This window comes from Bolinopsis microptera, chromosome 7 (assembly GCF_026151205.1).
Source record: "Bolinopsis microptera isolate Bmic1 chromosome 7, MBARI_Bmic_1.0, whole genome shotgun sequence".
NCBI lineage: Eukaryota > Metazoa > Ctenophora > Tentaculata > Lobata > Bolinopsidae > Bolinopsis > Bolinopsis microptera.
In genome coordinates, this window is record NC_087078.1 from 19,702,829 (window position 1) to 19,841,373 (window position 138,545).

Sequence of the window (138,545 nt, forward strand, 5' to 3'; positions counted from 1 at the left end):
GAGTGAAAAATATAGTTCATCATGTAAATCTTAACGAAGTATATAAATCTTCTAATTGTAGGTATATTAAAGTATATTAAAATGTAGGATTTTTTCCGATTTTGACCATTATCCTAAAGTAACTGCTAATTTTATGTAAACAGTATGGCTCATTCTGCTATATGTAGTAGTAGTAGTTTATAGTTTGTTTATTCTGCTATATAGTACCCTTTAGCTCGCTTGCTAGGCAGCAAAAATTAAAACGATAGCCTCTGTACAGAAAATTGAATTAACTACGTTCAAATTTAGTCTGTCTAGAAATTTAAAAAATCATCATAAAACGAATTGGAATATCTATAAAATTTCTACCTTAATTTACTAAATTACGATGAAAACCAGTCCTTGGTAGGAATTTAGATCGAAATCATGTTATGAAATAATCATACATGCATAAAAATATAATTTTTGAGGAATCGCCATGCATACCAAACAGCAAACATTCACATTTCACAACAATTGTAGTATTGAAAAACACAGAAACTGTGCTCTGAAAATCTTCACGAAATTAACCACTCTACAAATTATATTTTCTTTCGGGACAAAATTCTTAAATTCTGACCAATTTTCATATCAAATACCACATCGTGGTTCACAAATTACATGGACAGTGGACACGTGCCAATAACATATCAAATCAACCATTTCTGCAAGAAGTTGCTACAGGAAAAACCGCTATAATGCAACAACTAATTAGATACTAACTAGATATAACAATATTCAATTCATATTAAATAATATTAATATAAGTTTCCTATCGCTGGGGACTTACTCCTTGCTAGTTGATTGTGGTATTCCTAGAAAAATTGATATATAATATTCCTTTGCGATCAAAATGTCCAAATAACAATTTAAATTTAACTGATCTTGTTATTTCGCTCGTCCAAGATTCTCTTCTGGAGCCACATCGATATAATATTAACTCTGAATGTGACTAAAACACAAAATAAGTCCGTTGAGTAGTAAAAGAAGAGGTGTAAGAGGACCAAAACTATGGAACAAAGTGCCTGACAGTATTAAGCTGAAGCTACTTTTGAGTCGTTTAAAGTTAGTTTGTCCAAGTTTCTTGCTTTGATACCGGACAACCCCCCGATTTCCGGTTATAGCTGCAGCTGGTCCAATTCCCTGGTAGACTACTCGCCATCGAGGTGGCCAGACATATGATGACCCATCCTGCTACGAGGATAAACTCTACCATTTTCACTCCAGCCCCCTCACTATTGTCTGAGACTGGCCACCAAGCAGAGCCTGCTGTTTTTCAAGAGTCTCCCATTTGACGGAGGAAAAGTAGATATGAGATCTGATCTCCTCGGATCCCATGACCCCTGCCCCTAATCGTTCAGCTGGGTTGTACTTCAACAGACCTGGAGAAAGAAGAGGATCTTCAAAATTCATATTATATATTATGAAATTATATATGGACTGTGACATTTCTAATAGAGAGTATAAAGGTGTCGAGTGATGACAGAGTGAGACGGAAGTTTGTGGGAGAAAAGTTGAAAATGGATCGTGATCGAAGTGCTAGTTTCTGTATACGGCGTGACACATATTTTTGGTATAACACATTTCTCACGAAATATACACATATTTCAAAGGAAATTATTTGTAATGGATGATGACGTTTTTTAGAAAAGATTAGCAACTACAGGATATAAATGCGGCTCACTGTAATCTCAGTAATCTCAGGTATTTCACAAACACGCTCTCTGTTTAACAACAGCTATTACGATAGACGAACGTCACATCTCAGATGGCTTATCTTTGGTATTATCAGATTATGGGAGTCTTGACGCGGATAAATATCTGTGACATGCAGAAGGAAGGCTGATAACAGTAACACAATTCACGTACATGACTCACGTACGGACATTATTCGTATGGGTAGTGGTGGACATTTGGTTATAATGTTGCATCGTCAATAATGAAGATATGTACAATGTTCAATGAATAGTAATGAACGATACTAAAGATGTAATAATGAATACATGCGTAAATATAAAGATAATACAACGAAAATGTTCAGTGTATACACGTAATAGGAGCCGACCAGATCAATAATTTCAACCGGAACGGTTATCATGAAAATATCCGAGATTCTATTCGGCGAGGTGATGCCCTTTCAGATAATTCCACAGTGGACTTAATGAACTTGGCCTGTCTGAATCAAGTTTAAAGTGGTTCCATTCATTAAATTCCATACATTGAATTCCATACACTAAATACCATACGTAGAAAGATATATCTGAACTGTAAACAATAGTGCTACACTCTACCATATTCAAAAGTGAAACTTACTTATCTAATTATCATAATTCACTTGGTTTAGTTCCCCATAGTGACAAATAGTATCTTATCCAAGTATACTACAAAGCCCGTGGTTACAGGGATGAAGCTAGTAGCTTTCTATTTATTTGGCAGTCAGTTTTTGTCGCATCAAAAAACCCCACCGAAGAAGATACAGCCGATTAAAAATGACGTCCAATGTTTCAATGAAACAAGAAATTTTTTTCGAAATCAAAATATTACAAATAACCAAGTGTGTTATCAACTGCTTTGAACCTTCTTATCTTATTGATATTATATTGGTTTAGCAAATAATTCAGTTACAAATTTTTCCGGGGGCTGCACCCCCGGCCGCTGCTCGCTTCGGAGCCGGCGGTAGTTTCGCCTACTATACCCCTTTCAAAAATCCTGCGCACGCCCCTGCCAAACCCGATTACTTATTCCCTACGATATTTTCGCCTTCGGCAAGAGCAGGGAAAAAAATGATACCGTCTCAGCAACGGACGATCTACTGATTAAAAGATGACTCGAATAGGCTGGTGTATTTTTTTTTTCAAGTTCGCTTTTCGTAAATCCATATCCGTGTTCCGAGCCCGATAGATTTTTCCGAGTAATTGATCAAAAAATAGGCCAGACTCCGAACTTGGCCGGATTTCCAGTCAGCTCCTAGTGCTTATGTTTAACTACAGATGTGAGTTAACATTACCTGCAACCAGAGAACTTCCTCCAGAATGATCTTCATTCGTTATCTTTATATTGGTTGTTCTGAAATTATACGGCATCAAATTCATCTAGTCAACTGCCAACATTTATTCGCACAACTATAAAATGGTAGTGTGAGTACGTGATAGTTCAAACTAAGAACATAAAAACATGCAATAAATTACACACCCCCTGGGGGTGTTACAGATCTATCCGCGATCAAACAAACAAACGGTAATAAAGCGATAAAGCCATGATCTGATTCTGAAGTTAACTGACAGAAAGCATGAAGTTCCAACCTACAGTTAGATGGGCGTCGTCTTCCAATTGTATCGCCTCTCGGATTTGCTCTCGGATCCTATAGGATTTGAGTATCCTATCGGGTCCGAGAGCAAATCCTATCGGCACTCGGAATAGTTAAATCCAATCTCCGCTAGGATTAGCGCTCGGATCCGATAAGTTAATAATTTCCTATCGGGTCCGATAGCAAATCCTATCGTCTCTCGGAAATTACACATCCTGTCGCCGCTCGGCGATAGGAATTCGTCAGAGGTATCCTGGGGAACCGGATCGGCGTAAGGATTGATAAAATCCGAGACGTCTCGGACGCGCTATAACATATCTAACTTATAATCCCAGAATGTGTGTCTGTCTGTCTGTTTGTAATTTCCGAGCGGCTTAATCAAGAAAACGGTAAGAGTTGCGGGACTGATTTTTTCGGTAAAGTGCCGACAAAACTCTGACGAAGTTAAATGATAAAGGTTTTTTAAATCGGTCGTTGGTAGGTGGTTTAATTGATGGTTTTGTACCACAAATGTTACATAATATGGCTTGAGCAGAACGGTAAGAGTTACGGGGCTCGCATATATATATGTAGCTGCATAATTAGTGTAATTGAGTTACCCGGGTAAGATTCGCTGTCTATACTATAATCTTATTAGGGGAGGGGGCACTGTTTGGACTGCAGAGAGAGAGTTCATACTTTCATACGACAATGTTATGCGTGTTCACAAATATGATAGGCGGGTGTGGTGTTGAGGGTTAATTTCTATTGATTATTGTTTAAGATACTATTGTTTAAGATACCATTGGATACGTGAGGGCACTCCGAATAGAATTGCTCACCTAATGCGGGTTCTGACTCAACGGGTAATTACTCCTACCCTTTTTAACTGCGGCAGTGAAATCCCGGCCGAAGGCCGGGTTACACTAGTAACACTATAATACTAGGATAAATCCTAGGGTAATCCTATCTGATTAAAATCGCAAAAATCGCCCTTTTGAACAGCCGTGCGCGCGAGCGATCGACGCGATCGACGCGACAACAACCCGCGGATCACGCGCACTATACCCAAAGTATATTGCACAGCGTTCTCCAAAAATTCCAGATTTTTGGCCAACATCCAGGGCAACTGCCAACTGGCAACTTCAGGTGGTAACTTCAAGTGCATTTATCTAATCGTTAGAAACAAAAATTCAAACCTGATTGCCTGATAGGGGTAATAATGCGATAAGGTTTGTCCTGACATGAGATAGAATAAAAGAGCTCCCAAACTCCACCAGTCAGCAGCTGGAGTGACGGCGTGTAATCCTGTTTATAATATAATATACATATTTCAACAAAAACTTGTAATCTGATCAGCACATTTTGATATTTTCCAAGAATGAGGTTTATTTTTCTGAATTGATGGAAACAAAATACCAGTTTACTAACCGGTAAGAACTTCGGGTGCTACAAACATCTCCGAAACAGCTTCAGTTGAGACTCTGTGGTGCAATCCAGGTAACTAAAACAATGAGGAAACTCATAGTCCATGATATAATAATGAAATTTTTAGATCTATTTTTAGGCGACTATAAAAGTCACCTGATTTCATTCTAAATTCGAGTACAAAGAACATCTCAATAGGTTCAATAGGTAGGTAGGCATGGGTTAACTGGTACACGTTTAAAACGCATGCCGTCAAGATAATAATTTTTCAGATTTTCTTTTGAGATGAAAACAAAACGAGTGGAATAGTTTTATATCAGTCTGTGTTAAAATGTCATATTCCTGTTATCATATTATCTACTTCTCGTGACTACCACATTCATATTATATTTAAAAGAGAGCCTCTTATACAGTGGGGTGACATATCTTTTCTTATACAGTGGGGTGACATATCTTTTCTTATACAGTGGGGTGACATATCTTTTCTTATACAGTGCAGTGGGGTGACATATCTTTTCTTATACAGTGGGGTGACATATCTTTTCTTATACAGTGGGGTGACATATCTTTTCTTATACAGTGGGGTGACATATCTTTTCTTATACAGTGGGGCGACATATCTTTTCTTATACAGTGGGGTGACATATCTTTTCTTATACAGTGGGGTGACATATCTTTTCTTATACAGTGGGGCGACATATCTTTTCTTATACAGTGGGGTGACATATCTTTTCTTATACAGTGGGGTGACATATCTTTTCTTATACAGTGGGGCGACATATCTTTTCTTATACAGTGGGGTGACATATCTTTTCTTATACAGTGGGGTGACATATCTTTTCTTATACAGTGGGGTGACATATCTTTTCTTATACAGTGGGGTGACATATCTTTTCTTATACAGTGGGGTGACATATCTTTTCTTATACAGTGGGGTGACATATCTTTTCTTATACAGTGGGGCGACATATCTTTTCTTATACAGTGGGGTGACATATCTTTTCTTATACAGTGGGGTGACATATCTTTTCTTATACAGTGGGGTGACATATCTTTTCTTATACAGTGGGGCGACATATCTTTTCTTATACAGTGGGGTGACATATCTTTTCTTATACAGTGGGGTGACATATCTTTTCTTATACAGTGGGGCGACATATCTTTTCTTATACAGTGGGGTGACATATCTTTTCTTATACAGTGGGGTGACATATCTTTTCTTATACAGTGGGGTGACATATCTTTTCTTATACAGTGGGGTGACATATCTTTTCTTATACAGTGGGGTGACATATCTTTTCTTATACAGTGGGGTGACATATCTTTTCTTATACAGTGGGGCGACATATCTTTTCTTATACAGTGGGGTGACATATCTTTTCTTATACAGTGGGGTGACATATCTTTTCTTATACAGTGGGGTGACATATCTTTTCTTATACAGTGGGGTGACATATCTTTTCTTATACAGTGGGGTGACATATCTTTTCTTATACAGTGGGGTGACATATCTTTTCTTATACAGTGGGGTGACATATCTTTTCTTATACAGTGGGGTGACATATCTTTTCTTATACAGTGGGGTGACATATCTTTTCTTATACAGTGGGGTGACATATCTTTTCTTATACAGTGGGGTGACATATCTTTTCTTATACAGTGGGGTGACATATCTTTTCTTATACAGTGGGGTGACATATCTTTTCTTATACAGTGGGGTGACATATCTTTTCTTATACAGTGGGGTGACATATCTTTTCTTATACAGTGGGGTGACATATCTTTTCTTATACAGTGGGGTGACATATCTTTTCTTATACAGTGGGGTGACATATCTTTTCTTATACAGTGGGGTGACATATCTTTTCTTATACAGTGGGGTGACATATCTTTTCTTATACAGTGGGGTGACATATCTTTTCTTATACAGTGGGGTGACATATCTTTTCTTATACAGTGGGGTGACATATCTTTTCTTATACAGTGGGGTGACATATCTTTTCTTATACAGTGGGGTGACATATCTTTTCTTATACAGTGGGGTGACATATCTTTTCTTATACAGTGGGGTGACATATCTTTTCTTATACAGTGGGGTGACATATCTTTTCTTATACAGTGGGGTGACATATCTTTTCTTATACAGTGGGGTGACATATCTTTTCTTATACAGTGGGGTGACATATCTTTTCTTATACAGTGGGGTGACATATCTTTTCTTATACAGTGGGGTGACATATCTTTTCTTATACAGTGGGGTGACATATCTTTTCTTATACAGTGGGGTGACATATCTTTTCTTATACAGTGGGGTGACATATCTTTTCTTATACAGTGGGGTGACATATCTTTTCTTATACAGTGGGGTGACATATCTTTTCTTATACAGTGGGGTGACATATCTTTTCTTATACAGTGGGGTGACATATCTTTTCTTATACAGTGGGGTGACATATCTTTTCTTATACAGTGGGGTGACATATCTTTTCTTATACAGTGGGGTGACATATCTTTTCTTATACAGTGGGGTGACATATCTTTTCTTATACAGTGGGGTGACATATCTTTTCTTATACAGTGGGGTGACATATCTTTTCTTATACAGTGGGGTGACATATCTTTTCTTATACAGTGGGGTGACATATCTTTTCTTATACAGTGGGGTGACATATCTTTTCTTATACAGTGGGGTGACATATCTTTTCTTATACAGTGGGGTGACATATCTTTTCTTATACAGTGGGGTGACATATCTTTTCTTATACAGTGGGGTGACATATCTTTTCTTATACAGTGGGGTGACATATCTTTTCTTATACAGTGGGGTGACATATCTTTTCTTATACAGTGGGGTGACATATCTTTTCTTATACAGTGGGGTGACATATCTTTTCTTATACAGTGGGGTGACATATCTTTTCTTATACAGTGGGGTGACATATCTTTTCTTATACAGTGGGGTGACATATCTTTTCTTATACAGTGGGGTGACATATCTTTTCTTATACAGTGGGGTGACATATCTTTTCTTATACAGTGGGGTGACATATCTTTTCTTATACAGTGGGGTGACATATCTTTTCTTATACAGTGGGGTGACATATCTTTTCTTATACAGTGGGGTGACATATCTTTTCTTATACAGTGGGGTGACATATCTTTTCTTATACAGTGGGGTGACATATCTTTTCTTATACAGTGGGGTGACATATCTTTTCTTATACAGTGGGGTGACATATCTTTTCTTATACAGTGGGGTGACATATCTTTTCTTATACAGTGGGGTGACATATCTTTTCTTATACAGTGGGGTGACATATCTTTTCTTATACAGTGGGGTGACATATCTTTTCTTATACAGTGGGGTGACATATCTTTTCTTATACAGTGGGGTGACATATCTTTTCGTCATTGGATCGGGAAATTGAGCGGTCATCCACATAAGAAATACGGCCGCATTTCTTCGTAATATTGTATAACACTTATTCCGAAGGACTTAGTTGTTACATTCAATTGGGAAAACTTACCCTTTGTTACCTATATGTTTTGTACGTGTATTAGACTTTGTACGTGTACGTGTTATACCACCCAAATTATAAAATCACATCCACCTGATAAACATCAGATTCTATTTTAAGAATATCCCGCCAAAGGAGAGTTATCTTGCCGTATATCATACAAATATTTTAGATGCTTCCATATTCCTTACCACAGGAATCTTACATTATTTTACATAATAATATAATATAATTCTAAATCTCAAATTAAATCAAGATACGTGACGTTGACGTCCCGAACATCATGGTTAAAGTCTGTAATACCACGAACTACATTGTGATAGAATTACACAATCCAAACAGGAAACCAGATATCAGATACAAAGAATGAAAGCCTTAAGAAATTACATACTAGAGTACATTAGTACAAGCAACTATGAAGAAATTTCGCTAATATGGATGAAGATAAGATGTACATAAGGGGAGATACACCAAAAGGGGAGATACACCAAAAAGGGGAGATACACCAAAAACGTTTTTGCTCCGAACATCGATTTTATTTTATATTATGGTTAAATAGACAAAAAGAATAAGATTGCACACCTTCAAAATTTTCTAAAAATATTCCCTCGTCGAGAAAAAAATATTTTTCTTTTTCGAAAATGTTTAAAATTTGGAGAAGTCTGTCACTGTAATACCGATAGTTCGGCCATTTTAAAAGTTTTTTGGCTGATTTTTTACTGAACATTACTTACAATCCGTACAAGAAGCCATTGAAAGGATTATATAATTGAACGATAAATGACGAAGTTACAGACCAAACAAGGTCGAAGAATAAAAATTGAAATTTTTCCCACTTCTAAAGTTGTACATTTCACCAATCACCCGGGTCAGCAGATATCGCTTCAAAAATTCTTGTGAGTGTAGCTGATGATTATATCAAACTTTTTGGAGTAGGATTTCTCTCAGATTTGAGTTTTAAGCTATGCAATGTGGCCTCAAACGACTTAGTAAAATTCATCGTAAAAAAGGGCAAAAAAGGCAGATTTAAGGCTTAAAATGCCTATAACTCAAAAAGTATCAGTTTTTTTGAAATAATTTTCACAGGATCGTAATCAGCTTGGTAAGACGAATCTTTTAGGATGTTCGGAGCAAAAACGTTTTTGGTGTATCTCCCCTTAAGAGGGCGCAACAGTTTATTTTACAATTTTAGATTACAAAAGTACCTAATTTATGAGGCTAACGACTCTGTAAATATATTGAAACGTAGATTAGGTTTTATTTTATGTTAATCTAATCTGTCCTTTTCATATTTGATAAATCGCGAGGTTTCAACTCCATTTGCGAGCTGAAATTGGTCAGGTAGAAGGGTCGGTTTTTGGTAAATTTTCAGTGTCCCGTTGCCGGGGGAATTTCGTCAAGTTTAAAATATAGTATACTGTAGATAAGGTTATAGCATCTTCAATTGCAATCGCTTGTTCAGTACTCAACCATAGCCACATCGATGTAGCGTATTGAACAAACAGATATAATAGATAAACATTAAACATAGATAAACGTGACACTCGTCTGTGAGTAATATGTCCAGGTTAATTCTAATTGGCTAACTCTATAACAAAGCTACTTATAAGTTATAACCGTGAGTAGTCAGCAAGTACACATACCTGTGTAATGTAAGTGATGCACAGTACGCATACCTGTGTAATGTAAGTGATGCACAGTACGCATACCTGTGTAATGTAAGTGATGCACACGTTAGAGAAGTCGTCTATCATGATGTTGCGAGGGTTGAGGTCAGCGTAAACTAGACCCTGTTTGTGGAGGGAACTGAGACAGACTACCATTTGTGCGGCCCACTTTCTGACCAGGTTTCTTGGGACTAGACCTGAAAGTGAAAGTGAAATATTGTGGTAGGAATAGGGAGTAAGAATGTGTTGGTGTGTGAATGCTTGTGTGTGTGCACTCGTAAATTACAAGGTGCCACTCTATTACGTAACAAGTAAAGTTATAAAATATAAACAACTAATATTTTCTAATAATTTTGAGCTGATAAGTACGCAACGAAATTCAAACTTTGTAGAGGTTTTATCATCTTTGGTGATTTTCAAAAGCAAAATCTTTGAAATGTAAGGTCTGCATTTTCAACAAATAAGAAGTTTAGGCCAGAATCAGCAATGTTACACAGAACTCAAGTAAGTGCACTTAAACATGTGTTGCTACCCTGACTACCTTGAATAACAGTCTGGTTGAGAGTAGGAGTGGGTGTGTCCGTTTCTTTACCTCCTGCCTCGTTCAGTGTTGCTGGCAATGGGGTCGAGTGTTTAAACCTGCCCAAATTAAAATAGATTATTAGAATGGGAGTATGATATTTAAATATTTTATACTACTGTATATACATTATACTAGTGTAAATCCAGTGTATTATATCCAGATAAACGAACACACTAACACAGTTACGTTTACCAGTCATTCAAACAGTTGATATGAAACACTTAACCTAACTAATATTTAAGAGAGGACATGACTTCAACTCACTTATAAAGTTGCAACCAAATTTTATAACATAAGATTGCAACCAAATTTGTAAGAATCGATTAGGAAGTTAGGAGAAAATTGAACAAAACTTGTATATAATGAATTATAAAATTAAGTAAAACATTCACTATTACTCGTGCGAAGGAGATAAATAACACAACTGGTTAAGGACCAGTATGAGCCAGTTACCAGCTGAGTCAGTTACCAACTGAGTCAGTTACCAGCTGAGTCAGTTACCAGCTGAGTCAGTTACCAACTGAGTCAGTTACCAACTGAGTCAGTTACCAACTGAGTCAGTTACCAGCTGAGTCAGTTACCAACTGAGTCAGTTACCAGCTGAGTCAGTTACCAACTGAGTCAGTTACCAGCTGAGCCAGTTACCAGCTGAGTTAGTTACCAACTGAGCCAGTTACCAGCTGAGTCAGTTACCAACTGAGTCAGTTGGTAACTGAGTCAGTTACCAGCTGAGTCAGTTACCAGCTGAGCCAGTTACCAGCTGAGTTAGTTACCAACTGAGCCAGTTACCAGCTGAGTCAGTTACCAACTGAGTCAGTTGGTAACTGAGTCAGTTACCAGCTGAGTCAGTTACCAACTGAGTCAGTTACCAACTGAGTCAGTTACCAACTGAGTCAGTTACCAGCTGAGTCAGTTACCAGCTGAGTCAGTTACCAACTGAGTCAGTTACCAGCTGAGTCAGTTACCAACTGAGTCAGTTACCAGCTGAGCCAGTTACCAGCTGAGTTAGTTACCAACTGAGCCAGTTACCAGCTGAGTCAGTTACCAGCTGAGTCAGTTACCAGCTGAGTCAGTTACCAGCTGAGCCAGTTACCGGTCAAATGTTCAGGAATAATAAACTGACATTTTACACTGTACACGACCGCAAAGGATAAAAGAAAACACCGTGTAACATTTAAAACATGATCTAAACAATGTGTTACCTGCTCACATACTCCGGCAGCACCTGTCCCTGTACTCTCTTCAGCAATATAAACACCACGTCCTCCTCCACACAGTACTTCACAAGAGGTACCAGGAAGGGAGATCTGACAACTAGAGACTGTCCGGATATGCTGCCACTCAGCGGCTTGCGCATCGTCTTCAGCACGTGCACGTTCCCGCTGCACGTGGGCAAGGGAGGGGTTAGTTTTATTGGGACACATTACAACTACACCTTTTTGTGAGACATCATGTACTGGGTTCGATTAATCGTTTTTTGTCGTATGACGAAGGTGAAATACCTAAACAGCAATAATAATAAGACACACCTTTTAGGTGATTGAACGATGAGGACTCTGTCCTTAACGGAGAGGACCCTGAAAGCTCGAACTTGTTCTCTTGACATTATGATGGGTTTATTGTGTTGTTGTTGGCTTCGATGTTTGGTTGCAAAGTTGTCAGCTATCTGGAGATATTCAGCTGTTCTACGTCGAACTCCTGAAATATGTGTAATATAATATGTCGTGTAATATGTGTAATATGCTATTTTAAAGTTTATCTACATGGATCGGTTTGCACATGCTTGTTTTACGACAGTTTGCAAGCCTCGTGTGTTGTATTTACTGATAATTTAAAATCAAAAACACGTACTGAGTGCTAATGAAGGTGAAAAAACACGTTTACTTAATCTCTGTTACTTGGAACTTTCCAATATTCGCAGCGGAATACAAGCCCATTACGTAAGCCATATGCATGGTCGTGATGAGCAAGAGCATCAATCTGTGCAGATGCATGAACAAACATAATGAACGATTATAAATACACAGTTATTAAAACAAATGGTTACGTCAAGTTATATGTTACATATAAGTTAAAGTGATTGTCAAATATTATCTGAGTCACATATAATATATGTAACTCAGATACTGATAAGCGGTCATACGTCAACATAGTACGCATGTAAATTTTATTAAAAATATAATGAGCGTCGACTTGTTTTGCACATTATCGTATCGAATGGAAACATCTGGCTATTAGATAAAACTAACTTTTAACCCTACATAACTAACAAACTGCACAAAGATAAAATCAAAAGAGGAGAACATTGTTAAGTTGCTACCAACCTTCACGTCTCATAGGATCAGGGTCATGTTGAACACCAGCTATCAGTATCTCAACAGCTGCTTTTAACATTTCATTAGCACCTCTAAAGTCGCGGAGCTTCTCACGCTGGCGTGCTTCTGCCACAATGTGCGCGCAGTTCTTGTAGTAATCCTCTCCTCTGAACCCAAAACATCCTATTTCCACGAGAGAAGGTGAGGAGTGACTCTTTGTCATACCCGTGTGACGTAAGGTGAGGTTACTGACTGGTTTTGGTTGAGTTGGAGCTAGCTTCTCCCTCATTTCAGAGTTACGACGCTGATTTGAAGATCTGTGGTTTGAAGCACCGTGGTTTGAAGCACCATGGTTAGAAGCACCGTGGTTTGAAGCACCATGGTTAGAAGCACCATGGTTAGAAGCACCATGGTTAAAGGCATTATTATTAGACACATTATGATTGGAAGAGCTGACCCCAGGCTCCGAACTAGTGTCCTCTGCGTCGTTCAAATCAATCTCGAAAGTTGGCAGTACCACATGTCTCATCTCAAAAGGAACATCAGTGTCCTCTGCAAACGCTATATCCGTTTTATTATGGGGATTCTCCGGCTCTAGATATATCTCCTCTAGATCGCTGCATTCTGAGCTGACATCAGAAATAAGACTGGGGTTTGAACTGTAAACATCTGATCCTAACAGGTTACTGTTCAACAGTTTATTCTCGATGGGAGTCCCAAATTGTTCCTCCTCTCTGACCTCACTTATCTCCTCCACCAGTGTACACGTGGTATCCGTACTTTCCTCCCGGACTACTATAGCAGGCTTGACACGTGACGAGTGGCGCATATCCGGAGCCTCAAAATCATCGAATAACTTTCCTTCTGAGATATCTTGAGGGGTGTCAAGATTTCTTAAGTTTTCAAGGCTCATTTCCACGGGTGGTTAAAATAGGTTCAGCTCGGTTATATTTTGTCAGTATTTTTGCTGAAAATAACACGTGACCCAGTGTTAGGAAGTTTCTGAAGAGGAGAGTGAGGTGTACTTAAGAGTGGAACCTGTGCACTCGGAGGAAGGGAAACGTTCAAACGAGTTGTTTCTCTCCAGGAGCAAGGTGAGGTCCTCGTCAGAGAGTACTAGTAACTCAGGAACCTGAGGACGAGACAAGGATGAGACAAGATTGAGGGAAACCACTATACTGGAGCTCTAAATTGAAAAGAAATCGAACGAGATAGTAGGTTTTTTATCAGATATGTGGGATTGATGAATTTGTTTTCTTAATCCCGAATCAGAGAAGCTTGATAGAATTATTAATATTACCTCAAACTTCTTGCGAATATCTTCACGACTGTACTTTCCTCCAGCAACTTTTAGTTGGTGTTTTACCTGCGATTGTTTTTTTTAATTCAAAGAAATAAGATACAAAATACATTAAATAAGATAAATATACAAAGCAATTTTCATTATGTACGCAATTTAAATGTGGTTCTTTAATTTTGATCTACACCGGATATTTTTTTTGATACATTTTACGTGAAGCTGATCAGATTCGCAATCTTTATTTTGCAATTTAGTTCAACATACAGCTGAAGTCAAGTTACAACCTAATCGAATTATGTGTCCTTGCCTATACTAGGCTATTGTCAAGGTCAGCCTGTGCCTCTGTCTCCAATTTTCAAGATGAATCTAACTGTTACCGGTTACGATCGAACAACTGAGTCCGACACCTGCTATAATGAGTAATTTCACGTGTCCCTTATAAATATTCAATTGTAAGATTGTAACTTGTGCGGGCCAGATGTCTCTTCAGAGGTGACAAGTTTTCTCTATTGAATTGAATATCATTGTTGGTTTTTTACGAGTTAGAATCGTATTGTCCACTGGCAAAAGGCGAAAAAAAATGTTTCGTTTATGCCAATTGCCCAATGTGATAGCCAGGGGTCCTATGTTTTGTGATGTGAGACAGTAGTGGTTTTCAATGATATAGGAAGTAATTTAGCCATTATCCATTAATATTATGTACCATCGAGCCGAATACTGGGGGGGGGGGTGACATGTCCCCCCGATACTGGGGGGGGGGGGGGTGACATGTCCCCCGATACTGGGGGGTGACATGTCCCCCCGATACTGGGGGGGGTGACATGTCCCCCCGATACTGGGGGGGGGGTGACATGTCCCCCCGATACTGGGGGGGGGTGACATGTCCCCCCGATACTGGGGGGTGACATGTACCCCCGATACTGGGGGGGGGGTGACATGTCCCCCCGATACTGGGGGGGTGACATGTCCCCCCGATACTGGGGGGGGGGGTGACATGTCCCCCCGATACTGGGGGGGTGACATGTCCCCCCGATACTGGGGGGGTGAGATGTCCCCCCGATACTGGGGGGGTGACATGTCCCCCCGATACTGGGGGGGGTGACATGTCCCCCCGATACTGGGGGGGTGACATGTCCCCCCGATACTGGGGGGGTGACATGTCCCCCTGATACTGGGGGGTGACATGTCCCCCCGATACTGGGGGGGGGTGACATGTCCCCCCGATACTGGGGGGGTGACATGTACCCCCGATACTCAATATTTTAATCTTTACTTATTTACATTGCTTTCCCTGCAGCTCTCCTATACCCATGTGAATCGTGCGGCAGCATTTCACAGCAGCAGTTTGCATTATGCTTGCCTTTTAGTAGCTTTACTTTCAGAGCATTGCTATCTTTAACAGTTTTAATGGCCTTCCGTGTATAGTGTAAAGTTCTATCAGATTAGTATAATTAGTGTAACGTTAATTATTTAAAGATTATACCCATTATTGCTCCCGCGTGCTGCAGTTAAATTCAGATATCCAACATCCACAGTTCACAACTGCTTACTTTTTTTCCTCGTAGGTGTTACCGACAACTAGATCTCCATGTTAAACTCCACCCATATCTACACTTTCCCCTCAGACGAAGTGAACCTCCTTCATCTGTGGGACAAACTCTTAGCCTCGTGTCTCCTCATCTGCACCACCATCGGTCTTCCAGGAAATATCCTTGCTTTCTCCTACTTTTGGGGCACCGGTAAAAGAGATCTAGCAACCTTGCTGTATCTTACTGTCAGTCTGTTGGACATTTGGACATGTATCCTTCACCTTCCTGTTATGATATCTTTGTTTGATTCAAGAAATGCTGGACTGTTTAGTTTTTACCTTGTCTGTGTGTCGTGGAATGTTCTGTTTGATTTTATGCAGAAAGTTTCTCTGTTTTTGGTGCTCCTGCTGTCTGTTTCCAGGACAATTTCTATAAGGTGCCCTTTTGTTAGGGTGAACAAAAAGGCTGTGTTTGGAGCGTTTATCTGTTATATCCTGTTGTTTGTATTACACAAGTTGTTGATAGCATTCAATGGAGTAACATTTGGTTTTGGGAACGATGGACCTTACTGCTATTCATGGTTTTCTCAATCAAAATCATGGGCAATAGCAGATAGAGTAATAGGATGCGCTCAGGTTGGGATCCCTTCAATTTTCACCTTCTTCAGCTTCGCTATCTGCACATCCTACCTATCCTCTTCAGATGTCCTTGGCGGCGTACGATCAGTTGCTTCATTTAACAAGAAAGCGAACATGACAGTGGCTATATTCACCGGGGTCTTCCTTGTTTGTAACCTGCCGTACTTTGTCATCAAAATTCTGGAGATAACAAATTATGTAATAACCAACTCTGGGTTTGACAGCGGATATCCTGGATTATTCTTCCGGGGTGATTTCATGTTTTGGTACTCGTGGACTTTATCTCACATTATCTTTACAGTTTTGAATGCTACACTAAATCCCGTAATATATTACTTCCGATTCCATAGATTTCGGTTTTGGGTTGCCGGATCGGTTGTGCAGATAAATCATGAATCACCCGAAGCTTTCAAGATGAACAATGATTTCATTCAGAGCTAAACATTTTCTTGAAAATAAGAACATTATTTTGGAGGATTCGAGAGTGGAACAATTAACGATTCGCAATATATATATATATATAATATAGCAGGGATAATTTAGAGAACTTATTGCTGAGTTTACAGTGTCATTCTTAGCTTAATAGTAAAAATCTTTACCTGATTGTACTCCTTGTAAAAAGGATGCAAATCCGAACTGCTGACTGCCACAAAGGACTCAGGCTCCCTGTATCGGAACTGATTGTCAACAGCACAATCAAACTCAAAACACTTTGACTTCGACCGCTGGCAACACGCTATTGTTACTCTGCGCTTTTTCTTGCTTCCACTATTGTAGTCAAGAATGAGTCCCTGAAAAGTTAATTTGATACAATTTAAACTTTTAAACTTTCCGCTATTGCACTAAGTGGTAAAAATTCATCACTCACATAATCATTAGTGTTACTAATTACAGCACTACAAATCTATTACATTTATTGAGAATTATGTTATGTAACGTGATGGAAATATTTTAAACGGGCATATCCTGTCCAAACCCAGGATGCACTACATGAAGAATTCGTTGTAACTTGGTTTGAAAAGCATTAACATAATCTTTTAAATGAATTATTAAAGGGCTACGATTAACAGAGCAAACTGTAAAATAATTACAAATATTTCAAATATTTTAGCAAACCTGACAAAAGAATTTAACAGAAGAGATTGTAAGTAAGAAGATACTTTTCTGAATCTGTGTGAGAAATTCTGAAAATTCTTTTGACCGCTGGCTTATGACTTTAGGATCTTTTTCAGCTGAAGATAAATAAATCTTTATGATTGAACGCTTAAAAGTTCACTTATTAAATAGAAATGACTCCACATTCCTAAGCAGATGTAAGCATGAAACCCCGGCCCCAGTATCCCGAGTTCGGATTGTGACCAAATTTACCAATTAGCGTTTGATATTATATGCATTTTACTTTTCATGTGACCCTTCGATTCTCCTAGAGCTGACTTCTTGAATATGAAAAACAGGCAGATTTCGGAAAAATAAAATAAATGTTACCTGCAAATTTTACTTTTAAATTGTTAGAAGTTTTACTCACATTGCCAGAATGATGTCTGGAGGAAAGGTTTAAATGTAATTCCAAGGTCGGGAAACTTTGAATGGTGTTCAATATGATCTTTGAGTTTAGTAAACTCGTCAACACAGTGACAAACTTCAACCTGCAAGTTTGATTGTTAGTTTAAAATCAACTCTTACAAGAAATTAGATTAAAATAAGAATGAAAAGCAGCTTAAGGAAAACAAGTGAAAAGAAAAAGAGTCATTCTAACTTGGCCTCAAAACAATAATTAAACAATTGTCAAGTAATTGATAAGAAGAGCAGTACTATATGTCTAGAGTGTGGGTCAGACGAGAATTTACCTTCTTTATTTGATTGCTTGAAGAGACACACTGAAAGACAAACAAATTTCAGGTTTGAAGTTATAGTGAAAACGTTTTAGAGAATTTGAAGAGGCATAGAAAAAATACAACCCCAAGATCAAGTCTTTAAGACAGCTAATATTATACAAAATAATATTCGATTCTTAAGTATTCTTGTTTAAAAAAATGTGGGTTATGAAAAATTATAAAATGTTTTGAAACAGGAGATAAGTATGTCAAGAAATGAACGTACCTTAACGATAACCGAATAGAGAACTCTGGAGGAACGGATCCTGTGACTACCAAACTCTACTGTTAGAAGAATTACATCCATTTCTACAAATGATCATCCTGTAATTAATGATATTAGATGTTAAGGGGACATACATTTGATACATTGAACATTTTATGACAGTACGCACTTTCGGGAAAAAATATTTTCGTAAAGTCTGTCACTGAAATACCGATAATTTAGTCTTTTTACAAGTTTTTTGGCTGACGTTTTTACTGAACATTACTTACAATCCGTACAAGACGCCCTTCAAAGGATGATGCCTACTATTAAAGTTGTACATTTTACCAACGAACAGCTCCCGCCAACATCTGGGGCAGCTGAACAACATTCTTATCGCGTTTTCCATCAGCTGCAGTAAGGTTTTTTTTTTACATATTTGATAGATTTACAGATCTGGCTTGACAAAAATTTTCAGAAAAAATCATGTTCGCGGGAAGCAAAAATCCGATGAGTTTTTTAGGGGGGAGGGGTAGGGGGTTGAGGGGGGTTGGGAAGGGTTGTCACATGACGAGAAATTTTTTGCAAAAATTAAACAATCTTTATTTGTTGATATTATTCACCCCTGTTGCCTAGAGTGGTGGGTCTGCACTTGAGAAGAGTGGGTCTGGCCGCTAGAATGGTGGGTCTGCAATCTAGAAGTGGGTCTGGCAACCAGAATGGTGGGTCTGCAATCTAGAAGTGGGTCTGGCAACCAGAATGATGGGTCTGTACCCTTAAAGAGTGGTCTGACAACCAGAGTGGTGGGTGTGCACTTGAGAATAGGGGGTCTGGCAGCTAGAATGGTGGGTATGCAATCTAGAAGTGGGTCTGTTAACCAGAAGTGTGGGTCTACACCCTTGAAGAGTGGGTCTGACAAGCAGAATGGTGGGTCTGCACTTGAGAAGAGTGGTTCTTGCGGCTGGAATGGTGGGTCTGCAATCTAGAAGTTGGTCTAGCAACCAGAATTGTGGATCTGCATTCGAGAATAATGAGTCTTCACTCTAGAAGAGTGGGTCTGACAACCAGAATGGTGGGTCTGCACTTGAGAAGAGTGGGTCTGGCGGCTGGAATGGTGGGTCTGCAATCTAGAAGTTGGTCTAGCAACAGAATTGTGGATCTGCATTCGAGAATAATGAGTCTTCACTCTAGAAGAGTGGGTCCGGCAACCAGAGTGGTGGGTCTGCACTTGAGAAGCGTGGGTCTGGCCGCTAAATGGTGAGTCTGCACCCTTTAAGAGTGGGTCTGACAACCAGAGTGGTGGGTCTGGACTTGAGAAGAGTGGGTCTGGCAGCTGGAATGGTGGGTCTGCAATCTAGAAGTGGGTCCGGCAACCAGAATGGTGGGTGTACGTACACCCTTGAAGAGTGGGTCTGACAACCAGAGTGGTGGGTCTGCACCCTTGAAGAGTGGGTCTGACAACCAGGGTGGTGGGTCTACACTTGAGAAGAGTTGGTCTGGCAGCTAGAATGGTGGGTCTGCGATCTAAAAGTGGGTCTTGCAACCAGAATGGTGGGTTTGCATTCTTGAAGAGTGGGTCTGACAACCAGTGTGGTGGGTCTGCACTTGAGAAGAGTGGGTCTGGCAGCTAGAATGGTGGGTCTGCAATCTAGAAGTGGGTCTGGCAGTTAGAATGGTGGGTCTGCAATCTAGACGTGGGTCTGGCAACATGAATGGTGGGTCTGCACCCTTCAGGCTTAAAGAGTGGGTCTGACAACCAGAGTGGTAGATCTGCACTTGAGAAGTGTGGGTCTGGCAGCTGGAATGGTGGGTCTGCAATCTAGAAGTTGGTCTGGCAACCAGAATGGTGGGTCTGCACCCTTCAGGCTTCAAGAGTGGGTCTGACAACCAGAGTGGTGGGTCTGCACTTGAGAAGAGTGGGTCTGGCAGCTAGAATGTTGGGTCTGCAATCTATAAGTGGGTCTGGCAACCAGAACGGTGGGTCTGCAGTCTGCACCCTTAAAGAGTGGGTCTGACAACCCGAGTGGTGGGTCTGCACTTGAGAAGAGTGGGTCTGGCAGCTGGAATGGTGGGTCTGCAATCTAGAAGTTGGTCTGGCAACCAGAATGGTGGGTGTACGTACACCCTTGAAGAGTGAGTCTGACAACCCGAGTGGTGGGTCTACACTTGAGAAGAGTTGGTCTGGCGGCTAGAATGGTAGGTCTGCGATCTAAAAGTGGGTCTTGCAGCCAGAATGGTGGATCTGCACTTGAGAAGAGTGGGTCTGTCAGCTGGAATGGTGGGTCTGCAATCTATAAGTGAGTCTGGCAGCTAGAATAGTGGGTCTGAAATCTAGAAGTGGGTCTTGCAACATGAATGTGGGTCTGCACCCTTGAAGAGTGGGTCTGGCAATCAGAATGGTACGTCTACACTCTAGAAGAGTGGGTCTGGCAACCAGAATGGTGGATTTTCGCCCTAGAAGGGTGAGTCTGGAAACCAGAAAGGTGGGTCTACAATCTGGAATAGTGGGTCTGGCAACCAGAATTGCGGGTCTGCATTCTAGAATAGTGGATCTTCACTCTAGAAGAGTGGGCCTGGCAACCAGAATGGTAAGTCTACACTCTGTCAACCAGATTTGGGGGTCTATAAACTAGAATATAGGAGATATGGCTACCAGAATTGTGGGTTTGGACAACCCGAATGGTGGGTCTTCACTCTAGAATAATAGGTCTGGTGGGTCTACACTTTAGAAGAGTGGGTCTGGCAACTAGATTGGTGTGTCTGCAATCTATAAGAGTGGGTCTGGCAACCAGAATAGTGGGTCTGCAATCAAGGGAATCAAGATGAGTGAGTCTGGCAATCAGAATGGTGGGTCTGCACCTTAGGGTAGTGGGTCTGGAAACAAGAATGGTGGGTCAGAATTCTTGAATAGTGGGTCTTCACTCTAGCTAAGAGTGGGTCTGGCAACAAGAATGGTGGGTAAGAATTCTAGAATAGTGGGTCTTCACTCTAGAAGAGTGGGTCTGGCAACCAGAATGGTAAGTCTACACTCTGTCAAGTGTCAACCAGAATTGGGGGTCTAAACTAGAATATAGGATATATGGCAACCAGAATTGTGCGTCTGGAGTCTAGAGTCTAGAATAGTGGGTCCGGCAACCCGAAAGGTGGGTCTTCACTCAAGAATAGTGGGTCTGGCAATCGGAATGGTGCGTCTACACTCTAGAAGAGTGGGGCTGGCAACCAGAATGGTAGGTCTTCGCCTTAGAAGAGTGGGTCTGGCAACCAGAATGGTGGGTCTGCATTTTAGAATAGTGGGTCTTGACTCTATACCTACTAGAAGAGTGGGTCTCCTCTCTAGAAGAGTGAATCTGGCAACCAGAATGGTAATTCTTCACTCTGTCAACCAGAATTGGGGGTCTATGAACTAGAATATAGGAGATATGACAACCAGAATTGTGGGTCTGGACTCTAGAATAGTGGGTCTGGCAACCAAAATGTTGAGTCTGCACTCTAATAGAGTGGGTCTGGCAACTAGAATGCAGACACGTAGCCAAGGGGAAGACCCCCGGAAAAAAATTGAACCCCAAAAAAAATAAGCCCCCTAGTCCCCATGGTCGCCTGGTAAGTGGGCTGTGTTTATGACTGTTTGATTAAACGACACGACAGGCAATCGACTTTAGCATTTCGTAAATTATTCCCAAATCCCACTATACAATATGTACTTATTCCATTCAATGTGACAAGTACTGAGTTCCCCCCTAGCCCCCAACTTTGTATTATTGTGATGTCTGAAATTACAAATTTCTAATGCCAAATGTCGTCTGAAACACCCTATTTCTCAAAAATTTTCCGGGGGCTGCACCCCCAACTTTGTATTATCGCCGTCCTACAAATTTCTTTAATGCCTAATGTCGTCTAAAACAAATAATTTCTAAACATTTTCTTGGGGGCTGCACCCCCCCCCCCCCCCAGTCCCCCAACTTTATATTATTGTGATGTCTGATTATTACTGCGCCCCCCCCAGCCCACCAACCTTGTATTATTGTAATGTCTGATTATTGCTGTCCCACAAATGTCGTCTGGAACACCCTATTTCTCAAAAAGTTTCCGAAGGCCAGGGCTGCGCCTGCCTAGCCCTCCAACTTTGTATTATTGTGAGGTCTGATTATAATTACTGTCCTACACATTTCTTTAATGCCAAATGTCGTCTAAAACACTTAATTTCTCAAAAATTTTCTGATTGGCTGCGCCCCCCCTCCCTAGCCAACCAACTTTATATTATTGTGATGTCTCAGGATTATTACTGCCCTACTAATTTCTTTAATGCCTAATGTCGTCTGAATCACCCTATTTCTCAAAAATTGTCCGGGGGTGCGCCCCCCCGGCCCCCCAACTTTATATTATTGTGATGTCTGATTATTACTGTCCCCAAATTTCTTTAATGCCAAATGTCGTCTGAATCACCCTATTTCTCAAAAATTTTCCGGGCGTTGCGCCCCCAGCCCACCAACCTTGTATTATTGTAATGTCTGATTATTGCTGTCCTACAAATGTCGTCTGGAACACCCTATTTCTCAAAAATTTTCCGAAGGCCAGGGCTGCGCCCCCCTAGCCCCCCAACTTTGTATTATTGTGATGTCTGATTATTACTGTCCTACAAATTTCTTTAATGCTAAATGTCGTCTAAAACACATAATTTCTCAACAATTTTCTGGGGGGCTGCGCCTTCCCCCCTCCCTAGCCAACCAAAGGAGCTTCGCCCCGGCTACGTGTCGAGTCGGGCTACGTGCCCAGAATCGAAAAAACTTAATCTTTAAATGAATAACGGAACCTTCATTATGAAGTTACGAGATGATAATATAATTGGGAGGCAAAGTGGGTATCGGGCTTGGGGCTCATAATGCGCAAAATTTGGCCGCTGTCGAGTGGGTCTGCCTAAAATTCACAGATCTAGCTATGGGTCTGAGACATTTGTAAAAAAAAAACCTTAAGCTGCAGGCGTGGGATGAGAATGACCAAGATCCGATAAGCTGGGGATGGAAGATGAACAATAGGGCGCATGTACCAGTGACCACTCTTATGAGTACAGCTCCGAAAAAGCTCATTCAAAACATCAGTTAAATTAAATTATTTAATTTATTAATTATTTAATTAATTAATTAAATAATTTATTTTTGAAAAAGTTGTTAAAGAAAACGTTTTTCTTCTTTGTTTTCTTAACACACTGCTTTAAACTAGAATCTTCTAGGATATTCAGAACGTGACTTATTTGCGGAAAACCAAAGTGGTAAAAAGTGGTAAAAAAGTGGTAATTGTGGATTTTGCTCAAGTCAGAATTTTTGGGAATTCTCTGGAATGATTCCTGGGACCTGTCCCGACCATTTTCCGTTAAAATCGCTTAGTTGCGAATTTTGTCCGACAAAGGCTGAAATTAAGATGTATTTGACTGTACTAGTATGAAATCCTCAAAGGTCTTAGTAAAATTCATGTAAAAAATGTCAAAAATGGCAGATTTAAGGCTTAAAATGCCTATAACTCAAAAAGTATCAGTTGTTTTGAAATAATTTTTACAGAATCGTAATCAGCTTGATGAAACGAAACTTTTAATTTCCAAATTTATAATACTAAAGACACAAAATTTATAAAAAAATGTGTACAATTTGTGCGAAATTTGTACGACCCTTGTGTTCGAGCTAGAAAATTATTTAAGACTATTTGTCTTCTAAAATCATTAATTTGGTACTAAAAATTTCGTCTTATCAAGCTGATTACGATTCTGTAAAAAACTGATACTTTATAAGCCCTAAATCTGCAATTTTTTGCCCTTTTTTACATGAATTTTACTAAGACATTTGAGGCCAGATTTCATATCTTAAAACTTAAAATTGAAACAAATCCTGTTACAAAAAGTTTGATATAATCATCAGCTATACTCACAAGAATTTTTGAAGCGATATCTTATGACCTGGGTGATTGGTAAAATGTACAACTTTAATAGTAGGCAAAAATTTAAATTTTTCTTCTCTCGACCTTGTTCGGTTTGTAACTTCGTCATTTATAATAGTTCAATTATATAATCCTTTGAAGGGCGTCTTGTACAGATTGTAAATAATGTTCAGTAAAAACGTCAGCCGCAGGTCCCGGTAAAAAAGGTTTTGGTGTATGTCCCCTTAACTATGTCGACAAGTTTTGAGTAGGAAAAATGATACCACATTTTAATTGAATTGAATGTTTCAATCTTGATTGGATTTTTGTCCATTATCAACAGTTGTGTCAATGATCAATGATCATGTTAATTCATCATTATGTTCAATTCATATTCATCAAGCATAATTTTTCCATCTTTGAATATCTGTACTGATTCTTCTAGTAACTAGACTTCACTTCAGATACATAATATTATATAAGTTAAATAAGTAATAATTATTTACATTGTATACATCATAATATAACATTAAAAATATTGTAAGTGTTTTCTGAGAATAATTTATAATTCAAACATCTTTACTTCCGTGGACTATCTGAATCAAATGTATTTTATACAGTAGAAATCATAACCATAATGATAACAATGATTAAGCGTTTTTCCAATCCAATACCTTCATGAATTCTTCTTGTGTAAAGTTTAGCATTCTGGACGCCTCTAAATGTAATTTCTGTTTCCTTAAAACATCTATCAGTTTCATTTGCTTCTTGTAAGCATTTATAAGCTCTGTTTTCTGCTTCTGTAGAATCTTGTTTTCATTGGACAGTTTACCGAATGTCTCCTTGTCAACATTCGAGCATTCTGCAGATTTAGCCCTTTCGGCACTGAGCAGAGTCTTGTATTTTTCGATTTCTTCGAGACATCTGTCCAGCCTCACTTCAACAGACTTTTGAGATTGCCCACTTTTCTTTTCAGACCGCTCCATAGCCTCAATATCCTTTCGTAGCTTGACAAGATCCATTTCCAACACCTTGTTTTGGTTCTTCTTTTCATCCGCAAGCTTCGAATATTTTTCAAGTTGACCTTGCATCATTTGAATAGTCTTCTGCATCTTATTCTTTTCCTCCTTTTCAGTTGACATCATCTGTTTATTTTTTACAAGAGTTTGCTTTTGCTGGTTGTTCTCAACAGTCAGTCTTTCAACTTCCTCCTCCAAAACTCGTACTTTGGCTTTCAGCAGTCTCAATGTCGCATCAGGGCCCAAGTCTCTAGCTTCAGCAGGTAAAACCTCAGGTGGAGTGGAAATATTTTGATGCGCTGCAGGAGGAATTTCAGTTTCGAATATACCACTTTTCTCCATGGGTAGTATAGGTGATTTGTTTGATACAAAAGACAACCCTGGCCCTCTGGGTTCAGGGCTATAATCGACCATAGAAGAGGGTTCCTGCTCTTGCTCCATGGATATATTAGCCACCTCCTCTACCAACAGTCTTGTCTTTTGTTCAATCTCAGCATTAATCCTCAAATATTCTTCTTCTCTGGCTACCAGGTCTTCTGAAACTCTTGACATATATGAACTCATCCTGTAAAAAGTTTGTCATTCACCAACTTTGTTCAGTATTGCTTAGCAGGCTCTAAATTGATAGTTGGATAATATCCGGTTGAACATAAATCTAAATTATAGAACATTTTAAAATATCATAGAATTATTAATATTGAACGACTAAAAGTGGACTCCAGGCCGATGCAACAAAAATATGTACACAGATCAGAATATAAATAAAATTCCAATGAATATACATTTTTAAACATCCAGCATAAAACCCCTACAAGTTTCAAATATAAATGAAACCTGTGTCTGACCAGCTCAACTGCTCAATAGCATTATTATTTATTAATTACTAGTGTAACCCATGCCTACTGCCGGGACTTCACTATCGCAGTTGAAACTGCAAAAGTATAAACCCACCTATTATATTTGAAAACACGCATAACACTGTCGTATGAAAGTATGAACTCTCTCTACAGTCCAAACAGACCACAATGAGTGCCCCCTTCCCTAATAAGCTTATAGTATTACATGACAGTGAATCATACGCGGCTAACCTAATTAGGATTCATGTACCAACGCTACATATGCAGCTACATATGCAGTAATGAGAGAGAGAGAAATCAGGGAGAAAAAGAGAGCCATTTCATGTCACATTTGTGGTACAAAACTGTTAATTAAACCATTTACCACCGACCGATTTAAAAAACCTTTTAAATCATTAGGCTTTGTCAGAGTTTTGTTGAAACTATACCAAAAAAAGAGTCCCATAACTCTTACCGTTTTCTTGATTAAGCTGCTCGGAAATTACACATGCACACACAGACAGACACACAGAAAAAGTACAGACACACGTTCGGGGGGTATCCAATGGTGAAAAATGATGAAAAATTGTGAATGATTTTTAAGGTGAATCGGGTTTCCAAATTGTAAAATTTCGCCATTTTTCACCATTTTTTCGATGAGTATATTTGCCTTCTAGTTTTAGTTTTGACCTCTAAAACAATATTTCGTTATTTGCTCAGATTTTGAGGATATAAAGAAACAATTAAACATGTGTTTCATTATATTTAAAGTACGTCTAGGTATTACAATTCGGAAACTCGAATCACCAACACTGTCAATCACAATTTTTCATAAAAAACTAGTGAACATGGTGAGAAAGGTACATTGAAACTGGTAACTTTTGTTGAATATGGTGAGAAAGGTACATTAAACTGGTAACTTTTGGTGAATATGGTGAAAAAGGTACATCGAAACTAGTCATGTTAATTGCTGATCATGCAATGGCGAACTAGTAAACTATGTGTAGCATACTTGTTCGTTATTAAATAGTTTTTCATAAATTTTTGGATAACCAAAGTTAAGAGACGTATATATTAGCACATTTGTAGTCTGATAAAATTTAAAGTTTTGGTGTGTGAATTAAAGCTTGGTGTGAGAATTAGTGTGGAAATAAAAGAGATTTATTTTTTACATCATATATCTTAATTAAGTGACAGTAAGTATTATTATTTTAACTAAAGATTATATTATTTCAGTTAGTATTGACATGAATGTTACGATTTCAGTTTATTTATATATTACATTGTCAATAAACCGGTTTCAAAGCCCTTAAGGGTGGCCCTCGGGTCTTTAAAACAAAAATTTAGATTAATTCGATGTATTGTGTATTGGGTCCAAGTAATTGCGGAAAAGTATTTAATAAGAAATGTTAACAGTTCAACCATTGACGAGTCCAAACCGGCGCGCGTTTTGGTAGGTTATAAACCTGCAAGTGATTTATGCAATTAATCGAACCTTATTAAAATTCGTAAGCCGTGAATGAATGGGAAAATCGAGCGACCGATTTTTGATATCATTCTCGGTATCATTTTGCATTTGCGGACGGTTATTCAAATTAATATTATTTCTTTTCGTTTGGGAAATAAAAAGGAACACTGGCAGCTGTTTGACCATTGTTAATGATCTGGCCCGGCGCGCGCTACTTCGTAACACTTGCCGTCGAGAAGAAAGCGGCGCGCGCTACTTCGAAGAAATTTAGACGAGTAACATCCGTCAAGCAGCTGTACACTTTACTGTTAAGATGCGTACTCGGATTTCAGCACGACAACTTACTTAACGGCCTATTTACTGCTCCAATTTTCCATGACTTCTAGAGATTATTTATTTATTATATTTCATTAAATTGTGATGGTATTAATTTAACTACGTATAATGGGCTCCTTTTAACTAGAGTATGGATATTCAGGTTCCGATATTATGGAATACCTCCCGGTTTGGGACTCACTCAGGGCATAGTTCAAACCCAAACTCTCAGTGTACGATGGTAGATTTATGACAGGAATTTATGTTATAATTATGGACTTCGAACCTTTAGGTTAATTTATATCTAGAGTTTTAACTTCGAACTTTTAGAGGAATTTATATCTGGAAGATAACCAATTAAAACAAGTGAATAAGTAAAGGATTGTAAAATAATGCAAGACCAATCCAATCGTACATAAAATAAGTGTTCAATCTCATGGTAAAGTCCGTTACCCTAAATCAGTTGGGTAGCTGGGTGATCAATGGGAACTGGTGTGTATTATAACGGGCTGGCTGACTCTCTCTCTGGACGATGGACAGGTAGCTGCTATATCATGGCTACGTTCCTTCAATGCTGCCAACGAGGGCAGAATCCGTGGGAGGGGAATGTCCTAGAAAGGGACAAATTATTAGCAAATGACGGATTAATTAAAGACAATAATATACTAACTAGGATAAAATTAAACATGATAAAGTTAAATTAGAGTGAACTGTAGAATACGAAATATGTAAGAACTTATCAATAAATGCTCAAATGACTTACGAGGTAATAATGTAGGTGCTGCTAAGGTTAGGACAAGCAAACAGGTAGGATAGGGTCACCACAATATTACCTAGGAAATGTATAAACCTATTAGAATTTAATTATTAACCTATCGGAAATGACTCTAGTATTACGAACAATGTGAATCAATAAATGGGAAATAACATTGCAATGAACAACATCTAATTAATGGTTTAATAATTATAAAAGCTATACCTCGAGGAACAAACTTCCTAGCCTATCAGGAATTCAACAGAAGCGACGGGAACCAATTACAATGATCTGGCATGACGTTAGGAAAATCTGGTGAAAATAACGGATAAGTATTTTACCCGCATATTATGATACTTGCACAGAACTTGAACTCACGGATTTAATCTTAACCTAATTATGCATGATATTGATACGGTCTTAGGAACAAAATACTAAGGTCAATCATTTAAAATAAAGGATTACAAACCTATTTATGAAACTAGTGACGTCGGAGAGAGCGCAGCATACTAACACCCGGGCCGTGTAAGGAAAACCAATCATAGGAGAGGCGTTCGGAAAAAGACTAAAGGCAGACGGCCCTGAGAATCTTGTGTGTTCATCTTTTGTAGTCTAGGTGTTCTGTGGAAGAGGAGCTCCAGTGGAAGAGGCGGTCCACGCGTTATCCAGGAGAGTTGCAAACAAACAGGTTATTGCAAACAGGTTATTGCAAACAAACAGGTTTAATAATACAAATACAGGTTTTTAAAAACTGGTTAAAATATTGTTCCACTAATTGATGAATTCAATAACTCTATTATCCAATAATTTCTTTGTAAATAATTCTAATAACACTAAATGTCCTTTCTGACCAATGGCTGCAGTGTTCTGCAAACCTCTCGAATCAGATCTTAATCATATAAATGATCACTTAATTCATCTTAATCATATAAGTTCTCACCTAATTCATCTTTATGACACTTTATGTTACGGTGAATATTTGCAAATTTACATGGTTTATTTACCATTTTAATCCACATATTTACAAATCTAATTACTACTAACGCAGCATACTGAGGTTCAACTTAACTTCTAGTTCTGAGGTACTACGCACGTCCCTAACATGTCCCCGATCGATTTTAGGACGTCCCCGTCATAACAACCCCATCTATAATTTAAGAACTTTATAAAATGATGCCCTTTCCTTTAATCGTTTTTTAAAAAATCGTACATTTAAAAACTACTTGAAAAACTAACTATCTTTTCTTCAAAACAAACTCTAAATTCTTGGGCATAAGGTTTGATAAAATTTAATATAACGGGTGGATCTGGATTTCTAGGAATATCCGGACTAATTAAATTTTCACAGAGAATTTCGGAATTTCTAAGAAATGTAGAGCCACTAATGCCATTATCAGGAATTAAAGGATTTCCAGGAATCTGGTATAAATGTTGGTGTGTCATGATTAAAATATACAGACTTGTTGCCACAAGCTTCAATAAATTAATTTTTTAATAAAAGAAAAAAAAAGAAAGAAAATATATACATGCCCACAACTTAATACCTATAATTAAAGTCATTGTCCTCGTGGTCATTGTAGTGGTCATTGTAGCGTGCATCTTGGCTGCTGAAAGCCATGTTGTCAAAGTTGTTGGACTGTTGTCCATAGTAATTTATGTTAGGTAGTCCGATGCTTACCACTTCTGGTCTTCGACCTCCTGTTACATTTCAACTGCTTCTATTCAATCATAACTTTTAATTTTTATGCACCCTTACTTACTTATTTATTCTTACTTAATCATTATGTGTAACCAGGCGCAGTCTGAGCTGACCCCATTTCCGCAGTTTAAAGAACTGCCCATTGCTTCCCAAGGTTCACTTTTTAATCCCCTTGATCACAACAGCTACATTCGCTTACTAACTGGACGATCATAAAGACCAAGTCGCTTTTAGCTTATGTAGGCCCGACTGTACATTGAGCAGATCACGCAACCTTTTACATAAAAGGATGTTACGCATATGTGAACCTACCGGCAAGGGACCCAGTCTGTAGCGATGGATGACCAGTAAGTGGGATTGGCACTCCTAGGTTCCACCGACGGTCTGACCCATAGAGGACTTAGCTGTCACAACTATGAACTTTGACCGTTTTCTCTTGCCTTGCCTGTTCACTAGATCTTATCTTCCAAATTTTTATTTACTCCCTTTCTGGGTAATTTTCCACCTTTGTGGGGTTCAAAAAGATAAGATACTAGCTAGGTGTGGACTGTCGTCCACGTACCACCGTGTTCCACTTGCCTGGGGACGTATGTCCAGTCCTGGGGGTGACAAGCTCCAGGTACTGAACACCAGGTAGCCCGAAAACACGGCCGACTAGAGGGTACCAAGGCAGTGTGTTAATTCACACTTCGTTAGACACGGGAGCCTTCAGTTACTCTCCAGCACTATATTACGATTTAACGTGTCCCCGGATCCTCGCGGATCCGCCTCCCCCTGTTACACGCTGGGATTATAAGGAGCTCATCCCTCTTCCCAACGTGATCCTTGGTAATTGTATGGGAGATTGAGGCCATTATTGTAAGCGGGAGTATCGGTATTTGGGTTTACAGGCTGAACTTCACGTGGTGCGACTTGGCTGATTGCATTAACAGATAGTAAATCTATAATAGTGTTTAACTTATTGGTCGTATCATTAATGTCCGGCGTGACGGCTGTATCCACAGCGTTGACAGCTTGGGTCCTAGATAGGGAAGCGTTTTTGCAGTTGATCAGCAGGTCTGCCCTCTCTAAAAGTTGTTCATTTTGAAGCTCAGGTGTTTCTCTAAGTCTGGCACTGATATTGGCATCCTGTATGTTATTTATGAAGCTATCTCTTAGTGCATTGTCCCTCACAAGTACTAACTCGTCTCCGGGGTAGGCCTTCTTAGCAATGTTGTACAATTTAATATAGAAAGCTTTCACAGACTCATTACGTTGGCGCAGGGTCTTCCTCAGTAAAGACTTCGACTCTTCCCTATTTCCTCCTCCGATCCCTAATTCTCTCCTCAGCACTATCAACAATTCCTCAAAGGTGATCTCTGGTCTTATATGCCTCTCTACCGCGAGTAGACACTCATCGGATAAGCAATTTATGAGAATGTGGGGTATCTCGTTATCTCTAGCTCCGATACTATCGACATAGCTCTGAAAACGCCGGATGTATAACTCTAAGTCATTGTCCATTCTTAACAAAGGAGGTGCTCGGAGAAATTGAAGTGGGGCTCCTTGATTAACACGATTTTGCCTAGGAGGTATCGGAGGTTGAACTTCACCCTGTCCAATATCGAGGATGTCATTATCACGTTCGGCCATTCCTATTTATGAATATTAGAGGTAATTACTTAAGCTAATGTGTTCAAATAATGTATAAGAGCATTGCAAAAAATTTTTTAACTATTTGTAAGCATCATGTGTACTATATGTGAAAAGAATGCTAGAGAGATGCAGGATTTTGGTAAGAATAGGCAGTTAACTTAAATTCGCGCAACTCCGGAAGTTTTGGAATCTTACTCGGTGAAACTTATTCCACAAGGTTGCAAACTTAACGCGAGTTGAGGAACATTCACACAATGGTCACCAGAGACCTAATTGCGGAGTTACCCCAACAAGGCCTTTCATGGCAGTCTACTTCCAGACTGGAACTTCGAAACACCTAACTTCTTAACTTAAAGGCGCAAAATTCCAAGCTTCAACAAACAAATAATTTAGAATAATCAAATAGCAATAACTACGGCTGATGATCAATAACTCCATTTTCGTTTCTTGCTATTATGATACTTTATAGTAATGACACGTTCATGACCGATCAAATTTTTATAGTGCATTTTCTCACAAAAGCATGGCCTCAAAATATCTGCAAATAATTATCTATTGAAATGATTAAATAGTGTATGTGGAGCTATTGAACATCACCGGACAATGTTAAAACTTGTGTTGTGCGAATTTCCCGGTCTACATTTCTAAAAATAACTATAAGCTTCCAACTACACGTAAAAATAATCTTGACTAAAATTTAAGAACAATAAACTAATTTGGCTATTCTTCGCACTTCTGGTCTTCGACCTCCCGGTTTGGGACTCACTCAGGGCATAGTTCAAACCCAAACTCTCAGTGTACGATGGTAGATTTATGACAGGAATTTATGTTATAATTATGGACTTCGAACCTTTAGGTTAATTTATATCTAGAGTTTTAACTTCGAACTTTTAGAGGAATTTATATCTGGAAGATAACCAATTAAAACAAGTGAATAAGTAAAGGATTGTAAAATAATGCAAGACCAATCCAATCGTACATAAAATAAGTGTTCAATCTCATGGTAAAGTCCGTTACCCTAAATCAGTTGGGTAGCTGGGTGATCAATGGGAACTGGTGTGTATTATAACGGGCTGGCTGACTCTCTCTCTGGACGATGGACAGGTAGCTGCTATATCATGGCTACGTTCCTTCAATGCTGCCAACGAGGGCAGAATCCGTGGGAGGGGAATGTCCTAGAAAGGGACAAATTATTAGCAAATGACGGATTAATTAAAGACAATAATATACTAACTAGGATAAAATTAAACATGATAAAGTTAAATTAGAGTGAACTGTAGAATACGAAATATGTAAGAACTTATCAATAAATGCTCAAATGACTTACGAGGTAATAATGTAGGTGCTGCTAAGGTTAGGACAAGCAAACAGGTAGGATAGGGTCACCACAATATTACCTAGGAAATGTATAAACCTATTAGAATTTAATTATTAACCTATCGGAAATGACTCTAGTATTACGAACAATGTGAATCAATAAATGGGAAATAACATTGCAATGAACAACATCTAATTAATGGTTTAATAATTATAAAAGCTATACCTCGAGGAACAAACTTCCTAGCCTATCAGGAATTCAACAGAAGCGACGGGAACCAATTACAATGATCTGGCATGACGTTAGGAAAATCTGGTGAAAATAACGGATAAGTATTTTACCCGCATATTATGATACTTGCACAGAACTTGAACTCACGGATTTAATCTTAACCTAATTATGCATGATATTGATACGGTCTTAGGAACAAAATACTAAGGTCAATCATTTAAAATAAAGGATTACAAACCTATTTATGAAACTAGTGACGTCGGAGAGAGCGCAGCATACTAACACCCGGGCCGTGTAAGGAAAACCAATCATAGGAGAGGCGTTCGGAAAAAGACTAAAGGCAGACGGCCCTGAGAATCTTGTGTGTTCATCTTTTGTAGTCTAGGTGTTCTGTGGAAGAGGAGCTCCAGTGGAAGAGGCGGTCCACGCGTTATCCAGGAGAGTTGCAAACAAACAGGTTATTGCAAACAGGTTATTGCAAACAAACAGGTTTAATAATACAAATACAGGTTTTTAAAAACTGGTTAAAATATTGTTCCACTAATTGATGAATTCAATAACTCTATTATCCAATAATTTCTTTGTAAATAATTCTAATAACACTAAATGTCCTTTCTGACCAATGGCTGCAGTGTTCTGCAAACCTCTCGAATCAGATCTTAATCATATAAATGATCACTTAATTCATCTTAATCATATAAGTTCTCACCTAATTCATCTTTATGACACTTTATGTTACGGTGAATATTTGCAAATTTACATGGTTTATTTACCATTTTAATCCACATATTTACAAATCTAATTACTACTAACGCAGCATACTGAGGTTCAACTTAACTTCTAGTTCTGAGGTACTACGCACGTCCCTAACATTTACCCATAATTATGGATTTTGGTTTCACATAGTCATGTGTATACGCGTACTGCGTGACGCGCTTGTTTCACAAGTAGAATATACTTTATGCCGCCTTCGGCGGTCGCGCGCTACTGCAAGGCGCAAGTGAGAGGGCTCTGGTTAGAGCAAGATTTTGGTCAAATTGATGTATAATGTAATTTAGAATTAGAACTGTAAAGTAATAACGTATGATGGCCATTGCCATTAAATTGTATTGCCAACTGTTTGATCCAATAAATAATATTAAGTATTCAATACGTTTCACTTTCGTTTAAGTAATTTCAGTTTGCATTTACGGTGCATTTTATATTTTCTCAAAATGTCTGGCCTGAGGCAAGTACTACGAAGTAGCGCGCGCCGTGGACAACGGAACTACGAGCTGGAACAAATTTAACTGGTATAGTCAAAACAAGTTTTGAGTTTGAAGTTAGACATTATAAATTTACAGTGAACAGTGAAGGCGCGCACTAAGCTAGCTTCGTAGCAATTGCATAGTTTTTCGAGAAAAAAGCAGCGCGCGCTATTTCGAAGAAATTTAAATAAGTTAAGTTATTAACGGGTGATACTCGTAAAATATTTGTTCCATATATACAGGACCGTCGACGAGTCCAACTCGGCGCGCGTCCTGGTAGGTTGTAAACCTACACGTTAAGTTATCATCCGTCAAGTCACGTGGTACAAAATATAAATGTTAAATATACTGTTTATATGTTTCACCAGCTGGGGACTTTTGGCTTTTGTAATTGTGTTCATAGACACAATTAAGCCGTGCGCCATCGACCGTAAGACGCGCGCGCTGACCATTGAATGGTTTTTTAACTCGTATTTCGGCCAGCATATTATTTCGGAAACAATCAAAAAGTTATAATACTTCCCATATAACAATTTTGTTGAAATTTGGTCAGCTTACGTAAACATTTATGTTCTACTGAACCTAAATTAGTTTGAGCAATTTCGAATGTCAGAATTTGAGTTGCTCTAACCAGAGCCCTCTCGCTTGCAGTAGCGCGCGACCGCCGAAGTCACGCAGTACGCGTAGACACATGGCTATGTTAAGAATTTGAGTTATCAACGAATTTATACCTATTTTCAATTTTGTCATTTTTAGACCTCTTAATCAATGCCAATCTCTTCCAGCTAATGTATGACAAATTTGGAACTGTGAAAATTCTTCCCCCTCGTAACAACGATAAAAACCACCTAGTGAAAAGACCGTGGGGGTCACGACGTGAACAGGAATTAAACAGGAATTAAACAAAATTGGGTCAAACGGCAGATGCTTGTATCACGTTGCGACCCCCACGGTCGTGCGCGGTGGGTCATACAACGTATGACAAGCAGATGCCGTGTCTGACCAATATAGGAATAGAAGGTTTAATATTCAAAACTACCCCAATGTAACGACAAACGAATAACCAAACAAGGTGGTAAAAGTAGAACGTGATACACAAAATTCTCAGTCTCTAGAAAACATTGTCATACGTTGTATGACCCGCTGCGCACGAGTGCGCGGCTCCCCCTGTATCGTCGAAACTCTACTATAGTGAAGCGACCGTGGGGGTCACCACGTGATACAAAGAAAACAATAGTGCTACCTTGTTCACGTCACCATGTAATCAACAACCAACCCCCCCCCCCCCCCCCCCCCCTCGGCTGATTACGCAATATGTGAACGACCCCTTAGTTCATTGTTCATAGTTGGTGGCGCCAAGTAAAACTCATTAATAAGGTGGCGTCAAACAGTTTATTAATATCATTTCAGTCCAAAAATCAATCAAGGTCATCACATTTTAAAGATCATATCTTGAGCACCATAGGTCTTGAAAGATAAACACTGTTAACAATTGAAGTGAAGAACGTTAATGTTATCATATTATTACAACTTGAAATTTGATTTTGATTATTATCATTAAAACCAATATTTTGGCAAATTAAAACATTTGAAGATAAAATAAGCCAAATCTGCCTGATATTTTAAATTCATTTGCGCTCATTAATGTCTCGACTCTTGACTTTAACACGATTAAAAACTTAGTTACTGCTACATGTACAAAAGTGAAGCGGTAGTGAATAAAGTTACTTTTAAATAACTAAGTGAAGAACGTTTCTCAATTTGTAAGACGTACTTAAATTAATGATTAAAACTGATCCTGTGATCATCGACCTGTAATCGCGTCGAAACTGCGAGGTTACCTTGATGCTATGTAGTTTAATTTCATTTAACATCAATTCTGACAATCAATCATATAGAAAAGTCCAGGAATAATAACAATCACGCCTAGATCTTATCACGTGATGCTGGTTTCTGTGCACGTGTGCGCGGCTCAACACCCGGCTTATTCAGTGGAATAAACTCCACTGTGGGACAAAGTCAAAGTCTGAAAAGAGGTCTTGGTCGGCGGCCGTGATGGGGCGCGCGTCCCGTGGCGGCGTCAGCACCGCATCTTCTTGCGTAAACTCCTCGTCAAAGTTACTCACATCATATTTTCCTCGCTGAAGATTTTTGTGAGTTAGGTTATTAATCAGTTTGAAAACCGATGACAATCTTACTCCTAAAATCACTTATAACACACTATTGATCAGCCACCAACAATCAGCCCATAAAAACAAAGATCTCACAATAATTGGTTTAAAAGGAGGAGTAATCCTCCTGGCTAGGAGCTGCTCCCAATCAATCTGCCTGAAGAAAGCTTGTTTCTTCACATCCTCAGCATCCTTTTCACTTGCTCCGAGCCTCCGTTCAGGGTCTCGTCTTAAGAGTCGCCTCATTATAGCAACACTCTCGTTACTTAGGAATTTGGGATAATGTACCTGCGGAATTTGAATTCAAATGTCAAATCATTATAGTAGTTGGATCTCATTGTTGTGGGCACGGGTCACATAACTCAAAATGTCTAACATCAACAGCCTGGCAAACACGTGTTCAGGATTAAAGAAACGGGCTCGTATAAAAAGGTAATTGTTGCCTGTTGAAATAGTAAAATTTCCAAACCTCATCGTTGACGATGCTGTCAAACACTTCTTCTTCATCGTCCCCAGGGAAGGGACTCTCTCCAACCAACATCTCGAATATGAGGACCCCCAGTCCCCACCAATCAACTGCCCTCGTGTACGTTGTCTCTGTTAATACCTAAAGTTGAGGGGAGAAGTTCTTACAAAATAATTTGAGAAAAATAGGGGAAATGAGTCGGTCAAAGTGAATATTGAAACAAATTCATAACAAATATTGGGCAAATATTATATTCCCTATCGCTCTTTACTTTTGGGCAATTCCACCGTGACGGACACCACGATTTTGCTATTTTTAAAAGTTCAAACGAATGTTGTGCTCGGGATGTTGCTTATTTATCAGCTTCAACTGCTTATTAGTCCACATTTAACCTTTTAACAGGTTGTGTGAAAATTTTAGACCACTACCATTATTACTTTCTGAGATAGCACCCCTGTGACGGACGTGACATAAATATGACACTTTTTTGGGTGTCTAATTAGATTGTACCCAAATCTATCTCAAAAAGTGATCTATTGACTCTAATTTGTAATTGCAATGATAGAAGAAGGTTTAGGGATTTCTGAGACGCCATTTTCTTGCAGTTTGCTCAATTATTGTTTGGCATGGCGCCATTTTCAAATTGTGACGGACGCACGTTTTTTTCAAATTTTTCCAAATCTTCCACTTGACAATTTTATCTTGTTCAGTGACCTTTATTCTGTATTTATGCCAATTTTTAGGCCTCAAGTACTTCCATGAGGTCTGCAATAGCCAAAATCGTCCATTTTGGGCATACGCTAGGGTATCAATCTAGGGGCAGCAATTATTTCTCTACTTGAACAAATTTATAACTCTGATAAAGCATTCATCTCTGTTCAACACATGATCATACTGTTGAGACCATATCCCAAAAGTCTCATTACTTTAGTGTTTAAAATGTGAAAGATATTGAATTTTTACTTCAAAAATATGCGAAAATAGGGTAAAGTCCATTTCTTGTGCCTTTTACCTCTGAAAAAGTTTAAAGCAAATAAAATGGCAAAAACTCAGTAAATTTAATTATTGAATTGCATATGATGTTATTTGATAGTCTAGTCAACATAGTCGAACCTTATTTGACTTCAATTTGTCTTATTTGGGACCCCCCTTCCTTATTTGCCCATATATGGGCATATACAAAATTATACATAACTCGGTCATTTTCTGTCCAATTTTCGATTTGACGACATCGTTTTGTTAAGAACGGTCTCAGCTTTAACAAAAATGCATTTAAAGTCTGTTTAAAGAATTTTTGGAGCATTTTCAAAAAAAATGTGACGGACGCGACAAGTTGGGACCCCCCTTCCAAGGCTACATCAAAACTGGTAACTTTGGGGGAATAAAGACAAAGCTACATCAAAACTGGTTAACTACTGGGGAATATGGCAACAAAGCTACATCAAAACTGGTAACTTTGGGGGAATAAAGATAAATCTACATTAAGGGGGGTTCACCCTGATTTTTTTGTGAAACTTGGTTTCGAGTTGACCAACATTTCCAACAAACTACGACCGGTGACCGAACTTTTGAAGGGGTCTCGGACCCCAACCGCCAAACAGTGCCCGCGGGGCAGCCACGCCCATATTTTAGGTGCTCTACTTGTAGCTAATGGTCCCCTGAACTCGTATATGAATTTTCATCAAAATTGGGGAAAAAAATGACTGAGTTATGAGCCAAAAACCATATGCCCATATTTGAGCATACGCACCAAATTTGATCGATTTTGGCCCATAAATTGGTCAAATATCAATATTTTTGAATGGAAGGTAAGCATATACTACACAATCTCTATGATTATCAGCTCAGTATCTACCTAACTGTGGATTCTGTGTTCAAATAATCGCAAATATCGCGAACTGAGATATGGGCGATTTTGTTCATTTTTTGCGATTATTTGAACACATAATCCTGCAATCTCGAAACCGAGTTTCACAAAAAAATCAGGGTGAACCCTCCCTTAAAACTGGTAAATTTTAGGGTACAACGAAGCTACATCAAAACTGGTAACTTTTGGGGAATACAGCAACAAATCTACATCAAATCTGGTAAATTTTGGGGAATATGGCAACAATGGCAACTGGTAACTTTTGGGTGAACTTGGCAAGTAAGGTACACCAAAAGTGGTAACTTTTGGGTGAACATGGCAAATAAGGTGAACCAAAACTGGTAACTTTTAGTGACCATGGCGAGTAAGGTTCATCGAAACTGAGCTCTTGGTACCCATTTATTATTTTGATTTGATAGTTTGAAAATAAAAAACTAAAATGGTGAAAAATGGTGAAAAATGGTGAAGGATTTTCTGGTGAATCGGGTTTTCAATCGTAAAATTTCCCTATTTTTCACCATTGGATACCCCCCAGAAGAGATAGGTTACATTGATTTTTTGAATATAAATAGCACTCGTGGCCCAGTTAAGTCGATACGACCACTGACCCTGCTGAATGTTTCTAGAAAGATCCTGTCACTGATAGTGCTAAACAGAATAGAGAGAGCTGTGGACAACTTCACCGGACCGTTCCAAGCTGCCTACAAAGCTGGCAGGAGCTGTGCCGACCTAGTTTGGGCACAGAGCATGCTCATATCTGTAGTAATGAAGAAGGAGTTTGAATGGAACAAAGTGAGTATTGACATGTCAGCTGCCTTCAATACCATCCGCAGAGGTACAACAATCAGACTACTAGAAGCTGCAGGATGCTCCAGAGACGACCTGAGGCTTGTACAATACCTCATGGCTAACACCACTCTAGTAGTCAGAGTGTGTTCTACTGACTCAGAGATGTTTTCTTTCAACATAGGAGCCTCCCAAGGAGACAGCACAGCTGGTAAATTGTTTACCCTCAATCTAGCTGGAGCTGTAGTGCACATAAGAGCAGTCCTCCCCTCAAGACCCACCCCTCCGATAGCCGATAACCACATGCCTCTTGAGTCCGGCTATTCAGACGATGTAGAGAAGATTGGTGAAGATATGGAGGAGTTACAGGATATCTTTCAGATCTCCAAGAATATTCTCAGTGAATGGAGTCTCTTTGTCAATGACACAAAGACAAAGTTTACCAGAGTGTATTTAGAAGAAGTTGGTGCCTGTGACGAGTGGGATAATGAGCTAAGAGGAAAAGAGGAGTGTAGAAACGAGACGCTTCTTGGTACTAAGCTTGGATCAGAGCAGGATGTTACTAATAGAATAAATAAAGCTAACACCGCCTTCTGGTCATTTGACAAGCTGTGCTGCCAGGGATCAGAGAGGAGTCAGATAACTGAGAAGAGAAAGATCAAACTCTACGACTCACTAGTAGTATCAGTGCTCCTGTACAACTGCTGCTGCTGGGCCGTACCTCAGCATGTTCTAGAGTCTGTAGATGTTGTTCAAAGGAAGCACCTCAAGCGCATCCTACACATCTATTGGCCTAGCTCAATATCTAACAAGGCCCTCTACGCTCGTACCCAGACCAGGCCCCTTTCCGAGAGAGTGGAAAAGGCACGGTGGACAATACTAGGTCATGTTCTACGCAGTGACAACGACACGCCTGCCTACCAGTCTCTGTTATTTGCTACACTAGGATGTCAAACGCTAAAGGGACGAGTGGGTAGACACAGGACTAATTTGTATGATATTATTGTGAAAAAGGACCTATTTAAGAGACAAATTTATTTGAAAAATGAAGATGATTTTACCAACTTAGTGAACTTAGCAAGAGATAGAGTAGGATGGAGGAGTTTATTTACTTTGAGACATATTGAACGAATGAGTCTTCGTAAGCGTAAATAGGCCAGCACTTTGCTGAGCCTCTTTAGGTGCTCTTTTGTTTATATAGATGTGGCAACTTGGTCGTTTAGCTCCGGACAGTCTATGCAACGTCTATGCAACGTCCATGCAACAACAAAAGAACCGTCTATGCAACGTCTATGCAACGTCCCTGCACAATGAACACTCTATGCACACTCCCTGCACGGTCAGTCTATGCAACGTCTATGCAACGTCTATGCAACGTCCCTGCACAGTACCATATGAACACCGGCTACTAGCCGGCTAGTAGCCACTTTTGTAATAACAGCTCCTCAACTTCACATTACCAACCGGCTACTAACCGGCACTTGAAAAGTGGTCACTAGCCGGCTACTAACCGGCTACTAGCCGGCTAGTGACCACAAAGTGGCTACTAACCGGCTACTAAGCGGTCACTAGCCGGCTATTAGCCGAGCTCTAAAGCAGACCTACTAGTAGCCGGTTCCAAACCGGCTACTAGCCGGCACTTAGAAAGCGGTCACTAGCCGGCTACTAACCGGCTAGTAACCACCAAGTGGCTACTAACCGGCTACTAATAGGTCTGCTTTAGAGCTCGGCTAATAGCCGGCTAGTGACCGCTTAGTAGCCGGTTAGTAGCCACTTTGTGGTCACTAGCCGGCTAGTAGCCGGTTAGTAGCCGGCTAGTGACCACTTTTCAAGTGCCGGTTAGTAGCCGGTTGTTAATGTGAAGTTGAGGAGCTGTTATTACAAAAGTGGCTACTAGCCGGCTAGTAGCCGGCTAGTAGCCGGTGTTCATATGGTACTGTGCAGGGACGTTGCATAGACGTTGCATAGACGTTGCATAGACTGACCGTGCAGGGAGTGTGCATAGAGTGTTCATTGTGCAGGGACGTTGCATAGACGTTGCATAGACGGTTCTTTTGTTGTTGCACGGACGTTGCATAGACGTTGCATAGACTGTCCGGAGCTAAACGACCAACTTTGCATACCTCCTAATTCTTATGCCTATGCCTGAGTGTATGGAATCATAGATAAGTATTGCTGCATACCCAAACTATGGCCTTTGAAAATTATAATGATTTTTTCATTTCCGAGTAGTGTTCCTTTGAATGAGAAAAAATACAAGTTAACGCAATATGAAACGAAAAACTTTGTTGACCTGTAAGGTTAAGAGTCTAATGCACATATACTAACCAAAATTAGGTGCCTATCTTAACATTTTTCATCTTCACCAAGTGGAAACTTACCGTGGGATTGCCCTTTTGTATCATTTTATTCGTTTTAAATGAGAGAAATTCCGCTAAAAGAAATATCCTTACCTCAGGAGCAAGAAACTCGGGGGTTCCACAGAAAGTACTGGTTCTGGCACCATGGGGCATGCCATCTTTACACAAGCCAAAGTCAGCCATCTTCACGTATCCATCATAGTCCAGCAGCAAATTGTCCAACTTTAGATCTCTGAACAAATAGTTTTGAGTGAGGTCTTTGCGATCGCAATTTGCTATGGCATAATGTATATTGTTGATTTGTCAACACTGATATAATGATGTATTTTAGTCCCATATCTGAGTATTTCTCGAAAGATAATCCAATTTTAAAAATATTTAACTGCCATTTGGAAGGTTATTAGTCACACAAACTCCCTACTTAACGGTTTCGGAAGCGTTTAAACTAATTATACCGTTTAAAATTGATTACACCGGGCATGAGTGATCCCACAGAGAAAACCCTCAAATATCCAGTTACCTGTAAACAATAGCATTATCGTGGAGATACTGGAGCCCGAGCACGACACATGCAGCGTAGAAACACGCGCGGCTCTCACTGAACACGTCCGTGTGTATATGCATCATGAGGTCCCCGCCCGGCGCGTACTCCATCACAAAACACACGTGGGAATCTGTCTGTGAAAAATAATATGTTACAAGTATTATATATATATGGTAACATATTATATATGGTAACATTTTGAGTATGATAAAAATCATAATATTATGAAGTGTTGCCATTTAGAATCAAAATTAGCTGAATCCTCAGATGTCTGCGCTCGAGTAAACCGATTACAGGAATTAAAATTCCTCAAAATTAAAGTTTAAAACAATATGTTTTTTCCTCATAAAACTCTTACCTGGAAGCAGGCATGCATGTTCACAAGGAATGGATGCTTGTTCTGATTCGCTATCTGGAATATCCTCTTTTCGCTCAGCAAAGATTCGACCTAGCAAGGAGAGGGAAATTTGTTTTCTATTAAACTACATCCCTAACAAGACAAAACCTGTCTTGTTTGGAATTATGAATAATCTCGCTTGGTAAAAGTTGATTTACCACGGAGATTTAAATTTGTTTTCTATTGGGCACATTCCAGCACAAACTAGACGCTTTAATAAAACAAAATTTAAAACACAGCTTGAGACAAATTTATTTGGACGTACTTCATCTCTAGCAATGACATCTCCCTTCTTCAGAGCTTTAATAGCAAACACTTCTTTGCCTTTTTTATATTCACATAGTAGAACTTTACCGAAATGTCCCCGTCCAAGCACAGACAAGCAGTTGAAGTCTGATATTTGAATACTTTCTGGCAATCTGAAGAAAAATTAGCTTATTAAACTGCAGAGACGAAAGACACTCGTGAAAAGCAAGGAGATATAATATAGGGCCCCTATCCCCATAGGGGCAAGGTTAATTAAGATTTCAGGTCAGTAAAAATCAGCACATCTCTGACTGTCGGATTTATTATCATTTTTACATCGATGAACTTATTATCATTCGGTCTCAATTCCCTCAAAATTTCGCTGAAAATAGTTTATCAACCGCAAAGAAACCTCGTTTGAAACTTGGGTTGATTTCAACATTGACCTTAATTGACCGGGTTGCAATTAAAACATGTGCTCCTCCATAAATATTATCAAAGTAGTGACCAAACCCCTAATTTCGGGGTCTACATATCTGTGCAAGAGCTAAAATTGGCAAAACTTTTTATCGAGCACCCAAAGTTCAGAAATTTCTCTATATGCTCCTTTTTGAATTTTGCAAATCGGTTGTTGGGAAGCAGAGTTATGGCTCGACCAGATCAGTGACGAATATATGTCCACATACTGAAGTATCGTAATAAAAGGGTTCGTAAAGACCACATGTTGGCATTGGTGAGTGCAGGCCGTAGGGTAACAACATCATGGGGAATTAATATTTTAGGAGTAACATATTAAATATATATAATAATATTAAATAATCTACAATAATCTTGCAGCACGGCTTAGAATAGCAAAATAAAAAGGTTTAACATTTAAAAATCACGAGATAATTCTTCCTTTTTGCGATGTTCTTACATTTTAACTGGGGAAGTTATCTCAGGTATAGTAGAATGGACACCGTTATCGGACTCATGTCCGTCTGATATGATCTCGCTAGATCTGCCCTTTACAGGGGCGGGCGTCGACTGACTCCTTTTGAGTATTAGGTTAGGATCCCTGCAGGGGAAGCTTGTTGTAAACCATGCACATGCCTGCACATGCCCTTAATTAGCCATCAGCACTGCTGAGCAGTGAGCACGCAAAATAAACAGTCAGCTCTAAAATGTTGAGAAGTGAGCAAGTAAAATAAGAGTCAGCTCTCCTCAATATTGAGTAGTGAGCGCATAAGCCATAAAATAAAGATTATGTTCCTTCAAACTAAGCAGTGAGCAATAAGATAAAACGTTTGCTGAAAGCAAATGCCATGCATTTCATAAACATGTTACTAAAAATTCACTCGAGAAGAAGTTATAGCATTAGCATTAGCGTAGCGACCGGATATTTTGTTTAAATGAACACGCCACTCACTCAGTCTGATCCACAATAACTGCCAAATGCGACTTATCGGTGGCCATCCGGTTGTGATTATTACTTTCTCCTTCCAGCGCGTCGTTTGCTCTCTTCAGAAAACGAGCCCATGTTGTTACATTTGTGTTAAGTTGGTTGACTCGCAGGATATTCCTTGCAGCTGAAAAAGTGTGTATTATCGACGGGTGTGAAGTTAGAATATTGAGTCGTTCGTTATGTGTAGGCTTCACTTAGGTCAAGAACCTGTATAAAGTTTTTTCACACCATGCTAGAACATTATATAAGTTGATAGGTCAAGCAAATAATGGCCTGATTGGCGATAGTCCAAGAATATAAGAGTTCGTACCTTTGTTTTTGGGGAATATTTTGCCTTGCCTTTGAAGTCTAATTCTGCCGGCTGCCCGGTCCACTACAGGATTCTCGAATGTAACCTGAGGGCAGAATGTGAGTCATTACACGCAATATTTAAGCAGCTAATCAGCGGACAGGAGTTCTTAATCGATAGCACTTATCACGTATTTTACAGCGATCACACGATATTTATTATGATGATCTTGATCGAAACTGATAGTGGCGCTCACTTAACATTTCAGCAAAATTACGATTAAAACGCGCGTGCGCGTGGACAACTCTGTGAAAATGTCAGATTTAGCTAGTACAAAAAGATGTTCTGCGGCGAGGTTTTCTTTTCCGCTACCACAGTCCACACGTTCCAAGCTTGTAAACTGTAAATTGCCTTAGATACCAGCTAACAAGCACAGTTTACCGGAGCCAATAGCTTCACTTTCTGTGTAATGCAGTTAAAAAATTATGCAATACCACAAGAAGGGATGCTTTCACTAGTTAAATAACAACTTACTTCTATATATAGTGTACCAAAAGGCTCGATCGGAAGTTCAATAAGTCGCTTTTCGTAGTCGAGAAAATCTTCAAGTTTGACGAAGAGAACACCCACCATGGGCTTATAGTGCCGCCAATATACATCCACTTCTAATTCTCGAGACTGAGAAATAAGGTTAGCAAGGTAAGTGTGGAGTCACTGTACGGACCTGACAGAATGGACAAATTTGACCAATATAACCACTTTTAACCGTGTGGGATATTACATGAGAATATCTCATTGTCTTAGAAGTAAAAATTGTAAAGACCTTGCTCAGATCAAATGAGTGCTGCTCGTCGTAGCATGTTTTATGTGGTGTTTTCCATGCGCTCTGGTACTGTAGATTATTGTCCAACTTGAACGCACATCTGCAATCATCTAAACAGAAACTTGCATTAGTCGCGCTGTGATAACATTATTACAATATATTATTATAATCTCGGATCCAAATATGTGCAACTCGCAAGACATTTTTGCAAAATTCCAGCAGCAGATTTTATTCGCAGGGTTTATAGTAAAGTGTGCTGTGTAATGAAAGCCCAAGACACAATATCATATTTCAAATGCTATCTTATAACAGGACAATTTCACACTTCAAAACTTCATTTCCGGGTTTGGAATATTCGCAAAACATTAGGATCACGAACAGTTTATGTTAATTAACGATACATAAAATATTTAATTTGAGTTAGCCGCACATATTATATGGTTATTGGACAGCTGTAAATGTACTTCTCAAATGACAAGTTTGCAATATGATCCACGGTGTTCATATACGACTGGTAATGGATATCATGAAATTTGTTAATACTTGAATAATGAATATGGGAAGATACTTCTGTAAAATCTCACATATTTTGGAAATACTTCTGGAATATTTCACATAACAAGGAAATACTCAGAATTGAGAGAGAAAGCTCGAGAAAGGCCATTAACGAACATCATTTTATCAGGAACGGCGCAGTTTGCAGTCAAGCTAAATCAGTAGAAGATAAGAACATTGTCTCGAGTCTCGACAAGTTCAGCAATCAAAAGTAGCAGTGCAGGAGTAACTAAGAAAAAGGAAAAGAAACCCAAACCACTTTTACCGCATCATATAGCGTGTAATCGACGACCACCACTAGGATACGTGTCACCAGTAACAACTGACTCATCAGATTGTGATGGATAGACAATTAAAAATTTGGTCCCCCCATTTTCAAATTTGTTATTATAACTGGGTTGATTTCTGAGTGATAACACTGCTTATCTTTTAACAGCAACACATTTTCCGGGTTACACGACGGATAAGGAGTTTGTTAAGTAGATACATATAACGGTTTTAATATTATTACATGGCACATTATACTTATAGGATCGAATTAATATTGTTATTAAAATGCTCATTGTAGCCATATATTTTAGATTTTCATCATCATCATACTGGACATTTTTTAGGAAAGCAAAAGCAAGAATATTTACTCATGTTCACATCCGGTTTTTGACTATTCGATAGGCATTTATTGAGTTGTGATAAGGAAATGAGCCTATCAGCTTACATAATTATGGTATTAATCAAAGCATGCGAATCTTAACAAAGATGAAGATAGACGTATACATAATATGGAATTGTGATTTATAAATTATAATTGGCCTTATAATTGAGTAAATATAAAAATATCATAAACTTCTAATTTTACTAGGTAATTTGTGCATTGTTGTGTAAATGTTTTTTGGCCTATCACAAAATGCAGCATAACTAGGTTTATTTAATTTGTTGAAGCATACCATGTCCATGTTAGTATATTTGTTAGTAACAACAATAAATATCTGTTAACCCGACACCGGTAGAACATTGCTGACTTTAACGAATATTTTTTAAATCTTGTGCGAGGTACAAATTACCCCTGATATTACCTTACCAGTTCTTACCTATTATTCAGGTACATTTCTGGGATGTTTAGATTAAACACTGCTGAGCATAAGTTCTATCTTAATAGTGGTGTTATTAAACTTCAATTTACTACAAGGGGGGGCCAAAAGTCGGTACCCATACGTTGGGTCTTATACCACCGCCGTGTTTTATATTTGAGAGTTGTTGCTTTGCAGATGGCATACTGTACCTACTTGTTCGAGGATTCCGTCACCAAAATTTGAAAATTCGATTTTTGGGGGCCACACCCAATTAACATTGAATTGCTTATACTCGTGTTTGTGAACATGTTAGAGATTCCGTTGTAACATATTGCAATAGGTAATTTAATCCGGAATATAATCTGAAAAGATGGTGCAAAACGGATTTAAAATGACGAAGTTATCAAGCAATTTGTTTATCTCGTTAGCAAAATTGATTGGGTACTCAATGATTACCCAATTACGACACCGTAACTGGGCTCTCTGCACGATTCCCATAATGCGGATCTAGCCTCAACCCAATCATCTGATCAAACGTAATGAACAAACTCGTTATGCTCGGTCATCTGAGAAGCTAGAACTCTCATTTTTTCAGGACAAACGTAATTTAAATGGCCAAACACCATTCAATAAAATTTGGCTCGATCCGACTATCCAAACTATCAAATAAATACGAAAATGAACCTTTATTTGCAAAAAATGAACACGAATATTTTTCGATTTGACAAATTCCTCGAACCAGTGGTGGTAGTAAGTCATACCAGAAAGAATTATTTCAATTGGGCACTCAGTGACTGAGCTATTAAGGACAACGTATGGGTACTGACTTTTGGCCCCCCCTCCCCTGTATTATTATTATTTATTTATATTAATCTATTTCCTATGATTTTCAGGATTCAAAGAATGTTATCTATACTATCTAAAGAACTATTTACTATGTGGGAATCGTCCAATGTTACAATTTGAAGTATTACGTGCCTTGTTGTTCTTCACACTTGGCCACTGTATCACTATGGTAACTATGGCCACTGTATCACTATGGTAACTATGGCCACTGTATCACTATGGTAACTATGGCCACTGTATCACTATGGTAACTATGGCCACTGTATCACTATGGTAACTATGGCCACTGTATCACTATGGTAACTATGGCCACTGTATCACTATGGTAACTATGGCCACTGTATCACTATGGTAACTATGGCCACTGTATCACTATGGTAACTATGGCCACTGTATCACTATGGTAACTATGGCCACTGTATCACTATGGTAACTATGGCCACTGTATCACTGTGGTAATTACTATGGCCACTGTATCACTATGGTAACTATGGCCACTGTATCACTATGGTAACTATGGCCACTGTATCACTATGGTAAACTGTCCGAGGGAAGATATCCAGCTAACACGTTCCCCTAAGCCTACAGGGTTAGTAGCACAACTTAGAATTACAGTATTTACTGAGTGCATATCACGTCATAAGCTCCGCATTTCACTTAAGCTCTGGAATCTTATTGGAATAACACTCGAACAACCCATTTGCTCTTCATAACCTAAGGTATGTTGTACGATAAAAACATTTTTAGAATGCTTCTAACTGAATTTCAGACTTAAAGGTCGCCCTGATTTAGTGATTTTTGTCAAAGTCTATTGTTTCCTCAACTTCCGTCTAGATGTTAATATAAGACACAAGACTAGACATTACATTACATAAGTTCCCGATCGGCGATCACCCTGTATTATCACCAATAAGACCTGTCAATAACAATATATGGGACATTTTGGTGTAATTCTCATCGGATTGATGTTAATTTTACTAGCATATTTTACTGGCATGCGATTCATTTTTTACTTATAATAATAAATATTGAGTCCCTATTGAGTAGTGAGAATCTTCAGCCAGATCTTCTGTACTGAGCTTCAAATCATAGCCAGCCAGTACTCTTAGACAACTAGTACTATGTTGAATGTTGAGAGTTGAAATACATGAGATGATGATTGATGACGTACTGTACCTCACGTACTGTACCTCACGTACTGTACCTCACGTACTGTACCTCACGTACTGTACCTCACGTACTGTACCTCACGTACTGTACCTCACGTACTGTACCTCACGTACTGTACCTCACGTACTGTACCTCACGTACTGTACCTCACGTACTGTACCTCACGTACTGTACCTCACGTACTGTACCTCACGTACTGTACCTCACGTACTGTACCTCACGTACTGTACCTCACGTACTGTACCTCACGTACTGTACCTCACGTACTGTACCTCACGTACTGTACCTCACACACTGTACCTCACGTACTGTACCTCACGTACTGTACCTCACGTACTGTACCTCACGTACTGTACCTCACGTACTGTACCTCACGTACTGTACCTCACGTACTGTACCTCACGTACTGTACCTCACGCACTGTACCTCACGTACTGTACCTCACGTACTGTACCTCACACACTGTACCTCACGTACTGTACCTCACGTACTGTACCTCACGTACTGTACCTCACACACTGTACCTCACGTACTGTACCTCACGTACTGTACCTCACGTACTGTACCTCACACACTGTACCTCACGTACTGTACCTCACGTACTGTACCTCACGTACTGTACCTCACGTACTGTACCTCACGTACTGTACCTCACGTACTGTACCTCACGTACTGTACCTCACGTACTGTACCTCACGTACTGTACCTCACGCACTGTACCTCACGTACTGTACCTCACGTACTGTACCTCACACACTGTACCTCACGTACTGTACCTCACGTACTGTACCTCACGTACTGTACCTCACACACTGTACCTCACGTACTGTACCTCACGTACTGTACCTCACGTACTGTACCTCACGTACTGTACCTCACGTACTGTACCTCACGTACTGTACCTCACGTACTGTACCTCACGTACTGTACCTCACGTACTGTACCTCACGTACTGTACCTCACGTACTGTACCTCACGTACTGTACCTCACGTACTGTACCTCACGTACTGTACCTCACGTACTGTACCTCACGTACTGTACCTCACGTACTGTACCTCACACACTGTACCTCACGTACTGTACCTCACGTACTGTACCTCACGTACTGTACCTCACGTACTGTACCTCACGTACTGTACCTCACGTACTGTACCTCACGCACTGTACCTCACGTACTGTACCTCACGTACTGTACCTCACGCACTGTACCTCACGTACTGTACCTCACGTACTGTACCTCACGCACTGTACCTCACGCACTGTACCTCACGTACTGTACCTCACGTACTGTACCTCACGTACTGTACCTCACACACTGTACCTCACGTACTGTACCTCACGTACTGTACCTCACGTACTGTACCTCACGTACTGTACCTCACGTACTGTACCTCACGTACTGTACCTCACGTACTGTACCTCACGTACTGTACCTCACGTACTGTACCTCACGTACTGTACCTCACGTACTGTACCTCACGTACTGTACCTCACGTACTGTACCTCACGTACTGTACCTCACGTACTGTACCTCACGTACTGTACCTCACGTACTGTACCTCACGTACTGTACCTCACGTACTGTACCTCACACACTGTACCTCACGTACTGTACCTCACGTACTGTACCTCACGTACTGTACCTCACGTACTGTACCTCACGTACTGTACCTCACGTACTGTACCTCACGTACTGTACCTCACGTACTGTACCTCACGTACTGTACCTCACGTACTGTACCTCACGTACTGTACCTCACGTACTGTACCTCACGTACTGTACCTCACGTACTGTACCTCACGTACTGTACCTCACGTACTGTACCTCACGTACTGTACCTCACGTACTGTACCTCACGTACTGTACCTCACGTACTGTACCTCACACACTGTACGTACAGACTTAAAGTTTATAAAAGTAGTGAAGCCTTTCAGCTACTTGGCAATCACTTTAATATACCACAAATATACAACCGGGGGACAGTTACCAGTGTAACGGAGCGGTTACCCTGTTAATTAAATTGTATAAAGCCATGGCCACAGGTCAATGCAAATGTATTAGCGTGGAAATTTCAGTGTTAATTCGAAAGAATGGTAATCTAATTGGTTCCAGTCAACCGTTAAAAGGGAATTTGTGTCATTCTGGCTTTTGAGACAACTGATTTGATTGAAATTTGTTCCTCTATATTGTTGACAGATGTATTGCACCGTGGTGGACACAGGAAATAAGTAGCGGTGACATTACTGCTAGGCAATTGTAAATGAACTGTACAGTGTACAGTAATATTGACTAAGGTTAAAGGTATCGTGATACAATTTACATGTGGGAGCAGGTGGTGGTCGGGTTTAGACCAGGTTTTTGGTAAATTCAAGGCGGGGGGGATCATATGGTCAGAATCGTACGTGACGTTGGGTGGGTGGGTCATATTTTCTTCCAAAACGCAGTTAGTACTTTTGTACTAAGTGGTGGGTCTGCTGCTCATTTCCCAGAAAAACAGTTAGTACATGGTAATAAGGGGTTCATTTTTTGGGTGTCCAACCCCAAAAAAACCCATTTTACCTCAAATTTCAATTTTGGGAACAGGTTTTGAGGTTTTTTGAGTTTTTTTTGGGTTTTTTGTAATTTTTAAAATTTTGTTGTAACTTTTTATCTAATTCGACTACATTGAAAACAAAACCCCTACTAAATAGTGGGTATAATTTGCCCATTTCCAATGTTTAATGAGCTGTTTAAAGCAATTTATGGGTGGGTATCTTATTTTATATACCCAGACTCAGTTAGTACCGTGATTTCTCAACAGTTAGTACCACAAAAGCCGGCAAAAGGGGTGGGCGTCCTAAATATTATCCGAAAAAGCAGTTAGTACCGTGACGGGGGTGGGTGGGTTCTTTTTGTAAAGTCCAAAACTGCACTTAGTCGACGTCACGTACGGCACTTAGTACCTGATCCCCCCCCCCCCCCCCCCCCCCCCCCCCCCGTTCGAGGTTTGGATAAGAGTGAAGTTAGAATGTTTGTTGGAATGTTAGTCGGGATATATTACTATATGTCGGGATATATAATATCTCGACATCCCATGTGTCAGGATACTTTAATTGAAATTGTAACTTTAAGAAATAAATGCCGTCACCGTCTCAAGACATGCAACAAAGAGGGTTTCTTTAAAATTGCGCAAGCAACTGCGTGTCAGTCAAAAGCTGCATTCAGAAGTAATTTCAGACAAACGAAAGACGATCTCATTAAAGTATTTCTGAAGAAAATTAAAAAAGGAGATAGTGTAAGCCCATTTTGATTCATCAGAAAGACAAACGTTAAGAGGTACTGAAAAAGATTGGAACCTGATATGAATAAGCTGAAAATAGCTGATGTCAGAGATATCTGAATTTCGGAAAATAGCTGAATCTGTGTGACTAGGATACGATCACCCACTGTAGAATTAGTGTGGTCAGCATACTATCTAGATATTATCAAAACGTTATAATAACACCGCAAAACTTACAATTTTAGATCAAGAATTAAAATAATTCACTTGAACTGTTGATGGTATTCTGCTGGAGTATCAGCTGATATAATATATTGGTATCTAAATATCATAGTGTTAATCATGGGATACCCTGAAGTAGGCACAAGCACATGAATACTATTCAGGGAGTTATAGCACAGAGAGTTAAGTTCAATATACAATTCCATTAACCATGCGGATATATATTTTGTCGTACTACAAAGCTGCAGTGTACAATGTAAAAGGGTATCCCACCCTTTACTGTTGTACTAAACATTGGACTCGTAGTTTTAGGGAGAACGGTTTAAGGTAGAAATTACCTGTTTATTTGGGTATTTATTATTTATTTAAAGATTTAAGTAGACACACTGAATATTTATTATTTATTTAAGTAGATACACTGAATATTTATTATTTATTTAGGTAGACACACTGAATATTTATTATTTATTTGAGCAGATACACTAATATTTATTATTTATGCCGTTGCTAACAAAAATTAAATTCTTTTCGTTAAGATTTTTCTGACCGCAAATCTCCATTCTCCACATTCTAGTGATTGGTAATTTTTGAAGCATGCAATATTCCAGAGTATTGTGCAGTGTTTACGTTTATTGCAGTACGGTATTTGGAATGTATCGTCACAGTAGGATTACATTCCCGAACGAATACCGAGATAGAAAATAGAAGTTTTGAGACAAGAAACTAAAGTAATCTTATTTCATTTCATATTCTAGTAGCAGGGCGTATAGTATACCTATTTCTGCAGACTAACGAGTAACGAGTAGAAATGGTTGGTTTTAAAAAGATCGATTGTGATGTATTAGAAATGTTACATTTAGACCGATTAGCCGAGACTAAGATACTCAACATTTTCCTAAGAATTTTGGGTATTATTTACAGTAGACTCTCAGTACAACACCGGTCATCTCCTTTCCCCCAAACAAGGCCAAGGCTTAACATGCATATTGTAAACAACCAAAACCCCGATTTACCGCAAACCGGGGTTTTACTGTACGTGGTATATAACGGTAGACATTTTAAATTTAACATAAACTGCTGGCAGAATGGTGGCAGATGGCAAGCTGTCGTAAAAGTACAGACATGGCGTTGTTATAACTATAATTGTGTAATATCCACATTTTATTTTTCACTGAATGAAACCCAGATATTTTGGGTGAAGAAACTATTACACCTACCTAGCTAATAGCTATTCGATGAAAAAAATAAATAAGTGGTCAGTAACGGACAGTTTTGAACTGACAAATTAACAGTCGTTTTAGTAGGTCAGTAATTCACACTGTCTGGGGCACTAGCAGACCCTTCAAAATCATATATACAAAACCCTTCAAAATGATATATTTCATGGATAAATTATAATACATTTTATTTCTGAATTTTCTGTATACAGCAGAACTGCAGAGAAGACCAAAGCGTGGTCCGGTTATTCTTGACATCACAGTTCTGTGAATACAATACTTAACGGGTAGTAAGTTACACTGATGTGACGCTAAGCCTTAGCCACTTGAACATTGAACAAGTCACGTGATAGTCAAGTGAGAACAAGTAAACTGACTCTCTTTCTCCGGAGGAAAAAAGTTATTTTGCTTGTTCCCACTTAAACATATCGGTGCATACCAGTACATACCGGTACATACCGGTACATACTGGCAACATACCGGCAACATACCGGTTCCACACTAATATTAATAACAGTACCTGAAGCAGAGACGCTGTTTCTTCCATCCAGAACATTCTTCTTGCTCTCAGAGCTGGAACTGATCTTCCTTTTGAATATGGACTTAGTCGAGGGTTTGTCAGGAGGTTCGTATACACCTGTTATACCCGCCAGTTTGATCTTCAGCGTTCCTGGGAGTGAGCAGATATGTAATAGATAATATCACGTGTAGTATACACTCCTTATATAGGCATAATCGTGATGTAATGTAACTTTTAAATTAATGTAAACCCATTGAAGCGTGGCAACTAATTGTTACATCAAATAATCTACTTTTAATTCCAGCGGGTAGACACAACAACAGGGAATATAATATACATTATTACTGCTACTACTACTACTAGTATTATGTACCTGAATTAATCGTAATAATACACAACCTTGACCGTGGACAAGGACAGTTCAATGTTGCGGTAAAATTGTGGGCCCTAATATAATTATAGATATAATATTATGTAATTGTACAGGCAACATATTATGATGGTGTGACAAATGACATGCTAAAATTACATTTATTCACTTTTTTATATCTTAAAATATTCCATGTCTTATCATAATATGTCTCTGAATAAGATGTCAGCTAAAAATGAAAAAATAGTCGACTGGAACTTAAAAGAAAGCTTTTCACTTTTCAGTGTACGTGATTTCTAAGAAGTAAACACAGCTGACACGCCGACAGGAAACTTCATCATAGTATCATGAGGTTATATAGGAGGTACGTCAGAGGAGAATACGAGGAAAACCTGATCAGTTTAAGTAGGTGACCATTTTATATTATGTGACACCTTTAGAGTATGTGACCACTTTATATCATGTCACATTTTATCGTGTTCACTCTTCAGAATAGTTTTTATATCTTCGGATATAATTTCAACTTAAACCTAGTTTAATATCACGTCAGAATTAATGTGAGTAAAAAATGTATGTGACCACTTAGGGAGAAATATTGATCTGGCCGCATATAATAAATGAATCAAGTATATTAAATCATCACAACAATAGTTATTATTTACTATCGAGTTTATAATAAGTGTATATTATGGTACATAAACAAGGTATGATATAGAAGGTTGTCAACTAATATACTGGTTATTATAACCACTGGTTATTATTATCATACATATAACTAGCATCGGTTATTAAGTTGTAACACCCAAAATAAAGCCCCTAGCGTGGACATAAAGATATATTATTTGGAATCTGGTTTCAGCTAAGCTGTTTTATTTTTTGATATATCTATAAATGAATCTCGAGAGCAATATAATTTGATAGCCTAAAATAAAGGAATGACTTCAAACTTAAGATAATACACTACTTTCCAAAATGTAAAAATATAAAAATTGTTTGGGAAGCATACAAATTACGAGGGTATAACTATAACACAATCTATTTATAGCTCATAAACATATAGCTCATAATCTTCACCAGTCACTCATTAAAACATAATTATTATTGTACATAATATATTAGCTAATAAAAACAGGAATTATTATAATAATATGATAGGTATTATATAACCTGTTTTGTAATCTGTATTTCACAATATTTCACAATATTTTACAATGACGTGGCCTATCTCCTAAGCTACTAATCTAGACATGTCAGCCTATGATACCGAAGTGACCTAATAATGCGTGTAAACCACTACAGACAGTCTCTCAGTTCCACTTCTCATTATTATGTACTTCTAGTACTACTAGTTACATTATACAATGTAATATAAACGCTTCAGCAATCAGCACGTCACGAATTATACTGAGTTTATAGATCAGCTCATTGTAAAACCAGCTAGTAGTATACAGTATTACAGTGTATAGTATACAGTATTACAGCTAGTAGTATACAGTATTACAGCTAGTAGTATACAGTATTACAGCTAGTAGTATACAGTATTACAGCTAGTAGTATACAGTATTACAGTGTATACTACACAGGGCAGGTATGGCTCACTCATATTAAACTCAAAACTCAAAAGGATATATATATACAATATATACAATATACATGTAACATGTACGTTAAATTATATAAGATAATTTTAAACTTCAATATGTTTGTTATTATAATATCGTACTTTGAATTATTTCTACTGATATTACAGTTTACATTTCATACTAGATAACTTTATTATGATGCAGTCTTGCTTGCGTCTTGCCGGTCACAGAGTTACTCAGTTTACAAATTGGAACCATGTTGAAATGATAAACTGGTGACATGAGCGCACATAATATATAAATATAATACACATAATATTATATAAGCATTAATAATATACAGTGCAACTTGTTAGTGTAGCTTCCTACAGTTGGTATCGTTACTGCTAAGTGCTTGATATAATATAACATTGCAGCAATATCACACTTAACATACGTTTTTGATCAAAGGTATTAAGAATTAACACAAAGCAACATTTCAGAGAAATTGAGAGGAAGAGAACACTGATAGTTTAGTGTTATGAAAAATGTAAAAAATAAACATCTTCACTCTGCTTAAGAAGAAGTAGAGCTAAAAATAGAATTTTTCCAACTACTGGCAAGTGGCAGAGTTCTTTGTTCAATTTCCTTCTATTATCTTATTTTATGTTATTTTGCATAACAGGACTAAGAAAATCAAAGCGTAACATAAACCAAAATGCTGATAATAACCTTGTCTCTACATCTTAGATTATATGCACACACTTATGCATCACTCAATAAACGTCGCATATCTCATAAATTACACTGCCAACATTGGACAAGTTACAAACTCTACAAATTTTGAAGTGCTCAGTCTTGTTTTACTTTTTTAATCTTTACCTATTAACCATTGGAAAATTAAACTTTAAGTTATAAACCTTCCTTGCATACTTTACCGGTAGAGTCTAAATTGAATAGTTTGAGATTTCCTTTACATTTTATATTTATGCATGTGCCCCACGGGGATGAATTTCTTATTACCATTGATATTATATATACTTTTTTGAGTAAACATTGGCTGGTACCACGGGCCAGTCCCCAACAAAACAAAAAAAAAATCTTACTATTTACTATAATATCATGTATTATATAACTTGCATTTAATGAGCTTAATTTGTTCAGACCTGTCACGACTCAAAAATAAAAATATTCTACCTATTAAACACAAATTTTACTTGATTATAACCCTAAACCCATTTACTAACCACATCCCCCTGCCCCTCCTCTTCCAACACCCCTGCCAACAAAGTAACATACCAGTTTAATGCTCGCTTTGCCCGATTATAACCTACTAGTGTAACCGTACTAGAAACAAGAACTATCCGAGATGGAGTACCTCAGGGCTCTGTTTTAGGTCCGGTATTCTTCAACATCTATATCAGATCGTTGTACAGATATGTCAAAGAATCTGGTTTCTCCATTATTGGTTACTAGTGTAACCCGGCCTTCGGCCGGGATTTCACTGCCACAGTTAAAAAGGGTAGGAGTAATTACCCGCTGAGTCAAAACCCGCATTAGGTGAGCAATTCTATTAGCTATTCGGAGTGCCCTCACGTATCCAATAGTATCTTAAACAATAATCAATAAAAATTAACCTTTATTAACTCCGCTTCACATGACCCGCATATTTGAAAACATGACACACATTCTGAGATTATTGTTTAAGATGTACCAACGCTACATAATATGCAGTAATGGGAGAGAGAGCGAGGAGGGAGAAAATGTGAGCCATTTTATGTAACATTTGTGGTTTAAAACCATCAATTAAGAAGCTCAAATCCCTTCATTGGCTCAAGGTGAAGGAGAGGATTGAGTTTAAGTTATGTTTACTGATTTTCAAAGCAGTCAATGGTGTTGCTCCTGCATATCTGTGTGATCTAGTAACATTTGTTAGTTCGAGTAGCAGAAGAACTTCCTCCTTACACCTACCTGTTGGATCTACAAGATCGCACCCAAGAGCGTTTCAGACTGTTACTCCGAAAATCTGGAACCAACTACCAATTGAAATTAAGACTTGGTCTGATGTTGATCTGTTCAAAACATTTTAAAAAACTCGCTTGTTCAAGAAAAGTTATGGCATGAGCGATTAATTGACAGTATAACTTTATGTTATATGCTTAAACTGTTTAGGATGCAACCTAATGTAATGATATTTTTGAACTTATTAGCAATTAGACTGTTAGCTCGCTTCATAAGCATGTCATCTTCGTTCCAAAACTTTTTATGACCTATGCATACACTCCTTGATAGTTATCTTGATCTAGTATCTTTGTTTCACACAGTAGAGCATAAGTTTTGTGGTTTATCCACTGGGCTTAGATTTTGTGTTTAAGCTACCAAATTTTATTATTATTATTTATTAAACCACTTACCACCGACCGATTTAAAAAACTTTAACCATTTGGCTTTGTCAGAGTTTTCTCGGCACTATACCGAAAAAGACAGTCCCGCAACTCTTACCGTTGTCTTGATTAAGCCGCTCGGGAATTACACACGCACACACAGACAGAAAACACAAATTCTGAGATTATTGTTTAAGATTGTTACCCTTACGCCCAAGTAAAACAACGTACCGGTAAGAGCTGAAGGAGCAGTTCTAGGTTTCCGCTTACTGAGAGCCTGTTCACTGACCATACCCAGCAGTTCCTCCAGACTTACTCTGAACAACTCTACTTTCCTCTCACTCTCCTCCACCTGTGACGTGGCCTAAAATATATATAATATACACATAATGAGGATATAATTATGTGGCCTAAAAAAAGTGTGGCCATAAATTAGGAGAAAATTATGTAAGTGTGGCCTGAAATTGAGAGAAATGACTTGGTTAGTGAAGTTAATAAAGATTAAGTTTGTGTTCAATATAGAGGGTAAACAGGCAGCTGGCTTTAAGTAAAGGTTAGGAGGAATGTGAAATTATTAATAAATAATAAATAATAAATAATAAATAATAAATAATAAATAATAAATAATAAATAATAAATAATAAATAATAAATAATAAATAATAAATAATAAATAATAAATAATAAATAATAAATAATAAATAATAAATAATAAATAATAAATAATAAATAATAAATAATAAATAATAAATAATAAATAATAAATAATAAATAATAAATAATTTTTTTTTTTTTATTGAAATCTTTCAAATCAGTCAATTACATACAAGTTTACACAATGAATTAGTTAAATATAATATTGTCCTCTAAGCATGGATTGTCAAAGTTGAGATTGTCTCGGACAAAATGTATGTAACCAAAGGACCTGAGGGTCACCAAAACACAGATATTGAGTGCAAATGCAGCTCCTGCACAAGCATGGGCCCTTATAAAATTGTAATAAGTTACTTTAAACAAAATCACACACCCATTCAATCAATTCATAAAATATTGTGCTGTGAGATGAAATTGAGAAATATGTGAATGCAGACAGCAAGAATAGATAATCTTGAATAAACTATTTTACGGATTTGTTTCTATTGAATAGTCAAGTTCAGAGTCCGAATCCACCGGGATAATTTTCCCCCACATGTAAGTGGAAAGTTTACTTTTAAAATCAGTGATACTCTCTATCTCACGGATATCTAGAGGAATGTGATTCCACTTAGTGTGGGTCCTATAGAAGAAATTCTTGGCAAAAGCGTTGGAGCTAGCTCGAGGTGAGATAGAGCTTACAAAACATAGAGAGTCCATGTGACTATTTCTGAGCCTTGAGTGGCCTTGAAATGGTTGCAAATATGAGGGTAAAGTGACAGGTATATGTTGCTTCACAATTTTAAAGAAGAAGATGAGATCCAAGAAGTCAAAGCGGTCTTCAATCGGCATAATCTTCAGCTGTCTGCATTTTTGAATGTATGTGGATGGTGGATAACTCATATACTCCTCGTGAAGAATCCACTTAATAGCACGCTTTTGGAGGCCCTCCAGCTTGCTTATCTGGGATTTTGTGACTGGTCTCCATATAACCGAGCAATGCTCAAATAGGCTCCTCACTAAAGTGAGATACAGTACTCTACGACGATTTACGTCTTGGACAAAATAACAATTTCTTCTCGCCATGCCTAATTTTTGGTTTGCCTTAGAAAGGACTTTGGAGCACTGATCTTTCCAATCGAGATTTGATGTCACACTTACACCCAGATCCTTTTCATGATCAACATAGTCAAGTGTGATTCTTCCCATGGAGTATACAAAGTTAAAGAGTGGTAGGACACTAAGGAGGGAAACTGTTTCGGATATCCTTCCTGCGACGGTGAGGACCTTACATTTGTCGGGATGAAATCTCATTTTATTAGAAAGTGACCAGTCATGGAGATAATCAATGTCCTTCTGCAGTCGCAGGATATCAGACTCCGAAACAATCTTACGCCAAATTTTAGTATCATCGGCATACAGTGACAGTTGTGTGCCTGGTGAAATCCCCACAGATATATCATCAATGAACATAATGAACAGCAATGGTCCCAAAATTGACCCTTGTGGTACACCAGACTGGGCGTTTCTCATAGAAGAAAACTTGCCACTTATCAAGACCTGTTGTTGCCTGTCTCTTAGATAATCAGTGATGAATTTCAGTAGCCTCCCATCAATACCAAATTTGCTCTTTAGCTTAAATAATATAAGATCATGGTTAACCGAGTCAAATGCTTTGGCAAAATCAAAGTAGACTACATCTGTTCTCATATTTTCATTCAGTGAGAGCGCTAGGCTGTCGCACAGTCCTACAAGATTAGTTGCACAAGATCTCTCAGCTCGGAAACCATGCTGTTTGTCATTGATCATGCCATTAGTAAGTGCCAATAACTCATCTCTTATTATGCGTTCAAGAACTTTTGTGATTAAGCATGTAAGAGAAATTGGCCTATAATTTGAAACCTCATGTTTATCCCCTTTCTTGAATATTGGTACAATGTGCCCCAGTTTCCACTCCCTTGGTAGTGTCCCAATGTTGTAGCATGAATGAAAAAGTATTGATATAGGGTATGCGAGCCCAACCGCACAGTTTTTCAAAAGTTTCCCATGGATACCATCAGGTCCATAAGCTTTATTAGCATTAATATTGGAAAGGATTTTGCGAACCCTTCTGTGGTCAAATTCAATATCAAAGCGCCAATCATTAGAGTAATCTATATCTATGTCATAAGTTGATGCCTCAGAGAACTGCTCGAAGAAAAAGTCATTAAATAGGTTGGCCTGGTCTTCAGGGCAGTTGCGGACAGTGCCTTTGTGGCTTACAAACTCAGGGATCCGCTGACTAGCTGTCTTCGATTTGACATAGGACCAAAATTTTATTGTTATTAAAGCACTATCATCAGATTCATTTAATGTTTCCCTCATTTTTTGAGCAACCACATTTTTGAAATTTTTCCTAGCAAGGGAGAATGCAATTTCAGCTCTATCACTTTTATGCCTTTCTTTATGTAATCTCACTTTCTCTTTGTCAATAAATAACAAATAATAAATAATAAATAATAAATAATAAATAATAAATAATAAATAATAAATAATAAATAATAAATAATAAATAATAAATAATAAATAATAAATAATAAATAATAAATAATAAATAATAAATAATAAATAATAAATAATAAATAATAAATAATAAATAATTATTATTATATTATTATAAAACAGGATCTTACCGACAAAAATGATTCTTAAAAATACCTTAATGCGGTAAACTGTACCCTTGAAAAAGATTTTCCCAACATCTGTTGCATGCAGCTATATCTCTAATTTCGTTCAATTCATGCAAGTTGTCCATTTGCAAATTTCTACTACTTAAATCACTTCTTAAAACCGATAACAAGTTCATTCTAGGTCTCCCCAATCTACCAATGAATAAATTATCTGATTCAATAGCAAAAGAGAGAGCCGTTTGGGCTGGGGTGTTCTCCATAAATAAATAATAAATAAATAATAAATAATAAATAATAAATAATAAATAATAAATAATAAATAATAAATAATTTAATAATTTAATGATTTAATAATTTAATAATTTAATAATTTAATAATTTAATAATTTAATAATTTAATAATTTAATAATTTGATAATTTAATAATTTAATGATTTAATAATTCAATGATTAATAATTAATAAATCTCACCTCAGCGATGGTTTTTTTGATCTGTTCATTTGCGTTTTTACCTCCAGTACTACTTAACGTTCTCACGATATTCTTAGCCCCCACAATTACCCTACTTTCAATTTGTATCCTGTGTCTGATCTCCTCTATGCGAGCAGCCAGCTGTATGTCTGTCGTTCCGCCGGGTGGTAGTTCCTAATCGGGTCATTAATTAGATAATTAGTTTTGTGGAATTAACTGTTTTTTTGTTAAGTAGTTGTTCTCGGTCATGATAGCTGGTTGGCTATTAGTGGGATTAAGGCAACAGTGATGTATTTTGAAGTAGATTGTTATTTTCTTGTTAAAACGCTGATACAAGTATATAATTCCTGCAACATCTCCAATAACTTGCAACATCTCCAATATTTTGCAAGACTTGAGATGTATGTTATACGAAACTTAATTGAATCATTGACAGGTTAATAAAAATATCGATCACCATGTTATATGACAATTCTTTTTCATTATGCCTAAAATGGCAATTTAATTGTGCGCAATTAAAAATTTATACGTATTTTTTCCTAAAGACGAAATAATTCAGCAACTCCGATGCATTATAGTCACCATATCAATTTTGGCTTCTTTGTGAATAGTACTTTTCAGATTATCTAGTGTTGATTCATCTTGCATTTCTAATTGTGTGACTTTTGACTCATTGGCACACTAATAACGATAACTCCTGTGATATAAGCACTAGAGACTCCGTGATTTCAGGATCATGAAATTTAATCGAATTTATAAAGGTATAGATAGATATATCAACCAATAAAGAGCAATGACTATTTTTAAAACGCATTTAAAAAAATCAATCTCTAGTGCCACCTTTTTTTTAACGTGTCCATAAGATATACACAACATCATGGGCACGCCCCTACACAACATAGGCTCACCTCATCGTTAGAGTTTTTAGCGTTCGTCACGTGCAGTCCTATGTGGTTCAGCCTCGTCTCTAACCTCAACTTATTCATCTGAAATATCAAATAAGTTAAATATTCGATATTTTAAATATTTTACTAGATAGTCACATAACGTGGTAATATTTTATAACAACAGTAGTGTGCGAGAGATACAATCCTGAATTTTCTGTACAACGAATTCAGCAGATCACCAGCCTCCTTATAAATTAATGGTGGTCATGGTTTTTAGGGTTTAGGGTTACATGATCTCAGTACTTCATTTTTAACTTTCCCGTGTCAAATAGTTGGAGAGAGGGGGGAGGGCCGGGGGAGATGGAGGAACCTGATGAAATTGTCTCACCAGGGGTAAAGACAAGATTATGTTTTTGTACAAACCTCTCCATTATTGTCCCTTTGTCCCTGATATTTAATATTTTACAACAGTAATATAACTGCTGTGTCGTTTTTAAGTACTGGCAAAATATTTACAAACATTTGCATTGGTCAGGCAACAATACATGCATACTTAACATCTATTATTATTTAACATCTATCATTATTAAAATAAATTATATACATAACGATATTACTATATTATCATGATCAGAAGTAACAAGCTTATCCAAACTGATAATACAAGGATCACAAAGCACCGCTCGCTTAAATCGCTATAAGTTAATACTATATTATACACTACAAATATAGCGCGTTTTACTGTCCAGTAACACCAACTAGTAGCTGATTATAATATTACTAGTGTAACCCGTGCCTACGGCCGGAACTTCACTATCGCAGTTGAAACGCAAAAGTATAAACCCGTTTATTATACTCGAAGAGACGCTTTACATTTTCTTAGTTAAAACGGTGCGAAAGTATGAACTCGCTCATTTCAAACAGACCACAATTTAATTCTGAGTGACGTATCTAATAGTAATACTTGATAGGCAATATTGAGGTCCCCTGCCAAATAGCAAATCTATTATGAGGGGAGAGAGAGAGAGAGAGAGAGAGATATATATAGAGAGAGAGAGAGAGAGAGAGAGAGAGAGAGAGAGAGAGAGAGAGAGAGAGAGAGAGAGAGAGAGAGAGATAGAGAGAGAGAGAGAGAGAGAGAGAGAGAGAGAGAGAGAGAGAGAGAGAGAGCAAGAGTGGGAGAGTACACACACACACACACAAACACTTTAGTATCACATTTGGGTCACAAAATGATCAATTAAACCACCTAGCAATGACCGATTTAAAAAACCTTTATCATTTGGCTTCGTCATAGTTTTCACGGCACTATACCGAAAAGCCGTTCTTGATTAAGCCGATAGGAAATTACACGCGAACGAACGAGATTATTAGTATAGATACTAGATAGATAGATAATATGCTGGATGGAACTTGAGAATTTAGAATAATTTGATTATATTATATTATATCTCATAAATTCCTTAAAAAACATTATCTTCAATCGCATATTCTAGAGGGTAACTAACGTTGATGATCGGTTGGATAAAAGAGTTGCCTAGTCGCCACTGATCTCTCTTTCTCTTAACCACAAGATACCGCCTAAATATTGGAGACTGTACCGAACGACCCATGACCATCTGTTCTTATCATCCAGATTAAATTAAATATAATGTAGAGGATGCTGTCCCAATAATATCATCCAGATTAAATTTAGAGTACAGTATGCTGTCCAAATCATATCTATTTTAGTACCTAATATATGGAGTGGTCCTCTTCACTTGGTACGTGATGAAATTACCGCACCACCCACCACCTCCTAAATACAGGGACACTAAATATTTCAAAATTTTGAGCGGCAATTAATACATTGTCCTTCTGTGACCAACACAATTGCATGGTCACAGCATGGCACTAAGTATTCCTCCTCTCACACTAAGTAAAATAGCCGGTAATGTTGCACTAATGACATCTGATTAGTGTACCCTAACATTATTCAAATAACTTGAACATCAGGACCCGCACTATATTAACCGGTCAAATAACCGAGCTAATAACCGGTTACATAACCTGATCACCATGCCAAGGTTTGACATGGTGGTCAGCGTGAAGGGGGGGGGGGGGGGGGGGTTAGAGCAAAGTAACAGATTTTGTCAAATGAACTAAACATTTCATGACAATTAGCGGGGTAGAGGGAGTGTAGAGTTAGCATTACAGAGTGTAGTTTAGTTATTTACGTGAATATTTGTCTAGATATCTCTCTCTCTGCACAACACGTCGTACAGTTAGATGAGCTACTATGTGCTACAGCTTTACACTACACTGCTATGTGCTGTGTACACAGCTTTACACTACGCTGTTATGTGCTGTGTGTACATAGCTTTACACTACGCTGTTATGTGCTGTGTGTACACAGCTTTACACAACGCTGTTATGTGCTGTGTGTACACGGCTTTACACTACGCTGCTCATTGAAACGTTGAAATGTTATACTTACGCCACAGTTAGGATATTCTCGTGTGTCAATACTCTGTCTCTAAATGTACATTACCTATACTAGTGTACATTGTACCCCCCCCCCCCCCCCCCCCCCCCCCATTGTACGCGTGTCAAGTGTAGGTGTCTAGTGTACATTATACGTGTGTCAAGTGTAAATTGTACGCGTGTCCAGTGTACATTGTACACTGTAATGTTCGATAATGGAATCATCGTAATGAATTACGTGAATAATATTATGTACAAAATTTGTAGATGATCACTTAATTTATATTAATGTTATTAAATGATAACGTAATATTATATGTGTAATATGTAGTTATCGTCCTTCTGGTGCAGGTGGACATTCTTCAGTTACCACATTCCACTAATTTATACACATGGTGGAAATCCAGAGGGGGTTTATTATGGAATTTGTTGTTATGTAAATAAAAACAATTGATTAAATGAAGTTTAATACCTAGTGAAGTTTAATAACCAGCCAATAACCACGAGAATTAATGTATTATTGAGACACCACAAATACCATATATATATATATCCCATTCCCATAATATAATGATCGCGTATTATATAAGTTTATATAAAATGTAAGTTACTGTATGCGTTATTATATGAGTCACGATAGTTGTCGATATTACGAGCACAGTAAAATTGAAGTGTTGCAGGGGATGGCGAGGATAATAATGATAACTTATCGTGTAGACAATAAACTTACACCTCGAGCTACAAATTACTATTACAATATGTTATTATATTTACTATTACATAATGTTACATTAACTAATAATTGTACACAATAATAAAGTTACTCTGCACTGTTTTGGTGACTACCAATTCAAAGGAAATTTTAACTTAATATTTTGAGACTTTCAACAGCCATGATACATTCTCCAATATAACCAATAAAATATACAAGGTTGAAAGTTGCAATAGTTTTAGATAAAATTGTACAGAAAATAAGTATTTAACATTCTGACTAACCTGTAAAACTACAATTTTCTGTTTACTATCAGCTAGCATTTGTTCTGTATCGTTAATCACAGCTTTATTACCACTGTTCTCATGCTCCCTCAACATCTTCTCCGCTCCATGCTTCACCTGAAAACCAATCAGGTTGCAAGTGATCACTTGATCCAGGTATTAACCAAACTGGTTGCAAGTGATCACTTGATCCAGGTATTATTGTATTAACCAATCAGGTTGCAAGTGATCACTTGATCCAGGTATTAAACAGGTTGCATGTAATTTACCAGTGAGTTAAATTACCATGAGCACTAATACAAAATAATCGGTTATAAAGTCAAGAAACACAATCCTAAATTCCATCATATTCAGCTGTACCACCATACTGTTGCTGATGGTGGTATCCAGCTTATGAGAAGACGAATTGCAATATTTTAAGTTTCGATTTATTCTCGAAAGGATAAGTTGAAAGGGCGTCGGAAATCGGAAGAAGTTAAAAGGAGCTGCTCAAGAACCGTTTACAGTAACAATATTGATAAAGATCAGGTAAGTCACCATACCAGTGCACCAGTGCACCACTGCACTGGTATAAAGTATACAAATATAATAAGTGCAAGATTGTTAATAGAAACATCGCATCCTTGGGTGTGTATGTGTGCACCGTGCAATTCATCAGCAGTCTACTCGGGGGGGGGGGGGGGGGGGTGCAGGTACTACTTGGTAAAACACAGCTCATACCGGTGTCCTAGATTTAGAAACGATATAACCACAGTGTTGCTATGGTAACCACAGTGTTGCTATGGTAACCACAGTGTTGCTATGGTAACCACAGTGTTGCTATGGTAACCACAGTGTTGCTATGGTAACCACAGTGTTGCTATGGTAACCACAGTGTTGCTATGGTAACCACAGTGTTGCTATGGTAACCACAGTGTTGCTATGGTAACCACAGTGTTGCTATGGTAACCACAGTGTTGCTATGGTAACCACAGTGTTGCTATGGTAACCACAGTGTTGCTATGGTAACCACAGTGTTGCTATGGTAACCACAGTGTTGCTATGGTAACCACAGTGTTGCTATGGTAACCACAGTGTTGCTATGGTAACCACAGGATTACACAGGATTACACAGGATTACACAGGATTACACAGGATTACACAGGATTACACAGGATTACACAGGATTAAAATTAAATTATAGATCCATTATCATGGACCGTCATAATTGTACAGAGATTAATGAAAACATTCATCTTTCCTTGAAGTCAGGGCCAGGGTTATCCTTAAATCTTAATTATGACTAATTCGCGAGGTTCTCACCAAATTGATAGTAAAATTGTTTGAGTTTCGTGCATTTGAATTACGTTGACGCATATCTTCGGTGAAGCTATTTCGCTCTTCGGAGCAACGAAGGAAATAAGTGCACACACAATTGACAGCATAGGAGCGCCTTTCTTGAAATTGAATATACTGTGGGGTGTTTGGTAATCATAAATTAAAAAACAAAAAACAAATTAAACAAGCGATAAATGAATATAATTACACTGGGGTCAATTGTCGCGAAATCTAGGGTTTAGTACGACAATTGACCCCCCGACAATTGACCCCCGACAATTGACCCCCTGTGTAATTACACCGGGGTCAATCGTCGCGAAATCTAGGGCTTAGTACGACAATTGACTCCCCGATAATTGACCCCCCATGTAATTACACTGGGGTCAATTGATCGGGTTAGGGTTAGGGTTAGGGTTAGAGTTAGGGTTAGGGTTAGGGTTAGGGTTAGGGTTAGGGTTAGGGTTAGGGTTAGGGTTAGGGTTAGGGTTAGGGTTAGGGTTAGGGTTAGGGTTAGGGTTAGGATTAGGGTTAGGATTGTTTAACAAATTAAACAAGCAATAAATGAATATAATTACACTGGGATCAATTGTCGCGAAATCTAGGGTTTAGTACGACAATTGACCTCCCGACATTCGACAATTGACCCCCCGACAATTGACCCCCTGTGTAATTACACTGGGGTCAATCCGCAATCGTCGCGAAATCTAGGGCTTAGTACGACAATTGACCCCCCATTTAATTACACTGGGGTCAATTGATCGGGTTAGGGTTAGGGTTAGGGTTAGGGTTAGGGATCGGGTTAGGGTTAGGGTTAGGGTTAGGGTTAGGGTTAGGGTTAGGGTTAGGGTTAGGGTTAGGGTTAGGGTTAGGGTTAGGGTTAGGGTTAGGGTTAGGGTTAGGGTTAGGGTTAGGGTTAGGGTTAGGGTTAGGGTTAGGGTTAGGGTTAGGGTTAGGGTTAGGGTTAGGGTTAGGGTTAGGGTTAGGGTTAGGGTTAGGGTTAGGGTTAGGGTTAGGGTTAGGGTTAGGGTTAGGGTTAGGGTTAGGGTTAGGGTTAGGGTTAGGGTTAGGGTTAGGGTTAGGGTTAGGGTTAGGGTGTGCTAAGTGCTTACCTATGACGAGCTGCATGTTCCAAATTTCCAGTTGTAATATTATTTTATGATGAAAGCAAGCTTCTAAATTCGGGATAGCCTGTGGCAGGCAACGCCCGATTCTAATGCTTCTACAGACCTACACAAGTGTAAGTAAGTAGGTAAATATTTCATGCTAGGCATGTGGCACCCATTACGGTAACCATCCATTGAGTTTTGCTTTTTCGCTGTACTATATTGCACAGCTCCCCATTTAACCCTCACACACGATTTCTCGAGCATTCGGCTGGGTGGACCGGGAGGCTGCATAAATCCTATGGGATCCTTAGCAGAACGTCGACGACGCTCACCCCACGACTAGGTAGACAGCCGGTATTGAACGTGCAACCTCACGATTGCTGGCGTTCTAAGAACTGCGTTCTAACCAACTGAGCTACCTGGCCGTGAAAAATTATTATTTTAGTATAGTATTATTTTAATACTATTTTAATACTTTCAACACTAGTATATAACAAATAATTTGAGTGACATGATGGATTACTGAGGGGCACTGTGTTAAGGTGATTTAAGTGGTCCCAATCCCCACCGACCATTCTTCTTTGTGTCATGCCTATGTTCCTGAATACTTGCTTCATCATCTCCTTTTTATAACAATCACGGTGTCTTTAGGGGGGGGGGGGGGGGAATCATGTTATTTTTTGTCCGTTTTTGTCCGTTTTTGTCCGTTAATTTTTGTCCGTTTTGAAAATACAGCTGCCAAACGGACAAAAACGGACAAAAACGGACAAAAACGGACATAAATTGTAACTTTTGATTTAAATTTTCTCCACAATTTGTAACAGGCTATCTGCAGAAATGGGTAGCCCGGTTAATGACCATGGTCCTTTCTCAAACTTTTAATCTTCAATTAGGCACAAAGAATAGTCTACACATTTTTTAATAACATAAAAAGGGATGAAAAGTTTTATTACTGGAGAGTAAAACTTTGTTAAACACAAAGATTCTTGAGCACATTTTGAGTCAGACTCAAATGCGCTTAAAAACATTTTAGTATATAACAAGGCGAAGGAGGACTGATGAGGAGGATGAGGATGAGGAGGAGGGTGACTGGGGGAGGACTGAGGAGGAGGGTGACTGGGGGAGGACTGAGGAATATGAGGAAGACTGAGGAGGAGGAGGAAGAGGAGAAGGACTGAGGAGGAGAAGGACTGAGGAGGATGACTAAGGAGGAGGATGACTGAGGAGGAGGAGGAGGACTGAGAAGGAGGAGGACTGAGGAGGAGGAGGACTGAGGAGGAGGAGGAGGAGGAGGAGGAGGAGGAGGAGGAGGAGGAGGAGGAGGAGGAGGAGGAGGAGGAGTGAATAGGAGGAGGAGGGGGACTGGGCAGGACTGAGGAGGAGGACTGAGGAAAAGGATGATGAGGAGGACTGAGAAGGAGGACTGAGCTGAGGAGGAGAACTGAGGACTGAGGAGGAAGAGGAGGAGGATGAAGAGGAGGTGGATCCAAGAGGAGGAGGTCCCAGGAGGAGGACCCAGGAGGAGGACTCAGGAGGAGGAGGATGACTGAGGAGGAGGAGGAAGCATCTAAATATTATTTCCATTTTTGTTATTTTTTGTCCGTTTTTGTCCGTTTTTGTCCGCTCTATTTTTTGTCCGTTTTGATAATATAGGGTTCCGAACGGAAAAAACGGATAAAAAACAGGATCCCCCCTGGAGGAGGAGGAGGAGAAGGATGACTGAGGAGGAGGACTGAGGAGGACTGAGAAGGAGGAGGACTGAGGAGTACTGAGGAGGATCGCTGAAGAGGATGGCTGAGGAGGATGGCTGAGGAGGATGACTGAGGAGGATGACTGAGAGGGAGGAGGAGGAGGACTGAGAAGGAGGAGGAAAAAGAGGACCCAGGAGGAGGACTCAGGAGAAAGAGGAGGAGGAGGACTCAGAAGGAGGAATGAGGAGGACTCAGAAGGAGGAATGAGAAAGAGGAGAACTGAGGAGGAGGAGGAGGAGGACTGAATAGGAGGAGGAGGGGGACTGGGGGAGGACTGAGGAGGAGGAGTACTGACGAAAAGGATGAGGAGGAGGACTGAGGAGGAGGACCCAGGAGGAGGACTCAGGAGGAGGAGGATGACTGAGGAGGAGGAGGAAGCATCTAAATATTATTTCCATTTTTTGTTATTTTTTGTCCGTTTTTGTCCGTTTTTGTCCGCTCTATTTTTTGTCCGTTTTGATAATATAGGGTTCCGAACGGAAAAAACGGATAAAAAACAGGATCCCCCCTGGAGGAGGAGGAGGAGAAGGATGACTGAGGAGGAGGACTGAGGAGGACTGAGAAGGAGGAGGACTGAGGAGTACTGAGGAGGATCGCTGAAGAGGATGGCTGAGGAGGATGGCTGAGGAGGATGACTGAGGAGGATGACTGAGAGGGAGGAGGAGGAGGACTGAGAAGGAGGAGGAGAAAGAGGACCCAGGAGGAGGACTCAGGAGAAAGAGGAGGAGGAGGACTCAGAAGGAGGAATGAGGAGGACTCAGAAGGAGGAATGAGAAAGAGGAGAACTGAGGAGGAGGAGGAGGAGGACTGAATAGGAGGAGGAGGGGGACTGGGGGAGGACTGAGGAGGAGGAGTACTGACGAAAAGGATGAGGAGGAGGACTGAGGAGAAGGACTGAGGACTGAGGAGGAAGAGGAGGAGGATGAAGAGGAGGAGGAGGAAGCATCTAAATATTATTTCCATTTTTGTTATTTTTTGTCCGTTTTTGTCCGTTTTTGTCCGCTCTATTTTTTGTCCGTTTTGATAATATAGGGTTCCGAACGGAAAAAACGGATAAAAAACAGGATCCCCCCTGGAGGAGGAGGAGGAGAAGGATGACTGAGGAGGAGGACTGAGGAGGACTGAGAAGGAGGAGGACTGAGGAGTACTGAGGAGGATCGCTGAAGAGGATGGCTGAGGAGGATGGCTGAGGAGGATGACTGAGGAGGATGACTGAGAGGGAGGAGGAGGACTGAGAAGGAGGAGGAGAAAGAGGACCCAGGAGGAGGACTCAGGAGAAAGAGGAGGAAGAGGACTCAGAAGGAGGAATGAGGAGGACTCAGAAGGAGGAATGAGAAAGAGGAGAACTGAGGAGGAGGAGGAGGAGGACTGAATAGGAGGAGGAGGGGGACTGGGGGAGGACTGAGGAGGAGGAGTACTGACGAAAAGGATGAGGAGGAGGACTGAGGAGAAGGACTGAGGACTGAGGAGGAAGAGGAGGAGGATGAAGAGGAGGAGGAGGACCCAGGAGGAGGAGGACTGAGGAGGATGATGAGGACTGCAGAGGAGGAGGACTGAGGAGGACTGAGGAGGACTGAGGACTGAGGAGGACTGAGGAGGATGGCTGAGGAGGATGGCTGAGGAGGAGGAGGAGGAGAAGGTGGAAGAGGAGGAGGAGGAGGAGGAGGAGGAGGAGGAGGAGGAGGAGGAGGAGGAGGAGGAGGAGGAGGAGGAGGAGGAGGAGGAGGAGGAGGAGGAGGAGGAGGAGGAGGAGGAGGAGGAGGAGGAGGAGGAGGAGGAGGAGGAGGAGGAGGAGGAGGAGGAGGAGGAGGAGGAGGAGGAGGAGGAGGAGGAGGAGGAGGAGGAGGAGGAGGAGGAGGAGGAGGAGGAGGAGGAGGAGGAGGAGGAGGAGGAGGAGGAGGAGGAGGAGGAGGAGGAGGAGGAGGAGGAGGAGGAGGAGGAGGAGGAGGAGGAGGAGGAGGAGGAGGAGGAGGAGGAGGAGGAGGAGGAGGAGGAGGAGGAGGAGGAGGAGGAGGAGGAGGAGGAGGAGGAGGAGGAGGAAGCATCTAAATGTTATTTCAATTTTTGTTATTTTTTGTCCGTTTTTGTCCGTTTTTGTCCGTTTTTGTCCGTTTTTGTCCGCTTTATTTTTTGTCCGTTTTGAAAATATAGCTGCCAAACGGACAAAAACGGACAAAAAAACATGATCCCCCCCTGTCTTTATTGACTAAGCGCATGTTATGGATCATACAACAAGGTGTGCACGTATATCGGAGTCACAGTGTTGCTATGGTAACGTGACTCACAATCTAACATGTCATGTGACTCACGTACCTTGGTTTCCAGAATTATTTGTTTTTCCACATCGTTAAGAGCTGCCTCTATTTCTGCGGTAGTAGCGCTGGGTTCTGAGACAACGCCCAGTGAGCCGGTACTGTAACTCTTGCGAGGGTGGTTGAATTCTGCTGTCTCTTCTGAAATTATTGGGGTTTTTAATCAATTTAATAATTGATTAAGGCCAGGGGGGGGGGGGGGGGTAAAAATCGTTTTTCCAGTTTTCACATATTTGATCAGAGCTGCTGGAGATGAACAAGTAGAAAAAAACCGCATAAAAATCGGACCTTGCGTTGCTGAGATATTGTGCGCCAAAATTTGAGGTTTACCTGTAATTACATGTAAAACTTTAACTTTAACTCTTTATATCTTTTTTCCAGATAGAGCTCAACGTTTAGAAAAGACTGGCCACACCCAAGACCTGAAACTTGGCACAGGTGTTCCTTAGACTGTTTCACACAATTCTATTGTACATAATTTTGATATTTGCCTCTGTTCTTGAAATATGAGGCTAACTTTACCTCAAATTCGCTTTTTTAAAGAATTTGAGGCAAATATCAAATTTTGGCGTGCAATATCTCAGCAATGCAAGGTCAGATTTTTATGCGTTTTTTTTTTCTACTTGTTCATCTTCAGCAGCTCGATCACATAATATGTGAAAACTGGAAAAATGATAATTTACCCCCCCCCCCCCCCCTGGCCCTCTGGCCTTAATTGGTTGAAGATATCGAAATTAGGAGGTGAACCATATTTGTTTTCAATGTTAAAGTGATTCTGAGTTTTGACTTTTGATAATAAAATCCTGGAAATCGATTGGTTAATCGATTTCACGTGACAGACAAAATATGGTTGACCTGCCACTTGCCAGTATCCAAGCCTAAAGAGTCGAGCGGATCAATCATTTAGCTGTTATACATATTCGGAGATTACTTTTGCAAGGACCAGGCAATTAACTTATGCAATGTCACTGTAGTGAAGATATTTTGAAATAAACGCTATTTTACAGGGATGACATCATGTGGCGGACATGTCATTGACATGTCCGCCTATATCCTGTCCTTTTTGGATTCTATGAGACAAGCGGACGTGTCATCCCCCCCCCCCCCCCCTTTACAGTGAGAAAGTGACACACACAGTGACACACACAGTGACACACACAGTGACACACACAGTGACACACACAGTGACACACACAGTGACACACACAGTGACACACACAGTGACACACACAGTGACATACACAGTGACACACACAGTGACACACACAGTGACAGGATACACAATTTAGAAGTAAAACGACGAATTATGCACCGATCATTAATTCCTGGTTCTGTCTCAGTTGTCATTACTGTAACATCTACAAAAAAAAATTGGTGTGTAATTTACCGAGGTCCCCAGTAGAACAGCAACAACCGCGCAGCAAACTGTTCCGGCGCCGGGGCGTATCAGCTACCTCAGCGTAAAGTATCTGCGTGGAATAGCGGCGCATCCCACAGGTACCCCACCGGGCATTGCTGACATAGGACGAGGAACAAGTGCTGTACTGAGACATGATTCCTCTGTAGGACACAGTGTAGGACACAGTGAAAGACACAGTGTAGGAACAGTGTAGGAACAGTGTAGGACAGTGTAGGATACAGTGTAGGAACAGTGTAGGAACAGTGTAGGATACAGTGTAGGAACAGTGTAGGAACAGTGTAGGACACAGTGTAGGACACAGTGTAGGATACAGTGTACACTATACTGTATGTACTAAGTATACACGATGAGACAAAACAACTCAAACGTTAGGCTGCAGATGTATATTCCCACCAGTAAACCAATTTGTAATGCGTTTATTAAACGGATTATCAGTTTTTAATGTCAAGGAGGTGGTTGCATTAACTTTTTATTGATTAAAAGTAAAACTGGCCTTTTAAAGAATTCGTTTAGTGAAAGTCACTGTACACTGGGCCAACAAATCAGACTGCTGGCTGTATATGATTTGATGAATTTTATTTATTGAAGGTTACAATGAAATCGGAAAAGTTTTCAACTATTCCCACACATGATTACATTTAATAAGAGACGGTGTCATAACCAATATGTGTTCTAATGACAGTTATCAGACTACTCCCACTCATTACAATTATCTGATGTTTCCCTGCTTCCAAGAAGTTTTTAAACTTAAATTAAAATGATGCCTGTAATAATTGCCAAATTGCTGGCGAAATACTTGTTACGATTGGATGTGCGTGCAATCGGTTAATGACAAGTAACATCTTTCTTCACTAATTATCTCCTTCTTCACTAATTATCTCCTTCTTCACTAATTATCTCCTTCTTCACTAATTATCTCTTTCTTCACTAATTGGCTCCTGAGTATTTCAATTGTACAGTAGTTGTGAGGAAACACTAGCTTATTGGATTAAAAACGCGCACTGTTACTTACTGAACTTAACACATCGCATATAGCTGCTTGAACTTACTTGATAAACGAGAGAAATTTAAAAAGTGGGACTAAATGTGCGAAAACAGACAAACATTTCGCTAGGACAAAACGCGACATTTAATTTCACGAAGAATCCGGAAGAAAAAACCCACCTTGTATCGGTTCATCACCCACGGAAAGAAGTCTGAATACAGTTTGGGAGATCCGTCGCATATCTAACACAATACTAACACAATATCACACCATTATATATATATACATGCTGTTAACAGTAATATTGCTAGTGGGGAGGCGACCCATTAGTATTACTTAGTAACCAAGTCAATTGTTCTCGGTAATAATATTAATAGTTTTGATCATATTTGGCAGTTGTTTGCAAAAAAAAGGTATCAACTACAAGCTGTGCAGGATTGATGGTCATGTCAATAGGCAGATAATGTAGTCATGCACACATAGTAAACATTTTAATCGCACACATAATTCAGACGAGGAGAGGAACATTACCATATTTCACTCAACAACAACGCCGAACCAAACACGACAGTAATGTTAGCTTAAATTAGTAGAAATAAAGAGAAAGCAGAACAAGGAGGCTTACAGTTTGAGAAGAAATTCTCAGAAATTATTTAACTAATAAGCGATAATTAGAAGCCAAACCAAATTGTGAAATTGTATAATATTGAACAGGAGAAAAAGTATGACATTTGCTGGTACATATTGACTTATTTCCCGCACAATTAACTTTAAGATTACGTCCCTCAGAACACATGGCCTGGTGACTGATATGGTGTTTGTGGAGCAACGAAGGAGAGCAAGCAATGAAAATATAATTAAATTTTGTGAAAGGAATTAGCATTTATTTCATAATAGACCATACAATAATTATAATTGTAATAAACTGAAGATTTCATAAATACATGGCCTTTGTTTCCGGTTTTGTCACGATAAATTCGGCCATATTCGTGTGCTTCCTGTCGTAACCAATTAATTATTATCAGGCGGCACAGTTATTAAGGCATCACAATGGGATAACAATCGATTAAAGTAGTAAAAACCATATAACCTTCAAAATTTAATCCTTCGTTGAATCATTTGTTTGTCTAGCGAATGGATAATTGTTATTTAAACACTTTATTGACAAATACCCTGCATACCTGCATATCCAATAATTAATAATTAGTTACGTGCACCGACACATAATGATTTTAATATGTTTGACAGAGAAGTGAAGTCGTAAAGTCGTTGATCTTCATTACTTTATCGCGATTAAATGCCACATTATTTGAAGACGGTACGATGGTAAATACGTGCAAATATTTGGGATTCCGCATATATTACAGTCAAAATGACGTCATCATTTACAAACAGCAATGTTGTGACTGGATATATTGCTTCCTGGAAGAAATAACAACAAGCCCTGTAGCTGAGGACTGGAGAGCTTACACTCTTATAGATTCGTGTATTTAAATACTACCAACTACTAGTCAGGGCTGTATGTGCTTTGAGCTTCCGGCTTCCGCTATTTCTTTAAAAATCCGGTATTGTTATTTTTAAGGGTTGCTGCATTTTGGGCTGACTAAATCTTCATTCGTCATGCTGTGTACAAATCTCTACAATGCATTGAGAAGATTTAAATGTAATGACGACTTGTGATCGTTTAGAAATTATCGCAGACAATACTTGGCACCATGTGAGCAAATGATGGAAATTTATAATTGCCATCATTGTAAATTTGTGTGATGAAGCAATGGCATGTTCTAATAAAACACGTTCTGTCTTTATCTGGTCATTGAAGAAGAAAATTGATTACAATGCTTTGACTTTTATATAGAGACATAGCGTCAATTGCAATAATTTGTAATGTCTGAATAGAGTAGTAGTACACCCCTATAGCACAAATTTTAAAACAATAAAGGGAATAAAGGGAATAAAGGGGGATATTGAGTATCAACCACTCACGAGCAACTTGAGCATGTAGTTCATTGAGCTCCTCCTGAAGTTTGCGTAGATTTGCATCGGTCTTCTGAAGTATGTTGCTTACACTGCCTCTAGTTTTGGCATCTGTTGCAACTCTTCGCAAATTCTCAGCACCTGGATGATTAGGATGAATCAACTCAAACTCTATGATTGCTACATGGACCATGTAGCAATAACATGGTCAACAATTTAAAATTTGTATCATGTATATATAAGCCTAAAGTAATAATATAATACTTTGATATCGAATCACTTGATTAAGTATCAACATCAAAAGACATCAGATCATGAACCTAAATAAGATAAAATTTCACCTTCTTTGATTTTCAGCTCCCTTCTGATCTCCTGTTTGACATCCTCTTTCTGGAGGTACAATTCATACTCTCTACCAGCCATATAAAAACTACATTTTCTCCATGTACCTATAATAAATATTCATTGATATAAATCGTTGAAACAGTTTTAAAAAGTGAAATTATGTGGGTATTTACAAATTCTTAAAAATACCCAGGACAGGAACCACTATATTACCAAAGATTTTGGCTAGGATCAAATTTTGTTAATGAGGTTAAGCATCTCCAACCTCCATAATAGAGCTTACTCTCCATCAGCAGAGCTAGAGGTATTAAAATGTTTTAATGACCACACAAGGCCCTTGCTTAAATTTGATGAAAGCTGACCACAAGAAAGAAAGTCAGGAGTCAGCTCAATAATCATATCAGAATGTGAGTAAGGCTTGTCGTTCTGTGCGGCTTATTGGGGCAGAATGTGTCCTGTCAGTAAAAAATTTGTGTCCTGTCAAGAATGGAGGAATGTTACAATTTGGTCCACAAATGTTTTGGGCGCCCCTACAATATGTTTTCTTGCGCCACCCTGCAGCTTTTTTGAGCTCCCTGGAGCTTTTTGGTACACCCAAATATTTTGCCTGGGTTATGGGACATTGTGCTGCCAAATATAAATCAAACGGTTTTTCCCTAAAATTCTGGAAAAAAGAAACGCCCTAGAGCAGGGTCTGTGGGGCTCTTTGTTTGGCATGTGCCTGTCAGCGAACAACTGAAAATTTGACAAGTGGTTATCTCAAGAAGACGACCTCCTGCCTAGGTTCAAATCCTAGTGTCACTAGGTCTAAAATTACACAACTGTGTAAAATCTCCCTGGTTGATACAGGTGAATGATCGGGAAACAGTGATTAAGGGAATAAGTGAGGAGGGTCTCTTCGGGGGGAGGGGAGGGGGGGCAATGGCATAAAATGGAGACTTTTTCTATGGAGAAAATGGAAAAACCCTTGGGTAATTCTCCATTTTATGCCATGAATTTTGATCATCGAATTACGTATGTGGCAGCTTACTTGGACACTCTTAACATGTTTATTTTCGCTACTAGAGACACCAGGCTACTAGAGGCAAAGATCAATTAGACTATTTTGCAATTCAAATTTCACTAAATTTCACTATGATAGTGATACAATTTAGAAATCGATCAGATATCAGGTTAAGCAAGTAGTTAAGAAGGTGATTGGCCGGATATCAATCAGAAATTTTATTAATCTTCAGGAAAAATTCTCGAGGGCTAGGTCAGGGTAACCTGAAACGTAAACAAAAGTTGTTTCCAGGATAACTTTGTATATTTTTTGACTTAGACAATTTTCGGTCCAAGTCAACCTCGATACGTACCTCTGAAGGCAGGGCTCCTGCTTCCGAGCTCACACTGCAAAGGGGAGGCCTGCCTTCCGAGATCGCATTACAAGGGGGAACCCTCGAGTCCAAAATCGTATATTGAAGTGTAGGTCCATGCTTCGAAAATCGAAGTTACAATATTTTCGGCTAATAATGATCAGGGTAGCATGAATCGTGAAAAGTAATTTCCAAAAAAACTTTGAAAAGATTTTGAAAATTTTCGGTCGTAGTTATTCCATTGATACGTACCACTAAAGGCAGACTCCCCACTTCCGAGCTCGAATTGCATGGAGGAGGCCTGCCCTTCGAGATCGCATTACAAAGGGGAAGCCTCGACTCCAAGATCGTATATCGAGGGTGATGTGGGGACTTCGAAATCGGGATAGAAAACATGAAAACTTATAAATCTCGGAAATATTTTAACAGGATTATTTTCAGCTTGGAAAGGCAAAACGTTCAGTACCAAAATTGTGATATTTGAAAAACAAATTATATTACATTTGTTACAAAATTTTTACAGGACCCTTGATAAAAGGGCAAAAATTGTCTATTTGGTGTTCGAAATGATATTTAGATTCTAAAATGGTTCTATACTTCTCCAAAATTTTTACTTGTTACATATAATTTTAATACTTTCAACACTACTATAATTATAACAAATAATTTGAGGTATGATCCCGAGCCTCTTTCATCTTCAAAGAGCTACAGTGCTGCGTTGTCTCCTGAATCTGCTATAGATAGCCCCACTGCTACTGAGAACTTCATAGAACTAACCAAGAAGGAAACTCCTGTGCAAAAACTTCCCTCTGACAATATCCATAATAATGCTCCTGATAATCATGTTATCGTCCTCAATGTAGAAGCTAGTAATATTAATCTTGAGGAAGCAGGGAAGCTAGCTAGCAAAGCCCTTGGTACAATACCCATGATCTTCTTGACCCCTAAACCAAAGACAGGCAAAATTGTTATCTCCTTCCCTTCAGAAAAAGATAGAAAGGATGGGAAAATAGCCCTTGCAAACTCATCAGCTGTAACTTTGTCCAAAATCACTGTTAATAACACATTTCATCTCAGTGCAAGGAAACTGATGTTATTTGTATGTATTGTAGTGCATCACACATAACCCGGGCTTGTCCCTACAAAGACGTCAGAAGAAGTCACAGATGCACCAACTGCTCACACTCCACTTATGAATCATACAGTTATGAATCATACAGAGAAACAGTACACACACTCAGCCACAGATAGATCATGCCCAGCCTATATCTCTGAACAGCACAAGCTTAAGCATTCAATCTCATATTACACCCAAAAAAACTGGTGAAGAACAAGACTGGAGTTAAGAGCCTTAGTATGAAATGTGCAAGCTGGAATGTTCGCTCTCTAAACAACAAAGTTGACCATGTTATGAACTTTTTAGAAGATAACAACATATCTATTTTCTTTGTTACAGAAACATGGCTAACTGATGAGAACAACAACACCACTGCAATAATAAAAAACTATGGCTATAAACTTTACCAAGTGTATCGCAAAGACAAATCAGGTGGAGGTGTTGCCATAATCTACAAATCATGTGTTCGTCTAATCAAGGTTTTTGCCAACAATGACGGATCATTTGAGGCAATTAACGCAAAACTGAAACTCGTTGATGGGTCTGTCGTCTTCTGCTCCTGTGTCTACCGTCCACCTGGGTCCTTGGGAAATTTCCTCTCTGATTTTGAAGATTTCCTGGCGGATGCATTCTCAAAATACAAGCATTTCTTGCTATGCGGAGATGTTAATATGCACCTAGACAGAATCTCTGCCCATGTGAGCGAGTGGAGCACCATACTATCATCTTTTGGGCTTCATCAACTTGTCTACTCACCAACACATAAAAAAGGTCACATCCTTGATCCTGTTATTTCTTCGCACAAAGTAGTAGATCAAACTTCTGTTGAGGTAATGCAAAACATGGCCAAAAGCTTCCCATCCTGTGACCACTATCCGATTATATTTCAGCTTCATAAGCCTCCTGACATCGACAAATGTGAGAAAGTCATACGCTTTAGAAAGATCAGAGACATAGATCAGGAACAATTTAAAGGTGATTTATCTGTTGCTCTATCTGAGTTGGTTTTTGAAGAAAAGAGCTTCTCTGATGTTGTGACTCAATTTAACAATGGGTGTCAACATATACTAAATGTACATGCTCCAGAATATTCCAAAACCATCAAAGACATTCCCACTGCTCCCTGGTTTGATGGCGAATACAAAGTTGCAAGAGCCGACAGAAGAAAGGCTGAGAAAGCCTGGAAAAAGTCAAGTCTTGACATTGATCATGATATCTTTGTTCATTTGCGAGAGCACTGTTCAGAGCTGACTCTCAAAAAGAAAAAACTGTTTTTCTCTAATACTTTCCAAAAATACAAACACTCACAAAAGAGCCTTTACAAATTTGTAGACACTTTCCTGGATAAAGAAAAGAACCTCACTTTACCATCTTCAGAAAATCTTCAGGAAACTGTAAATGCCTTTAACCAGTATTTTACTGAAAAAATTGAGAAAATCCGAACATCATTTCCCAACACTACTGTGACTAATAGTTCTCCAAACTTCAATGGCCAGGCATTATCTGAATTTAGAAAAGCTACTATTTTTGAAGTAAGAGAATTGATCAAAGAATCTGGCATCAAAACCTCATCGATTGATCCACTACCTAAAGAACTCTTGTCAGAGCACCTTGAGCTAATCCTCCCTACCCTTTGTGATATTATCAACGTTTCTCTTTCAACTGGAAGTATGGAGGGAATCAAACTAGCACATCTCACTCCCCTAATCAAAGGAGATTCCCTAGACACTGAGAACTTAAAGAATTATAGACCCATCTCTAATCTTACATTCATCGGTAAACTCATTGAGCGCTTTGTATTAAAATGCCTCAATGAACATCTAGCCAAGAATAATCTCAACATCGACCACCAGTCTGGTTACAAAAAGCATCACAGCACAGAAACACTCCTCATTACCATAGTCAATGACCTCCTCATAGCCACTAATGAAAACACAGCAACAGTTGTAATGCTTTTAGACCTGAGTGCTGCATTCGACACAGTTGACCATATCAAACTGATCAATATATTGAAGTGTGAGATTGGGATTGCGGGAACAGCCTTGAAATGGTTCACCAGCTTCATCCGTGGTCGTTGTCAAAAAGTCAAGATAGGTGACCTAGAATCTGAAGAAATTGTAATAAAGTTTGGTGTCCCACAGGGCTCTGTCCTTGGCCCTGTGTTGTTCAATATCTACATCCGCTCAATTTACTCTTCTGTAAAATCAAAGCAATTTCTGATCCATGGCTATGCTGATGATCACCAGATCTACAAGTCATTTTCATCCGCTACAGAATATCAAGTCCTCAGCGAAGACCTGCCCTCCTGTTTTAGAGAAATCGAGACCTGGATGACGAATCACTTCCTTCTTCTGAATCCAACTAAAACTGAAATTATAGTTTTTGGTTCAAAACGTTTATTGTCAGAATTAGAAATTGGTGGTGTCTTCCTAAAATCTTCTGTCTGTATAAGACTTGTTAACGTTACCAAAAACCTTGGCTTTACATTGGATTCCTCTCTGACTCTAAATCCTCAGATAAAGAAGCTTAAAGCTGCAAACTGCCACAAGATGCGGAATATTGCAAAGATGAAACCATTCCTCTCTAAAGATCAAATGCAAATCATCGTACAATCTCTTGTTATTAGTTCGCTTGACTACTGCAATGCACTTTACTATGGTACTAATCATTCTGTTTTGAAACAGCTACAATCTCTGCAAAACAGAGCATGTCGCTTAGTTAAAGGTCTAAAGAGGAGAGAAGAAGTTGAGCCCTACATAAAAGAACTTCATTGGCTCAAGGTACAAGAACGTATTGAATTTAAAATACTCCTGCTAACTTTCAAACTGCTCCATGGACTAGCACCTTCATACCTGTCAAACCTTGTCAAGTACAATCCCAGTGGTGGCAGAGATGTGTCTCTTCATTGCCCTATAAACAGTCCACCAAGAGCCTTCTCTTCATCTGCTCCAAGATTATGGAACAACCTTCCTCAAGAAATCAGGAAATGTGTAAACATCAATGACTTTAAGGGAAAACTAAAAGCTCATCTGTTTAGAAAGTCCTTTGATATGTACTGAGTGAATAATACATTATCAGAAGATTTTTTAAATCTTCATCCTATAGCAGGTCAATTTTACGCTTTAAATTAAATTATTTTAGGCTACTAATTTTTCAGGATTTTCGGGCATCATTCGAGATATTATTCTTTTCCGTGTTTCACTGTGTCTGCCAACAAAATTTTAGTGTAGGTCAGAAAAGGAGGCTCTATCCCGGGACACCAACATTTTTTGGGTTGGCACCCAGGAGAAAGCTGCCTTATTCTTTGTATTTTGTCTCAAGTATTTTAGCATCTTCTTCCACTCTGTTTATTTCACCGTCTCTAGACTTGTATGTTGCCCAGATAATTTGACATGACTGTATTGGATTTTCTGTAACATCAGTTACTGTTCTGCAGTAAGCTTTTTTAATAATTTTGTATTGTATATTGAAGTTTTCAGATTGTTTGTATATTTGGAGTTATATAATTTTGGAGTCTCATACATAGATTTCTTGTGGTCATCATCTATTTTTCATATGTTTTGTTAGAAAACCTGCTAACCTTTCTTGGATATCTTCTTGTTAAAGGTGTTTCTGCCTTATTTAGTCAGGATTTAACTTGTAGCTATAAACTTCCGTTTTTAATTCCAGTCCAAGGCGAGATGCACGATCTCTACTGTCATTTAGGTATCATTTACAGCTGAGCATAAGGGTTAAATTTAAATTATTTAACCTTTTGGTGCTGTATCAAAATAACATTAATTTATTATTATTATTATTAGAGAATCTTGTAACACCCATCACTCAGGTGCTGAAAACTGTCCCATAATAATGCTGGAGAAAGAGAGTCTTCGACAAAGAACAGAGTACTCAAAAAACATGTAAATACTAGGCTTCTCAACCTAAATGTCGGACTGTTTAACACGAGGTCATTATGTTATAAAACTGCACAAGTATTTGAGCAACTGTCTGACTCCAATATTAATGCCTGTTTCCTGACAGAAACTTGGCTACGTAAGGGGGCTCTTACTAAATCGCTCACCCAAAAATTTCACGTGACTTTGGTTTTTTTGGTTTTGCAGCCGTACAAAACGGTTTTACATAAACCCTTATCCCAACCCTAACCCTAACCATAATCCCGAAGCTATCCATAATCTTAACCACAACCCTAACCCTAACCCGAGCCCTAAATAATCGAATTCACGTTTTACTAGCCTGTCACGTGACCAAAACGGTTTTTTGCCCATAACTCTCCAGGGAATCATTTTAACCTTACGTCATGGGGGGTGATTCGGAATCAGCGTCCAAAAATACACCTACGTAGATCACTTTCATGCCTAAAGGGCCTTTTCACAAGAATTTTCTTAACATTTGGGCGAGCGATTTAGTAGGAGCGACGTAAGGGAGACACATTAAAAATAGCGGAAATAAAAGACCTAGGCTATAATATTGTTCATCAATCTAGATGCCGTTACATTACTTTTAGCAAACCAGGCAGCTAACAAAGATTTTTGATATAATAACTCAGCCCATGAAGCATTTTAACCTTACAAAACAAAAAATGTTTTAATTGAACGTTTGTAAATTAATGATGAACCGCGCCGACGCGAATTTCGTTGGTATCATCCGTTAAATATTTTGTGTTTTAGAACATATAAACAGCATTAAAAAATACGCTTAACGGTGACTATGCTTACTTACTATTTTAAATTGATTTTTTACATGTCAGGGCCAAAACTATAAAGTAATTTTGTAATACGTAAAAATATTAGCGCCGCGCATTCATAAGCCGTACGATCAAAAAGACTTTGGAGGACTTCACTGCTTCGACGCGCCGCGAAAATTATTTTTGCTTCACATTGACGATCGTTGTAGCGCGATGCGTTACTGTGCCGCGCCGCGCACTCAATGAGGCTTCTCACAGCGCTAGATCGGCGAAATGCGCTACAATGCCTTACCGAGCTGCGATGAATTGACATCGTCAATTAATGACGATCGTTGCTTAATTGCTTTGTAGAGAAACGATTTACGATCTACGATGTGAAGCAAAAATGATATTTTGTGCGGTGCGTTGAAGTCCTCCAACTACAAATTCTAAAATATTTGTTACTTTAACATCATTTTAGTCAAACAAAATGTTTGGTACAATACTTACAATATTTAAAGGGTCAATTTCTCGGAAAAAACAAATTATTCAAACATTTATACGAAAATGAACATTTCTGATGTAGGCTCTATCATATTTATTGTAAAAGCTAATAATTCGATTAATACTGCACTGAGTGATTAAGCTAAGAAAGCTAGCTATTTGAAGTAAGTCATTCTTTGGATTATTAAAATGGAGATGAATCAAAATACCAAAGGTTTTGCCATAGTCAACATAGTTGACTTGCTTTAATATTTCATTTATTTATCATAGAGTCTACCTCTTTTGCCTTAAATATTTGTTCACTGTACTAGTTCGAGGAATTGAAGCTATCATTGTTTTTATGGTTTCCTTAACTTAGTCAAACGAGATTTCGTGCACTTTTTGTCGGTAAACGTTGTTTTACAGGGGTGGCTCGTGTGGGTGTCAAGATACACTCAATTAATTGTATCCGGAGAAAAAAAGACTTAAAATTAATTTTATTATTCTACCTCAGATCCATCATCATCTTATATTAGTTGATAATGATCGCAGAGAGGCCATATTTTAAATATGAATCGAGCACTCATAGGTGGGTCTTGAAAACACCCCGAATCTCGGATTTTACGTGTATTTTGCGATATGAAACCATCAATTTCGTGGGCTTAAGTCGGGACAAAATCATCACCTCCTGTTTTTTGAGGTATTTTTTAGGGTTAGGTAATTTTAATTGGTTTTTATCAATTTCCTGAGTTTGACAGCTACATAAATTGTGCACTATCGGAATGGAAATTGATAGAATTGAGGATAGATCGAATATGAATTTATTTGGTCAATTGATTGTAAAGTTATATTGTGGTAAAGTCGTGAGAGGTCAAAAATTCCACCCACTGTTCCAAATACTGCCCAGGTCCATTATTCTGTTATTCTGGTGTGTACGTTGCATTTATACACTGAACAATTTTCAAATTTCGTTTTTTCGACCGTAGACTTCCTTTTGGCTTTTAGTGTTATAAATAAACAATTATGTTCTGTTTAACGTGCATGATGGTGGATCAATGCGTTGTTGGATGTCAATAGATTTCACCAGTCAGCCGAATTAGCGTGTGTGTTATGACCTAGTTGACAGAATAGTCACTTTTAGTAATATGAATAGTGCGGTTTTAATGCATCTAGAGCTGTTTAAGGACGCCAAAATCGGCTGCTGGCGGTTGGGGGCCTACCCCCAGATTCAGTTGAGGTGGGCTAAAACCAACCTTGCCTAACACACCATACCCATGAGCCGCCTCTGTTGTTTTAAATATTGCAGTGATACTGTCTCTGTGCATTTATTCTAGGTTCATCATCTTATGCTAAAAATTTGTTTCTCGGTGCTGTTATCTCTGCATAAATTGGTTGCTAATAGTTCAATAATTTAAGTACGGCAGTATCGGGATTATCATAGCTTTAAAGGGGTAACAACTAGTGGTGTGGGGCATTGATAGGATGACAGCCTACTATAAATTCGGGGTTGAATTTAAATGAATATGATGGTTAATTTGAGGACCTTATTTGTTTTGTTCTGAAGCCTGCAATATGACGGTTTATAAATTACACTTTTTTTTCCATAAAATATAAATCTACAATACGTTCACAGAATAAAACTTAAACTGAAAACCACTTGAATAAAATATCATATCAGACCAGTGGCGTTACGAAGGGCCACGCTGACCCCGCTGTGCGGAGGGGTGCCATCTCAGGGGGCGCCAAATCGTCGTTTGAATGTGGGACAATTTGGAAAAACTTAATTACGGTACTAGCAAAACTGCGCGTTTTGCTCTAGAAACACACTTTTTTAGAGATTTTACCACCATATCCTCTAAAATCATCTAAAATCATCTAATTTGTTCAATTTTAGGGAGGGGCGCCAAAAGGGGAGGGGGCGCCAACACTCAACAGGGGGGCGCTTTTTCAGCAGGGGGGGGCGCCAACAGACAACATTACGCCACTGTATCAGACCATCTTAATGAATGATAATAATCAATGTGATGCCACATTACTGGGCAGTGCTCAGCCTGTCATTTCACCGAATCTCTATGTTTATGAACATTATAGCCTGGGTAAATGCCCAGCTGCAAAGCACACGTGTTTGGGGTTGTATTTGGTACATGAAATAGGATAATAATGGGTACTTGGGGCTTCATTTTCATAAAAACAAGTACTTACTGATTATAAAGGTCATGGTTAACTTCATGGTTAACTTCATGGTTAACTTCATGGTTAACTTCATGGTTAACTTCATGGTTAACTTCATGGTTAACTTCATGGTTAACTTCATAGTTAACTTCATGGTTAACTTCATAGTTAACTTCATGGTTAACTTCATGGTTAAATCCATGGTTAAATCCATGGTTAACTTCATGGTTAATTTCATGGTTAACTTCATGGTTAACTTCATGGTTAACCATTGGGGTGAAATATGAGGGCTCACAACAAAGGTGGGCTGAACATTAATTAATTCTTATATCCTTATTGAGAGTTAAGCCAACTGTAAATTTCTCAGTTAACTCATAGATAGTAGCAGTCAAAATGGTCCCGTGGTATTTCATTTAACATGGTCCACCGCTAACATTTTTTGATCTCTTTTTTGATTTTTTTAAAGGTAAATTTGTTCAATAAAAAAAATAGGCAAAAAAGGCAAGTAATAATGGTGTTCATTTTTTGGAATAAAGGTCCATTTTCGCATTTTTTAGATTGTTTCACATTGTATTGTATTGGGCTTGGCCATTCAAATTGTATTAGTGCTGAAGAGATGAATGCTTTAGCTAATCAGATGACTGGTATATGAAGCATAGTAGGTTGGGTTGACACTATATCTTTAATAAGGGAATTGTATGTCCAACCAGGGTGTTGTATCACACTATCATAAGATCATCTGATCAATTGTACTGACAAGATAAACTAAAATCTAAATTCTTGATAACTCTACAATTTAAATCCTTTTCGCATTATCTTTTGAGATCATATGCCTTATTTAATGAATTATTGAATCACTAATAAATGGGGTAGACTGAAAATTATCCGAAGTTCCAAAAACTATGTTTCATTGGACCAGAAGCGTACCTAACTTCTATTGGGTTCAGATAACTGACTTTAATTTCACCCTGACCCCCTCGATCTAGTCATCAAATTTCCATTGATCGGTCGTATAAGTAGAATGTCAGAAGTAGACATATACCTAAAAGTATCACGAGTACAGCTACCTATCCCCAAAGCTTTCAAGTGGAGAAGTCTGACCCTCAAATGACATGATGGCACCGTATATAAGAGTAAATAATTAGCACCCTTTGACCGACAGAGGAGAATGCCAGGAGTTGAATCTGAAATTATTTGTAATATAACATTAATTACAAGAGTACCCATCTAGCATATGACTAGGAGCATGGCTAATGAGGTGTCAAGTGAAACTATCAGAAAATAGCGTTAGTTTCACTTGTTAGCTCGTTAATATAACGTTTATCATAATGGAGTCCAATTCCGCCATCACTCCTATTTGTAGGGTTATCATTGTTTCTGATACATCAATAACATTTCTTATTCCATGTAGGAGTTCCACACGTGTTGTACAGTAATCTATCAAGGAAATCAAGCTAGCTATCACGTGAACATTTCCTATGGTGAAAATATCTTCGAAAGATCCGTAAATGCACTAATCCCATAGATCGAATACAGTGTATGTCTTACTGTTAACCAATTAAACCATGCGTTGTAGTATTTTTTAAATGCGTTACTGGAAATTGTATTGATACTTCTTATTTAACAATATTTAAGGGACCATGATTTAATGTAAAGTACACTCGGCAGTATAAAAGATGGAAAATGTCACACAGGGAGGTGCAATGTGCAGTTAGGGATAAGTGTTAGCCAGGGAGCCACACCATTTCACGTGGCCACTAATCTAGTTCCGGGACCTCACTCTTTACTGAGCATTAGTGCTTTGATTTCAAACATCAACAACATAATCACAGCTGATAACTCCTGGGCCCTGGCTTGTTTCTGGTATTGGGCCTGTTGAGTGTTAATATTTCACAGTTTTGTTATACCGCTTTGAATTTTGTTCGGGTCCGGGCCTCTAAATTAATATCGATATATCTATATATAAATATCTTTATAATAATACTATGTATCATATGAAAATAATTGAAATATTTACACATTGTTATATGCTAAGGAGTTCAATGTGCTCATGTGCTGAACAGATGAGTGTACTACTATCATTAATAAGTGTACGACTGTGTCTCTACAAGAGCTCACACCTTTAAAACAAACACCAGAATTGCTCACCAAAGCACCCCGGCCGGGACAACAGATTTACTATTTTACAAAGGTCGTTACCATCACGTTACAATTCGCACGTCCATATCCGGGTTGTGGTAGTAGCTGCTGGTCAGCCCGAGTGAGGAAAACTACCCCAAAAACATATATCCTTCAGGATTACTATTATGTGACCTGGTGGCTGGTTGAGGCTGCTGCCTTTGCGGTTTGTTAAATATGTTTAGTTAACTCTCTAAAGTTTACTTGCTTAAAAGTTAATCAATGTCTGGAGAATGTAACAGTTAATATTAATTTGGAAAAATTAATATCGACTGCTTTGCTAAACAGAACATTTAAAATCATGATTTGATTACTTTCAAGACTATTAAATGACATGTTTAATTGTCGCATGTCGCGAACGTTGTAAAATTTTATTTTTATTAGTCTGAATTTGAGATTGGGCGTAAATTTGGTTAGGTTATGTTGAACCTAACAGGTGCATGATTTCATTTCTGCAATGTAGTTGATTAAACCTCACATTACGAATAAAAGTTGCGAATGAAATAATTGTTTACACAAGGCACCTTCAAATTCAATCTACTTACCCTATGTTATGAGTAAAATGTTGATTATTTATTACTGTTGACTAGCTTTTAGACAGTTTGCAAATTGATCACGTGCCTTTTTAATCTCGCTGAGCCCTGGTATTGATCAATAATACTTATAGTTGGTAACTGCCGCGACAATCAACCATCATCTCTAGTGCCCGATCAGCTGTTGTTCGCTCTCAGACGCAATCTAGTCCTACCATCATAGTATTTCATAAATCACATTTTATTTATTTTTACGATATACAAGTTTCCAAACAATCACAATGCTGGCAAGCATTACCGTCGCCCTTATATTCACAACACTATTTACCCCCTATACGATTATATCCCCTTTATTGTTTTCCAGGCATTAAGACTCATCGAAAGTAGTTCAGCAGGTACATTTAAGTTCAAAACATTCTAATTCAATGTTGAAGATGACAGGAATAAGAAATAGTTGTATGGAGGTTTTTAAGAAATTTGCGCAAAATACGCGCCAGCATGTTATACGAAATTAGGTAAAAAACCCAAAATCGCCATATTCAGGTGCCTTAAAAACCATGTTAAAATTGAGTTAGAGATCTGAAACTTTGCAGGGCGTCTAGACCTTGTCCAAATCGACTGTAAAAAAAATGTCATGTTTCAGGAGTATCGGGAAGTGGGTTTTCTGGAACCCCTGTTTTACAACAGATTGTCGTGAAGATATATATGTATGTATAGACGCTTTTTGCAGTCAATTGTAGCCTACATTTAAGTGTCCGTAGATTCAAAAGTATAAACGATACAGTCATTTCGAACCACAGGTTTTAAAGATAATTGTTTAAGCTTTAGTTTACATTGTATTGAAAAATAATTTAACGTCATCATCATCACTTGATGACGTCATCAAGTTAAGTGTTTTTAAAACTTGACTTTTGACAAAGTAACAACTTTTTAAATCGATTTTACACTATTAAGGAGTAATTTTATTCAAAATCTGAGGACATTTTCATCTTAGATAATTGTTCAAGCATTCCGAAAATCTACCGGAATAGTTTCCTACCTTGCTCCTTCATAAAGATATTTGCTATTGAAGTTAGTGCTTTTTTGAAGAATAATTTTATAAAAACACAAAAGTTGTGAATTAGTATTCTCTGGTGTTGGGCCATCCCTTGGGTTGTGGAGCTCAATTTTGCTTCTTAAAGGTGTAAATTGTGTTATAGGCTAGTTTTAAAGTTAAAAATCGAAAAGTTGCACACGTGGGGACACGCCCAAATTCATTTAAAATCGCTAAAATCGCTAAAAATTTTGATTTTCACGATTTTTATCAACTTTGGAGTCCCGTTGTGATCCAAGTTCTTTTTGAAATCTTCTGAAACTTTGCATGCTTATCAAACTATATATTAAATACCACTATGCAAAAATTTACGGTGATTCAATATTGTATGCGCACGCGACGTCCGCTCAAAGTTTGCACGTGCGAAAGGTGAGAAATTTGCTCATTCGTGATTTCGAATATATTCTGCTTTCCACGATATTTAAATGGCATTAAATATGAATTTAATGCCAACTTGAATGAGTAAAAAGTGCCATATTCAGTCGGTTATCGACAGAAATACCTAACTAAACACAAGGAAACGTTTTCAAAGGCAGAATTTCGAAATCGTCGAAATTACCTCCTTGTTAATGAAGTTTCGACTAGCTGTGTAAATTATCCTGACATTATAATCAAAAAGAGATGATATTTGACCAAAACCCATAATCATGGGTAGAGTGTACCGCTGCCAGTGTCTCTCTTTTCCAAACAAAAGGAAATGATATTAATTTGAGGAACAGTCCGCTAATGCAAATTGATACCGAGAATGAAATCGGTCGCTCGCTTTTTCCATTCGATCACGGCTTACGAATTGTAATAAAGCTTATTGATTTGAAAAAGCGAGCGACCGATTTCATTCTCGGTATCAATTTGCATTAGCGGACTGTTCCTCAAATTAATATCATTTCCTTTTGTTTGGAAAAGAGAGACACTGGCAGCGGTACACTCTACCCATGATTATGGGTTTTGGTCAAATAACTAATTGAAGTAATCAATATTTGTGGTGCTGATTGATTGAGGGGAGTTGGTGGGGCGTGGTACGGACTATGTCTCGTGATATTGCAGACCCAGGGGGCCAGGATCTAGGAGGGAGTGAGGGTGTTTATGAGGGAGGGTGTTTATAAGGGACGGTGTTTATAAGGGACGGTGTTTATAAGGGAGGGTGTTTATAAGGGAGGGTGTTTATAAGGGAGGGTGTTTATGAGGGAGGGTGTTTATGAGGGAGGGTGTTTATAAGGGAGGGTGTTTATAAGGGAGGGTGTTTATAAGGGAGGGCGTTTATAAGGGAGGGTGTTTATAAGGGAGGGCGTTTATAAGGGAGGGCGTTTATAAGGGAGGGTGTTTATAAGGGAGGGTGTTTATAAGGGAGGGCTTGACTCCACCCGGTGGAATCCTGAGCGGGGAGTATTCTCTGAGTTGTTGTGAGCATTTTACTTTGATCTTTATAATCCTTTTTTTCACTGAAAGTAGAATAATAATAATTTTCTTTTCTGACTGTCTTATCAAAATCATGGGTTTCAAGATCCGAATTTTGGGACCTTACCATCAAAACGTTACATTGAAGTGCCGGTTTTACCTCAACACAGGTGATTTTATCTGTAACCAATTGATTTTACCAACCTGCTCCCAATGGTACGATGCTGTGACTTTTCACTAAATAAAGTAGATTATCAACAGCTGTTACTTAATTACTCTAATCACCATTACTCAAGTGCCTTGTTCTACACTTAATTAGATTCGCAACAATTGGTTGCATTCTTGATTGATCGGACATTTAACGTTTGAAAACAGTTGCCCCGGACTCCCTCACGGACTAATTTATTCGTTGAATTATTTTGCACTTGAAGGTACTGCAGAATCTTTTCAACTGAGTACAACTATTCATATATATTCAGATATTATCTGAATATATTATCTGCCACAAATCGTCAGCTTTTAGTGGACCAGACGTTTTGTCTTAACTCGTTACAATTCGTAACTTACATTAGATCCTGCTAGAATAATTGTACGCTATTGATATGGTAAGGTTTTGATGACGTAACGATTACAATGTTAGCCTCATCATAATGCAGTTATAGAGTGAGTCTCTTCAGGATTACTATTATGTGACCTGGTGGCTGGTTGAGGCTGCTGCCTTTGCGGTTTGTTAAATATGTTTAGTTAACTCTTTAAAGTTTACTTGCTTAAAAGTTAATCAATGTCTGGAGAATGTAACAGTTAATATTAATTTGGAAAAATTAATATCGACTGCTTTGCTAAACAGAACATTTAAAATCATGATTTGATTACTTTCAAGACTATTAAATGACATGTTTAATTGTCGCATGTCGCGAACGTTGTAAAATTTTATTTTACAACATTATTTTTATTAGTCTGAATTTGAGATTGGGCGTAAATTTGGTTAGGTTATGTTGAACCTAACAGGTGCATGATTTCATTTCTGCAATGTAGTTAATTAAACCTCGCATTACGAATAAAAGTTGCGAATGAAATAATTGTTTACACAAGGCACCTTCAAATTCAATCTACTTACCCTATGTTATGAGTAAAATGTTGATTATTTATTACTGCTGATTAGCTTTTAGACAGTTTGCAAATTGGTCACGTGCCTTTTTAATCTCGCTGAGCCCCGGTATTGATCAATAATACTTATAGTTGGTAACTGCCGCGACAATCAACCATCATCTCTAGTGCCCGATCAGCTGTTGTTCGCTCTCAGACGCAATCTAGTCCTACCATCATAGTATTTCATAAATCACATTTTATTTATTTTTACGATATACAAGTTTCCAAACAATAAATAATTGAAGTAATCAATATTTGTGGTGCTGATTGATTGAGGGGAGTTGGTGGGGCGTGGTACGGACTATGTCTCGTGATATTGCAGACCCAGGGGGCCAGGATCTAGGAGGGAGTGAGGGTGTTTATAAGGGAGGGTGTTTATAAGGGAGGGTGTTTATAAGGGAGGGTGTTTATAAGGGAGGGTGTTTATAAGGGAGGGTGTTTATAAGGGAGGGCTGGACTCCACCCGGTGGAATCCTGAGTGGGGAGCATTCTCTGAGTTGTTGTGAGCATTTTACTTTGATCTTTATAATCCTTTTTTTCACTGAAAGTAGAATAACAATAATTTTCTTTTCTGACTGTCTTATCAAAATCATGGGTTTCAAGATCCGAATTTTGGGACCTTGCCATCAAAAAGTTACATTGAAGTGCCGGTTTTACCTCAACACAGGTGATCCAATTTTATCTGTAACCAATTGATTTTACCTGACCTGCTCCCAATGGTACGATGCTGTGACTTTTTACTTAATAAAGTAGATTATCAACAGCTGTACCGTTACTTAATTACTCTAATCACCATTACTCAAGTGCCTTGTTCTACACTTAATTAGATTCGCAACAATTGGTTGCATTCTTGATTGATCGGACATTTAACGTTTGAAAACAGTTGCCCCGGACTCCCTCACGGACTAATTTATTCGTTGAATTATTTTGCACTTGAAGGTACTGCAGAATCTTTTCAACTGAGTACAACTATTCATAAATATTCAGATATTATCTGAATATATTATCTGCCACAAATCGTCAGCTTTTAGTGGACCAGACGTTTTGTCTTAACTCGTTACAATTCGTAACCTACATTAGATCCTGCTAGAATAATTGCACGCTATTGATATGGTAAGGTTTTGATGACGTAACGATTACAATGTTAGCCTCATCATAATACACTGATAGAGTGAGTCTCTTACTCAGCGTTTTCCTTGTTACAGGAACCCTGATATCAGTATCAGGTGAAATTTCCTCTTCCTCACAAATATGCAGCTTTTAGTTAAACTATCATTAACTAAGAGCTTTATTAAACACATTTGTTGCAATCTCCAGGTAGACAATCTCTTCCAATTATTGCAAGCTTGGTTCACATTCTTACCACATTTCCGTTACCCTGTGGTACTGTGCAAGTATTGTTCTACTGAACAGACTGCTTAGTCACCTTAAATCCTCGCTGCTGAGTGGACGCTTACGGTGGATTACTCTCTGTACTCCAACCTGATTGGCTCGTTGGGGGCCCTGCTAACAAGATAGTTGTCTCTGGTGGAGCATCACTTGATGCGGTCCAACTTTGACTACTTTATAGCCGGCCTATTGTTAACCAATCCACTTTGAATTCTATAAACTCCCCCTAACGGAATGTAGTTGAGTAAGATTAAATGTACAATAGAAACTACAAATTGTAATTACACTCTCATCTAAATGACGTTAACCCCGGAAAAGTTTTCAAGATTAAAGTAAAAACCTCAACCCCTAACAACCCCCTAACAAGCTCAATTAACAACACGACAAGCAGGGGCTGACAAGTATTCTTCTAACCACACTTCATTAAACTCCTGGACTAGTAGTAGATGAGGAGTCACGTGCTCTAAGGAGGGGGCTTTATTACCAAACTGTGGTGTGTTAAGGGTCAGTTAGCTTGCAGTACCCCGCATCAGATAGGGGTTTACAGCTCACTCTAAACAATACTGCTCGGTTAGACTTCTGACGCCCTATTTCTTTGTTTCTTACTCGGGAGACCTTCTCAGTGAGCGGATAAGTATGGTCGCGTGCCCTGAGTATTCTAGTTTGATTGGATGAGAGTTAGTCACGTGGTTTTTCTACTTTACAGCAAGAAAATAGTGCTGAATTTGTGCTTAGTTTTATTGTAATTTGTACGCAGTCTCCTTTCCGTTTTTGTGCCAATCTCAAGTCTTTTAACATTGCTTCGCACTCTCCAGCCTTCGTTCTATCCTCATTTTGCTACCTCTTGCTCAACCAAGATAACAACAACAACAACAACAAATGCTCTTCATTTCCCACTAGATTCCACCAAAAGTAAAATTTCTCATACATATTTTCATTGAAAGATGATGTACCAATATTGTTAAGGTGTAGAGGCTGTAATGGTTAAGACAACCAGATGTCACGTACCTAGCCACTCATTTGCTTTAGATCTGAGTAAAACAAACCCGCCGGCCGCGATAAATTAATTTGTGAAAAAAGTTACCATTCATTTATGAGGAATGCTGGATGAAGTGATTGTTTTTTTGGATGAGTCATTTTTAGGGAAGGTGCGCGTTATAGCTCGTGATAACGCTTCTTGAAAAATGTCGATTAGCATTTTTGAGTGACTATGCACGGGTAAGGAGCTGTTGTTTGTGTTCCAAATGAACATTTCTTATACTTGCTGCTTAACAACTCTTAATAGGGTGGAAATGTTTCCGCTAAGGCCCAAAGTTCCTGATATATTGGTCCACAATTGACGTATGGCAAATTTTCATTGACTTTCAGCCGCTCTTATCACATGGCACGGGTTGATTCTGGAAGATGCTATTTAATTACCTGGGAGGTAGGTAGTTACTTGGTACCCGTTAAGTCACATAAGTGTGGGACCGTTATTATTATAAAGGAGCAGCTTCCTTGGTGAATCTCCCCCTCAGAATTACAGTCCTAGTCCTCGACCTTCTTTTGTGATCACTGATCAGCGACTGGACCGCCACTATTTGAGGGCACTTCTAAATTAATACAGCTATTGTTGTAATAATGCGACCCCTAATTCTCCCCTTTATTAGTAATCTTATTAAATATAAAACCTGGGTGATGGAGTGACGTGTGACCAATAGGAAGTCTGAGTTTGGCTCACGTGACTTGGAATTACCCAATAAATTATACTGATTTAGATCTAACAATCGACTGTTTTATTGTTGCAGTAACGTTCGACCCCACTATTAGTGTAGACCCACTTACCAGTCACCATGACTACTCAAATCCTAGACAAAGCGGAGCCGAACAGCCGTCTGGTCACAATCACGTGACGTCACAAGTCACACGTGACGTCACGAAAACGAAAACACCGGCTTTAAACACAACCGATCAATGATTGATCCCCCTTTGTTCCGCAGACGTGAATCCAATCCAACGCTATTGTGTTATATTGAGTTTTTTGAAAGTTTTCATAAACTTTAAACTTTGAGGCACCGATTTAAGCCGCTGTTTGTGTCGAAATGCATGTCGTTTGAAAGCCGTCAATCTCGGTTTTATAATTACTGGTTTTAATCTCATTGTAGCTTCATTAAATAATAATCACTTTTAACGGTATTTTTGGTATCTTTGTCGGCATGAGCCATGAAGTGTACCTGATTTGTTCTATAAATTTGTTCTTCATTTTTTCATCGTAAGCCACTCGAATTCCAAACAAAAAACCATTTATTTGATTAACTGACTTTTCCGCTCAATTAATTGGAACAAAGTCGTAAGTAGTGCACCCAAATTTACTTAGCAGTGCAATTGAGTTTCTTTAGCGCTACAACAACTGTTAGTTGATTAGTTCAGAGGTGCTCAAACAGTTGGACATTAGTCACACAGTCGAGACATTCTGTCTTTCCTCCCAATCCGATACGTTTTGAAATTTCCATCTCATATACTTGCAAATCAATCGATTTGAATCTGATTAGTTTTCCTTACCGCTAGCCAGGGCCCAGGATGGATATACAATCTAATTTAGGGCACAGCCACCTTTACGTACGCTTCCTTAAATTCAATTAAATTTTATTTAAACACTTTCTATAATACGAGAATTTGATTTTATGTGTTTTATGGTAGGTATGATGTTGGAAAACGAAGTGAAGAATAAAGTGTTTGTCTACAAACTGATGATAAGGTAAGAATTTTGTTAATGTTTGTTATTTTTCCAAAAACTCATTCAGATTTCCAGCAGATTTATCAAATATCCAAAAATTACGGCACATATGGTTCAATTGAACATCCGAGAAAATTTTCGACACACTTTCTCATGATCAATCCGATTTAAACTCAATCTTCGATTCACAACTTTATTGGTTGATATTTTAAGTTAAATCCCTCCCTCTCTCTTAATATTTTAAGTTAAATCCCTCCCTCTCTCTCTTAATATTTTAAGTTAAATCCCTCCCTCTCTCGTAATATTTTAAGTTAAGCTATCTCTCTAAGTCTCTATCTGTCGTATTGCGCGGCCACTAATGAAACTTACACGAGCTAGCACTCAGCTTTTTAACACTTTGCCTGTTTCAGAAGCGCTCGTTTTAAATTTAGACGATTTATTAAATCATACTTACCAATATTCTCTACTTTTTGAATGAGCCGTTCAGTTGAAGTACCGTAGTTGAAAGTAGATTTGATTTTCTGTTTGTAGCTGAGTGTTATTTTACTGAAGTAAAGGTAGGGACGGGAACATTTTGAGGGAAGGGAAGAATTGTTTTCTTATCGGGATAGAATTTTGTGCAGCGTCTTTTTCTTATTCTCGTGACCTGGTGTAAATTGTGAATCGCATCTGTTCAATTTTGAACGGTTGAAATTTGTAACTCTCGGCATTAATCATCCCTGGAATACAGTATCTACCATCTTACTGTCTTTCATTTACTCGACTTAAACGTACTGATCCAGGTTTAATATAAGACCAATGACCGTTCCGACAAATGCTCTGACTGAAACATCCATTGAAGCACCGGGACCCTAACAATACCCCCGACCACATCCACCAGCCTCGCACTTAAAACCTAAACCAGGTGCCACACAGACCACTTCTTCTTCCTGACTCACTATCCACTACTGTTACTTGAACTATACACGTTAAATGATAACGTCCCCGTCCGTATTGTTTCCCCCTAACCGAACATAGTAGGACGCCTAATTTAATCACTGATTGTGGGGTGCCTTTGTGGCGACTAACGCCCTCACTGGCCCTCAACCTGCAATACTGTACCAATCCGTATTGTAGTACTGCTAAATTGAGTGCACTTAACTCGATAGACAAATGTTAGGCTACTACGTGTGTTCGGCTGCCGATTTGAGGGTAGAGTGAGAGAGAGAGAGAGAGTGAGAGAGAGAGAGAGAGAGAGAGAGAGAGAGAGAGAGAGAGAGAGAGAGAGAGAGAGAGAGAGAGAGAGAGAGAGAGAGAGAGAGAGAGAGAGAGAGAGAGAGAGAGAGAGAGAGAGAGAGAGAGAGAGAGAGAGAGAGAGAGAGAGAGAGAGAGAGAGAGAGAGAGAGAGAGAGAGAGAGAGAGAGAGAGAGAGAGAGAGAGAGAGAGAGAGAGAGAGAGAGAGAGAGAGAGAGAGAGAGAGAGAGAGAGAGAGGGGAGTGATACATATAGATTACAGGACTTAATCGTAATTAAATGTACCGCTCACCCTCACAGTCCCTCGTCATCGTTCTTCTCCCCGACAATGTGATCTTATTGATTTTAGAACCCGTGTTTTTATCACGTCTCTAATAGATATGAAATGCGGTGTATTTTTTAGCGTTACAACGTGCTGGCGGAGAAAGTGAACAGATGGTTTGAATTTTACTTTTTTGACCTGTCCTTTTGTCCTGCTAGCATTCTCTCCACTATTTTTTCGACAAATTTAATTTACTTACAACAATGAAATTTTTAAACTTTAAAAACGGTTTTACACGGAAGGTGCGATACACGGTCACACGTGCCGGGGCCGCTTCACAGATGCAAATAGAGGTAGCAAAATACCTGCTAATAGGATTAAAGCGAACGAGGCAATCCAATTTTCATAAAATTACAAAATTTAAAAGAAGTGAAGATGGGTGTTGGAAGGCTCTGCTAATGCTCAGTAACGTACAAGTACTACCAGTCCCTCGTTACCATGGACACAAAGCCTGTTAATTTAATGATTTATTTTAAATGCACATATTGTGAAGGGGTTTATTTTCAAAATATGCACTACTTTATCTAATTTACTTTACTCGGAGGATCTGATTGAAAACATTAATTATTTTATTACATTTAACAGAAAACTACCCAAATCTTGAACAGGTAGCTTTTCCCCGAGCTCATTAGGCGGATTTTTCAAGTGACTGTAATCCACGCCCACAATTAGATCATAGTTTAAATCAAGCACCGTTTTGATAATTAGACTACGTTTAATGCAGATAAATTCCCGTGTCCTGTATTTCAGCAACAGTTGAAGGCTATCCTATTCAGAAATCCGGCAACCAGAATTTAGTCACCTGGACGAAAACTGCCAGAAAATTCCTAACCTCCCCGAGTTACAAATGGGGTTACTGCGCATGCGGCTGGATAATGAATTGTCACGAATTGTATAAGTTATTATTAACCATAAACTTGTTAACTAATAGATAGTTGAGTTCAGTTAATGAAATATGCAAATAGTAAACTTATAAACTCCTACAATTTAAATCAATAATCATATTCCTTTGGCGGCGGGACGCTCACTTCCGGATTAAATCGTATTGAATTTCGATTGTTCAAAAATCAGGCACTTCGTCCAAGCACGCCCAAGTTACTAGACTTCCAAACACTTGAGGACTTTGAAGTTCATTGATCGTGTTGGACATTATTTGTGCATTATAAAAAATAGATCTGTAACAACTGAGCTTGTGTAAGTTGTAACTTGCAGAATGCAGGTCTCCTACTTAGCCACCAGGTAACCTGTATTATTTCCGAGTAAGAATAATCAGAATCATTGAGGTCTAATGAAAAACGTAACTTTTTCTCCTGAATAACGTGCAATACTGGGCTGGTGTAACGAACAGGCCTCTTCTTCAGTAAGCAGGCAATGTGTAATATTTCCTGGTAATCGTGGTCAGTACCCGGCATGTGTTATTGATTGTGTTGTCGATTGTCAGTGTGTCCATTCAGAGAGGAGAGAATAACGTTCCACATGGCTAGTTAACGGCCTTTAGCTCCCCTCTTATCGGGCAAATAATTGCCATTCACCTGACGGCCCTTTGAACGGTTACATTAGTAAACCACTTTGTTAACTGAGCGATGTAGTCGGCGAGGGTAAGGTACATTTGGCGACACGTAGCGTCACGCTTTCTCTTGAACATCAACTCTACTAATTCTACTATTCTATCACTTAAAAGGGAGGTTTTACAAATGCAAAGTAACAATTTCAACAGGGCGATTAATGGTAAGCAATTTGCGAGCAATTACTATTGTCGCGGATACAAAGCCGTCGGTTTCGGCCCGGCTTTTCTTCAAAGAGTCGAAGTAAAACTGTTATAGCTGCAGTACAGGCAGGGCAATCTTGACAAATGTCTTGCCAAACGTATCTAATGACCTGTCAATTGGGTGAACTAATAGAACATTTAGAAGTCGCTTGTTACTTACAATTAAATAGCATATCGAGGGGGTATGGAGCGTTAAGTTCACCTACCCTCCCGACTCTCACCCCTATTTAGAGGTGGATTGTGCGTCATGTGTGACAGCTAGCGGTTGATTGGGTTAAATGGTTTCCCTTTGAGTACTCTGGATATGGAAAAATTTGTCTGACAAATATTGTGGAGGGAAATTTTGGGGTTACGATAGAATTACTGTGCTGGGCAGATATTCTTCAAATAGCTTCTTGGGAACAGGGAAAACATTCTTGGGCTGGATACTTTGAAGATTCGGTTGTTCCGATATTTACACTTCGTTTCAGTCGGATTATTATAGAATCGTTTCAGTCAGTTACATCACGATGGTTACAACGCACTAGCCCTGTTGATGGAACAAATGCTTCTAGCTTCTAAAAAGGTTCGTTTTTTGCCCTTCAAGGGCTTTGGAAAAGAAGATTTAACGAGTGAATTGTAGGTATAAGGCTTTGATACTTAAGGAAATTCAATGACTTCTATCGACTCCTATTGTTGGCTATTGAAGGAGTTTCAGTTCATTACGTGTTCATAGTTTGAACCCAATTAGGGCTCATTCGGCTGGCTATTGGTTTTGCAGACAGATAAGTCACACTTGAAAGCAACGTGTCTATTAAACCGAACTACTTAAAGTCTAGTTGCTACTTCTCGCTATACTCTTTTGTCCCAGGTTCAGCCTAGCGATTGTCTAACCCAACTCTTGAACGTGTGTAAAGCAGTCAGTTTCGCAGACAAGGAGCTCATCCTTGAAGGTTTGTTTTGGTTTTTTCATCGTCTTTGATTTTATTTATGTACTTAACGTTGCAGCCTTTTTTGTAAGGACGTGAGAAATAGGTGATAAGTAAGACCAAAACTAATGGGAGGGTTAAACTTTCAAGACTTCGGACGCCGTTTAACATTTTTCTTTAATTTGAGTTTATGTTAATAAGAATGAATAAATAATTGGAACTTTTTCTTGCATAGCTCTCATATATAGACCGCTAGAATCGAATTTGAGAGCATTTTGAGAGCATTGCTGCACTTTTAGCTTATAACTTGTAAAATGGTATTGTACAAATATGCGTTTCAGCGCTCAGCTTGCCAGATTGAAGCGCGCGCGCAGCATAAAAATGCGCGCGCAGCTCAAGTTTTCTGATCTTGATCGAAGAAAAAAAGCTTTTATCAGTACTTTAAGGGCTAAGACTTAAGAGCTTAAGAGCTTAAGAGCTTACATATCTGAAATGAATTAAATGTCCGGAATTTAGCGACAACTGATGAGTGGTTAAATTTGAGTTCTAATGATTTTTAACTCCGTCGTTATGTGATAGTTATTGATTGATGTCAAATTATAAATTCAAGTTGTATTGCGGAAAATGGTTAAATTCAGTGACAAGTGAGAATTTCTGCGACATTTCACGAGAACTCGGTAGCACTATAAAACAATGATTTAATACAATTAAACCAGTTTAAGTTTCACCATGCCGAATTTGTTTTAAATTCACCAACTTTTGACAATTATTACGAATAATATACAGAATGAAGTCGATCGGCTGACATTGCCCGACCCATAATTATCTGATCAATTAGCCATTGAGCCTAGCCGGAGTAAATTCTCCATTTGAGACCTTTCAAGAGAAATATTTCGGAGTATCTCAGGTCCCCTTTGAATGAAGATTACCCTCGGAAATGCCACCCCCGCCTTATATCAAGCACGTGTCCAATCTTCATATGTTAAGAATGATTGATAACTCGAATGGAACAAATTTAGCTATCAGAAGCATATCGATCTCGATTTAAACGAATCATTTGAATATTTCATTGATCTCTCAAAAAAGTTTAAATGCTCGCAGATTTACCGATCAAATACGTTAAGTATCTAGCAAGTAAGATGACAAAGGCTGTGCTTTAAATCGTGCAGCCGAACTTTGTTTAATAATAAACTTACAAAATGCCACAATGTTCACTTGTGGTGTTTTAAATCGCTGACATAACTAGCCAGTGGTAAGCTATTCAGAGTGGTCACCCATAATTCATCACGATCTCCTGCAAAATGATGTGCATTTGAACGCTGTCAAAGAGCGGTGAGATGTGGGCCGTGTTAAAACGTGTGTCGATTGTCTTGCTTACCAGATGAAGTGATCATGCTCGAGGCTTACTCAAATCTTCATCTCTTAGTACTGATTTAAATCGAGCTGCATGATCGCTGGTTCACGTGGTAGCAGTATCGATCTTTTTGAAAATGATTTCACACAAAAGAGTCACTTCCCTGCTTCATTCATTCAATTTTACTACCTGCAATTTAAATTAGACCGTATTCTTAAGCTATAGTTTCGAATCAATCTTCATTGTTGAAAGACGCCGTGACTGATTTTTAATAAAGTTAGCCAGTCAACAATATTATATTTTAGACGGTGTAATTCGTCAAGTCTATTTAGGACAATACGTAACAGTAAATTCCACCCAGAAGAGACCGTTGCAATGTCAGAGGAAGGGCAAACCCAAGATTCTCCAAAGAAGTCTCCTGAGAAGGAATCCTCAGAGCCTGGTACCCAAAATAATAGTCCAACCAAATCTGAGGTTAGTTGCTTATTTATCTTTTTGCTTTTTTTTTGCTGTTTTTGTTTTGAGCTGTTTTTCCATTTCTTTTGTTTGAGATTTCCTTAAAAAATTGCATTCTCCGTCAATTATCTATTGCAATTCATTGTGGTTCTACGGAATTCACTTGTGCACGCTCACGATTTTTACGATAAATTAACCATGACCGATAACTCCTCAGACGATGAACGGAACTAAGAACGAATCTCAATCACCAACGTCCACCACAAACTTTTTCTCAGCCTCTTCCCTGTTGGAGTCCTCTCAAACATCTCCTCCTACCTCCGTAACCAGCCCACCCTCCACCACTAAGGATCCTCTCGCTGACACTTTTGCCAGCCACCCTCTTTCTCACATATTCCCTAATAGAGACGTGTTGTCCCAGCTTTTGCCAAACAGTGAAGCTCTATTTGCTGCAGCTACAAGTAAACCAAGCACACTGATAGTGCCCACCCCGAATCTCCTCCTGCCGAATTCAAGTCCGCTGCAGATGCCTACCTCCACACCAATACTACCTACTCCCACACCTCTGCTCCCAACCTCAACTCCTTTGAGATCACTTTCTACCCCCATTCTACCTACCAGCAACCGTTTTAATCCCACCATTCTAACCCACCCGTACAGCGTGAGTGTTTCGTTCCACGATTGTTAAAAGTTGAACTTGAAATCAGTTTTGAAATCTTTTTATTTATATTTTATGTCTAAGTTCTCTACCTTTCTATGTCACTGTACTAACCTTTATTTTACCTACATGTATTGTATGGTCTCTGATTCTTTTTGATTTAGTGTGGTTTAAAATAAAAGATGTTTAATTTTGTCTTGGTCTTATATTAATATTACGTTATAATCTTGTTCATTTTTACACATTTGCTCACATCACTCACAGTCAGCCGCTCTGACATGGTTAACCACCTTCCTTGTGTTGTTGGTTAATCATATGAGCGGGATATAAATACCTCATTTCATTTCATTTCATTTCATTTCATATGCACACAATTTCTTGAGTACTACTCAACTGATCCCCACCTTCTTCAGTTCCCGCTGGGTCGCTCAGGATCTCTACCCTTCTTCCCTAACCTGCAATTCAAATCTCCGGATCGTGGCCAAAAAGAAGACAAGGATTCCGGACTTTTTGATCCTCAACTGCTGGGTGGTAGACTCCAAGACGTCGTCAACGCTTTTACGGCTAACAACGCGACATTTCCCCTACCCAGCAGTATCTGCAACAACTGGCCGAGTAAGTCAGACTCATCACTCAATCCGTCTCAAATCCCTGGATAGCTAGATAGTTTTAATTGCTGCAATTCGATCATGGTCCATTTTAACGGAATACACTTCTTGTCATTTGCCAGACGTAGTCGGCCGTGAGCTGGCTTTGGAATTAAAAAATCGATTTCTTTGATAACGAAATTTGATTAAGCAATTCTGAAATTCACCTTCGGATTAGACACCAGATAAGCTGCAAATAGCTTTAGAAAATACAAAACTGATTAAGTTATTACTAGGTAAAGCGCAGACTGAATCCAGCCTTCGATACAAGTTAATCAATTGATTAACTTAAATTCAATCATCTAATTGAACCAATAAGTGATCCTATTGATTTGTATTTAAAGCTGGATATTCCCAGATAACCTGCTGAGTCAAGTACAAACCGGATCGGGACGACAACACAAGATGAAACATTGTCCAGTTTGTAACAAAGTTCTGGTGGCATCTTCTCTTTACCTCCATATGAAGGTACGTGTTTACTAAAATAACTTTCTGAATACTAATATAGTACTGCCGCGAAAAGCTGGCCTCGATTTCGAGGCTTTTTTTGTTTTTAGAGGCTTCGAATCTTTTGTGTCTAAACACGCTAGATAGTGCTAAATAGTTATCGCGTTTAGACTACCGCAAAAGAACCGAGGCTTCTATTGCAATTTTCAGCTGTTAGCGGCTAGCTTTTCACGGCCGTACCAAAGATATCCTGCAATGTTAATCTGAAGCAAATTGAAACAGGCTAACGATTGACTTATATGAATTTGGAATGAAGCATTACACGAGTTATGATTGAGTGAGTCTGACATCAACCCTCTGCGAAATCCGTGATGAAAATGTTTTTATTTGACCAATGTAATTCTTTGATGAATGGAATAGCAAATATTTAAACAAATTTTACGTTCTGTATCGCAGTAAAGTTTTAAAATTCGACCGGAAAATCATTTTATATTCAATTGAAAGAACCACATCGACTATAAAAAGAAGAATTGTCGAATTATCATATATGAATTTAGAAAGCATGAAAACACAAGTGTGGTTAACAATTTAACTGAAAGATGATATCAGGCAGATCTGTTTTTCAAATTTTTTCAGTTCGGTCAAATGTTTCCAACTTCGTTAAAAACAAATGATATTGAAATATTTCCAAAATTACTTACTCATACCTCTTAACCACAATCTTCATTAAAACTTTCCGCCAGATACATACGGGCGAGAAGAACTATATCTGTGAATTTTGCTGCAAAAGATTCCTGTTGAAACACCACCTGCATTCCCATCTAAAGATTTGTCAGAGTCGGACCTTAGTGCTTACTAAGACGGAGACTTCACAAGCCTGAGGAGGAGGTAATACTCAACAGACTGCTAAACAGCCTCACCATTCATCCAATGCAATTCAGACTTCGGTGATATAACTATAAGAAGATCTCGGACCAAAGATTAAAGAAAGGAACTATTAGATCTTAAAGGACCCAGTAGGTAAAGAGGAAATATGACAATTACAAGACTCCTTACCTTGTTAATAAGCGCTGTGATGCGAATCAAAGGTCGATTGATAAATTATTGGATCATCTCATTAGAATATTTGGATTGAGTTTAAGAAGAAAGTATAACCTTTTAAAATGTCTACAAGTGTTTGTGGATTACCTCAATACAATGACGTTAACTGTAAATAAGTAGAGTGTACGTGTATCAACAAATATTGACTATCGATACTGCTAGTAACTACTTTAGATATATTGAAAGATGGATCTGCTTTCAAATGATTTTTTTTAGCGGTAGCTCGAGAGACGGCCTTTTTTATCGAGTTATTACATTTTGGAATGTTCCTTTCCAGTTAAAGTTTATTGCGAATAAAATTATTAGAATTAAGAGCATTTATCTGCATTTCCATTTTTATGGAGCGAATCCTGACGTTCGCTGTGGACATTTCTATTAAATATTGGCTAATTAAAATTAATTTATAGATATTAAATATTTGAGGAATAATTGAGGATAACGTCACGTTGGTTGATAATGCAAATCGCTAGTGCGCACTGCCGCACTACTGCTACAGTCGACATCACGAACAATTAATTTCAGTATAATTTTTAAGTTTATATCATTATACACTTCCCCACAAGTTTTCAACTTCATACACTAGAGAGCTAGAGGATTTAACCTTGACGAATTTATATAGTTGATAAAAAATAAGTAATACTTACTAATCAACTGAGCCAGTCTGGCGAAACTGTGAGTTGAGAACAATACTTATTACGATACAATGCTTTTACAATACTAATTACGTTACAGTATAGAAAACCTTATGGACTTCAAGTTTATGATTTAAAATTTCGAATAAATAAGTAATATGTTATGCAGTTCAATTTGAATGTATTCATGTTCCGATTAATCAAATAAATTATAATAATATAATTAATTATGAACTAAGATCAAAATGTTGTTGAATTGATGCTATGTGATTATGAATATTATCACAATTGGTTCACTGTTTATGTGTTTTTTTCATTTGAAGTTTAAATTCAAAATTTCCTACTCCTCCTAAAATAGAATCCTGATCAGCATCGAATTTTTAGAATTGAGAAATAAAAAATAAAAACAACCTTTGAGATTAAAAAGTTTAAGAATTATTCACGTAAATCTACATTCTACGACGAAACGTTTATTATGTCAATCAAGTATAATTACAACAATCATTTATAAGGTAATCACACTATATAGTGACAACACTATATAGTGACAAGCACTTTCTAATGACAGCTGATCTTTGTCATTATATAGTGTGCAAAACGCACTATATAGTGACAAAACTATATAGTGACAAATCTATATAGTGACAAATCTATATAGTGACAAATCTTATATCGACTTTTCCTTACTTTTCTTAATTCTACTTTTAGAATACTACTAAAGCAAATAATTTTATTTAAGTAAAATGTATAACTGTCATAGAAATATAGTACAATCGAAAATACAAATCTTATATCGACTTTTCCTTACTTTTCTTAATTCTACTTTTAGAATACTACTAAAGCAAATAATTTTATTTAAGTAAAATGTATAACTGTCATAGAAATATAGTACAATCGAAAATATAACTAAATACCAATATCGTAAAACTGATAATATCAATAATCAAATGTCGAATTCAGAAGGGAGTCGTACCTTATCAACTTGGCAGCTCTCTGGGGTGGAGGTCTTCTCATCAGTCCGTGATCTTCTGGTCTGTTAGTCCTTGCTCTAGTTTGAGGGCTTCAAGAATTTCCAGATGGTAGGATTTGAACACTGGACGAGGCTGCGGAAACCATTATGCCATCCTTCTGCAAGGTTCGAAGAGCGTGGGAGACCAGCTAGACAGCAATCGTACTGGTTCCAGGACAGGTGACTATCTATAGTCGACTGACTAATTGGTTGCGGGTCCGAAATTCGGTCAAAACTTTAAAATTTCGGCCCTGGAAATTTCAGCTTCAAAAACCGAAAATGGGACAGAGTATGGGACAGTATGATTTTTCAATTCTTTTCGAAATTATGACTACCAGTACCTCAATTTGGTTTCATATCATCATTAATTAACTGACTTGTTGGTTTGTGGGCAAAAATTTCATCCAATCTGTCAATTGTGGGTTCACAAATTTTCAAATCTGAAAATGGGACAGAGTTTTGAAAATACAACTTTTCGTTTTGTTAAGATTTCTGCTGTGAGCTTCCTCCGACCCAAATCAAAATTCCAGCACCCCAATCGTGTCATTTGCTATCTATAGTCGACTGACTAATTGGTTGCGGGTCCGAAATTCGGTCAAAACTTTAAAATTTCGGCCCTGGAAATTTCAGCTTCAAAAACCGAAAATGGGACAGAGTATGGGACAGTATGATTTTTCAATTCTTTTCGAAATTATGACTACCAGTACCTCAATTTGGTTTCATATCATCATTAATTAACTGACTTGTTGGTTTGTGGGCAAAATATTCATCCAATCTGTCAATTGTGGGTTCACAAATTTTCAAATCTGAAAATGGGACAGAGTTTTGAAAATACAACTTTTCGTTTTGTTAAGATTTCTGCTGTGAGCTTCCTCCGACCCAAATCAAAATTTCAGCACACCAATCGTGTCATTTGCTATCTATAGTTGACTGACTAATTGGTTGCAGGTCAGAAATTCGGTCAAAACTGTAAAATTTCGGCCCTGGAAATTTCAGCTTCAAAAACCGAAAATGGGACAGAGTATGGGACAGTATGATTTTTCAATTCTTTTCGAAATTGGTAATCTTGTTTTGCTCTTATGAGTGGGTCAATCATTTATTTTTAATTGTAGTTGACGAAATGAGAGTCTCCACTCAGTGTGTTAAAACATAATTCTTTGTCGACGTTTCGGCTACATGCCTTTGTCATAAACAGGACGTACTGAAAACTTACATAGCTGCAAAGATACAATGTTAAAATAATCTATTAATACTACGAAATATAACAACAACAAATAACATCTTGAAACACAACAACAATCACAAATTTTTCCAAAAGAAACATAAAATATAACGGCTAAAAGAATCCAAACCGCAACAAGTCGTGAACAATTCTTCATAATACTACAAACATTTTACCAAGATAGCTCCTTCATAAAACTGATTAATCAAAAATTATCTATGTTTATAAGTTCAATATTACATTAACTTCCAAGTATATTTTATCCAATCACCTTCATTTACGGACTCAGACAATTGAGTATTTATTTCTGGGTTTTCACGTTTTATTAGAACCGACTGCCACAATTGACGGTCCACATAGTCTTTACATCTTTTTCGAACTATAAACCGAAACGGTATGTTTGGCATTGAAATGTCTGCATGCTCCTCTAGGTAGTGCTTCCCCATGGCCGTAGATTTGTTGCCATCCCTTACTGATTTGTAGTGTTCCCAGGCTCTACTTCTTTTAAACCTACCAGTTTCCCCAATGTAGGACTTATTACATATTTGGCATATTAATTGGTAGCAAATGTTTTTGATCATGCAGGATTTATCGCACTGGTAGCATTTGCTGTCACTTTGTTTATTGCATTTTGTTTGCTGTAGGCTAGATCTTGTTAAAGCTTCCAATGAGAAGCTTTAACAAGATCTAGCCTACAGCAAACAAAATGCAATAAACAAAGTGACAGCAAATGCTACCAGTGCGATAAATCCTGCATGATCAAAAACATTTGCTACCAATTAATATGCCAAATATGTAATAAGTCCTACATTGGGGAAACTGGTAGGTTTAAAAGAAGTAGAGCCTGGGAACACTACAAATCAGTAAGGGATGGCAACAAATCTACGGCCATGGGGAAGCACTACCTAGAGGAGCATGCAGACATTTCAATGCCAAACATACCGTTTCGGTTTATAGTTCGAAAAAGATGTAAAGACTATGTGGACCGTCAATTGTGGCAGTCGGTTCTAATAAAACGTGAAAACCCAGAAATAAATACTCAATTGTCTGAGTCCGTAAATGAAGGTGATTGGATAAAATATACTTGGAAGTTAATGTAATATTGAACTTATAAACATAGATAATTTTTGATTAATCAGTTTTATGAAGGAGCTATCTTGGTAAAATGTTTGTAGTATTATGAAGAATTGTTCACGACTTGTTGCGGTTTGGATTCTTTTAGCCGTTATATTTTATGTTTCTTTTGGAAAAATTTGTGATTGTTGTTGTGTTTCAAGATGTTATTTGTTGTTGTTATATTTCGTAGTATTAATAGATTATTTTAACATTGTATCTTTGCAGCTATGTAAGTTTTCAGTACGTCCTGTTTATGACAAAGGCATGTAGCCGAAACGTCGACAAAGAATTATGTTTTAACACACTGAGTGGAGACTCTCATTTCGTCAACTACAATTAAAAATAAAATCTTTTCGAAATTATGACTACCAGTACCTCAATTTGGTTTCATATCATCATTAATTAACTGACTTATTGGTTTGTGGGCAAAATATTCATCCAATCTGTCAATTGTGGGTCCACAAATTTTCAAATCTGAAAATGGGACAGAGTTTTGAAAATACAACTTTTCGTTTTGTTAAGATTTCTGCTGTGAGCTTCCTCCGACCCAAATCAAAATTCCAGCACCCCTATCGTGTCATTTGCTATCTACAGTCGACTGACTAATTGGTTGCGGGTCCGAAATTCGGCCAAAACTGTAAAATTTCGGCCCTGGAAATTTCAGCTTCAAAAACTGAAAATGGGACAGAGTATGGGACAGTATGATATTTCAATTCTTTTCGAAATTATGACTACCAGTACCTCAATTTGGTTTCATATCATCATTAATTAACTGACTAATTGGTTTGTGGGCAAAAATTTCATCCAATCTGTCAATTGTGGGTTGACAAATTTTCAAATCTGAAAATGGGACAGAGTTTTGAAAATACAACTTTTCGTTTTGTTAAGATTTCTGCTGTGAGCTTCCTCCGACCCAAATCAAAATTCCAGCACCCCACTCGTGTCATTTGCTATCTATAGTCGACTGACTAATTGGTTGCGGGTCCGAAATTCGGTCAAAACTTTAAAATTTCGGCCCTGGAAATTTCAGCTTCAAAAACCGAAAATGGGACAGAGTATGGGACAGTATGATTTTTCAATTCTTTTCGAAATTATGACTACCAGTACCTCAATTTGGTTTCATATCATCATTAATTAACTGACTTATTGGTTTGTGGGCAAAAATTTCATCCAATCTGTCAATTGTGGGTTCACAAATTTTCAAATCTGAAAATGGGACAGAGTTTTGAAAATACAACTTTTCGTTTTGTTAAGATTTCTGCTCTGAGCTTCCTCCGACCCAAATCAAAATTCCAGCACCCCAATCGTGTCATTTGCTATCTATAGTTGACTGACTAATTGGTTGCGGGTCAGAAATTCGGTCAAAACTGTAAAATTTCGGCCCTGGAAATTTCAGCTTCAAAAACCGAAAATGGGACAGAGTATGGGACAGTATGATTTTTCAATTCTTTTCGAAATTATGACTACCAGTACCTCAATTTGGTTTCATATCATCATTAATTAACTGACTTATTGGTTTGTGGGCAAAAATTTCATCCAATCTGTCAATTGTGGGTTCACAAATTTTCAAATCTGAAAATGGGACAGAGTTTTGAAAATACAACTTTTCGTTTTGTTAAGATTTCTGCTGTGAGCTTCTTCCGACCCAAATCAAAATTCCAGCACCCCAATCTTGTCATTTGCTATCTATAGTTGACTGTCTAATTGGTTGCGGGTCAGAAATTCGGTCAAAACAGTAAAATTTCGGCCCTGGAAATTTCAGCTTCAAAAACTGAAAATGGGACAGAGTATGGGACAGTATGATTTTTCAATTCTTTTCGAAATTATGACTACCAGTACCTCAATTTGGTTTCATATCATCATTAGTTAACTGACTAATTGGTTTGTGGGCAAAAATTTCATCCAATCTGTCAATTGTGGGTTCACAAATTTTCAAATCTGAAAATGGGACAAAGTTTTGATAATACAACTTTTCGTTTTCAGTTTTGTTAAGATTTCTGCTGTGAGCTTCCTCCGACCCAAATCAAAATTCCAGCACCCCAATCGTGTCATTTGCTATCTATTGTTGACTGACTAATTGGTTGCGGGTCAGAAATTCGGTCAAAACTGTAAAATTTCGGCCCTGGAAATTTCAGCTTCAAAAACCGAAAATGGGACACAGTATGATTTTTCAAATCTTTTCGAAATTATGACTACCGTTGCTCCGATCAAAGAATTTAAAATGACAATTCCAGTTCATAATGTTACACTGTGCACGGGATTTAGAAAAATAAACATTATATATTATAATCCGTTGTTTCAATATTTTGTTTTCTTTGTTAATCACTAACTGATCGATGATCTAACTTAAACTGTGATCTGAGAGAAGCTTTATCAGTGTGAGAAGCTTTATCAGTGTGTAGTGTGCGTGCAATACTGCGCCGTGACGTAATAGGACAAAAAGTACCTGCCACCAATGGTCAACACCAAAAGCGCGGCGTACTGCGCGCGACCAACTATTTCGCCCGTACAATATTATATATATATGGAACAGATATTTTACGAGTATCACCCGTTAAACTTCATACGACGCTCATAACGCTTAAATTTTACTTTTCGAATTTCCCCAAGACTCATGTCGGTTTTACTAATTCACTCACCATGGATTATAGGAAAAGCGCTCTACTTTGTATTTCTCATCGAATATAAGGATGACCAATGATATTGCAATGTTTAAGTCACGCAATTGCTTTAACCAGACCCCTTTTGCTTGCAGTAGTGCGTAACCGCCAAATGTGCATTACGCAGTACGCGTAGAGTCATGGCTATGTGAAGCCACGTGACAACGCGCGCTTGCATGTGCTTGAGATCAAATACAAATTTTTGTTCCTTCCTTTCACTCGCTCTTTACATTATGCTTTTTGATAAACCTATTGATCAGTTCAAATGTGCGCGCGAGTACTTGCGTGGCTCAATTATCCAACACTCATATGTACATCGTAACAGGCAATGGTTCAATTTAATTATTGTAAGGGCACAGCCTGTCAAAAAGCCTTTTCACATAATCTGTCGACACAGCCTGAAGGTGACTGCACAATAACAACTTGATTCACGATGTCAATCCTTCGCATCTCGCCGATCTGCATACGGTGGTTGCGAGAAGCATTATTGGATGCGCGCGCGCGACCCAGTAGTGCATTGCGCTACAAAATAACAACATTGAACACATTGTCATCGGAAGCTTGCAGCTTCCGATGACAATGTGTTCAATGTTGGTTCTTGATTCACGATGTCAATCCTTCGCAGCTCGGTGAGGTACAGTGGTGCATTTCGCCGATCTACCGAAGAGAAGAATTATTTGATGCGAGAAGAATTATTTGATGCGCGGCGCGACCCAGTAGTGCATCGCGCTACAATGTTGGTTCTAATCTGGTATCATGCTTGAGTTGGTTTTGGACCTCTTCATGCTTTTAATTTATTTATTATTGTTATTTGGTATTATGAACTAATATGTACATATAAATGTGGAATCTAAAAGTTAAGTGTATAGCGAGCATATTTAACAATTTTTAAGCAATAATGTATTGCGAGCAGTTGATTCTCAACGGGTGATACTTGTAAAATATTTGTTCCATATATTGACGAGTCCAACTCGGCGCGCGTCCTGGTAGGTTGTTAACCTACAAGTGGTTGCGAGAAGCATTATTCAATGAAACAATAAGTTTTCAATGAAACAATAAGTTTTCAATGAAACAATAAGTTTTATTTTACATTCCTTTCATAAATAAAATAAGAGCTTAAACCACTAATTAGTTAACTAGAAGTAAACTTGAGGAAATATTCTTTAGTGGTTGCATATAATTATTTAAAAAACTTTATTTGTTAGTAATTTTATTATGGAAAGTGGTTGAATTTAGTGAGACAAGGTCAGTTTCTCTATTGTCTCAGAAAAGTTTCTACTTTACAGTAGGCAATGCTGATTGGCAGGAATGACGGACCAAAACGCTTGGGGCTAACAATGGCCCATTTACAAACCACTTCAGACATGGCAATGATGTCATTTATGCTTAATTCGTCTGAAACTGACCCTACTGCACTTCTAACATTCTATAAAAATATCTTCTAAAATAGGTATAAAAATGCATAACACAAAACACACAAACAAAATGTTTATAATCCTTCTATAATAAAATTCTATAGAACTTTTAAATTTCTATAAAACTAATAAACCTATATTATATATTCATTTTGCACCCAGAGAAAGATGTGATTACAGAGGTAGTTTCGATATTATGTTCATGACAAGGTATGGGGCTGCTGCAAGTTATATTTTGCTAAGATATTTCCGCTTTTTCAAGCTTAAGTAATCTAGGCAAGGTAAATTTCAAAGTTTTTGAATTTTGTCGAACGCTGTTTAATGCTAAGTTCCAGTCATTTGGTTCTCCTTCTTTTTGAGTGCGAGTGATGGTGATTTTTATGGATGATTTGAGGTGATTGGGCTTATAACAGGTGAATGTAGTTAGCATGAGATTTTGTCGTACTGTATTCCATATTGTCCCTGCTCTGTATATGTAGCTGTCTGATGGTTTAGGTGTGAGAATGAGTGTCTCTTTGCCAAGTCTGCCAGATTTTTCAAAGAGGGAGTATAGTGATATAGGAGTTCTATATTTCAAGACCTTGAAGATGTCATTAATACAATGGTAGAAGTACAGATTATGCACATTCATGATTTCATGGGTGCCAAAGATGGGTTTTGTATGCTCCTTTCTGTAGAATTCCTTGCCCAGGATTTGCTCCCCGTAGGGTCTGCATCGTGCACTAGTTTTAAATTTATCCAAGTATGCTTCTTTATCTCCAAACATTATGCGGGCACACATTTTCTGTGCTTTGAACAGAGGTTCAAGTTTTTTGTTAGATGCCCCTCGGCCTCCCCAGACAGTTATACCATATGCAAGATAGCTTTCAAACAGAGTGTGATACAGATCTTTATGGAGTGATGTGGGAATGTTATCTTTAATTCTATTTAGCATGCCACAGCAGCTGGCTAGTTTTTTGCTAATTTCCTTCTATGTGCATTCCAGGTTAGGTCTTCATCGATTGTTACACCTAAGAATTTAGTTTCATGTACTCTTTCCAAAGAATAAAACAAATATTCAGAATAAAACAAATATTATATTCAAATCTCTTTATTCAACAATATTAAATCATTATAGAACCTAATTTGTGGCTTGATCGTTATTTTAGGGCTATTCTGTTAGCTGATGCTGACAGGCACTGCATGGGGCAGAGACTTAGGACCATTACGCTGGAGGCTTACAATGACCCTTTTTGAACCCCATGGCAGTGCTAGTTTTATTATGGTAAAAATTGTAAATCGAAGTTATGAAAACGATCAAGCCACTCCTGTTTTACACTATCAACAGCTACTTAAAACAACCTAGATTGTACAACTCACTTTGAAGATTAAACTGTTAAGTGATGAGTGATTGGGCTCATTAAACATTTTAGTAGCGGAGACATGCGGATCAGCTTCTTGAGGTTCTAATAGTTCATGCAGACAAGAAGTTTTACTTTTTCAAATTTAGTTGTTCAAGCTGCCTGAGTTCAGAAAGTTTGCCAAAGGGGCCCAGGTATTCTTGTCACCTTTACCCTGAGACGAGAGAATGACTTTTTTTACCTTTGATTTGAATACACCAATACACCAAAGGTATGCCATTGATATTGATTACTTGATCCAGTAATCGACCGGGATTCCCGGCGCCGTGAAATCCCGGCGCCGGGGGAGCTATTTCTTCCCAGCCCCGGCCCCGGCCGATTTTCAATTTTTGCCGGGAATTTTTGATCGAAATCGGCCTAAAACTTTCATATAAATCTTAAAATGGATATTCAATTTTGAAAGGATGATGTCCAGAGGCCAACTTTTATTTACTGTTTCAGCTGAACAAAATTATTTGTGCCCTCTCTCTCTCAAAGAATTTGCTAGTAAGTTTTCTGTTCACGTGAAAGGTCTAGTCCTAGCACATGTCAATAAATTATCAAGGTATGCTTTTTTGTCACCAAACTATGATACAACACACTTTTTATCCTGGCTACAAATAGTGGTTGAAGTCTATTATTATTGCACCTCCCCAAAACGGTAATGCCATAAGATAGGTGACTTACAACATGTGTGGTACAGGTCCTTATGGATAGATTGATGGAATTATCCTTAATCAATGTAATAGCCTCCCGGAACAGGATGAGGGTTTTCTAACTTGTTTTCTCTATAGGGATTGAAAGTTAGAGGCTTCGTCGACAATTTACTCCCAGGATTTCGTTTCTGCACCTTTGAGAGAGGTAGGCCTTGAGGAAAAGTCTATTTCATAATAAAGATTGATCATCAAGTGTTCTTTATAGCTGTATTGATTTTCTATATGCAACTTTTCTTGGCGTTAACATGTTAATTGGTTTTTAGCCAATGTGTACTCGTGGACTGATCGTAGTACACTATTAGCATTATGTAGGCTCTGCTCTAGTTTTAGCAACTACAATATGTTTGTAATCATCAGCAAATAAGACAGCTAGTGTTATCGAGTTTGAAGAGTTTGTTAGTGTCATTATTAATAATAAAAACATGAGAGGCCCCAAGGCAGCTCCCCCTGTGGAACGCCATAGAGAACAGGAAGTCTGTCTATCTGTCGCCAGGACGACTCACACTGCTCTCTGTCCGACAAGATAACTTTCCAGTAACTTAAGTGGCCACCCTCTAATCCCTATATATTTCATGTTTCTCAAGCAAAATTGTGTGGTCTATTGTGTCAAAGGCCTTGCTAGATCAATAATAATACTAGAACATGAAGACCTTGCTTAGGGCCTTTTGGATGTGAAAAACTGAGTAGTTAAGTTGCATTGATGTGAGTTGAACTCTTCGGAATCCGAATGACTGTCGTGAAGGATTCCTTTGACTAACCAAGAAGCTGTAAAGACGTTTGTATATTATTTTTCAAAAATTTTACCAAAAATTGGAAGTGTGGAAACAGCCTGTAGTTCTCAATCATTCGTCGTTATCTTTTTTGTATATTGGGTTATTTTGCCAACATCAGAACTGACGGAGAAAATATCCCTTGAGATATTAGGGCGATTAATTGAACAACAAGAGTTGGGGCTAAAATACCCGATAGTTTTTTTGATACTCTGTTGGGAAAGTCGCTAGCTTTCCACTCTTCAAAAAGTTGGCTATAAATCTCAGAAATGTTCATCTTCACTACAGTCATGGAAGTAAATTGATCGAAGAGTTGTTGGTGGCATGAATTCGAGGAAAGAGGGAAGAGGTTTCTAAAAGAAAGGCCATTATGTTAATTGAGTACAGTAATGCTAAAAATAAAAAATGATAATGGTTAAAATCAATAATGGTTCAGTGAACTCCAAAATTCTAAAATACTGATTATAAATTGATTTAAACTGCTACGACCGCAATGGTTGATATAGAACTTAAGGCGAGAGTCTCGCCGCGAGACTTACTAGTATTTAATTCGCCCGTAAAGAGCAAGCGAGAAACCGAATAACTGACAGTGACTGAAGGTCAGTCAGGCATAGCTCTCTTGCACGATAAATAGATAGGTACTATTTGAAAGACTGGCCAGCGCCCAGCAGTAATGCATTTTAGAGCCATAAAGTGAAACTACTTAAAATCCATGCCAGCAACAAAACTCTACAGTCTACAAGAATCTTATACAATAAAGCAAATCCACAGTTGGAATTGTATGTTATTTAGCGGAGCTCCAAAATAATAGATAGAGAAACAGAAATTAACAATAGCATCGGTTTAATTGATCTATAAGCTATTAGTTAAAATTTTAAATGGGCTAATTTCTATTACTTAAAATGGTTAATTTCAAGTAATTCAAATTTTAAATAGGTTACTGAGTGACCTACTATGACTTACTAATAAGTGTTTGCAGGTGACATCGTAGCGTTCACATGTGACGGAAACAGAGCAATCAACGGCTACTCGACTGTCACGTGTAACTCCATCAACAAATGGAGCAGCGAGCTACCTTCCTGTGTAATCACGTGAACAGCTTCGTTACCACCTTATTTTGTGTTAATTTTCAGATTTCCAACTTGTTTTCAATGTATGTATTAACTTATTAATCGCATTAATTAATATTTATACCTTACCACCTGTATTGTCTTTTCTTTCAGTTTACATATTATCCTTATGAGTGATATTAATTTAGTCATTAGTATTGATAATTCTTAGACTCTTATTTATTTCAAGTCAATATAGTATATTCGACCTTTTGGTGCAGCCAGTCCCCTACCGTAATATCTTAATCTAGAGGCTGGAACAAGTTTGTCATGTTGGCGGGGACTAGCTCATGAACTATGTTGTTGAGTGCCATAATTTCGGTGACTTTTTCCGCCAAGTGACCAGCTTGAAAACATCATATACTAGTAGAGTTTTCTGTGCCTCCGGCAGACCAAGGAGAACCTTGCCGTCGCTAACTTACGGCACAATAAAGTTCTCGTAGTTGTCAAATTCTGGACAAAAAGTTCGAAGTGGAAAAATCTTTGAAAAAAATTCAACGAACTTTAACTTGGACGGACCTTAAATGAACGGACTTTATTTGAACGGACATTAAGATGAACGTTAGGGCCTCCAGCGTTCAATTAATATCCGTCCAAATAAGGTCCGATAAGGTAGTCATAGCGTGACTCGTGAGCCTAAATGTGGGCTAGAGTCATGACGTATCATAAAGCATGAGTCATGACCAATGTCCAATGACAACGCGTGTTGCTAATATAATCTGTTCTTGATCGCGCATGTACAATTTCTTGATGTTGCTAAGCAACGGCGCCGTTTACCTTTGATAAAATAATGCCATTATTCTAACATTTATTTTACCTCACTTCCGACGTTAATTATAGAAAAATCTGAAGCCTTAATCAAAATTCTAAAAATCTGAAGCCTTAATCAAAATTCCAAAAATGCTATCTCCTATTCGGCTTTTACTAATATAATTCGCTCGCCCAAAAATTATCACGTGAGTTTGGTTTTTATGGTTATACAGCCGAACAAAATGGTTTGACATAAACCCTAATCCCAACCCTAATCCTAACCATTAACCCCAAAGCTATCCATAACCCTAACCACAACCCTAACCCGAGCCCTAAACAATCGAATTCGTGTTTTACTAGCCTGTCACGTGACTAAAACAGTTTTTGCCCATAACTCTCCAGGGAAGCATTTGTACCCTCATAGGTGTGATTCTGAATCAGCGTCCAAAAATACACCCACTCAGATTACTTTCATACCCTCAGGGCCTTTTCACAAGAATTTTCTTAAAATTTGGGCGAGCAATTTGGTGGGAGCGCTCCTAGTCCTGTTCCTATTTCCTATCCTTTTTTTACAACCCTGCTAAAAATGGCGAGGTTCCAACTCCATTTGCGAGCTGAAATTGGTCACGCCAGAGGGTAATTTTGTGGTCAATTTTCAGTGTTTCTTTTTCTATGTCCCCGTTGCCGGGGGGATTTCGTCAAGTTTAAAATATATTATAGCTGTATTACTATTATAGAACTATATATCGATTCGAAAGCTACTCATTCACTGATTCACACAGACTATAATGAAGTCTATACATCTATAATAGTCCAAACCTTATTTTATAATAATACAGGGTCATACCAATTTGCCACAAGTAACTAGTAAGTAATACGAGGATCATGTCTTTTTATTACACTGTTAATCAGCTCTGGCTGCAATGTTTATATATCCAATCGATATTACCCATAGATTGATTATACATATTAGCACAAACAACTGTTAATTTTCATATATAATATAATATGTACATCCCAGCCGTGTTAAGTTCCCAGTTCCCAGTTCCCAGTTCCCAGTTCCCAGTTCCCAGTTCCCAGTTCCCAGTTCCCAGTTCCCAGTTCCCAGTTCCCAGTTCCCAGTTCCCAGTTCCCAGTTCCCAGTTCCCAGTTCCCAGTTCCCAGTTCCCAGTTCCCAGTTCCCAGTTCCCAGTTCCCAGTTCCCAGTTCCCAGTTCCCAGTTCCCAGTTCCCAGTTCCCAGTTCCCAGTTCCCAGTTCCCAGTTCCCAGTTCCCAGTTCCCATTTCCCAGTTCCCAGTTCCCAGTTCCCAGTTCCCAGTTCCCAGTTCCCAGTTCCCAGTTCCCAGTTCCCAGTTCCCAGGGCCGTAATATTTGGTGAAATAAACAGTTTCCATTTTATAGCACCATTTAATTCAGCCGCTATCACAAAGAAAATCACAAAGAAACAACCGAGATTACTGGAGCACGGAACTGTGAAGTTGGAACTGTGTGTCTATCTCTTTATGTATGAACCAAATTGCGTTTTATAAGTGGCAAATTGAATATCGTCAACAAATATTCAAGATTTTATGATGCAATTGTGCTTCACGACTATTGGGAGCTGAGAAAACCAGAAACTTAAGTTCGTTTAATTTCTGGGAAACCATATTTAAAAGCTTTGGGTATTTATCAAAGTGTATGAGCATCAACAACAACAACAACAACAATCGACAGTAAAATGTCATTGCGATTGAAAAAAGTGCGAGATTACAACAATGGCCAACTAAAAGCTATACTGATACATTGCAGTTTAACCATTCCCGTTCCCGTTCAACATGAGCGATGGCAAACCGGCTATGACAGTTAAGTGACATTTGTAGATAAGATATGAATTATGAGATACAATTGCAGTTGCAAAATCTCACCATAATCAAATCATGATAATAAATGAGTTACAGCACAACAATCATAGTTTACCCCCGGTCAATTTCAGTATCCCTGAATTGCAGCTAAATCCCACGTACTACGTAGATAACTATCAGCCATTGGTCCAGACTAATTTAACGAGGTGAGGTGAGCTATCAGCACTGGCCTGGGTTCTTCGTCGCCAGACATTCATTTAGCAAATTAATGAACGAGGCCTGCGCTTCGCACTGTGAATATGAGATATCAATTTTAAGAATGAATGCTCTTGAAGCCTGCAAGTTAACATAAAACCAACCCTTCTGAATATTGGCCACTCCAGGTCTAATGAGATGTTACCCGTTAGATCAGCTATATTCACTCTCACATATATCTACCCAAACGAAAAGGGTCTTCGTTGAAAACGTCATATTATCATACTTTTTCAACCAGAGGATTCGCTAACAGCAATCAGTGAATCACTATCATCTTTACTCTTTAGTGGTGTTTGGTGATCTTTACCCTAAAGATTGATCGAAACCGTTCATTAATAAAAGATGTATAGTAGTACTAATTAATATAATTATGTCTGGTTTATGACGGTACACGAGCTTACAGCGGGTTCCTGAAAGATGCTGCTTTGCGCAGCTGCATATTAACGTTGCAAGATCAAGTTTACAGAACGATTGAAATACGCTAAACGGTCTAGACCTTTAAATTTTGGTCCCAAGTTTAAAGCAAAAATGTACTTCTGTCACATTTATCGTTAACTGGTAGAGGTGATCACCAACTTTTGTTTCTGATGTTCTAGTAGTCCTCTCTCTAGTCCTTTTTTGCTCCACTAATTTGATGTGAGCATAAGTGCCCATAAAAAATACAATCTGAAAACTGAATCTTATAATCACTGTTATTAACAGACGAGTGAAAATCTTTACGGGTGACAATCTTAAAATCAGCCATACTTGTGGGTTATTAAGCTGGAACCTATTAAGTATCATAAACGAGTAACAACTGCATTATTTGCATATTGTGGTTTGAAGAGGTTTCAAATGCCGAAGGCCACTGCTTATCTTAGGATTTGAGAGTGACCTGTGCTTGAAACCTCCTCAACTTAACCATCCACTACGTCAATATACTTATTATACAAATATAAAAAAATATAATTATCTAAAATTACTTATTGGTCTAGTTTGGTGACACAGGAGAGCCCAGTTGAGTTTTAGTTTAGGTTGAAGTTTTAAATCACAGTTTAAAAGGTTAGCCATGTTTCATGGCAGAGAGAGATATCATGTGTGCAGAGCCGTACCGGATGTAGAATTTGAGATATATTATAGATTAGTTACCATGTATTAGGGTCATCTCGATTTTGGAGGGATAGAAAGTGCTTTTAAAGGTTGGATTTAATAATACCTGACGAGGCTGATAAGTCTGAATTTTTGGAAGAACCCGGGATTATTATCCCATCTTCATTAGCATCACATATTTCGAATACATAGGGCTGAGATCATTCCAAATTTTCGTAGAGGTGTACAAAAAGTTCTGTTGGGAGATATCTAACCTCAGTAATGGGACGATCAGACGAAGTTTTTCATTTCTAGGACAGAACTTGAAAAGATCTTTAATCGACTGGGGGACATCAAATTTAAGAATTTTGAATAGATCCATAAATGTTTGATACATGTGCAGATTCTCCAGGTTCATAACTTTCTGCTCAGTGAACAGCGGTTTAGTGTGTTCAAGACAGTAGTTCTTGCTAGCCATATGTTCATTATGAGTTCTTGAAGCTTTGATGAATATCATTTTAGATTCAATCAAATGAGTGACGATATAGCAAGTTAGGTCATACATCAGTTTTCCGACGGCAGTACGGCGGCAGTACGGCGGCAGTACGGCGGCAGTCCCGCGGCAGTCCCGCGGCAGTACGGCGGCAGTACGGCGGCAGTACGGCGGCAGTCCCGCGGCAGTACGGCGGCAGTATAGTGACAACACTTATATCAGAATTTTGATCCAATTATTCCATGATTTTGATGATTCGTTCACATTGATTTGTGAATTAAAAACATATTTCGAGAAATCAATAAGTTGTAAATAAGTTCATACAATATCATTATAACTTTAAATCAGTAACTGTCACCCTGGAGCAATAAAATATTAAAATAATCCAGATTCATTGCAGGTACTTCTGGTATCTTTTGCATTTCTCTGATGATTATCGTCAACATCTGAACACCTAAATCTTGAAGAATGGATTCCTCTCTCAGCTCTACTACATCATCCCCCAGTATCCCTAGTCCGTCTACTTTTCAGGATATCAAACTCAGAGATTGTAAAGATTGCAGGACGGAGGACTACACTCGACTACCTTCTGGAGAACTACAGCTGAACATATCCCTCTGCAGTTTACATCGAACGACACTACTGGCTAGTAGATCTCGTCCCCTCTCTCCTAGTCCTACGAACGATCCTACTATCCTTCCTGGTGCCACTCAAGCTGTTATACCTTCTAGACGAGGAGGAGCTACTCCACCAGATACTGATAATGCTCGCCTAGTAAGACCTGTGGTTACACCTACCCGACCCTCTTCCAGTTCCTCACCACCACCTAGTAGACGCCGTCTGAACACTGATGAAACCTACTCCCGCTCCTCTGTAGCTGGCGAAGCCTTATCCTCCTACAACAGAGTGCACATAGACTTTGCCAACCGTCCTGATACCTCCATCAGCCTCTCAAAGTTCCTTAAACAGAAACGAATCCCTGAAAGATCCTTCTACCGCAAGAAGAAGATAGCAGAGCTGATTATCCTTGATAGACCACGATTCGGCAGTCTCATCAAACAGATTCTCATGGAGGAGCGGACTGACAGGATCAACCAGCAGATTCTCTCTGACCGATGTGGGGCTATCCTCAAGCAGAGTGACTTTCTGGAGAAGAAACAACTCGCAATTGCTGCTGGAAAGATTCTCTAAATGTAAATTATTTTATTGCTCCAGGGTGACAGTTACTGATTTAAAGTTATAATGATATTGTATGAACTTATTTATACAACTAATATTGATTTATCCAAATATATTAATTGACAAATCATCAAAATCGTCTCTTTAATCGACAAATCAATGTGAACTAATCATCAAACTCATGAAATAATTGGATCAAAAGTCTGATATAAGTGTTGTCACTATACTGCCGTGGCACTGCCGCCGTACTGCCGTGGCACTGCCGCCGTACTGCCGCGGGACTGCCGCCGTACTGCCGCCGTACTGCCGCGGGACTGCCGCCGTACTGCCGCCGTACTGCCGCGGGACTGCCGCCGTACTGCCGCCGTACTGCCGCCGTACTGCCGCCGTACTGCCGTCGGAATACTGATGTATGACCGCAAGTTATATCACATTATCAGATAGTCTTTCTGAGAAAGATCAATCTCAATTGGGCACTCGCCACTCATTGATTGAGTTATAATGGCCCCCTGATTAATATCATATGATTTTCAAGTGAGTGAGTACTCTAATTGTACTCGAGTGCCCAATACTGGAGTATTTCTTTTCATGCTGTCACGCTGTAGAAGAAATATTGTTTCGCCAAGTTCCAACCGATTCGCCCAATCAAAATAGTGCCACTGTCATCGAAGTGATCAAAATCTATCTACTAAACATTAGTCTAAAATATTGCTATAAAAGGATGCGGTTTTAATGAAGATCGCACGTCACGCACGACTGGAGCCATCCATTTTCAACCGTTAAACCACTTCCTCGAACATGCAGTTTAAATAAATCTAAACTCTGTAACCATCAGTACGGTGGAAATTGCAGAAATTTAATTGTTAATGATATCAAAATTTGTGCGCCACGTCAATGTAAATCTAAATTTAGATTAATGATATTAAAATGCTAAAATTTAAATCAAAGTATGTCGACATCTCCAACCAAGTTATAATTGTGAGTCGGGCAACTTGACCGGTAACCAGACAGATTCTAGGAAGGTTATAGTTTAAAATAGATGTTGATTATCAGGGGTGTAGACTGTAGGGGGCACCCCTGATTATTATGTTCATGGTTCATAAACTAGGCCATATCCATTTTCTAATGCCACTAGAGTATACCGTATAGTAACAACTTACAAAATAGTCAAGTAATAGAACATGCAATATATTAGAATACACCTACTAAAAGTGAAGGCTAAAATTATCATGATTATAAAGATATATACGAATCGTACAATACGATTAATAATAAAATTTTGATCCAAAAGCGACGGATTACCCGATTACGGATTACTTTTTTTTCATCACAAATCTATTGCTAATTAAAGTTTAATAACAAATTTATTACTTTAAGTTTTATGACTTACCTCAACCCTTAAGTTCCAATTCTGGGTAGGATGAGAGTGGACCCGAAGCCGAGTAAATCTTGTGAGCATGGCTTCATATTCCTGTTCTGGCAAGGGTTGGGAGTGCTGGGTGGCATTGCAATGTTCCTTTGGGTGGACGATGATATTGAATCCTGGTGAGATGTTATATTTAACTAATATAATATTGATTATATGATATTGAATCCTGGTGAGATGTTATATTTAACTAATATGATATTGATTATATGATATTGATTATATGATATTGATTATATGATATTGATTATATAATATTGATTATATGATATTGATTATATGATATTGATTATATGATATTGATTATATGATATTGATTATATGATATTGATTATATGATATTGATTATATGATATTGATTATATGATATTGATTATATGATATTGATTATATGATATTGATTATATGATATTGATTATATGATATTGATTATATGATATTGATTATATGATATTGATTATATGATATTGATTATATGATATTGATTATATGATATTGATTATATGATATTGATTATATGATATTGATTATATGATATTGATTATATGATATTGATTATATGATATTGATTATATGATATTGATTATATGATATTGATTATATGATATTGATTATATGATATTGATTATATGATATTGATTATATGATATTGATTATATGATATTGATTATATGACATTGATTATATGACATTGATTATATGATATTGATTATATGATATTGATTATATGATATTGATTATATGATATTGATTATATGATATTGATTATATGATATTGATTATATGATATTGATTATATGATATTGATTATATGATATTGATTATATGATATTGATTATATGATATTGATTATATGATATTGATTATATGATATTGATTATATGATATTGATTATATGATATTGATTATATGATATTGATTATATGATATTGATTATATGATATTGATTATATGATATTGATTATATGATATTGATTATATGATATTGATTATATGATATTGATTATATGATATTGATTATATGATATTGATTATATGATATTGATTATATGATATTGATTATATGATATTGATTATATGATATTGATTATATGATATTGATTATATGATATTGATTATATGATATTGATTATATGATATTGATTATATGATATTGATTATATGATATTGATTATATGATATTGATTATATGATATTGATTATATGATATTGATTATATGATATTGATTATATGATATTGATTATATGATATTGATTATATGATATTGATTATATGATATTGATTATATGATATTGATTATATGATATTGATTATATGATATTGATTATATGATATTGATTATATGATATTGATTATATGATATTGATTATATGATATTGATTATATGATATTGATTATATGATATTGATTATATGATATTGATTATATGATATTGATTATATAATATTGATTATATAATATTGATTATATGATATTGATTATATGATATTGATTATATAATATTGATTATATGATATTGATTATATGATATTGATTATATAATATTGATTATATGATATTGATTATATGATATTGATTATATGATATTGATTATATGATATTGATTATATGATATTGATTATATAATATTGATTATATGATATTGATTTAATGCCTTCCATACAAAGTTACAACGAATTCTTCATGTTATGCATCCTGGGTTTGGACAGGATATGACCCGTTTAAAATATATCCATCACGCTACATCACATAATTCTGAAACATATTATATTTACAATAAATAATGCAATCACAACATTATATTCAACAAAATAAATTTAATCACAGAATCTCAGATACAAGTAATCATAAATTAAGCACAAAAAACAAATTAAACAAGCAATAAATGAATATACAAATTAGCATCCACTGAAAACTTACTCCTTCATAAATTTAACTTTTGACAATCATTCTTTTAGACGGTAATATAATGGTTACTAATGTATAAGTCACGATTCATGGTTTGACGGCAAGTGTCACACCGCACGACGCCTCTTCAAGCGGTCAATAAAGATTGTCGATAATAACCCTGACAATCAAAGGATCAAAGCTCGACACCGTGCTAACTGCAGAGGATATCGAAAGATTGTCAATAAGAAACGGGATGACTTCTTCAATAGTCTTAACAAAAAGATTAAAAACGGTAAAACCATATCCTGGAGAGACTTCAAAAAGCTTAAGAGCTACAAGAAGGAAGAAGTCCAAACTGACTCAGAGCAACTTAAAACCTTCCATCAGTTCTACGCTGAGCTCTACTCTGACACTCATCCAACTGTAGACTCACTCACCAAAAGAGCTCTCCTCGAAGAAGCCAACACCCTAGCCGAGGGATCTGCCCCCAATGAGTCGCTGAACAGCGCATTTACACTGGGTGAGCTGAACGCTGCACTAGGCAAACTAAAATCCGGCAAAGCATCTGCTTTTGACCACATAAGCAATGAAATGCTCAAGGGTTTGAACGTGAAAATGAGGTCCCTCCTCCTTAAACTCTTCAATCTGTGCCTTGAGACAGGAACCTACCTCTGGAGCAAAAGTGTGATCACACCGATTCACAAAAAAGGGTGCATCAGGAACCCTGACAACTATAGAGCAATAGCAGTATGTAGCTGTATTGGGAAACTGCTCTCCACGATGCTGCTATCTCGGCTTGTCACTCACCGCCAAATCTCTCATTCTGATCCACCTAATCAAGCAGGCTTTACCAAAGGAAGTCAATGTAATGACCATATATTCACGCTGATGTCCACAATCGAAAAATACAAGAAAGTGAAAAATAAAATATATGCAGTGTTCATTGATCTCCGAAAAGCGTTTGATCTAGTGTGCAGACAAGCCCTCCTGTTCAAACTAGCCTGCTATGGCGTCAATGGCGGCTACTACGACATCATCAAAGACATGTACAGTAAATCAGAGGGTCATATCAAGATGAATGGTAAAATCAGTGAAGCATTCAAGATCCTCAAAGGGACTGAACAAGGACATCCACTCAGCCCCGAGTTTTTCAAAGTCTACTTTAAAAAGCTTTCTGACCTCCTCAATGAAGCCGTTGTGAACTGCCCAACTCTCGCTGGTATCTCAGTGACTCACCTAGCGTGGGCTGATGATCTAGTAATCCTCGCCCTAGATCCTGAATCACTCCAAAAGTTGCTTTCGATCATTGGGGACTACTGTATCGAATGGGGTCTGAAAATCAACATCTCCAAAACTAAATTCATGGTCTTCAACGGTAAAGGACCTGACATTCCAAACTGGCGTCCTTCTATTCATGACAGGGATATAGAGATGGTCTCCAGCTACTGCTATCTTGGAATCATTATAAGCAGCACAGGGAAATTTCGGCAGGCAACTGACTCTCTCTACCGTAAGGGACTCGGAGCTTACTTTAGCTTGAGAAGCACCATAGACCGGAGATACATTGACGCATCATGCCTTAACAAACTATTTGACACCCTTGTCAAGCCTATTCTACTATACGGTTGTCAAGTTTGGGCCCCAGTTCTACCCACCGTCAGTAAGGTCCTCTCTTGCTTCAGCAAGTTTCACAACCTTGATCATGCAGTCTCCCACATCGCAAAACAGAAACTGGAGCAAGTGCACCTACGTCACCTCAAATACCTTCTTGGTATTAACAGAAGGGCAGTCAATGCTACAGCCTGGGGAGAAACTGGCTCATACCCAATTATAATTGAGATGTTGAAACTGAGTACTAAATACTTCAAAAGAGTTATGAGCCTTCCCTCAACACAACTGGTCAAAGCTGCAATGACTGAGCAGATTAACCTCAAATTGTCATGGTTTGGCATCGAATCAGTTATCAAGTCATTTAACAACATCGACCTTCCTGACAGGAATTCATCATCGTTGCTCAACGCAACCTTCCTCGCGGACTCCTGCAGCCCTGAATTGATGACAGAGAACCTGCGAAAACTATTCCGTGATTCCTGGGGTTCTCTTGTGAAAGATTCTAGAAAGCTATCATTCTACAGTGAAGTCAAAAAAGAATTTGGATGGGAGCCATATCTAAACCACGCTAGGTCTTTCCAGGACAGAAGGGCAACCACACAGATTCGGTCCAGTTCTCATCACCTTAGAATTGAAAGGGGGAGGTACGACAAAACTCCACTTGATGAAAGGACCTGTAACTATTGCGAGCTGAACATCAACCAGCTAATCATCGAAGACGAGAATCATATGCTCCATTCCTGCCCCCTAGGGAAAGTTCCAAGGGACAGATTTCAAAGCCTCAGTGGAAATCTAGTCAGCATTGACGGAAATGGTAGCTTCAATCTTGCCTCCACGTTTATCTCGCAACCCGATTGCATGGACAAACTCAGCGATGAGGACGTAAGTTTGATCAAACTCTCGACCAGCACCATTAATAAAATCTACAGACTAACCCTCAACTTCAAAGAAAGTCTAAATGTAGATAACTAGCTTCCTCTTTCAGTCCTTCCTTTCTTTTTTTCCCCTTTTTCTTTCCGCCTTTTTTTCTTTTCCAGCTTTGGATCTGTGACGGATGTGATGGATTTCTTGCGGTCACTTTTATCCCTACATGGGCTCCCGGCCGTGCGTCCATGTAGGAGCCGTGGGGCCTTCCGAGTGATAGGGTTACAGTGACTGTTAGTAGGGAAAGTATGAAGGCTATATCAGTAGACACAATTACCGAACGCAGGGCATTGGCTCGACCTCCAAGACAGGGTATCCGTGAGGACCCTGGTCGTAATCAGCTCTGCACTGCTCCAGTGTATCCTGATGCCTGAAATCTTGGACACTGCCTACGTACGGGGTAGACAGCCACTGATAATTTTGTCTGTGAGTTTTTCGTCACTTCCTGACATGAGTCAGACCTCAGCTGGATCCTTCCTGTTTAGCTTTTTCTGAGCTTCCCGCTCGACCTCCTTCTTCAATCTTCATTCATCATCATCAGTTAGAGCTGCCGTGCTCTCGAACTTTCCCTTCACACTCCACCACGGCACCTCCTTCGAGGCCTCTTGCCAGGTAACACCAGCTCTCAGACATAGGCAAGCTTACCGCGCACGGCGTTTTTTATTTTTTGTTTCGTCCTTTCCGTGTGTGCCGTTTTGTGCCACCCTCTCTGCTGTTCCTGCGAAATTGCGCTCATTCGCTCTTCAATGGGCTGTTCATTTGACAGAGTTACTGGCTGGCACTCCAAACATCTTCTCACTCACAATCACCATCAATCAAATTCAAAATTATGCAATCAATCACTATACATCCACGATCATATGATCAAAACACAAAACTTTGTTATATACTGTTTCTGTTTGAGATTTGAATAACGTTACTGTAATGTTTCAAATTATATTTTAAATGTTCAAAATGTTGATAATAAGGTTAATTATATTATAATTAGTATAGCAGATCTAAATGCGACAACCTGCTAGGTACAAGAAATTGAAGACAGACAACTGGTTCCCTGTGGTGGACTTCTTCCTTCCGGCACATATTATCGGTGCAACTTTCTCAGGTAAACACCAAGGTAGAGGCCAGTAGTAGTAGTAGTAGTAGTAGTAGTAGTAGTAGTAGTAGTAGTAGTAGTAGTAGTAGTAGTAGTAGTAGTAGTAGTAGTAGTAGTAGTAGTAGTAGTAGTAGTAGTAGTAGTAGTAGTAGTAGTAGTAGTAGTAGTAGTAGTAGTAGTAGTAGTAGTAGTAGTGGTAGTAGTAGTGGTAGTAATAGTAGTAGTAGTAGTAGTAGTAGTAGTAGTAGTAGTAGTAGTAGTAGTAGTAGTAGTAGTAGTAGTAGTAGTAGTAGTAGTAGAGTATAGAGGCCATATTACATTCTGCAGTTCGTCAGATAAACAAGATTATTTAGATTTCGGTGACCAAAACAGAAATGTATTGTTGCGAATTTCGATCATACATTAGTCATACCAGTTCCACAATAAGTCATACTATCACTATTCACTAATACTAATAGTAATGACACAAGAAACTCATATAATATTACTGACCTGTATACGCTGGTCAGGGGCAGCAGCTTACGGAGTTTGGAGGTATGGAGGGTTCCAGAAGCAGATAGTTAGACTTACTATTCATCTGTTCCAAACAGTACTTGCTATATGCTGGGTTCCCATCATCTTCAAATCTAGGGACCTTCTAGTGGTGGGTTTAGTTATTGTTCGTTAGATGGTACATAATGTACATTGTACATAATGTACATTGTACTACACACATTTCACTTTGATATCACGATTACTAAAATATTACCATGCAATATTACTTTTTTGAATATTAATGATCTGGTCTACTATCTAACCGTTGAAATTTGCATGATCCCTAATTGGCCCACGTCAGCAATCAGTTATTATAATAGCATTTAACCTCTAAAAAACCCAGGGTTTTGTGATCACGTTCCTAATACTGGTGATTAGTTATTGTAATAGCATTTAATCTCTAAAAAACGATTAGTTATTGTAATAGCATTTAACCTCAAAAAACCCAGGGTTTTGTGATCACGTTCCTTATACTGGCGATTAGTGTGGTCCGGACAGCGCTGTACTTCAACCTGAACGCCGCACTGGGCGGCCTGTGTCTACCCAGTGATATTTGGTACGGGTACTTATCAGCAGTAGTGTTGCAGCTCTGGAACCTCAACACTGAGTAGGGACACTGAGTAGGGACACTGAGTAGGGACACTGAGTAGGGACACTGAGTAGGGACACTGAGTAGGGACACTGAGTAGGGACACTGAGTAGGGACACTGAGTAGGGACACTGAGTAGGGACACTGAGTAGGGACACTGAGTAGGGACACTGAGTAGGGACACTGAGTAGGGACACTGAGTAGGGACACTGAGTAGGGACACTGAGTAGGGACACTGAGTAGGGACACTGAGTAGGGACACTGCTAGTCTTATATCGCTTCTCTCACAGAAGCTTAGTACATTTTAGCTTATGATTAATATTATATTTTTACCTATAGTTTACCTAGATTGTGCAGGATGCTTGAAAAGAGCGCCACGCACAGGGATTGGCGTGCCAAGTAACTATGGTAACTATGTGACCAAGTAACTATGTAACTATGTGACTAATGTGTGTAACTATGGTAACTATGTGACTAATGTGTGTAACTATGGTATTGGTAACTATGGTAACTATGGTAACTATGGTAACTATGGTAACTATGGTAACTATGGTAACTATGGTAACTATGGTAACTATGGTAACTATGGTAACTATGGTAACTATGTGTAACCAGGCACGTAGCCAGGGGGGCAGGGGGCTGCAGCCCCCCCCCCCCCCCCCCCGCCGGAAACAATTGAACCCCAGTTGCAGTTAGCAGCAGTTTCTTTGCACTATAGTCCCCCTGTGCCTAGTCCCCATGGTCGCCTGGTAACTGGGCTGTGTTTATGACTGCAGTCTGTACTGTTTAAACGGCAGGCAATTGACTTCAGCACTTCGTTAATTATTACCAAATCCCACTATACATGTACTTATTCCATTCAATGTGGCAAGTACTGAGTTCGGTAGGGACTGGGAGGACATTTTGGCATTTGCTTAAGACGATGAGGCCCGAGCACTGAGTAAGTCGTAAATTCTGATTGGAGAATGCATATTGCTGTTGTGAAATTACTAAATTTACGTGAGTACTTGATTCTTTTCAGTCCCAGTTTATTGCTGTCCTACAAATTTCTTTAATGCCAAACGTCGTCTAAAACACCCTATTTCTCAAAATGTTTCCGGGGGGCTGCGCCCCCTAGCCCCCCGCCCAAGGCCCCTGCCGCAGCTTGCTCGCTGCGCAGCTGGGTTGGACTCGTCGCGGCTCGCCGAGGGCCCCTCCCAAAGAAAAATACTGGCTACGTGCCTGTGTGTAACTATGGTATCTGTGTGATCGCACGCAAAACTCACGCGTCCACGTAGTTATAGTTTGGCGGATGTTACTCGTCTAAATTTCTTCGAAGTAGCGCGCGCCGGGCCAAATCATTAACAATGGTCAAAGTTATAGTCTGATCCTTCGATATTTACTGTTTAAATGGGTCCAATCAGAAGCGAAGATCTCTAGCTCTGATAACTGACAGTGACAATACAACGTAAACAGCCCTTTTAAGAGGTAAAGACTTCTCAGCGGGCTGCGCGCGGCCGGCTCCCAATTAATATCGAAAGAACAATATTAGATTCAGTAATATGTGAACCTACTTCCCATTGTATTTTTAATTGATTGGCATTACTTATCAGCATGACAGTGTTCATGCATCACGATTAAGTCGTCTTAAAGATAATAGTCTATGTAATAAGCGCCATGAGTTGGCACAGAATTTTTTGTCTCTGATTTTGATAAATTTGGTACCAAAAGTTGCCTTTAACTGTGAATAATGAAAATTCACCGTGTAGCACGATTCGTCGAGATGTATGTGGGCCTCCTGTGCATTGCAAAAGTGTACTATGGACGAAAAATGGTTAATTTATTGCTTAAAATGCCTATAACTCCTAAAATATTGAATATTTTGAAATAATTCTTACAGAATCGTAATGAACTTAATCAGACACAACTTTTGGTACCAAAATTATAATATTTAAAGCACCAAATTTTTCGAAAATTTGTTCAAAATTTTACACAAGGGGGGACCCTTGTGTTCAGATTAAAAACTTTTGAAAAAAAAATTCCTTTAAATCTTAAAATATTAGTACTAAAAGTTTCGTCTCGATGAGCTGATTACGATACCATGATAACTATGTAATAATAATTTAAAATGTGAAAGTTATAGGCCAAAAACTAAAAATTTGCGCGAAAAAAGCACGCGCGGCGAATAAGCGCCGTGTAGCATTTTTAGCGAAAATTGCTACACGGTGGATTTATTTTATTCACATTTTTAGACAACTTTTGGTACCAAATTTATCGAAATCGGAGAAAAAAAGTTATGTGCTCGCGCTTGGCGCTTATTACACTGACTATAATGTGAAAGAACATATGGAAATAATAACGCGGAGCCCCCTACACTCCCAGTCCCCTACACTCAACCCGAGTTATTAGGGACCGATTATAAGGGGTTGTTCACATATTACGTAATCAGCTGAGGGGGGTTTCCAAATGATTACACTAGTGTAATTTTTACACAATAGCAGAATAGCTATATATGTGTAAATCTGATTACGGAGGTCGGGGGTGGGGTAAAAATTTTGATTTCGTAATATGTCAATGTGAACGACCCCTAATAAGAAGGACTCAAAGATCAAAACTGAAACTCTCCTTGGAAACTAAAATTTGCATGTAGAACTAGAACTTCTGATAAGTTCGGCTTATTTGCATTTGATTTATAATTTAATCCTAATCGCTAAGGAATTTTTCTTCCAAATATAAAATATTTCGTTTATTTTCGCAGATATGAAATTGAATTCACATAGCCATGTCACATGTGTATACTGTATACGCGTACTGCGTGACGCGCTTGTTTCACTACTAGTACTACTGCAACTGCAAGCGAGAGGGCTCTGGTTAGAGCAAGAAATTGAATTCAGATCAACTTCATTCAAAAATATGTGTTAGGAGCCATCTACTTAGGACGTCCGGCAAATAGGGAGGGGCGGTGCAGGTGGTTTTGGAATTTCGGACAACAGACAAATCCGGACAGGGGGAGGGGGGTGGTTTCTGAAAATCCGGACGTCCGGAAATGTTGGCAGAATTAACGAAAAAGTTCCATTTATTTCAACTCTTCAACACTAATTACTTTGTAAGTTAAGATCCCTGTATTTTGAACGAGAAGGCGATTCCCAGAGCAGCTCATGAGAGCCGAGTTTTATTCGTACTCTTAAAAGTCGCTCCCACTAAATCGCTCGCCCAAATTTCAAGAAAATTCTTGTGAAAAGGCCCTGAAGGTATAAATAAAATCTGTCCCGGTGTATTTTTGGACGCTGATAGTGATTCCGAATCACCCCTCATGACGTAGGGCAAAAATAACTTCCCTGGAAAGTTATGGGCAAAAAACTGTTTTGGTCACGTGACACGCTAGTAGAACACGAATTTGATTGTTTAGGGGTTGAATTTGATTGTTTAGCCTTAGGGTTGTGGTTAGGGTTATGGATAGCTTTGTGTTTATGGTTAGGGTTAGGATTAGGGTTTATGTAAAACCGTTTTGTTCGGCTGCAAAACAATAAAAACCAAAGTCACGTAATAATTTTTGGGCGAGCGAATTAGTAAGAGCCCTTAAAAGTAGCTGGAAATCCGGACGTCCGGGGGTGGTTTTGAAATTTCGGACACACCCGGACAGGGGGAGGGGGTGGTCTGAAATTCTGCGATTTTGGCAAACGTCCTAAGTAGATGGCCCCTTATAATTTAAGTGTGTCATATTTTCGTAAAATGGTCTAGCACTTTTGTATTGGCTGTTGAAATATCATTTACAAACGAAGATTTCAAATTTATGTGATATTCATGTGATCGATCGATTTGAAAAACTAGTAATCAATAATACACATTCATCAAGGTGCTTATAATAAAATACCATATATATACTATACTTGTACAAAGTTATCATGGTTAAATAATGAATAAACGACCTTTATTGACTCAGGTGTTTTTAATGTGGACAATAAGTACCATAACCTAGCTGGATAACTGTAGGAAACGGTGACAATCTTAGTAGTTACCCGCTTTTCCAGTGGCCACCGAATTTCTCAAATTCGGGTACCATGAAATATGGTCTCGAGGAAAAGTTTAAAATCTTTAATTAATCTCTAAAATATCCATTCTGCAGGAAATAAAAAGAAACGTGCAAAATAAAGGTGAAATCTGCACGTTTATCATCCTATTATTTTGGGAAAATTGTTAGCTGTTTTAAATCAAGAAAACACAGCAACTAGTTTAGTGTACCCCCCCCCCCCCCCTCCAGCAAGTGTACCCCCCCCCCCCCCAGCAACTAGTTTAGTGTACCCCCCGGCCCCTCCCCCCAACAACTAGTTTAGCCACTGACAAACATCTCACTAACACGATTATTCAAGCTTTCCCATATTTTACTCTATTTGGACACACATTACAAAAATCATCTCACATAAACAACAAAGGTACCTTTAATATCAATTAAATGCTTGTTTAACTTTAACATATAGGTTACTGCTTCAGTAATATCATAATTTAGAAAACCCTATATTTTCTGGAAGTTATGTTATTGTTAATGACTAATTTCTTTGACCGCTTGTAACAGTACTGCATTATTAAAGAGAGATGAATGGCATGGTTACAATCCTGTCAGTTTAGTGGTATTATATGCTGTATTTGGAAACGAGCACTGCAATAATTCTGTTGCACATGTTTCACAGTGAATGCCCACGTATGTGTGGGTAGTTAGTAGTTATTATATAGCTTTTTAAATTTGAGATTTATAGGAAATATTTTATAAGTCACACGCCGAGTGTGAGAGGGTGAGAACAGTTAATGGTAACTAGTGGTAAATATGGTAACTCTTTCGTTACTCTTCGTTAACAGCTCAATAACAAAAACAGGAAAAAAAACGTAACTACACAGCACTGATATCTTTTTCAAATTAAAGTTAACAAAGTTTAAGTAAAAGCATGTAACATGCAATATCATATATATTGGTCTATCAATTTTATAAATTTCTCATAAAGCATAAACATTTCCACAAAATTTAAGAAGTTGAGCTGTTATCCTTGGGTGCCTCGAAGAAATC

General features: G+C 38.3%; 6 protein-coding genes and 1 long non-coding RNA gene across 11 annotated transcripts; 1 reads left to right on the forward strand and 6 right to left on the reverse strand.

The window, feature by feature from the left end:
* Nucleotides 1-251: 251 nt before the first annotated feature.
* LOC134818238 (ribosomal protein S6 kinase delta-1-like) lies at nucleotides 252-13,728 on the reverse strand. The gene is made up of 9 exons (XM_063827717.1): nucleotides 12,825-13,728; nucleotides 12,030-12,198; nucleotides 11,703-11,882; nucleotides 10,459-10,556; nucleotides 9,960-10,114; nucleotides 4,736-4,808; nucleotides 4,504-4,612; nucleotides 3,026-3,084; nucleotides 252-1,400 (listed from the first exon to the last, which is right to left on the reverse strand). Exons 1-9 carry the CDS (start codon nucleotides 13,726-13,728, stop codon nucleotides 1,237-1,239), a joined length of 1,911 nt encoding a protein of 636 aa, XP_063683787.1. The 3' UTR covers nucleotides 252-1,236.
* Nucleotides 13,729-13,806: 78 nt separating this feature from the next.
* On the reverse strand, nucleotides 13,807-18,501 carry LOC134818239 (uncharacterized). Of its 2 annotated transcripts, XM_063827718.1 has the most exons (7): nucleotides 18,383-18,501; nucleotides 18,130-18,159; nucleotides 17,808-17,928; nucleotides 17,399-17,514; nucleotides 16,882-17,073; nucleotides 14,116-14,181; nucleotides 13,807-13,947 (listed from the first exon to the last, which is right to left on the reverse strand). In XM_063827718.1, exons 1-7 carry the CDS (start codon nucleotides 18,461-18,463, stop codon nucleotides 13,807-13,809), a joined length of 747 nt encoding a protein of 248 aa, XP_063683788.1. In that variant the 5' UTR covers nucleotides 18,464-18,501. The 2 variants fall into 2 exon arrangements, with proteins under 2 accessions (XP_063683788.1, XP_063683789.1); XM_063827719.1 differs by lacking the exon at nucleotides 18,130-18,159 and having other exon boundaries at nucleotides 18,383-18,489.
* A 6,110-nt stretch (nucleotides 18,502-24,611) lies between these two features.
* On the reverse strand, nucleotides 24,612-25,942 carry LOC134818094 (testis-expressed protein 9-like). Its single transcript, XM_063827513.1, has one exon. It carries the CDS (start codon nucleotides 25,846-25,848, stop codon nucleotides 24,916-24,918), a length of 933 nt encoding a protein of 310 aa, XP_063683583.1. The 5' UTR covers nucleotides 25,849-25,942; the 3' UTR covers nucleotides 24,612-24,915.
* Nucleotides 25,943-28,274: 2,332 nt separating this feature from the next.
* Nucleotides 28,275-32,029, reverse strand: LOC134818269 (uncharacterized). The gene is made up of 5 exons (XM_063827759.1): nucleotides 31,175-32,029; nucleotides 29,127-30,337; nucleotides 28,883-28,969; nucleotides 28,667-28,736; nucleotides 28,275-28,514 (listed from the first exon to the last, which is right to left on the reverse strand). Exons 1-2 carry the CDS (start codon nucleotides 31,986-31,988, stop codon nucleotides 30,195-30,197), a joined length of 957 nt encoding a protein of 318 aa, XP_063683829.1. The 5' UTR covers nucleotides 31,989-32,029; the 3' UTR covers nucleotides 28,275-28,514; nucleotides 28,667-28,736; nucleotides 28,883-28,969; nucleotides 29,127-30,194.
* An 897-nt stretch (nucleotides 32,030-32,926) lies between these two features.
* On the reverse strand, nucleotides 32,927-34,372 carry LOC134818270 (uncharacterized). Its single transcript, XR_010160617.1, has 4 exons — nucleotides 33,779-34,372; nucleotides 33,535-33,621; nucleotides 33,319-33,388; nucleotides 32,927-33,166 (listed from the first exon to the last, which is right to left on the reverse strand). It is a non-coding gene; the product is annotated as an uncharacterized LOC134818270 (long non-coding RNA).
* Nucleotides 34,373-36,160: 1,788 nt separating this feature from the next.
* LOC134817824 (serine/threonine-protein kinase N2-like) lies at nucleotides 36,161-78,839 on the reverse strand. Of its 4 annotated transcripts, none has more exons than XM_063827162.1 (20): nucleotides 78,685-78,839; nucleotides 78,353-78,484; nucleotides 73,963-74,102; nucleotides 67,476-67,592; nucleotides 64,038-64,115; nucleotides 63,130-63,303; nucleotides 59,589-59,709; nucleotides 55,042-55,191; nucleotides 46,181-46,290; nucleotides 45,892-46,035; nucleotides 45,379-45,463; nucleotides 45,033-45,192; nucleotides 44,541-44,681; nucleotides 43,644-43,797; nucleotides 43,340-43,429; nucleotides 42,958-43,115; nucleotides 42,531-42,669; nucleotides 37,428-37,565; nucleotides 37,055-37,246; nucleotides 36,161-36,928 (listed from the first exon to the last, which is right to left on the reverse strand). In XM_063827162.1, exons 1-20 carry the CDS (start codon nucleotides 78,764-78,766, stop codon nucleotides 36,776-36,778), a joined length of 2,658 nt encoding a protein of 885 aa, XP_063683232.1. In that variant the 5' UTR covers nucleotides 78,767-78,839; the 3' UTR covers nucleotides 36,161-36,775. The 4 variants fall into 4 exon arrangements, with proteins under 4 accessions (XP_063683232.1, XP_063683233.1, XP_063683231.1 ...); XM_063827163.1 differs by having other exon boundaries at nucleotides 44,541-44,657; nucleotides 59,589-59,721; XM_063827161.1 differs by having other exon boundaries at nucleotides 59,589-59,721.
* Nucleotides 78,840-80,699: 1,860 nt separating this feature from the next.
* On the forward strand, nucleotides 80,700-107,692 carry LOC134818123 (early growth response protein 1-like). Its single transcript, XM_063827553.1, has 9 exons — nucleotides 80,700-80,715; nucleotides 98,895-98,952; nucleotides 102,750-102,819; nucleotides 103,105-103,186; nucleotides 104,878-104,990; nucleotides 105,190-105,633; nucleotides 106,044-106,245; nucleotides 106,636-106,745; nucleotides 107,468-107,692. The coding sequence occupies exons 2-9, from the start codon at nucleotides 98,897-98,899 to the stop codon at nucleotides 107,603-107,605; spliced, it is 1,215 nt and encodes a 404-aa protein (XP_063683623.1). The 5' UTR covers nucleotides 80,700-80,715; nucleotides 98,895-98,896; the 3' UTR covers nucleotides 107,606-107,692.
* The last annotated feature ends 30,853 nt before the right edge of the window (nucleotides 107,693-138,545 follow it).

Excerpts from the sequence above, each read along its gene's own strand:
- LOC134818238 (XM_063827717.1), bottom strand. The coding sequence starts at position 13,728 with ATGAGCCTTGAAAACTTAAGAAATCTTGACACCCCTCAAGATATCTCA. Across the intron at positions 11,883-12,029 it reads ATCGTTCAATCACCTAAAAG|CGGGAACGTGCACGTGCTGA; the intron begins GTGTGTCTTATT and ends GCCCACGTGCAG. Across the intron at positions 1,401-3,025 it reads AGGAAGTTCTCTGGTTGCAG|GTCTGTTGAAGTACAACCCA; the intron begins GTAATGTTAACT and ends TTCTTTCTCCAG.
- LOC134818239 (XM_063827718.1), bottom strand. The coding sequence starts at position 18,463 with ATGGATGTAATTCTTCTAACAGTAGAGTTTGGTAGTCACAGGATCCGT. Across the intron at positions 18,160-18,382 it reads TCTATTCGGTTATCGTTAAG|TGTGTCTCTTCAAGCAATCA; the intron begins GTACGTTCATTT and ends TTTGTCTTTCAG. Across the intron at positions 17,074-17,398 it reads CTGTTAAATTCTTTTGTCAG|GGACTCATTCTTGACTACAA; the intron begins GTTTGCTAAAAT and ends TTAACTTTTCAG.
- LOC134818094 (XM_063827513.1), bottom strand. The coding sequence starts at position 25,848 with ATGAGTTCATATATGTCAAGAGTTTCAGAAGACCTGGTAGCCAGAGAA.
- LOC134818269 (XM_063827759.1), bottom strand. The coding sequence starts at position 31,988 with ATGGCCGAACGTGATAATGACATCCTCGATATTGGACAGGGTGAAGTT. Across the intron at positions 30,338-31,174 it reads ATACAATTACCAAGGATCAC|TGGTAAGCATCGGACTACCT; the intron begins GTTGGGAAGAGG and ends GAAGACCAGAAG.
- LOC134817824 (XM_063827161.1), bottom strand. The coding sequence starts at position 78,766 with ATGGCTGGTAGAGAGTATGAATTGTACCTCCAGAAAGAGGATGTCAAA. Across the intron at positions 63,304-64,037 it reads CTAAAAACTCTAACGATGAG|GAACTACCACCCGGCGGAAC; the intron begins GTGAGCCTATGT and ends TGACCCGATTAG. Across the intron at positions 45,193-45,378 it reads AATATTCCCCAAAAACAAAG|CTGCAAGGAATATCCTGCGA; the intron begins GTACGAACTCTT and ends ACACTTTTTCAG.
- LOC134818123 (XM_063827553.1), top strand. The coding sequence starts at position 98,897 with ATGATGTTGGAAAACGAAGTGAAGAATAAAGTGTTTGTCTACAAACTG. Across the intron at positions 105,634-106,043 it reads TTCTAACCCACCCGTACAGC|TTCCCGCTGGGTCGCTCAGG; the intron begins GTGAGTGTTTCG and ends CACCTTCTTCAG. Across the intron at positions 106,246-106,635 it reads TATCTGCAACAACTGGCCGA|ATAACCTGCTGAGTCAAGTA; the intron begins GTAAGTCAGACT and ends GGATATTCCCAG.